This window comes from Nelumbo nucifera, chromosome 2 (genome assembly GCF_055504915.1).
Source record: "Nelumbo nucifera cultivar China Antique chromosome 2, China Antique-T2T, whole genome shotgun sequence".
In the NCBI taxonomy this organism is placed as follows: domain Eukaryota; kingdom Viridiplantae; phylum Streptophyta; class Magnoliopsida; order Proteales; family Nelumbonaceae; genus Nelumbo; species Nelumbo nucifera.
The window spans coordinates 31,386,232-31,501,988 of NC_142650.1; the positions used below are offsets into that span (position 1 = coordinate 31,386,232).

The following is a 115,757-nucleotide window of genomic DNA, read 5'->3' on the forward strand; positions in this document are numbered from 1 at the left end:
TTATATTGTACGATAAAGTGCTATAGCATTGCGTTAGGGTGTGTTTGTTTGTGATGCAAATGTGAATCAGATAGAAAAATTGCATCCCATTCAGTTTTGCATCTATTTATTTCTAAATGTGATTTGCACTCTTACCTGGTGCAAAATTTATACTTTGTCTCAAATGCAATCCATTAGTAGTGTAAATTTTGCATATGAAAAACTGATGCAAAATTTGCACCACTTCCTTCTACCTTTTTCACTCTCGCATTAAGTGGGGGCAATCGGTTTGCTTCTTACCTTCTCCCAAATAAATAAACTTCGGCCATCTTTGGGGGTGCTTAAAAATAAGTGTTTATTCAAAATAAGTACTTATTTGGGCCATTAAGCACTTACTGGTATTTGGGAAATAAACCCAAAATAAGTACTTATTTTAAAAATAAGGCTTATTTTTTAAGCCCAAATTTCCAGATTTTTTTAAGTGCTTATTGTATAAGCACTTATTCAATTTTTTTTCTTTCAAAATTATCCTTAGTTGAATTTTAAAATACCATTTATAAAATTATCCTTAGTTGAATTTTATAAAAGTACTTTTATGAAAGTATTTTTACGAAAACACTTTTATAAAAATGCTTTTACGAAAGCACACTTAAGAAAGTTTTTTATGAAAGTACTTTTATGAAAATACTTTACAAAAGCACTTTTATGAAAGTACTTTTACGAAAGCACTTTTATGACAACACTTTTACGAAAATACTTTTGTGAAAGCACTTTATAAAAATACTTTCATAAAAGTGTTTTTAGAAAAGTAATTTAATAAAAGTGCTTTCAAAGAGTATATTTTGAAATTTTGAAAGAAAATGAAGGACAAAATAGTCATAAATGCTTATTTAAGTGCTTATTAGAGAAAAAGACTACCAAACACCCAATATAAAATAAGTGCTTCCTTTAAAAAATAAGCACTTGAAAAAGTTGGGTGCCAAATGCAAATAAGTGCTTATTTGAATAAACACTTATTTTTAACTTAAGCACTCCCAAACATGGCCTTCCTCCATTTGTCTTTCATATAAATTAGGAACCACATCATTTTACTTCGTACAAACAAAAAGAACATCAAATTTGAAGCAAAAATAAACCATGATTTAACACACAATCCATATGCACTCTTATGCATTTACATGGTGCAAATGAAATTCACACCGAACCAAATGGTGCCTTAGTGAACACTGAGCAGAGCATACACTATTCACCAAAATGTCTCTAGTTGTCTTTTCACATATTTTTTTTGTCCAACTTTAATAGGCTTTTGGTCCACTAGACTAGGGCATACGTGCAACTTGGGTTGGGTAATACTGTCAAATTTCAACGGGACTTGGCCCAAATCCAATACTTGCCTTAAAGCCATCAAAATTGGAAAAAGTTTGGCTATTTGAAAAAAAAAAAAAAAAAACTGCCTAGACTGTTTTAAAACTTCCTACACATGATAAGTTTTTTTATTTTTTCAAACAGACAAGTTAGATCAAAATATTTTAATAGCATCATATCAATATGTCATACAGGGTTATTGCTTACAAAGGGTTGTTCAAAAATTTAAATCTTTAAATTCATTCAATGAGTTGTGACATTCAAAGAAGTATAATTAAAAACTCAAAATCTAAATTCCATTTCATCTTTTTAAAAGTTTTTACTATTTTTGAAAAATTTTAAATTGGGAAAACCAATTTGCACTCCTAAATTCAGACTCAATCATGGATGCCAATTGTAGCACTGATATGATAGCTAAATGGTGGGGTTGTAATTAGATTGGATCTGGCTATGCAATTGATCTGGTTATCATTAAATCCAAATCCAATTTGAAATATGGTATGTCAGACTCAGATCATATTTGGATATAATCTACATCCACCTTAGTGTACTTAAAATGACAAAAAAAGTAAAAAAAAAAGTTTTAAACCTGTTGAAGTTTGACCTGCCCTAGAATTCTGTCTTGTTCGTTGACTGTAAAGTAAACAATAAGAAGTATGAGAGGAAAGAAGAAGAGAGAAAAGAGAGGAAAGAGAGAAAGGCTAGTTCGAATTAGAGAAAAAGTTATCCCTAGATTCGGCCAGATCTGTTATTATATTATTAACTTATTGGAAAAGACTTAAGTGCCCTTTTTTAAGTAAGAGGCACTCAAACTAACATAACAGTACACATCAACATTCTCAACAAGTACAAAGACCAAAATACCCCTTCACTAACACCACTAACACTCCTCCTCAAGCTGGTGAATATATATCATATAATCCCAGCTTGTTACATATGTAGTACACTCTCCCCTGACTCAAACCTTTTGTAAACAAGTCTGCCCACTGGTTTCCCGTACTAACATATGCAGTTTCTATCACCCCATTCAGCACATTCTCTCTCACAAAATGACAGTCAACTTTGATGTGCTTGGTTCTTTCATGAAACACCGGATTGGAAGAGATATGAACCGCTGCTTAATTGTCACAATAGAGCTTCATTGGAGTACTGATGTCATATCCTATCTCCTGTAGAAGGTTCCTCAGCCACACTAATTCACAAGCAGTATGTGCCATGGCCCTATATTCTGCTTCTGCACTACTTCTTGCCACAACTGTTTGCTTCTTATTTTTCCACGTCACCAGGTTACCCCCCAGAAAGGTGCAATAGTCTGTGGTAGATCGTCTATCAGACATAGAACCTACCCAATCAGCACCGGTGTATTCTTCTACTACCAGTTTTCCACCACTCCTGTACAGCAAACCACAACTAGGAGCTCCTTTTAGATACTTCACAATCCTTAACACTGCATTCCAATGTGGGACCAAAGGTTTCTGCATGAACTGACTCACCACACTAACCACAAATGAAATATCTGGCCGAGTAATGGTTAGATAGTTTAGTTTGCCTACAAGTCGTCGGTATCTGCCAGGGTCTTCAAATACTTCACCTATATCACTGCTCAGCCTCGTATTTGTTTCCATAGGTGTCTCAGCTAGTTTAGTACCCAACAACCCTGTTTGTTCCAGTAAATCAAGCACATATTTCCTCTAACACAAATTAATGTCATGCTTAGATCTTGCTACCTCTATGCCCAAAAAGTATTTCAACTTGCCAAGGTCCTTTGTCTGAAAGTGTTCCTGTAGGAATGCCTTCAATCTGTCAAATGCCCATTTTATCATTCCCAGTCACAACGATATCATCCACATACACCACCAATATTATTTTGCCTGTCGACGAGTCAAAACTGAAAACAGAGTGATCAACTTGGCACTGTTTCATACCAAACTTCTTGACCACCTCACTGAACCTACCAAACCATGCTCGAGGGGACTGTTTAAGTCCATAAATAGCCTTCTTAAGTCTGCATACCTTACCATCCTCCCCCTGAGCAACAAACCCTGGTGGTTGCTCCATGTAGACCTCCTTGAACAAATCACCATGCAAAAAGGCATTTTTGATATCTACCTGATGGAGAGGCCAATCATACATAGCTGCAAGGGAGATGACGACACGAACTGACCCTATCTTAGCAACCGGGGAGAAAGTCTCTATGTAGTCAATGCCATAGGTTTGGGAGTACCCTTTGGCAACCAGTCGTGCCTTCAGGCACTCAACACGACCATCTGGCAAATACTTAACACTATACACCCACTTACAACCGACAGCCTACTTCACAGGAGGAAGAGCAGTGAGATCCCAAGTGTGATTATGATGCAGAGTAGAGAGCTCTTCTTCCATAGCACGGCACCACTCTGGAGAGGTAAGGGCTTCTTGGACATCCTTAGGAACAACCACGGAGGATAACAAAGAGATGAATTGGCGATGGGAGGTGGGTAAGTGAAACAAAATTGGAAATAGGGTGAAGGGTGCAAGTACGTTTACATTTCCGGAAGGCAATAGGAAGATCTAGGTCGGAGGTTGGTGTCGGAGCTGGAGCTGGATTTGTCAACGGTGATGAAGCTGGAGGAGCAACAGCCGGTACACGTGGGCGATGTGTATACACGTGACGGATGGGTGGACGGTCAACCGACGGTGGCACTGGAGGCAAGGATGTAGGCATGACTGGAACCAGAGGAGGTGGATCAGCCACAGGAAGAGGAAGAGGAGGTGGTGATGTGGAGGAAGCAGCAGCACCGGACCCCACGAAGAACGGAGTAGACTCGAAGAATGTAACACCAGCACACACCAAGGAACGACGAGAACTGGGATGATAACAGTTGTACCTTTCTGAGTTCGGGAATAGCTAAGGAAGATACACTTCAGGGAACATGCATCTAACTTGTCAGTCCCGGGACCCAGATTATGAACGAAGCAGACACACCCAAATACCCGAGGAGAAAGCGGAAACGGAGACATGTTGGGGAATAAGACACTAAAAGGAGAACGACCATCAGGATAGACGTGGGCATCCGATTAATTAAGAAACAAGAGGTGAGCATTGCATCGCTTCAAAAGATTTTGGGAACATTCTTGTGGTGCATGAGGGAGCGTGCCATTTCTACAAGATGGCAGTTCTTTCTCTCAGCAACCCCATTTTGTTGCGGAGTGTAGGTACATGAAGTTTGGTGTATAATGCCATGTTGGTCCAAGTATTCTTGGAAAGATGAAGACAAGTAATCACGACCATTATCAGAACGGAAAACTTTGATGTGAACGCCAAATTGATTGCGGATCTCAGCATAAAATTTCTGGAAGATGGCAAATAATTCATTTCTTTCTTTCATTAAATAGAGCCATGTCATTCTTGAACAGTCATCAACAAAAATAACAAAATATCGGTATCCATTATATGACATCACTTTATAAGGACTCCAAACATCTGAATGAATTAAAGAAAAAAGACTCGACACACGGTTATCGACCCTAGAACAAAAGGGAACACGATGGTGTTTCCCAAATTGACATGACTCACAATCTAAAACAGAAAGTTGACTCAATGAAGGGACTAAGGACTACAACACTTTTAGCGAAGGATGACCAAATCTACAATGCCACTGGAGAGGAGAAATGGATGATTAAAGGGCCATTGACGTTCGTCCACCACCATCAATACAGTCCACCGGCTTCATGCCCTCCACCAGTCTTCATCCCCGTCTTGAGATCCTGAAAAACACACATAGAAGGGTAAAATGTGATGGAGCACTTAAGGGACTTGGTTAGCTTACTAACAAACATAAGATTAAATGGAAGCTTAGGTACATATAAAACAGAGGATAGGGATACAGGGTCTAGGTCAACATTACCAACACCACAGATAGATGATGTGGAGCCATTAGCAAGGGTAATAGATTGTGATGTTGAGCAATGAGTGAGAGATGAAAACACACCTGGAGTTCCCGTCATGTGATCGGAGGCTCCAGAGTCAATAATCCAGGGGTTAGGTGTGGATGTCAAACAAGCCATACCTGAGTGTACAAAGGAAGCTGTGTTCTGCTGCGACTTGGATTGAACAAACCTCTCATACTCATCCCGAGGAACACTCACCATCTCCTTGCCTGGACCATCTAAGGGAGTAGAAGGCATCGGGTCAACTAACCGGTTCTCCTGTCTAGAGCTGGAACTGGTGTCACTAGTCACGGCATGGTTGGCCCGCATCGAGGGAGGACCATGTAAGTCATAGCAGTAGTTAATGGTATGTCCATCCAAACCACAATGGGTATACTTTCGTGGACCCGAGCCACGTCCTCTACCACGAGCTCCCCCTGAATCTCTGCCTCCAGTACGACCACCACCACGGATATGTGTAGATCCACCACTACCACTCCTGCCAGGCTGGGCTCCTTGAGCCCCACTTCTGCCACCTCGACCTCTCAACACTGCAAATGCTGATTTATCAGAGACATTAGAATTAGATCCAATGGAAGCCCTCCGAAGACGAGCAAACACCTCCTCTAAAGATGGAAGAGCAGATCCCCCTAGTATCTGGGCTCGTACTGGTTAATACTCAGACTTCAGCCCCACCAGAAACCGTGTCACATCAAGCTGCTCTAGCTGTTGCTGTTGAACTTTGACATTATAAGTGAGAGGATGATAGACATTTAACTCATTACGGATATTCCTCACACTGGCGTAGTACTCCTCAAGGCTCTGATTTCCCTGTTGTAGATTGAAGTATTCCTGATACAGTTGATATACCCTAGTGGTATTATCTAGATCTGAATACAGTTTCTTAGCATGATCCCACACCTCTTTGGCTGTGTCAAGAAATATGAAGTCCACACTGATTTTGGGTTCCATACTGTTCCACAACCATGTAATGATCTATGCATCTTCCTGTTCCCAGTCTTCATACTCCTGAGAATTAGCGGGGGGTTTCTCCTCTCTTATATGCTTCACTTTCTTCTTCGCCTTCAGAAAAACCTCTACAGACTTGGCCCAAGGGACATAATTCTCTCCATTCAGTTTAATGGAGGTCATTTGGACATTCAGGTAGTCAGTAGATATCATGGCACTAGGTTTACTATCACTATTATCTGCCATTGCCGAACTCCCTTATCACTGAATTCTGAGTACTGAATTATGAGCACTACACACTGCACACTACACACAGACACTTCACCGAAATCTGCACATTGATTTCAATAGTAATAAATGCTGAGAACTGCAACACCACAAACCCTACTCATCGAAATCTGCACACTGATTTCAGCAGTATTAAATGCTGAAAACTGCAACACCACAAACCCTAATCCACAGCTACAGGAAGTTTCACCATTAAGTAAACACTATTGCCCTTCGAATCACACACAAACCAGAATAAACCCTAGCATACTGCAATCTGAAAACCCATCATGCAAACTGTATTACACCTCTCATGTATTCCATAACAAATAATATGCATAAAAAAACTTTACCTCATTGCCTGAAGGCCAACCACACGAAGGGCTGAAACACCACTGCACCACACGTACCAGCCCTAACTAGGGCTTAGAAACCACAACAACCAATCACCAACGACACAATTGGAGGCATAGGAACCTCCTAGGGAAGAGGACGATCACTCCTTTTCAACCCTTTTCTCAGTCTCCAATTCACAGCTGAGAACCCAAGAGAAACCCTAATTCGAATGCGCAGAAGAAAAAATTCTAGCAAGTCTGATTTGTTGAACCTCGCTCTGATACCATGTTGAAGTTTGACCTACCCTAGAATTCTGTCTTGTTCGTTGACTGTAAAGTAAACAGCAAGAAGTAGGAGAGGAAAGAAGAAGAGAGAAAAGAGAGGAAAGAGAGAAAGGCTGGTTTGAATTAGAGAAAAAGTTATCCCTAGATTCGGCCAAACCTGTTATTATATTATTAACTTATTGGAAAAGATTTAAGTGCCCTTCTTTAAGTAAGAGGCACTCGAACTAACATAACAATACACATCAACATTCTCAACAAGTACAAAGACCGAAATACCCCTTCACTAACACCACTAACAAAACCAATTACTTTTAACTTATAAAATGTAACAATAAAATATAAATTATTAAATTTATTAATAAATCTACATTTGATTAGTTAAATATAAGGGCCCATTGGTTTTTTGGATTTTGAAAGGGAGAAAGTTGGCTAATGGGATTTTGGTCCCATTAAGAAGGTTTCACATTTGGAAAGAAAGCAAGACTCTTGTGTCTGCCAATTAGATCTTTAAGCCAGTTAGGAGGATCTCAAAAGCACTCCCGGTTGAAGGGAAGGTGAGGCCAAACAATGCGCTACCCTCATTGGATGCATTATTGTTGTTGCTTGAGCAAATTAGTTCACGGTATCCAAACTGGGGTAAATTTGGTTTTTTTTTTCAAAAAAAAAAAAAAACTAGATGTGACGCCCCTCTTGATGCATTGTTAATGGAGGGGACATCGTTGTCCAATGATATCACCTAACAAGGGAGGTCTATGTTTAATTTGAAAAGAGAGGGAGGTTTCAGTATTTAGGAGAAACATGAAGGGAGGTTTAAGTCTTTTACTCTACTTTACATGAGCTAATGTTATTAAAGGGGGAGAGAGAATGGAGAGAGGCTTAAGTTTTATTTATTTTTTCATGGGGCTACACAATGTAGGGGGGTGTTAGCCCTTCCCTTAAACCCATAACCCCTTAACCTTGGTTTAAGTAGGGTTTGATTCCAAGTCTTTGCTACAACCAGCCAAAAAACTTACCAACTAGCCGGTTAGTGTGAATTTAAAATTTGAATTTGAACTCAAGTTACCATCACAAACATTGAACTCAACAGGATCTTCTCTATATAACTCTGTGGATCCTGTCAGTTTTTTTGTGGAATCTCCCAGATACAGGTTTTGCGAAAGTCAATATTGATGGCAGTTTTATCGAAACAGGGATAAGTGGTTATGGTTTTGTGATGAGGTTTGACACTGGGTCGTTTTTGATTGGAAAATCAGGGTTTTGTAAAGCTACTTCTCCTTTGGTTCAGTTTGGAAAGAATATAAATACAAATATGTACAGTACAAATACATAAAAAATAATATAAAATACAAGATTTTACACTCTATATATCTGTATTTATACTCCACCCGACTTTATATGCTGAATTATTTGCAATCCGTGAATGTTGTGATCTTTTTGTTTCTTTGGGTTTATCTAACCTTGCTGCTGGTGCTTATGATTGCAACCCAAATGTTTGGCATATTCTTGATGATATTTACAGATTGTGCACTAAATCATAAATCCATTTTGTTTAAATGGATTAAAAGGGAGGCTAACAAGCCAGTCCATTTGTTGGCTAGAGTGAGTGTGACAGGTCAAGATACTTTGTATTGGACCTCTCTTATAGAAATTCAGGATGCTCTGTCTGTGGACTCGTTTCAGCCTCCTTAGTGGGGTTCCTTTTTTTGAGTCTGTCTTCTTTATTTTGTTGGTTTCTTTTGTGTAGTTTTTCCGCCTGTTTAGTGTTGTATCTGTTTTTTTTCTTTGTTGAATGAAACCTTTTAATTATCAAAAAAAGAAAAAAATAATAGAGGTTAGGTCAAAATATAATAAAGTGGGTCCTTGGTTCCCCAAAATTGAACTAAAATGTTAAGTATCACTCTCGCTTCTCCAATTCCCAAAATAAAAAAAAAATGTTTACTTTTTTTTTTAAATATGTAATAGACCCAAACCCAAATTAAAAAAAAAATGTTTATTTTCCCAAACCCTACTTCTAATCCCTATCCTGTTTAACTTGGCCCCCAAAAAGAAATTTTCAGGCTCCGCCACTGCACTTGGGTGCAAAATATTGTAAAACTTGTGACTTTATCTGATATTCTCATCCAAAGGCCAATAAAGACCAATGGTTTAACCAAATGTATTCATCTAAGAATTAGGATATGTTATTCACAGACTACGCTTTACACTGACCTTACAGCCACATCCCACCCTGTACTGAGAATATCTCCCATGAATAATAAATATAAGTATGGGAGATGTGCGGCCAGGACATATCGTGAGATCGGTGTGAGGTTTGATCAGTAAGGAAAGGATCCGGACTCCTCATCTAAAGGTCCGAATTCGAGCCTCAAGCCCAAGCCCAAGTCGTAGGCCTGGATTGACCTTCAACCCGGTCCAGCCTACAAAGATCCGTTCCCTAAAATCTATGAGAGGATGAGGCGTGAAATTGGTCAGATAATACTCCGACAGTCCAACATTAGTGTGACCGGACCCACATGGCACTTGGTTTGATTTTCTCTTGAACTCTGCTGGTTCTTGGGAAGCTTTACTCTGCTCCTCTTTCTCAGACACCGTCGTCCCGTTGGAAGTAGTCGGAGCAGACGCGGCAGCGGCACTCTAGCTCTTCAGCATCCTCTCTCACAAACTTCTTGGGTTTTCTTTTCTACATTTCTTTACTGTATTCTCTCGCTTCCTTCCTTTTAGCGTTTCAAGCTCTTCTTTTGCAATGCATGGTGATTTTACTATTCAGTATTCACTGTGTTTTCTCTGAATCTAATAGTCCATAAAGTCCTCACGTTTCTTTCGCTTTCTTTAAGAAATGTTCTCTTCGGTTGGAAAAAGATGCGAGATAGATCATCTGTTTGAGGTCTTCTTTTTGTATACATTTTTTTTGTCAATAAGCTTGGAAACCCTTTTAGTTGATTGAGAAGCTTAGAAACCCTTTTAGTTGTTGTAACTTCACAATCTACTTGCATGCCCAGGTGTTGGTTGGGTAAAAATAATTTATTAATTACTTCGGGAGAAGCCTTTCAGCCATGTTTACGTTGTCTTTTGTTTTTTTTTTTCCTAAGGCTCAGTTTGGAAAGAATACAAATATGTACGATACAAATACATACAAAATAATAGAAAATACATGGTTTTGCACTCTACATATTTGTATTTGTGCTCCTTCCAAATTGAGCCTAATGCTCGCAAACTTTTTGATAAAATATATGAGACAAGTATGATTTAGTCGGTGTAAATTTATGCAGTGAAAGCTTCTTGACGGTATCCTCTAGTGCACTCATTTTTGCTAGCTATGCCTATTCATACCTTCTTTTAATTAGTTTCTACGGGATTTGACCTTCTCTTCTCAAATTTTGGTTAGATTATCATATTTGATCTATACGTTGTTATTATCTTCTAGTCTGACATTTTCACATACATCTTCGCTACCGTAATTTACATCCTTTATATTTTAGAACGTTCAACTGTTAACAAACTACAAATCACCATTTCTGACATTGAAACATTTCTATATCCAAATTATTTTTTAAGACCTTTGCCTGTTTGGAAATTTTCGACCTGTGAGATGGGGGAAAACTTGCCTTATCTGATACTGGAGCTTTGGTTTTACATGTTTAAATCGTCTTGATCATCTTCTTTTCTTCTTTAGGGGATATCTTTCAACTTTACTTGAATGTTCTATTTTAGTGTTGTTTTACTTTTTATATTTGTATTCCTTTCTAAGGCTAATACCCATTGTTGGTCCTAGCTATAGGGGTATACTGGATACAGTCCTATCCCTTGGCATTTTTTTTTTGGGCACCAAGTGGACGCTCTTGGACTCAGACCCACATTCTTACACTTGCAAGTCCCGAGATTTTACCACTACACCAAGCAGTGGCCCCTTTCAACATCCTTATCCTGGTATGCTTATTCTGTTACATGTTTAAACATTGCAGTTCTTGATAGTTCAACATTCTAGTTATGTAAAACGTAGCTCTGTCTTACAAAATTCTCCTTTTTATATGCATTCATCCATCACTATTTCACATGGCATGTGGAGGCACATATCTACCTTTAATTCTTTGTATCATTGTATGATTGGTTTCAACTCTTGTCTCAAGCCTTTCTCAAAAGTTGAGATCAAACCCTAAAAGCTTATATTTCAGATTAGAAATTCTTTATTCTCTCCAAAACCATCTGACTTCCAAGAATTATCTGATCTATCAAAAGAAAAAAAACCCAAGAATTCGTACCTTCAAGTTAAAACTATTCTAAAAACCATTTTATCCCAGTAACATGGTTAATGCATTCATGATTCATGTCAGTGAGATTGAAATGCTTCTTCAACTTGTTCAATTGATGCTTCTTATTGTGATGCTTAATGTGTTATCCTTCAACTCGTTACTTACCTTTTTCTAATTCTGATAGTCACTTTGTTTTTCCCTTATTAATGCTCAGGTTGTCATCTAAAATAACTTGTAGTTGGAAGCTACTCCTTTTAACGAATCTTGGTTTTCTCTGAGTTGCCATTCTTCTTACAAGTTGGATTTTCCAAAGTGTTGTTGCAACACGTTTATCTTATCTGATGGAATATAATTCCGAAGAAGACTCTGATATAAGTGAATCCGAGATCAATGACTACAAAGACAAGCCTTATGAACAACTGAAGGCTGGAATGCACAAAGTGAAGTATTCGGATGTTGCCTTTAGATGTCCCTTCTGTAAGGGGAGGAAGAAACAAGATTATCGTTACAAAGATCTCCTTCAACATGCTTCTGGAGTTGGTAAAGGTTCATCTAATAGAAGTGCAAAACAAAAGGCAAACCACCTTGCATTGGCAAAATACTTGGAAATAGACCTAGCTGATGCACCGGGCCCATCACAGCCTGTCACTGAACTGAAACCATCCGAGCATCCTGAACATGGTGATTTGTACATTTGGCCTTGGACTGGAATTGTGGTTAACATTTTGGCCAAGCAGAATGAAGAAGGCAGAGCGAGTGGAAGTGCAAATTGGCTTGCAAAAGAACTTTCTAAATATAGACCTTTATCGGTTCAGACTTCATGGAGCCAACAAGACCATACTATGTTTGCCATAGTAGATTTTGGTAAAGAATGGACAGGATTCAGGGATGCGATGGAATTTGAGAAAGATTTTGAAACTGATCATCATGGTAAAAAGGAGTGGAGTGAGCAGAGGATGCATCATGGATCAAACATTTATGGATGGTTTGCACGGGTAGATGATTATAATTCAGAAGGGCCAATTGGGGATTATCTCCGCAACCAGGGAGAGTTGAAAACCATTTCTAGCATTGTCCAAGAAAAAACACAGCAAGAGAATAGTATGGTAGCAAGCTTAACCAATGTACTTGATGTTACAAATGAAAATATAGATGAATTGCAATCCAAGTGCAATGAGAAGAGTATGTCCCTGAGTAGGTTGGTTGAAGAGAAGGAAAGGTTACACCAAGAATACAATGAAGGTTTGTTCCCCCATCCTCTTTTGCCCTGCAAAAATACATACATGCATGCATGCAATGCACATGGCCAAAAGAAACTCCCCATTGTTCATAGTACCCATATTTAATCGTGGTATACAAATTCTGTTTCTGAAACTTACCTTGTGTTCTAAACATAACCCTCTTTTCTTGCTTCTAAATTAAAGAAAAAGAAAGTTTGACTCCTATTGTTACTCAAAGAATGCTCATTACAAAGTGATTGGCCAAAGGATTCCTCCATGTGACAGAAGTAGGTGCTTTCCTACTAGAACTGTATATTAAGGTCTTAAGATAATTGTGGTTGGATTTCATAATTTTGCAATTTCTCTTTCTTCACCCTCTGTTTGAGTCTCTATCTTCCTGCCATCTGAACTGCTAATTGTCATATTCAATATCATTCACTACTACAACTTTTTGCCTGCACAAGTACTAGCCACCAGTGCCCTAGTCTTTTTTTTTTGTGTGTGTAATTGGATCAGCCTCTCTGTCTTTTATTATATATATATATATATTAAATTGGAAATATTGCAATGTTAGTGAAATTCCAAAGTATTTCTAAGGTATGAACAGATGCCTTGGTATCCAGATTTAAAAGCCAGGTAGCTTCAATATTTTGAAACAACAATTATATTTTGGGTCTTTGGCTACATGAAGGGAAAGTTTCAAAATTTCTTTAGGTTTAACCTGAATATGTAAGGTGCAAATTATTTGTTATTTTAAGACTATTCGTCAATAATTATATTTCTACTCTTATTACTCATAAAAAAATTATATTTCTACTCTCTCCATTAGAATTCATCAATTGGGTTGTCCCAGCTCACTAAACTCCTCACCCTAGTCCCAGCTCCCACCCTAAAACTCACTAAACTCCTGAACTCCTGGTTGAATTTCATGATGCTTTTCCATACACACAATGGAACCTACTCTATAGGGGTTAGTACCAGGTTTTTGAAACTATAACCTACGAGAGAGGAGGGAGGAGAGATACATCAAATAAAACAAAATATTTACCAAAAAGTGTCAGTGGTGGCACCCTCACTGATTTTTTTTATGAGTAATAGTAAAATTTTATTAATTCATAACCTGATTTAGAAGTGTAATTTCGTACAACAACCCATGGAGAGGTGCAGGCTGCAGCCCCTCCTAGAAGCTTATAAGTACATTAAAATAAATTACAGAAGTCACTGTTGAGCCCAAAACATTTCTTCCCTATTTACCCCTTGCTTGGCTAACACATCAGCCATAGCATTTGCTGATCTCCCCACCCATTCTATAGAAACCAACATATTCCTTGTCAGCCACATGAGCCAATTCTGATCATTATCTTGTTAAGATGGAAGTTGGACTTGTAGACGAAGATGAACCCCCCTCAACAGTGAAATGGAGGAGAGAAATGGATGTCGAAGCTAAGAAATTCTGTTTTGAAGTAGACAGAATCAATGGAAGGTGGATTTTAAAAATCAGTGAGGAAAAATGATCTACCATCTTAGTGTCAGAGGAGGCGATTGGATGGCTGAAGGGTTTCATGGATGGAACAGTGTTTTCTCCATAAAAACAAGGTTGGAGAAGCTCAATGAGAGTAGCTGATAATAAATTTGAAGCAGAAATAAAGAAGAATTTGAAGGGATGGTTTGTAACGATTGTGGAGACATTCGGTGGTAACAGAAAACAGTTGTGTGTACCGGAAGGAAAAAAGAGAACAGGGTGGTGCCTATTTGCAGATTTATTAATTATTACAGGAGTTCCTGTTCATTCTGGAAGAAAGACAAAATTCAAATTACTGCTGTGCTCTGGTGGCCTCTGACGAGCAAAGCTTCAGGAAACAGTGAAAGGAGGCAAAATTAAAAAAAAAAAAAAGAAATCCCAAAAGCTATCATCTGTTATACTTTCAGAAATCAGAGGATGTATCTGGAATTGGAGAAAGGAGCCTGGGAGAAAAATGTGATCTTATCATTAGACAAAAGAAGTTACTGACTGGGGAAGGATCTTGGAGGTGATTGTGGAGAGATTTAGTTTAAGGGTCATGTGAGTATCAAGCCTTTCAATGATTCAAAGGTGGTGTTATCTGGTTTTGACGAAGCTGTTGAAATATTTATGTCTGAAACGGTGGACACCCAGATGGCTTGGTAAAGGCGGAGGTCTGGCATGTATCTTGTATTCGGGTACCCATCTCAGTTGTTAACCTTGAGATTAAGGACTCCCCTTTAACCTGTGGAATAAGGAAACCATGGAAAGATTGTTACAGATGCTGGGCGGAGCACTGATTGCTTATAATTTTCATGATTTGCACGCCGCGAGACTCAAATTTGCAGGTGTGAAGCATGAAGATGTTCCTAGATGCATCAGTTTACTCGCGGATGGTCTCTGGTTGAAGGTCTGGGTGTTGTTGGAAGCTGAAACATCTCTATGGGTGAAATGTTCAAAGGTTGAAGACAATGACCTTCTAGAGGAATGGGTTATACATGGAGGTGATAGGACAGATAACGTTTCAAAGATTACTGACCAAATTTCTAGAGAAGCTGTAGCGGTGGCATGTGGGCCTGATGGAAAGGAAGTGCACAATAAAGTTGGCAACTCAAATTTAATTGAGTTAGGTGCAAAGTCTTTCGCTGAGGTTATTTTGGGAGGTGCCAAGCCACCAAAAGTCTTGGAGTCACATTAGCTGTAAGTACTCAGGAAGGTGGCCATAACCAGTTTGAGGTAAAAAATCGGAACCGGATGAAGGGCCCGGTCGGCTCAGAAACAGGGGATTATGTGACTTCTTGAGAAATCACGTGTCTCATAGGGAAAGACATGTGTGCGACTCGGTAGGAGACAAGTTGCCTCATCTATCATTGCCTTCCTCCATCCAGGGGAGTAGTCTGAACACTGCGTCTCAACTTAATTCAGGTACTGACGGAGATGAGGCTCATAGTGGTGAATCAGCTAAGGGAAGTAAGAAAATTCAGAGGAGGAATATCAGAGATTACAAGAGAAAGGCCTTAATTATTAACAAACCAAAGTTCAAGAGAAGAAGGTTGGTGTTGAGAAGTGCTTCAAACGAGAGCAGAAAAAGCAAGGGAGAAATGTGGATATGGGTGACCGTCAAGTATGACAAGAGCGACAAAGAAGAGTTTTGTTGGAGAAATAAGCATAGGTCATGCAAGCAGCCCTAGGATTTTAGAGGATAAAGAGCCCGATAGCTGTGCCATGGGTGACAGAGGTGCCATTGCTCTTTGCGATTTTGTTGCGACTGAAGTTTCAGATGGGTGCATACTGGACTTTGGAAAGTGTGGTGACTTCGGGTGAGATTCTTCCCGCGGGTTTACAGAGGATGGAGGGGGGGGGGGAGAAGGAGATTGGAGAAGGGTGTGTCTCTATAGGTGATGAACAAATGAGAAATAATGAGAATAAGGACAAAGGGGAAACCGGTGGTGGAGAAGGTGTGGGGAACCTGGAGGGGAGTTACAAAGAGGATGGCTTTAAATCTGAAAAGGTGACGACAGGAAGATTGGGGGTTGATCTGGGCCGTAGGAGGAAGATTGATGAAAAGGAAAAGAACCAGATGAGCGAGGCAATCAATAAGAAATCTCGTACTCTTAATGCAGTGCATGTGACAAAGGTATTCTCCAGGCTAATACTTGGCTTGGCAGGGGCAGGCCCCATGGAAAATTACAAATGGGTTTATAAAAGGAAAAAATTAAGAGGCAGCAGGTCATCTGGCATTGAAAATAGGGGAACAATGGTGTGAAGCCGGCCTGTGTCTTCCCATTCAGGAGAGGAGCAACAGAAGGAACAATCTGAATGTCGACATCTCTGCTTATGGTAAGAGCAAGACAATACAAAACAACAGGGGCATTGATAATAGGACAGGGAGTGGGACCCTTCAGAATTTGGTGGGTAGAGAGGTCACGATTGGAAAGAGCTTGGGTTTGTTTTTTTGGGGTGGTGAGGAGTTTGCTAGAAGGGCTTTTAAGGAGTTTGAAAGAAGGAAAAGGGAAGATAAAATGAATAAAGAAACCCATCGATAAGGTGACAAGTGGTGGGATGAAGATATTTCAAGTCGGGAGGATGAGTTTGTAGTGGAAGATTGAGGTCTTGGTCGTGGAGAAAGGAGGGTTTAAGTTTCTGGTTAGGTGTGGGTTTGGTTGCTTTTGCTCGCATGGGGTTTCTGGCTCTTTTTTTTTTTGTATTGTGCTCGAGATTGGTTTGAGAAAAGCTTCAAGTGTTGTCAGCTGTGGTTTTATGGGTTTTAGTTTGGGACTCTTGAGATCTTTGTTGGTTATTTGGGTTTTTTTCCTCTTTGGGTGATGTCTTATCACCTTCCTGTTGTATTCCTTTTTCTTTGTTTAATGAATTTTATTTTACTCTTCAAAAAAAATTACAAGAGTACCCCTGATTACAACTTAATAGAAAAAAGACACTAATGACAGTCCTAACAACACTCCCCCTCAAGTTGGTTTGTATATATCTATCATTCCCAACTTGGTACAAATGTCAACATGTCGAGTACCTGTAACAACTGTATCAAGCCAAGAAACAGTCACACCAAAAACCACCCAGTTACACCCACTAACAGTACCAAAAAGGAAGGAAAACCAGTACTGATTCTCTGTTAACAGCCTCAAGAAACCTTGCCACACCAATTACTCAGGGTACAATACACTTCTAACAACTGTATCACAAGAACTTTTTTCAAGAAGATAGGAACAGCAGTAAAGCACCAGCTTCAAACATCACCAGGCCAAAAAAAGGAAAGAAACAGCCCCAACAGTTGATCTCACAGACCATACACCTCTAAATGATCAATGTTCTGAATGAAGGACTTCTTGAACACCCAACACAACATATCAGAGACCACTTAATCAGAAACTTTGTTAGAGATCCATAAAACTAGGCACAACCTAAGGCCGATTGGATCTCAGACTACACAATCAGTAATAACTGAGAGCTACCTCTCCACAAACTCAAAACCCCATCACAGGTTAAGTGGGAAACACCCAAATAATCACTCTTTTGGTCCTACGACCAAAAGAAAAAAAAAGAATAGCAAGGAAACTCCTTACCCGATCAGAACCTTTTCAGATTTGGCAAGTTTCAGTCCTTTCCACAGAGAACAGAGAAGGAGAAGAGGAATAAAGATCCACTTAAGCCTCAAACTTATGTCAAACCTGCTCTGATGCCATCTAGAATGGAAGAGAGAAACAGCAAAGAAAAGAAGAGAATGTTTGCCAAGAAGTGTTAGTGGTGGTGCCCTCACTGACTTATATTAGGGTGTTTAAAATAAAGAGGGGAAATTACAAGAGTACCCCTGATAAGACACTAATATCAGTCCTAACAACAAATATAAATATATATTATTGATTAGAAATCACAATCATAAAATGTTTAAATTTGATTTTCAGTAATAACAATATATAGTTCAAAATTTATCATTATAATTAAATCTTGTAAATGTTACCTTTTACATTACTTATTATACACATTGAAATGTTAAATTGAAGAACGTTATCAATTCAAGTAGCTGAATGGTCAAGTCATCAAGTGAGACCATGGTCTTTGTAAACATGAGTTCTTAGGTTCAAGTCTTCACATCCTCAAAGTATTTTGGGATTTTTTTTGAGGCAAGTTCAGTTCAAGGCCAGTCCCACCAAGGTCAACCAAGGCCAATCAAGGCCTGTTATTTGGGTTGATTTGGGTAGGGTAAGCCCCCAGTCCCTGGAATTGGCCTGGGTGGAGGTTAGTTCCAAGAATTTGGAACTGGATCCAACCCGGTAACAAATCGGGTAGGGTCGGTTTGAGGCTGGCTTGAGGTTGGTTCCATTCAGTTCTGGGTAGAACATACCCAATTACTCACCCATAATTATTTCTGATCAGTATACAGTGAATTGCTGATAGCTCTCTTTCTACTATTTTTGGAAAGGGAGAATTACCCTTAGGAAGGATCTCACCCTGAAGTTTGTGTTGCATGTTCCTAATTTTACCACAAATTTGTACTGTGACAATCAAGCTGCTTAGCTGCTATAAACATAGCAAACGATCGTATTCAGCATGATAGGAGCGAATACATTGAGATTGGTAGACATTTTGTTTGGGAAAGGATCATCTTAGGACATTTATGCATTCCCTACTTTCCCTTTGGAAAAAAATTGGCCAAATGTTTTTACCAAAGGATTGCCAAAGAGAAGATTTCATGAATTATTGGGCAAGCTGAACATGATAGAGATCTATGCTCAACTTGATGGTGAGTGTTGTAGGATGTAGGGCTATCGGATTGGGCTTCTAATTGTATTATTTCTTTATGTTATTTATTGAGTTGAGTGGGCCTGAGATTCATTTGTTTTTGAATTTTTAAGCTTTGCCCACCTAATGAGGGACATTCCTGTACTTTAACAATGTTTTAAACCTAGATTTAAATATCAAATAAGGGCTGGACAGATATGAGCAGCCACCCCATTCTCTAATCTGTTTATCTTTTCTTCTCTTCCTCCTTCATTTCCTTGCTCAAAACCTTCAATATAAGATATGATGCCATCCCCGAACATGGGATAAGGTTTTGGGAGGATATTTGGTGGGGAAATTCTCCTTTCTGCCAAATCCTATCCCAGAATTTACTTTTTTGAAAGATAAAGAAAAAGATTTTATTAAAAGAAACCCTATCCTAAAATTTACTTTTGAAAGCTGTGATTTAAAAGGCGCGCCTAGGCGCACAGACGAGGCACATTTTAGGGTAGGCACCTCGCCTAGGTCCTAGGCGCAGCCCTTTCAAAAGGTGCATGCCTGGTGCACCTAGTGCGCCTTGCGCCTCAGCCCAGGTATGCACCTTTTGAAAGTTTATTGCTTTTTTTGCTTTGCTTGAACCAAGCGGCTGGGCCGGGGGCAGAGCCCACGGACCCCCCATGCCACGCCCCTCAAAGCTTCAAGAACCCTCTATTTGGTAATGTTGTTCATTCATTCATCCTACTAAAATATCTTCTTAAAAAGCAATTAAAATTATAAAATCATTATTTTTTGTGTGAGAACTAAGAATTTATAGGACCCTAACATGGACTTGTTTGGGTTTGCCTCGAGGGGCATGGCACAAAGATGGCTCATAGAATCAGGAATGTAATATGTTTTACATCACATTAGCTACTTTAAGTAATGCAATTGAGGAAAAAAATATATTGTGGGTTTTACATGCTTAAAAATGTTTTATATGTTTGATTTTATTTTTAAATTCACATTTGAATATGCTTTACATGTTATGATTATGTATTTGAATTTCAGATAATAAGTTTTTTAAAACATTTATTTTAAAATTTAAAGTTTTTTATTAATATTATGTTTAATATTTTTTGGCATTTTTTGACTTTTCTATTTTTTTTTTATTTTTTAGCATTTTTTTTTATTTTTGCGCCTTGCTTCAAAAAGGCGCGCACCTTGCCTTGACCCCTGCACCTTGCGTTTTTAAAACACTGTTTGAAAGATAAAGAAAAAGATTTTATTAAAAGAAAAAAAAAGAAAGTGCAAGGGGAAATGTGATCAGAAATCACCTGAGAGAAAACAGACTCAAACCGAAGAACACCACTAAACCTACAAGACCAAACACTCCAAGACCACCAAAAGCTTAGAGCAACCACCCACAAGCGAACATTCATCACAAGACAAAACCAAAAAGCAAACCATAACAGAATTAAAATCCTAGACCCCCAAAAGATAACCCTAATCCTCCTCTTCAAAGACTCCTTACTTTCCTGTGTCATCCTCATTCCAAATTTCTCCTCCTTGACCTACTATGACCTTCTTAGATCTCTCTTCCCTCCTTTTCTCAAACTCCTCAAAGGATTTTCTAGCAAACTTCTCTCCTCCTAGAAGAACAGCCCAAGGCCCTTGCCCGCCTCCACACCTCTATTGACAAAGTCTTTAATTTGCACTCTCCCTTGCCTCAACTTCTCATCTCCGGAGGATAACTTCTGAACTGTCATCTCAAGATTCAGATTCTCTCCCATTCTTTCCCTTTGAAACCTAGAGTTCCAAACTTGGGATTGTCTTCAATAGAAACATGAGCCTTCCCACAGATTGACTCAGACTTTAGCACCTTTGACTTTCTCCCTTTTTTCTTAAAGACTCTCTTGTATTTATTTGTAGGCCCTGCCCCCACTAAACCATCCTTCAGTTGTGAGAATACTTCAGTTACATGCACTACATGAGAAAAATTTGGGCCCCGGGACAACACTCTCAATGTCAGCAGACCTCTTCGCCTCTATCTCCCCCCTTTTACGATCCAGGTCGACTCCTCTCCTATCAATCATCACCTCCTCGATTTTAGAATGGGCAAAGTTAAGAGTCTTGAGCCTGAAGTTGGCGAACCTCTTCCAAACAAGTCTCATTAAACTTCTCTGTGACATCGATAGGCACTTCACTTGAAACTTCACCAGCATCCACTTTCTCCCCTGAACTATCCACATTGTCATCCTTCCAAAAGCCGCAACCCGAGTAGTCAAACCATCTCTCAAGTCCTAAGGCATGGCCAGGTCGGGACCACTTGCTTGGATCTCCCCATTGTGAGATGGCCAATGCTCAAAGCACAAAGATAAGTTGTGATCATTATGTCTCCGCAGCCCAAGACAAGGATCCTCAAAAACCTCGACACGATCACTCTTGTCCTTAACCTTAAAATCCACAGGTTTCGTAGTAGTCTTCTTACCTCATGAGCTCTCATACTTATGGATCACCCAAATCCACTCTTTTGCATTGTCGTTGCTCCCTTTTCCTTTGCCAAATCTAATCGATGTAACCGTCTCCTTGAGAGTTTTTTATCATTCAAAGCTACTCTTCTTCAAAACTCTCTAACTTGTCAAAATGAGAACTGGACCTGCCATTGATACCTTTTGATTTCAACAAGTGGACCCCACTTAAACCTCCCTCCCTCCTACGATCTCGACACTAGGGGTGTAAACGGAGCGAATTTGAATCAAATCAGGCTTGATTCAAATTTGAAACTGATTAAATAAATAAATATTCGAATTAAATTCAATATCCGACAATTTTTGAAAACACTACACCAAATTCGAATTCATCTAAATAATCAAATATTCGATTTCGATTTGAATTCGAAAAAAATTTTAATGTCAATCTCTCCAACTTCACCAGACGAAGAAGAAAAAACCTGGTTGAAGTTTTTTCTTATTCTCTATTAATCCAACCTCCAAGAAACAAAAAGAAAATACAAATTAAAAAAAATGTTTTTGAACGATAGCCATCTATTTTGTATTGCTATGTTGGCGTGTTCTGCAACAAGCATAGAAAGATCACTATTGGTGTGATCTGCAATGAAGAGATTGTCGATCTTCATATTCAGTTTTGCAACATGCATAGACTTGAACCGGAGAAGAACAAAAAAGAAATTCAGACTTGAACCAAAGAAGAAGAAAGTGAATAGTAAAGGTGAAATGATTCAAATGCAGAAAGTAAGATATAATAAATGAGACAAGCGCCTTTTGATAAAAAAATATTAAAACAATATTAACAAAGTTGGAGATAATTAATGAGGCATGCCTCTTATTCGAGAAATCATCATAGCCTCTACAATAGCTTGTCATCATTCAACTCTTTTATTATTAAAATAGTATTAAAAAGAAAGTTTTCAAAAGCTATCATTTGTTGTGCTTTAATAAAATAATTCAAGGTGCAAGGAAGGTTTGGTTTGTAAAGTGGACCTAGAGAAGGCTTATGATCATGTTAGTTTGGCCTATCTAGATTACATGTTGGACAGATTGCATTTTGGTCAGAAGTGGAAAAACTGGATGAAAGTTTGTGTCACCACCCCTTGTTTCTCAATCCTTGTCAATGGGGCAGCTAAAGGCAAGTTTAGAAGTTCGAGAGGGCTAAGACAAGGTGACCCTCTGTCACCTTTGTTGTTTTTGTTAGTCATGGAAGGGCTAAGTAAGTTGACAGAGAGAGCTTCAGATTTAGGTCTGATTGGTGGTGTTGAGGTTTGTCCTGGTGGTTCAAGAATCTCTTTTTTGTAGATGATACTTTATTTTTTTGTGAGGCTTCTTCGAACCAGGTTCTTAATCTCCGCTTTCCACTGTGCTGGTTTGAAGTGGTTTCAGGTTTGAAAGTCAATTTCTCTTAGAGTGAGATGCTGCCAGTTGGCAACATTTCAAAGCTTCAAGAGTTGGATGATGTGTTAGGGTGCAAAACAAGCAGTTTCCTTCCTCATATCGTGGCCTTCCCTTAGGGGCAAAGAGTAACTCAAGTAGTATTTGGAACCCTATTCTAGAAAGAGTTGACAGGAAACTAACTTCTTAGAGAGCTAGATATCTTTCCAAAGGGGGTAAGTTGGTATTAGTCAGCCTGCCGACTTACTTCATGTCTCTTTTCTTAATGCCTTCTGAGGTGGCTTTGAAAATTGAAAAAAAAAAGATGAGGGATTTCCTGTGGTTAGGGTGGAAGGATTCCTTGAAGTACCGCTTGGTAAATTGGGATGAGATTTGCAAACCTTTTTCTCAAGGTGGGCTTGGAATTAGGAAGGTGAAACATTTCAATTTAGCACTCTTGGTAAGGTGGTTCTGGAGATTCTCAAGTGAAACTCATGAATTATGGAGAGTGTTAATCGCTGAAAAATATGGTTTCAATGATAATGGATGGGATGCAGGTGGGTCTCAGCAGTCCTATGGGTGTAGCATCTGGAAAGGCATTTACAAAGCTTACTCTCTTTTCATCAAAGGCATTTCTTACAAAGTTGGGAAAAGCAGCAGACTGAAATTCTGGCTGGACCCTTGTTGTGGTGACTTCTCTTTAAAAGAGAGGTTTCCTTTATTGTTTGCTGCAGCTGAAGGCATCCTGGTTTCAGTTGCAGATTGCTTTGCTCAGAAGGGTGGTACTCTAGTCTGGGTTCCTTCTCTTAGAAGAAATTTTAATAATTGGGAGCTGGATCAGGTGGTAGAATTATTTTCTGTGCTCCAAGCCCAACATCCAGAATCGGCAAATCATCTTCTCACTAATTGTGGCTTTGCATCAGTGGTGTGGCAGAACTTTCTTAGAGCTGTAAATCTGAGTTGGTGCTGGCCAGAATCAATCTCCTCCGTATTACATGGGTGGCGAGTCCAAGGAATGTCCAAAGAAGGGAAGCAAGTGTGGTCTGTCCAGCTGCAGTCTTGTGGGCAATCTGGTTAGAAAGGAACATCAGGATTTTTGAGCAGAAAGCCAAGACTGAGGCTGGGGTGATTAACTTTGTAGCAGAAGAGCTGAGGAGTTGGTTGTCTATTTCTGATATTTTTAAAGAAGTGTTTTGTTCTGGTTCTTTTTTGAGGGTGAATTTTTTTGGGGAGGGGCTTTAATGCAGAATTTGTACAGCCTCTTGTAAAGAACTTTATACTATTTGATAATCAATACACTACTGTTACCTTTTCAAAAAAAAATAATAATATACTAATGTATTTAATATGAATATAATTACAATCATCATTTATTGTAGTACAACTTATATGGTTACAATGGCTATAATTGAATCGAATATTTATCGAATCGAATTGAGTGCTATTCGAATTCGATTCAATAAATTAATCGGTAGAAATGTGTTATTCGAATTCGACTGGTAATAGTATTCGAATAATCCGAATTTGATTCGATTATGTCAAATCTCAAATTTGAACTCGGATTTTTGAATACCATTTAAACCCCTACTCAACACAACTCTTCATCTTCTTTAATTGAACTAAGCTCAACTCCTTTTTCATTTTCCAATAACCTCTCCTCTTGGTGAGCCACATGGCCACTACTTAAATGCTCTGAATTACTCTCCTCTTCACGCCTAGAATTTACAAGCTATCCAATTTCAAAAATAGACCAATTGTTGAAATGGTGATGTAGGATGGGAATGGATTTGTCTAGGATTTGGAATTGACAAATTCAGGGTGTCAAGTGTCAACCTGTCTCCTTTGGGTAATGATTAGAGGATGTGGAGTTCTACTTGTTAAGGGCAATTTTACTTGATGAAGTGGTTCTACCTAGAGGCAACAGATTCTATGGCAATGTGTATGGGGTGCAGTTTTATGTAAGGCTGTCAATGGTATTCAAAAATATGATTTCGAAGATTCGACATAATAGAATCAAATTCGAATATGACCAGATTCAATTTGATAAATATCTGAATTTGACCGATTATTTAATTCTTATATATAATATATAAAATATTTAAATATTTTATATAATTTATATATGATAATTAAATTATACAAACATTTTATATATTTATTAACATAGTTTTCAAGGTGCCAAGGCAAGGCTAGGCAACAGGGGGCGCCTTGTCGCTTAGTTGCCTTGGTGATGGATTTTTTTAAGTAAAAACCACATATCCTAGGGTATTTGCCTAGGTTCCATAACCATCTTTGCTTAATAACTATCCATAATTTTCATAAGAAAACTATAAACTTCATGTTTAAGTCTAGAAAATCAAAATATTTATGAGAAGAAAAAGAAGAAAGAAAAGAAAATTCAAAAAGTATAGGGGTTGATTAGACATATTTAAGTAAAATATGTTGATTAGACAAAATTTAAGTTCTTCCCTTATTGGTTCAGATTTTGAAGTCTTTGAGGGTTCAATACAGCAGTTAGCAATCTTTGTGTTGATTAAACCCAAACAAATAATTAAATAATAAAAAGAAATTAGTTTATAAGCACAAAAAATGAATGTTTTTGTTCAATAATGTCTATTTTATAATTATAATCTCAAAAAAATAACAATATAAAAGTATTTTATAAGACAGTATGCAAAACTGCTTGGCGACTGGGCAAGGTGAGCCTCCAAGGACGCCTTGTCGCCTAGATGTCGCCTTGACAACTATGCTTATTAATTACCTAAAATAATCAATCAGTCGAATTCGAATCGAATATTCGAATATTAATTTTCAATATCTGTCGAATATTGAATTTTCTAATTGGATTCAAATTCAGATATTGCCTGATATAATTCGAATTCGATCCGTTTACACCCCTAGTTTTATGGGGGCTTTGGAGGATCTTTGAAAAGAGGTACTGGAAAGTGGAGTAATTAAGTGAACTCACAAGGATTAGGGCTGCACATTTGGCATTGACATGTGAAGAGTTTTTTTTTTTTTTTTGGTATTTAACACAACACATTAATAACTCTCGAAGGCAGGTGGTAATAGCGGGATTCGAATCCGCATATCCTCTGGGACTACCCAGCTAACGTACCAAGTGGCCACCACTCAGTTGATGACATGTGAAGAGTTTAAAGGTGTCACTTTGAATGATATCCTAAGGGAGTGGCAAACTGTTGCTGGGGTTTGAGTTTGCAAGCAGCAAAGGGGAATGGAGTGGTCCCTTCCAGCAGCAGGGGTGTTGAAACTCAACTTTTATGGCTGTTGCTTGGGAAATCCATGGATGTCTGGTGTGGGGGGTGGGTGTAATAAGAGATCAAGTGGTAACGCAATAGTTGGGTTCTCAGTCCCAGCTGGTCAGGAAACGTCTCTGAAGGCTGAAATATTGGCTCTAATTCAAGGGTTGATGAGATTGCAGGGGTTGAGGGAGGTGGAAGTGAAGGGATTGTCAAACTGTTATCAGTTGGATGAAGCCACAGGATTAGACACAATGGGAATTTAGGCTGTTGATGAGGTTGGTTCATTCTCTAGGTGTCACTTTGAGCTCCTTCCTAGGAGTGTTAATATGTTGGTAGATGCAGACTCATTGGTAAGAACTGGGGGTTGGGGGGGGAGGGGGAGAACACCTAGAATGGGGTTGCCCAGGGCTGGACTGTAATCTGTAAAAGTTTGTTATTGTTTTTGTTGTTTTATATATCCATTTGTCAAGAGATATCATGTACTCTTTGGCCTGCTTCTCTCCTTGGTGAGGAGTTTGGTGATTCATTTCAATGAAATTCATTCAGTTATTTATAGAAAAAGATTGTTCTGCTGATAAAAAAAAAGATCGTTCTAAAAAATGAATGAAATTCATTCAGTTATTTATAAAAAAAGACTGCAAATCTAGAGGAAAGAATGAATGTGATTTCCCGTTCCTTGGCTTTTCGCTCTGCATTATTATTTCATCCTCTCATGTATCCATGTATATTTATATTCTTTGTCTTTACATATTCCATTTTTATTTCTTTGTTAGAAAGGAGAAAGTTGTACCGCATAGCACGCAATCATACTCGTAGAATTATTGAAGAGAGTGATAAATTGAGGGACAGTTTGGATTATCGGAGAAAAAATCTCGAACAACGGCAGAAAGAACTGGCTAAGCTGGAAGCACTAAACGAACGCGAAAGAAAAGGACTTGATGAGGAGATGCAAAAGGTGATTTTGTTATTCATTATCCAGCTTCTTTTTGTTTTAAATGCTCATGGTTACTATTAAGAATGTGCTTAGATGTTAGAAATCTTGGCTTTCAGTTAAGGGGAAAAAAGTCTTGCATTGCCTTTGGCACATGTCAAGTAGACAACTGTTGTAAGGCTTACTTAATTGTTACTTTATAGCTGCTGTTAGTAGGCTATTGGACAGTTACAATTACTTGTTTGTTTCTTTTTTCTTTATTCTTATTATTCTGATTCTAGGATATGCCGCTAGGGGCATACTTGTAATTTCTGATTCTTTTATGAAGTTAATATAAATAGAAAACTGGCGGCAGCCAGTAGTGACTTTTTCCTCTCAACCGTACCTCTCTCTTCCTCTCTCTCTCTCTCTCTCTCTCTCTCTCTCTCTCCCAATCCCCATGAATCACCACATGGTATCAGAGCAGGTTTTCTGGGTTGAAAAAGACCTACGATCCCTCCTGCCCTATTCTTAAAAAGTGTTTGGATGTGGCTGTTTCTGCAGAAACCCTAGTAGTTTCTGGCGGCAGCTTTTGTGATTTCTTTTTTTCTTGGCCATAATAGCAAGAAAACCCTAGTCGGAGAAGGGTGATGCTGGTGCAGACTCTTCTATTCGATGCTGTGAAGTCAAGTTCAGATTAGCACCTTCGTACAAGTGCTGAACAGGTGTGTTTTTTTGTTTCAGTTTGTCTCAGCCTTCTTTGGCCGATGGTGCGTAGGGCTCAAGCCTTGATTATATAGTTATTCGTTTGGACGTTGGATGTTTAGAGTGTGTGAATTACAGTCAGACCGATTGTAATGTCTGTATCGGTGGTGCTGAACCGATTACCAGACTGGTTTATTGTTCTGTTTGGACGTTGTGTTGACTGAACCCCTTGTTCTCAGCAGTATTTAATGATTCTTTTGCTCACATTCTAAGAGTAAACCCTGAGTTGCTCACATTCTGATTGTGGCGGCTGTGTTGTTGGGTGGTATTTGGACTGGTTTTCAGTAGTATTCGATGGCAAGTCATGAATTAATTTCATCGGGGGCTACACCAACCCGCAACACAGTGGGTATGGGAGGTGAAAACATGGTTTTTCCCATGCCAATTACCCCTTTAAACGGTCTGAACCACCTGGAGTGGGCTAAGAGTGTAAAACTCTATGTAACGGCAAGGGGTAAAGCTGGTTACATCAATGGAAGGGTGAAAGAACCCAATGGTGAGACAACTGAACATGATAGGTGGGACCAAGAAAATAGTATGGTGATGTCTTGGCTCCTCGTAGCCATGGAACTTGATGTGAAAAAGATTTTTATGTGGGTAGACACTGCCAGTGAGATCTGGGAATAGGCCAGAACTACCTATTCTGAGCAAAGGCATTACGCCAAGGTTTACCAGTTGCAAGCTGAATCCTCAACATGTAAACAGGGAAACCGTAGCTTGTCTTCATACTATTCAGCCCTTACCTCCATATGGAAGGAGTTGGACCATTATCAGGCCATAGAGTGGAAGCACGATAATGATGCTAAGGCCTACAAGAAGCTGGTCTCTCAGCAATGGGTGTTTGCTTTCTTGTTGGGACTGAACCCTGCATATGAATCGTTGAGGGTGCAGATCCTAGGAAGCAAAGAGTTGCCTACGGTTCACGAGGTATACTCCCTTGTCCAATCTGAAGAAAGCAGGCAGAATGTGATGGTTATAGCTGAGGGGGAGCAACAACTTGCCTTGGCTGCAATGAATAATATCTCCATGGGAGAGAAAAGTGACCCTAAGAAGGCGGATGATAAAGATAAGCTGTTCTGTACCCACTGTAGGTGTTCATGACATACACGTGACACTTGTTGGGACATCCACGGGAAACCAAAGTGGGCAGCAAAGAATCAAGAACAGGGTAAAGGTCATTTGAAGAAAATGAGCACAGCGCATGTAGCAAACCAAGATACTCAAGTTGCCGGTAGTACCCGGGACCACCCTAATAAGTCTGACCCAAGGAGGATATATTGAATTCCTTCAGAGAGCACCTGGAATCTTATGGTAGGGCCTTGCGGCAAATGGATAGCTCAGTCACTAGTACTCCCTCTACTTCATTTGCATCTACTTCAGGTAATATGGCTTCTGCATTCCATGTCACTCCCACAGACTCCCCTTGAATCATTGACTCGGGGGCCTCCAACCACATGACCGGTAAGCCTAACTTATTCCAGTCTTATAGCCTTTTGTTAGGAAGGGATAGAGTGAGACTTGCAGATGGCTCTTTTTCTTCCATTGCAGGCCAAGGATCAATATCCCTTCCCCATGGCCTTAACCTGAATTGTGTATTGCATGTTCCTCAGCTTCCCATAAACTTGCTTTCAATTTGTAGCATTACAAGCTCCTTGAATTGTAGTGTGACATTTTTTGCTGACTCGTGTTTTTCAGGATCTAACTTTTGGGAGGACGATTGGTAGAGGAAGCCTAGTGGATGGTCTCTACATTCTCGACAACAAAACTGGTCTCTCGGTGTTATCCTCAGAGTCGCATAGTCAGTCAAATAAGAGTCAAATTTTCTTGTGGCATAGTCGTTTAGGTCATGTTTCTTTCGAAATAATAAAATCTTTGTTTCCAGTTTTATTTAAGTCTGGTTCAGTGTCAGAGTTCATGTGTCAAACATGTCAGTTGAGCAAACAATGTAGAACAACTTTTCACTCAAGTAATAAAAGATCAAATGTTCATTTTCATGTTGTGTATTCTGATGTATGGGGGCCTACCAATGTAATCTCTGAGGGCGGATATAAGTACTTTATTACATTGATCGATGATTACTCTCGCTATACATGGGTAATTCTTATGCGTAGCAGAGACAAAGTTCCAAAGATAGTGAAAGACTTCTAGAGGATGGTGTTTACGCAGTTCCATGTTGAAATACAGATCTTCCAATCTGATAATGCGAAGGAATACTTCCATGGGGAGCTCAATGAGTTCTTCGCTTCCCACGGATCTATTCATAGGAGCTCATGCGCCAGAACACCACAACAAAATGGTGTTACAGAAAGGAAAAACAGACACCTTCTTGAGGTAGCCCGCGGGATGATGTTACATATGAATGTCCCAAAAAGGTTTTGGGTGGATGCTATACTTGTAGCTACATATGTCATCAACCGCATGCCCTCCAGAGTACTGAACTACATGGCCCCTCATCAGTTGTTGTACCCTCAGTCTCCTTTATTTTCCATCCCCATGAGAGTCTTTGGTTGACGGGCCTTTGTCCATGATTTGTCTCCATCCCGAGGTAAGCTAGACCCTCGGTCCATTCCTTGTGTCTTTTTGGGGTACCCCTCCTCTCAAAAAGGGTATCGGTGCTTTGATCCAGTTAGTCGTAAATTTTTTGTGTCTATGGATGCGTCATTCTTTGAGTCCGAGCCATTCTTCCCTCCTCCTCAGGGGGAGAGTCGTAGTGTGGAAGAGAAGCAGGTTCGGGTATCTCTTCCTTCTATTCCGGACCTTACTCCCTTCTGTGTCTTCCAACGTACACGTCGGAGAGATCAGCGGTGTGATAGAGATGTGGAGCAACCAAACACTGAGCAATTGACATCATCAGACTCCCAGGAGGTAAGTCCACCCCCTAACCCTACTCCTACTGTGGATGACCTTGACATTCCTATTGCCTAACGAAAGGGAGTCAGGTCCTGCACTACCAAACACCCCATTACCCACTTTGTCTCCTATGACCACATTTCCCCCTCGTACCGAGCCTTCCTATCGGCAGTTGATTGCATCCCTGTTCCCAAAAATGTTGCAGAAGCCTTAAAATGCCCTGAATGGGTAGATGCCATGAAGGAGGAGATTAATGCCCTCCACAAAAATCAGACTTGGAAATTGGTGGATCCTCCAAAGGGGAAAGAACCCGTGGGGTGCAAATGGGTGTTCACAGTTAAGCATAAGGCAGATGGAACAGTTGAAAGGAATAAGACTAGTGGCTAAAGGGTACACACAAGTATATGGGGTTAACTATGATGAGACTTTTGCCCCGGTGGCTAAGATGAACTCAATTAGGGTTCTCCTGTCCTTAGATGCTAATCTTGACTGGGAATTGCATCAACTGGACATAAAGAATGCTTTCCTAAATGGTGACTTAGAAGAAGAGGTATACATGGTTCAACCTCCTGGATTTTGTGCCAAGGAGAGTGAAAATAAGACGCGCAAGCTACGAAAGTCTCTCTATGGCTTAAAACATTCTCCTAGAGCCTGGTTCAGTAAGTTTCACATGGCAGTTCAAGAGATGGGATTTAAACAATGTCAGTCTGATCATACACTCTTTGTGAAGAGATGTCAGGAACAGGTTGCTGTATTGATAGTGTATGTAGACGATATCATCATTACAAGAAGTTGGAGCTCAGAGATATAGAACTTGAAACAATTCCTTGCATCTAAATTTGAAGTGAAAGATCTAGGACTCCTGAAGTATTTCCTTGGGATTGAAGTTGCCCGCTCAAAAAAGGGTATCTTTGTCTCTCAAAGGAAATACACCCTTGATCTATTACGGGATATAGGTAAATTAGGTGCAAGGTCGGAAGATACTCCTATGGATGTGGACCACAAGCTAGGTGACTATGTTGGTGAACCTCTGAAAGATGTAAAGCAGTTCCAAAAGTTAGTGGGAAAGCTGATTTATCTGTCCATGACCCGTCCAGACATTGCCTATTCCGTTGGGGTCCTGAGCCAGTTTATGCACTCTCCTAAGAAGCCACACATGGAGGCAACAGAGAGAGTCCTTAGATACTTGAAGAAATATCTAGGAACAGGCCTACTATTCAGTAAACACAATCACCTAAAGGTGGAAGTCTTTATAGATGTTGATTAGGCAGGAGCTGTGGATGATAGAAAGTCCACTAGTGGGTATTGCACATTTGTGGGAGGAAATCTGGTGACCTGGAAGAGCAAGAAGCAAAGTGTGGTAGCAAGGTCAAGTGTTGAAGCTGAATATAGAGCTATGGCACATGGGGTGGCTGAAGTCCTTTGGCTAAAGAACCTTCTAGGGGAGCTTGGAGTTGTTGTTCATAGTCCTACATGAACATATTGAGGTGGATAAACACTTCATAAGGGAGAAACTGGAAAAAGGGGAAATTTGCATTCCTTATGTCAACTCCAAGGAACAACTTGCTGATGTCCTTACAAAGGGGCTTCCGTGCTCGCGGCACAATGAGTTATGTGACAAGCTGGGCATGATAGACATCTTCAGCCCAACTTGAGGGGGAGTGTTGTAAGGCTTGCTTAATTGTTACTTTATAGCTGTTGGACAGTTACAGTTACTTGTTTTTTTCTTCTTTCTTTTTTCTTATTATTCTGATTCTAGGATATGCCGCCAGGGGCATACTTGTAATTTCTGATTCTTTTATGAAGTTAATATAAATAGAAAACTGGTGGCAGCCAGTAGTGACTTTTTCCTCTCAACCGTACCTCTCTCTTCCTCTCTCTCTCTCTCTCTCTCCCAATCCCCACGAATCACCACAACAACTAAGAAAAATATGCCCATTCTTGTAGGCATGAATAAAGGAGGCGATGATATTAATGTTCAACAGATGAGTTCCTAGATATTAATAGATGAATGCAGAGTCCTTAATGACCTTTTGGTGGGTGGGACTGGATACCAAAAAGAAAAAAAGACATATCAGGCAGCAGATTCGTAGCTATCTCAGTTCTTTTCCAGATTGTGATTTTTTTTTTCAAAAGCATTGGTCTGAAAAGGGGTACAAGGCATTTAAATTTTGTAATATAGTTCTTGTCTACAAAGCTATAAAATTTGTTGTTACTGATCAAATATGCAATCAACAACAAAAAAATTTCATTGATTAAACAGTAAAATTGCAAGAAGAGGAGAGGTAGCCTTTCTTAACTCTCACCAGTGAACAACAACAAAAACAATTACAACTGAGCCCAAAATAATTGACTCCTCCCCACCCCTTGTTTTGTAAGCACATCAGCAAAAACATTAGCAGTTCGTTTGACCCATTTAACTTTCACGTCCATATTCTGTGTCAGCCACTTGAACTTCTTCTCACCATTAAAGATCCAAAAACCCAATCCTTCCTTTTGCATCCAATCGACCACCAGCTTTGAATCACCTTCTATTACCAGTTTGCTCAAGTTCAACTCTTTTGCCTTCTACACTCCCTCCATAATGCCAGAGTCTAAGCCCTCAAAGAGTTGTCCACCCCTACTGGATCAGAGTACAGGCCCATTACTTTCCCTTCACCATTTCTGAACACACCTCCAATACCGAAAGGGCCTCAGTTTCCAGCACTACTCCCGTCAAAATTTAACTTAATAGTCATTGGATGGAGGAACCCAAAGGGAGCTAGCAATGACCTTTTGACAATCTGAGTTTAAGGCTGCAACTTGGGCCGGGTTGGCCCAAACCCAACCCCAAAAAGTCGGGTTGGGTTGGGTCGGGTTGATGCTCGGGTTAGGGTATATATATATATATATGTATGATACATTGATTTACTTATATGCATGATAGTTGTATAGCCCCTACTACATACTATCATTTATTTCTTTTAAGATAACCACTTCACTTGATCCTAATTGGAAATACCAAAACCTTAATAACATTTTTTGTGTGGGGAGAGCAGGTCCAAATGAATTAACCAAAGGGGAAACTAAGGAGGACAGTGGTAAGATGGAGGAGAAGGAGGGGAATAGGAGGAGTGAGGTAGGGGGGAAAAGGAAGAGAAGGGAGAGGAAGAAGTGGAGTCATTAGCTGATTTTGTAGAAAAGTTAGGTTGTAAGGTGAGAAACCTAAACGAGCTGAAAGGGTACTTACAGGCTAGAAAAGATGGTGGGAGTAGGAGGAAGAGAAGGCTAGGCGAAGCTAAGAAATTAAAGTTGGAAGTGGACGTGAGCACATAGGCTAGAGTGAGGAAAGGGAGGGGAAGAAAAGGAGGTTACTAGAAGGAAAGGGAGTGGGACTAGGCAGAGCTGTCGAAGCAATGAAGATTATAAACTGGAATGTGAGAGGATTGGGGGGTGTAAGGAAAAGAGCTTTAATAAAGGAGGTTTTAAAGAAAGAAAATCCAGACATTGTTTTAATTCAGGAATCTAAACTTATGACTTTTGACAAAAGGTGGGCTAGAAGTGTGTGGAGAGTGAATGGACTGAGGTGGGTTATGAGCCCCTCTTGGGGCTCATCTGGAGGATTAATTACTTTGTGGAAGGATGAAGTAGTGGAGGGAGTGGAAGAATTAGTGGGAAGATTCTCAATTTCTATCAAATTTAAGCAGGTGTCAGATGGATTTGAGTGGGTCCTTACCAATGTTTATGGTCCCAATGATTACAGACAAAGGAAGGAGCTTTGGGAGGAACTGGGAGATATTAGAGGTCTGTGGGAGGGGCCGTGGTGTTTGGGAGGGGATTTCAATGTGATAAGGTTCATTGAAGAGAGCAATAAGGTGAGACAAAGGAGCACTACCAGCATGAGGAAGTTCAATGAGTTCATTAATGCTTTTGAGTTAAAGAAATTGAACCTTTCTCATAATAGCTTCACTTGGTCTAATCTCCAAGCTGAACCTATCTGCTTCAAATTAGATAGATTCTTGTTCACCACAGACTGGGAGGAGCATTGGGGAGATCTGGTGTCAAGGGCTCTACCCAGAGTCACTTTTGATCATTGGCCAATAATGATTGGTAAGTCTGATATTGGTGGTAGTGGGCCCTCTCCCTTCAGGTTTGAAAATATGTGGCTACTTCACCCAGACTTCAAATACAAAGTGAAAACTTGGTGGAATGAAAGTAACTCGGAAGTCAATTGGGAAGGGATGAAATTCCATTGGAAGCTGAAAGAGCTCAAGGTCAAAATTAAGGAATGGAATTCTCTCCACTTTGGTAGGCTAGAAGAGAAGAAGCAGCAGTTGATAAGTAAAATAGAGGAGTTAGATGCTAAGGAAGAAAGAGGATGTTTTGGGGACCGAGATAAAGAAATGAGGTGGGAGTTAAAGAAGAGCCTGGAGGACATAATCTTCAAAGAAGAAGTAAGTTGGAGACAGAAATCTAGACACAAATGGGTGAAGGAAGGAGATAGGAATACAAAATGTTTCCATGCAATAGCCAATGGCAGAAGAAAGAAGAACACCATATCTAAGCTGGTTGTTGATGGGACAGTTTTAACACAACAACAAGAGATTGCCGGAGCTTTTGTGGAACACTTTAAATCCATCTTTAGAAAGCCTCTGGAGAAGAGATTAAGGATTGAAGGGTTGGATTGGCCTAAGCTCCCTAATGAGTTGATTTTGTGGCTAGAAAGAGAGTTTGACTTGGAAGAAATCAGAGAAGCCATTTTCTCTATGGATAGATCCAAAGCCTCGGGCCCCGATGGCTTCACGATGGCCTTTTATCAAGATTGTTGGGAGATAATTAAGGCTGACATTCAAGCAGTGTTCTTGGAATTCTTTGAAAGAGGTGTGATAAACCCAGGCCTGAATTCTACTTTTATTGTTTTAATACCGAAGAAGGTTGGGGCTTCTCATCCTAAAGAGTTCAGACCCATCAGTTTGGTTAATAGCCTCTACAAGATCATTGCTAAGGTGTTATCTAGAAGAATTAGAGAGGTGCTCCCCTCGATCATCTCCCATGACCAAGGTGCCTTCGTGACGAATAGACAAATTGTGGACCAAATCTTAATTGCAAATGAGAGTGTGGAAGACTACAATAGTAGAGGTGAGAAAGGGCTAGTGTGTAAGTTGGACTTGGAGAAGGCATATGATTTGGTTGATTGGTCTTGTGGTTTTGGGCAGAGGTGGTGAAAGTGGATTAAAGGGTGCATTAGGACTTGCCATTATTCTGTGTTAGTAAATGGCAAGGTGGTGGATCACTTTCCAGCTGTGCGGGGTATTAGGCAAGGGGACCCTAATTGCTGAAGTGCTAGGGAGGCTTATTGAGAGGGCAGACTCCAGAAATCTGATAAGTGGTTGGAGAGTGGGGAGGGATAGGGTTCTGGTCACTCACCTACAATTTGCAGATGACACAATTATGTTTTGTGATGGAGAGGAGATTAGCTGGGTGTGCAATATGAAGATGGCAATTAGGGTGTTTGAACAAATGACCAACCTCAAGGTAAATTTGGGTAAGAGTTGTGTTATTGGTATTAATACGAGTGAGGGAGAGGTGGAGGAAAGGGCTCGAGTGTTAGGATGTGAGATAGCTCATTGGCCACTGAAGTACTTAGGGCTTCCTTTGGGAGGAGACAATCCCAGAAAATGGAGCTTTTGGAATCCTGTGATTGACTGGTTCACTAAAAGGCTAGCTTCCTGGAAGAAGAACTACTTGTCTCTGGGGGGCAGGATAACACTGATTAAGTCAACTTTGGCAAACCTTCCAGTATATTTCTTGTCCGTGTTCAGAATCCTAGAAGGAGTTTGTAGGGAGTTGGAAAAATTAATGAGGGATTTTTTATGGGAACCTGGGGAGGAGAGAAAGGACCATAGAGTTAGGTGGGATCTAGTTACAAGACTTAAAAGTGAAGGGGGACTGGGGCTGGGAAATCTGCGGAAGAAGAATAAAGCTCTTTTAGGGAAATGGTTATGGAGATGGTCCAAAGAAAAGAAAATTTGTGGGCTAAAATAATCCTAAGTATTCATGGGCAAGAGGCTGATGGCTGGGATCTGGGACTATCATCTAGGGCTTCAAGATCCTCCCCTTGGAAGTCGATGCATGTTGTCCTGCAGTCTTTTCTTCCTTTTATCAGGTACGATCTTGGTTCTGGTTTGCCTGTACTTTTTTGGGAACACACTTGGATGGGGGATTTTCCCTTGAAAGAGCCGTTTCCCTCTTTGTTTGCTTTGTCTAGGTTTAAAAATGAACCAGTAGCAACATTTGCTAACTTGTCTAATTCTGCTATTGGTTGGACCTTGGGTCTCAGAAGGGCTCTCAAAGATTCTGAGTTGAACCCATTTTGAATTTGCTTAAAATCTTGGATGAGGTAATCCTTGAACCTTCCATTGTGGACTCCAGGGTGTGGTCTCTTGTTCCCTCGGGTATCTTCTCCTGCTCCTCCTTCTTCAAAGCATTGACACAGTCTAGTTTGGTACCTGGCCTCCTTTTCCAGTTCGGGAAGTTTGGGGTAGCCCCATTCCTCCTAGGGTAGGTGCTTTTTGCTGGGAAGCAATCCTAGAAAAGTGCAACACTTGTGACCTATTTCAAAAGAAAAGGCCTAATTGGTGTTTATCCCCACACTGGTGCATCTTATGTAAGAAGAATGGTGAAAGTTGTTATCACTTGCTTGCCTCTTGCCTTTTTGTTTCAGATATTTGGTGTTGGTTCTTTTCTTTATTTGGTTGCAGGTGGCCCTCCCCTTCAAGTGTGCAAAGCTTGTTTAGCTCCACTCCAATGAGGGGTCTAAAGAAGAGAGGTAAAATTTTGTGGAGATGCGCTAGAGCTGTTGTTCGCTGGACGGTCTGGGAAGAAAGAAATCAAAGATTATTTCATGAAAAAGAGAAAAGTAGGGAAGCCCTCATAGAACTTGTATATGTCAGGGTGGCTCATTGGGTCAAGTCTTTGAAGCTTTTTGAAGCCTATTCAGTAGGAGACGTCATTAGAAATTGGGAAGAAGTGGCTCGGTCAGCTCCAATGTCTAGTGATATCAGACCTGTTTGGACTCCACTAGACTTGGGTTTAATCAAATTGAACTTTGATGGTAGTAGCGAAGGAAATCCAGGCCCTTCAGGCATAGGTGGTATTTTCAGGAATGAAGAAGGGCGAATTATTGCTATATTCTTAAGACCTATAGGCTGGGGGTATTCTCCGAGAGCTGAAATCCTAGCAGTTGTAGAAGGAGTCAAAAGGGCTAAGTAGTTGAATATTAGCAAGTTACTGGTGGAAGGTGACTCCCAACTGACTGTTAGATGGTTGCAGATGGAAGAGTCCAGCATGTGGAAGTTCTCAAATGAAAGAAAGAAAATCAAGCAACTAACTCAGAACATGACTCTCAAGGTTTCAATGGGAGAAAAACCTCTTGCTGCGTATTTCTCCATGTTGAAAACCCTATGGCAGGAAATAGATCACTTAGAAATTGTGGTATGGGAAAGTGTAAATGATGCAACAACTTATCACAGACTGGTATAGAGGAATAGGGTTTTTGAGTTCTTGGCAGGACTGAACCTTGAATTTGACATTGCTAGGTAGCATATTCTTTCTAGGGAGGGTGTGACACTCTCTCTAGAGAGGAGAGTAGGAGGAATGTAATGCTGAGACATCTTGGGATTGACCAGTCGGGTATGGTTGGTACAACAAAACCTAAGCCGAATGGAGACAGGGGGAGTAGTGAGACTAGAAGGGAAGATAAGAAGGACTTGGTGTATGATTATTGCAAGAACCCTAAGCATACCAAGGACACTTTTTGAAAGCTCCATCCAAATCTTATGCCTGCTCGGATAAGAAACAAGAAGGGAAATGCAAATGTAGCCACTACAGGAGACTCTTCAGCCCCTTTCTCCCAAATTGATTGGGAATCCATTGCAGTAGCAGCAGTGCGAACAAAACTGGAGAGGTTTGGACAGCTTATGAGTAAGAAAGATTCCCCTAGCTCTAGCCTTCCAGATGGACAGCAGAATGCAGGAGCCAACTACACCACTTCCTTTGCACATATAGGTAGTTCATATGCAACTGCAAATCTTGCATCCACTTCAGGTAAGGAGGGACCTCCCTGGATTATAGACTCAGGAGCATCTGAGCATATGACTAATGCCCCTACCATTTTCAGTTCTATCAGTTGTGCTCTGGTAGAGGCAGAGTCTCTACAGTAGATGGTTCACATATGCCCATTGTTGGGAAGGGGACAGTTAGAGTGACCAATGATATAACTTTGTCTTCTGTTTTACATGTCCCTAGACTTCATACCAACCTACTGTCTGTTAGTTCTTTGACAAAAAAAATTGAATTGTTCCGTGACCTTTCTTCCTGGTAATTGTGTTTTGCAGGATCTGGAGTCAAAGAAGATGATTGGGAATGGTTGTGAGGTGAATGGAGTCTACCTTTTGGATGAGATTCTAGGACATCAGGGCCATCATGTTGGCAGCAGCAGTAGTAGTGTGTCAGAGTCAGTGAACCAGATTATGCTTTGGCAAAATCGCTTGGGACATCTTTCTTTTAGTTCTTTGAAATGTCTTTTCCCAAAGTTGTTTGAGTCTGTTCAGTTATCTACTTTGGAGTGTGAGAGTTGCCAGTTAGGAAAGCATTGTAGACAATCTTTTAAACCAAGTAATAAAAGAAGTAGTTCTGCTTTTAATATTGTTCACATTGATGTATGGGGGCCATATCATATCCCTTCCATGGAAGGATTCCGCTACTTTCTCTTGTTTGTGGATGATTATACACGATATTCTTGGATATATTTGATGAGATCATGTGATTGTTCCTAACTTGGTAAGACAGTTCCACCAGATGGTTCTTACACAATTTGGAGTGAGAACTAAGGCTTTTCGATCAGATAATGACAAAGAGTACTTTGAGAAGGACCTGACCACGTATCTCTTAGAACATGGTGTAGTTCATCAGAGTAGTTGTGCATATACACCGCAACAGAATGGAGTTGCTGAGAGGAAAAATAAACACATTGTGGAGGTGGCAAGGAGTCTTATGGTGTGTGCTTCAGTTCCTGTGTAGTTCTTACAGCCGTGCATTTGATTAACCGTGTTCCTTCACGGACTTTGGGGTTTAAGGTGCCATTTAGCCTTCTTTTTCCAGATGGAGAGATATTTCATACACCTCTGAGGGTTTTTGGTTGTGTTTCTTTTGTTCACATTCTTGGCCTTCATCGCAAGAAATTGGATCCTATGGCCAAGAAATGTGTTTTTCTTGGGTATGCTCAGAACCAAAAGGGGTATTGCTGTTATGACCCAGTGTTGATGAGCAGATTTGTCACTATGGATGTTACCTTCTTTGAATTCACATTCTTCTTCTCGAGTGGTTCTCCTCATGGGGAGAGTTTTGGGGAGGAGAACTCACAATCTGTTACTCTTCCTGTTTCTGTGGTACCTCCATCAGTTCAACCAACATCTACATCAGTTCAGCCAACACCTGCACCTTCAGTTTCATTACATGAGCCACTACGGGCAGCCTCACAGAAATATCAGCGTCGGCAGATGATGGTTGACTCCACACATCCCTAACCCACACCACTCTCTATCAGTCCTTCTAAAACTCCAGATTCAGCAGATATAGTTCCAGGTATTCCTCTTGAGGCTGAGCCTATTATGTTTTCTGATGATAATGTTTTTGTCCCTAACACCATTGTTGCAACTGATCCCACTGACCTTGATCTTCCCATTGCACTTCGTAAGGGGAAGAGAAAGTGTACAACCCACTGCATTTCACACCATCTTTCCTACAATGCCTTATCACCCTCCTACTGTGCTTTTCTTTCTTCCCTGGATTCTGTGTCTATACCTAGGAATGTTACTGAGGCTTTCTCCAAACCTGAGTGGAAAACAGCCATGCAAGATGAGATGGATGCTTTGGTCAAAAACCAAACTTGGGAAATAGTTGATCTCCTCCCAGACAAGGAGATAGTCGGATGTCGATGGGTATTCACAGTGAAGTATAAGGCCGATGGCAAGATAGAGAGGTACAAGGAAAGGTTGGTAGCAAAAGGGTATACTCAGACCTATGGTGTTGATTATCTGGAAACTTTTGCACCAGTAGCTAAGATGAGTTCAGTTCGCATCCTTTTATCTCTAGCAGTCACCTATTCATGGCCCTTGTTCCAGCTTGATGTCAAAAATGCTTTCCTCAATGGTGATTTACAAGAGAAGGTATATATGGACATTCCATCAGGCTTTTATGAAAATGTTTGTAAAGGAAAGGTGTGCAGACTCAGAAAATCTCTGTATGGACTGAAACAGTCACTTAGGGCTTGGTTTGACAGGTTCAGAGGGGCACTCATCCGTTTTGGATATACACAGACAGTCTGATCACACCCTCTTTGTGAAGAGGAGAGATGCTCTGGTGTCAATTCTGATTGTGTATGTGGATGATATAGTGGTGACAGGAAATGATCTAGAGGAGATTGATGATCTCAAAAAATCATTGCAACAAGAATTTGAGATCAGAGATCTTGGTGAGCTCAAATATTTCTTAGGGATTGAAATTGCAGGATCCAAGCATGGGATCTTCATTTCACAGAGAAAGTATGTACTTGACCTACTGCGGGAGACTGGGAAGCTAGGGACCAAACCAGCAGACACTCCTATTAATCCAAATCACAGAATTAATGGTGTTGATGGTGAGTTGGTAAAGAATGTGGAGAGATATCAAAGAATGGTGGGCCGACTGCTGTATTTGTCTGACACGACCAGATATTTCTTATGCTCTCAGTGTTTTGAGTCGGTACACGCATGCACCTCGGGTTCAACATTGGGAAGCTATTGAGAGAATATTTGCATATCTGAAAAAGCACCTTGGCAGAGGCATTCTTTTCTCAAATCATGAGAATTTAAAGCTAGAATCCTATATAGATGTAGATTGGGCAGGATGCTTAGATGACAGGGGGTCTACATCAGGAGTGTGTACCTTTGTAGGTGGAAACTTGATCTCCTAGAAAAGTAAGAAGCAAGCGGTTGTAGCAAGGTCAAGTGTAGAGGCTGAGTATAGATCCATGGCTCATGGTGTCTCAGAACTTCTTTGGGTTAGATCTCTTTTGAGTGAGATTGGGGTGAAAGCAGAGGAACTTATGTTGTTATACTGTGACAATCAGGCTGCAATCAATATTGCTCACAATCCAATTCAGCATGATAGGACAAAACACATTGAAGTTGATAGACACTTTATAAGAGAAAGGGTAATAACCGGGGAAGTTTGTTTGCCTTATGTCTCTTCAGAGTTGCAGTTGGCTGATGTTCTCACTAAAGGGGTGGCAAAGAACAAGCTTGAACATGATCTACACAAGTTGGGAATGTGTGACATGTACTCCCAACTTGAGTGGGAGTGTTGAAGATTAATTAGTTTTACGATGTTTTTCTGAATAGATGTTTTGTGTTAGTTGTTAGATAGGAAGTGGGGACCACAGTAGTTATGTGAGTCCAAATTTGATTATGTTTGAGTGTTATTATGCTGTTTTATGTTTTGCTGCCCTATAAGGGCATAGTTGTCTTTGTACTGTTCTATTATTTTAGTATAAATAATAAGTGAAGGGGGCGGCCAGATTATTGCTCTCTTTTCTTTTCAACTTCTCTTCTCCTTCTCTCTTCAAGAAACTACTTTTTTTTTATATTTTTTTTAATTCAGCAGATTTCTACTTTTATGTTCTTGTTTATGTTGTTAATGGGCCTTTTCTTATGTTTTGCTTAATTAAGTTAATCGCCCAATTAAGGGCCTCTCTGTAAATATCAAAAGTTGTAAATTATGTTTTAATGAAAAGGGATTAGGGAAGGGAGAATTCATTTGAAAGTCTTCTCTCTAAACCCTATTTGCCGCCGACTTCTTCTTCTCTCTTCTTTTCTCTTTTCTGCTGATTTCTAACATCTTTTCACACCTTTTTAATCAGTCCTTTTATTTCTAAGAACTGTTTTTCTTCTTGGTATCAGAGTGGGCTCTCCTTTCTTATTTTTTTCTCTTTTTTCTCATACACAGTGTGTATGGAGAGATGAATCGAATGAGTGATTGAAGAAAATTTTCAGCCCAGTTGTTAGTGGATTTTTGGAGAAACGAATGTTGTCTTAGCCATCGTTCTAATAGTCCCTAGAGTTTTTTGCCCAAAACCCCAATTAACTGGAGAATTTTGTTTGCGGGCCCCACAGGGAGCTTCACCTTGGCACTTAGTGATTGAAGGGGTCCTTTCTCTTCCTCTTGAAGATCGATTCAAGTCTTGTAGTGATCTGTAAAGCCTACAGGGAGTGGCTGTTGTTTTCTGATATCTCCCAAGTTCTAGGTGAGACGTAGCTGGTAGATTCGACTGCATAGAGGTTGGTACTTAGTGCCTTTTTTTTCCCGTCTTCCTTGCTTGTCAATTGAAGCTGTTTGAAGTTCTTTTGGAGTTGTTTGAAGAAGATGGATATCTCGGGAGTTGAAAACAAGTGTAGGGTTGAATTCGAACAGGTTCTGGGAGCTCCTGTTGACTCGCTATTGGCTGTGACCATAGTCAAGATAGATGGAACCAACTATCTAGCATGGTCATAGTCAATAAAAATTCCTCCAAAAGATGATCATCCGGAAGATGGAAAACAAGTCTGCAGTAGAGGCAAGTGGGGGTATATCTTCAGGACAAGAAAGCTCCTCTGGAAGATGATCCATCTTATGAAAAATGGATGCAAGAGAATTATACTGTCATTGGATGGTTAGTGAACTCAATGCAACTACAAATCAGTCAACATTATTTATGGATGAATTCAGCCAAGGAAATATGGGATAGTGTGGTTGAAATTTATTCCCAGAAACTAAATGTGGCCAGGGCATATAAGTTGAGGAGTGATGTGAATAATTTAAGGCAGGGGGAAAGACCTTTAGCCGTTTACTTCACAATACTTAAATCTCTGTGGCAAGAGATAGACCTAATGGAAATTGTTGTCTGGGAAAGTACTAATGATGCTGAAACTTACAGGAAATTAGTTGGGAGAAATAGGGTTTTTGAATTCTTGACAGGGCTGAATCTCGAGTTTGACATCACCAGATAGAATATCTTAGCCAAGGATAGTATCATTGTCTCAGGCCTATGCCATGGTGAGTAGTGAAGAGTGCAGGAGGCTAGTCCAGGCTCAAGGGACCACCCCAAGTGACCATTTTGCCAACATGGGGCTGAAACCGAAGGGGACTATAGGCAGTTCAAGTAGTTCAGGAAAAAAAGGAAGTTGTGTGTGAGTACTGCAAGAAACCAAAACATGCAAAAGATAAGTGTTGGAAACTGCATCTGGAACTCCTTCCTCCTCGTTTCCAAAAAGAGAAGGCTGATAATGTAAAGATAGGAAGTGCCAACATAGCCACTGATCCAGATAATGATTGGTGCTTAACTGATGAGAGGACTGCCAATGAACAGTTAGCAGTTATGGAAGCAGAATATGAGAAGTATGGGAGGATGATCAGTCACCTAGAGAGTGCAACCTCCTCCTCCAACCCTCAGGGAAATTCAACTACTTCTGCATTTGCACATTCAGGTATACGTGCTATTTCCAATCATGCAACTATCTTAGGATCCGTTGGATTATTGACTCTGGTGCTTCTTATCATATGACCAGCCTTTCCACCTTATTTATTTCTTATGATTTGCTTCCTGGCCGTGATAAGATTACCCTAGCCGATGGCTCTCTTGCTCCTATCTCTGGCAAGGGAACCATAAAGGCTACAAACTCCCTCTCTTCTTTCTGTTATTCATGTCCTTAAACTGAATACTAATTTATTGTCTGTGAGTAGCCTTACTAAATCCTTGAACTGCAATGTAACCTTTTTTCCTTATTGTGTTTTTCAGGACCTGAAGTCTCAGAAAGTGATTAGGAGTGACCATGAGGCGAATGGAATATACCTGTTATATACTCTTGGACAAAACCATAGACAACCTGGGAAAGTTGCTTTTGGATCTATCTCTTTAGAGTATGTTAATCGTGTCATGTTATGTCATTTTTTTTTGGGTCATTTATCTTTTTCTGCTTTGAGTCATCTATTCCCATAACTGTTTAAGGGAATTAACTTGTCCAATCTTCATTGAGTCCTGTGAGTTGTCAAAACATTGTAGAAACAATTGTCCTTTGAGTAATAAAAGATCATCTTCTCCATTACATATTGTGCACTCTGATGTGTGGGGGCCATACCACTTACCCTCTATGGGAGGCTATAGATACTTTATCTTGTTCATTGACGATTTCTCACGATATACTTGGTTATTTTTTATGAGATCCCGAGATGAATTTCTCAAACTTGTAAGGCAGTTCCATGAATTTGTTCTTACCCAATTTGATACTAGAATCAAAATATTTAGATCTGACAATGCAAAAGAATACTTTAAGAATAACCTAACCTCTTATCTCACTAATTTTGGGGTTATTCACCAGAGCTCCTGTATTCATACTCCAGAACAAAGTGGAGTTGTTGAGAGGAAAAATCGTCACGTAGTTGAAGTTGCAAGAAGTATCATGTTTGCCTCACATGTTCCTACAAGATTTTGGGTGGATGTTGTTCTCACTACAACCTACCTAATTAACTGTATGCCATCCAGAGTGTTGGGTTTTAAGTCTTCATTTAGCCTCCTCCATCTGGATAAGGACCTTTTTCCTATTCCCCTTCGTGTCTTTGGCTGTACTTGTTATGTACACATTTCGAGTGCCCAAAGACATAAATTTGAATCAAAAGCCCACAAGTGCATATTCCTTGGTTGTGCCTCCACACAGAAGGGTTATTGCTGTTTTGGTCCAAACTCTAGAGCTTGTTATGTTTCATGCACTCCCCCTTCCTGTTCCTATTCAGTCTCCTCTTGAGCCTTCTTCTATTCTTAATGAGTCAAGGGAGGAACAATCATCTCATGTTCCTTCCAATATTCCTATTCCTCCTCCTCGTCCCCTCTTTAATCCCAGGTGGTACCAACAACAAAGAACTAGAAGTGAGCAGATTGTTTCCTCTACATCACATGAGCCTCCTACACTTCCAATTACTGAAGAGACAATAGGTACTAGTACTGTCCCTTTGCAGCCACCCTTCCCAGATCTTGATGTCCCAATTGCTCTCAAGAAAGGTAAACGGAGGTGTACTACACATTACATTTCCAAGCATCTTTCCTATGACTTGCTTTCTCCTTCATATTATGCGTATCTTTCTTCTGTTGCTTCTAACCCTATACCCGGGTCTGTATCAGAAGCTCTTACTGTTCCAGAATGGAGGGATGCTATGAGAACTAAAATAGATGTTTTGCATAAGAATGACACATGGGAAGTGGTTGATTTGCCTGAAGGGAAGGAGCCAGTGGGCTATAAGTGGGTTTACACTATCAAATACCATGTTGATGGCACCATTGAGAGGTACAAAGCTAGGCTGGTTGCAAAAGGCTATACACAAACCTTTGGGATTGACTATCTGGAGATCTTTGCTCCTGTTGCAAAAATGACATCTGTGCGGGTCCTACTATCTTTGGCTGCTCATTCAAATTGGCCACTATTAGTTTCATGTGAAAAATGCATTATTGAATGGAGAATTACATGAGGAGGTCTATATGTCTCTCCCACCAGGGATGTATGGCACAAATATGGAGGGAAATGTGTGCAAGCTAAAGAAGTCTCTCTATGGACTTAAACAGTCACCTAGGGCATGGTTTGAAAGGTTTAGGGCTGCCCTTGTTAACTTTGGTTATATACAGACTTAGTTCGATCATACCCTCTTTGTGAAGAGGAGAGATTCATTGGTGGTATATCTTAGTCTATGTTGATATGGTAGTCACTGGTACTGATGTGATAGGGATTGATGATCTTAAATTGTTTATTCATACAGAGTTTGAGATCAAAGATCTAGGGGAATTGAGGTACTTCGTTGGCATAGAAGTGGCTCGGTCTAAGGATGGAATTTTTATCTCTCAACGAAAGTATGTGCTAGACTTGCTTACTGAAACAGGCAAGATGGGTGCAAGACCAGTGGCTACTCCTATTGATACGAGTCACAAACATTTTGCCTCTGATGGAGAACTGTTGAAGCATAAGGGAGTGTTTCAAAGGTTACTTGGGAAACTGCTATATCTTTGCATGACTCGACCTAACATTGCATATGCTGTCAGCTGCATTAGTTAGTTCATGCATGCTCCCAGGGACACTCATATGGCAACAGTAGAATGAATTTTATGTTATTTGAAGAGTACTTCTAGGAAGGGAATTCTTTTTGCTAAGCATGGTCATATGAAACTGGAGGCTTACATAGATGTTGACCGGGTAGGAAACATTGATGATAGGAGGTCAACCTCTAGATAATGTAGCATGGTGGCAGGTAATATTGTTTCTTGGAGAAGCAAGAAAAAATTAGCTGAGGCCGAGTACAGAGCCATGGCTCATGGAGTTTCTGAGTTACTTTGGCTTTGATCCTTGATGGAGGAATTGGGTGTTGAGTATGATAGGACTAAACATATTGAAGTTGAAAGGCATTTTATCAAAGAAAGAGTGGCTTCTGGAGAAGTCTGTCTACCATTCATTACATCTGAAGAACAGTTAACTGACATTCTTACCAAGGGAATCTCCAAAGCCAAACTTCAACATGACACTGGCAAGCTTGGCATGATTGACATCTATGCTCAACTTGAGGGGGAGTGTAGAGAAAATGGGCCGAATGGCCCATAGGACACTTTTATTTGTTTATGTTGTTAATGGGCCTTTTCTTATGTTTTTGCTTAATTAAGTTAATCACCCAATTAAGGGCCTTTCTATAAATATCAAAAGTTGTAAATTATGTTTTAATGAAAAGGGATTAGGGAAGGGAGAATTCATTTAAAAGTATTTTCTCTAAACCCTATTTGCCGCCAACTTCTTCTTCTTTTCTCTTTTTTTGCTGATTTCTAACATCTTTTCACACCTTTTTAATTAGTCCTTTTATTTCTAAGAACTGTTTTTCTTCTCGTAGCCCTAGTTAGTACACCAACATCCCAACCATTAATTGCAGGCCAATGGATTCTTATCACCATTTTAGCCCAAAGTTTTTTTTCTATCCACAGGAGTCTGGATCTCCTACCCACACAAACTCTGCTCACATCTACCCACATAACATTGCAGCCACACATGGAGAACATCTCATCCTCCTACATAATATTATGCAGGGGAGATGTTCCCAATTCACGGGGGTAGTGTGTTGTGGGTAGACGTGGGCAGGAGATCCGAAGTCATCCGCAACAACCATTTCCCCATCACGACCAATTTTCCATCCCCTTACTAAGCCTTATAAATCTGCCTTAACACTCAACTTTCCTAGGACCTCCGCAATCAAGGTAAAAGGAAAGGGAGAAAGGGGTCCCCTTACCTAATTCCTCCAAGTGCCAAGAAAAAAATCTACCATTGTTCCATTAATCAACAAGGAATAATGAAAAGTCCTAATGCACCCTAGAATCCATTTGCACCATCTCTCACCAAATTGAAAATTCCTCAAGACTTGCATAGAAAAAGACCAGTCCACAAAATAATAAGCTTTTTCCAAGTCCAATTTGCAAACTAAGCCTTTCTTTCCTACTCTTTTCATCTCCTTCACACTTTCATTGGCAATTGGGATTTGATCAATAATTTGCCTATTGCTCACAAGCTAGTGAGGGCAACCCTATCACACCTGGATTTGTTGAATGATTGAAAACTTGGTTTTGTTGAATGATTGAAGGGAGGGCAAGCCTATCCCTCTGAGAAAGAACCTTAGCTATTATCTTGTACAAGCTAGTCACCAAGCTAATAGGCCTATAGTCTCTAGGATGTGCAGCATTAATCTTCTTGGGCACCAAAAATGAAGGTTGAATTCATACTTGGATTTATTATTCCTCTCCCAAAGAACTCATTAAAAACTTCCAATAAGTCATCTTTCAAAATGTCCCAACAATGTTGATAGAAAGCCACAGTGAACCCATCCAGCCCAAGTGATTTATTATGCCTCCCTAATTTCATCCTACTCAAAACTCCTCTCCAACCACACCTTTATATCATTTGACAAACTCGGCCACTTAAGATCCTCTACCCACACTCCATCATTCAAGGATCCTCAAAAGATGGACCTAAAGTGTTGTTTGAAGGCCCTAGCAATATCATTTGGCTGTGTTAATGTCACACCATCCACCACTAACCTCGAATTATGGTTTTCCCTTTTCTTGCCTTTAGCCATAGCATGGAAGAATTTAGTATTTATGTCACTCTCCTTAATCTGTCTGTGACTATACTTCTGTCTCCAACTGGTTTCCTCTTTAATAATTAAATCTTCCAATTGTTTCCTTAGGTTCCCCCTTCCTTCCGTATCTCCTCCCTCAAAACTTTCCCTCTCCTTCTTATCCAACTCCTCGATTTAGTCAATTAATGTTTGTTTCCTCTCTTCAATCCTCCCAAAATGCTATTCATTCCAAACTTTAATCTTGGTATTCAGGTATTGCAATTTCCTAAGAAAACTCATTCCTTTCCAATTAACTCTTGGGTTGTTCTCCCCCCACCACTCCTTAATCCTTTCTACAAACCTTGGATGGTATAGCCACATGTTCTCAAACCTAAAAGGGGTAGGGCCTCCCCCCCCCCGCCCTAACTCCTTGCAAATGGATATTGGGCAATGATCTGAAGTTACCCTAGGAAGAGTTCTAGATACTAGCCCTCCCCAATGCTCCTAATCCACTAAGAAAAGGAATCTATCCAACTTAGAACACACCATGTTTGCCTGGAGGTTGGACCAAGTAAATCTGTTATGTGAGAGGGCCACTTCTTTGAGATCAAAGGTACTTATGAATTGGTTGAATCTTCTCATGCTTGTGGTGATACCTTGCCCCTACTATTGGTTTCTTCAGTAAATCTTATCACACTAGTAGTTGATCAAGACTACAATCAGCCTTGAATCCTAATAGATTTCAGATTTAGGAAAGGTAGAAGAAAAGTAGGAGGAAAAAGAGGAGAAGAACCAGAAGTACACAAAGGTTTGAAAGGAGGAACAGATTCAATCAATCTGCCGCCACCACTCTCTTAATATTTATAGGTTATGTTCAGTACATAGGGGAAAGGACAGGACTGCCCTTAATACTTACATGGCAAGAAAAACAAATAAAAGACTGAAATAACAAGCTGACTACCAACTACCCTCTCTCGGACAAAATGTCGATCAACTTCGATATGCTTAGTTCTGTCATGCTGCACCGAATGTGGGCTATATTAATAGCCGTCTGATTATCACAATACAACATCAAGGGCTTCTCATAATCAACACCCAACTCTTCAAGTAGTGATTTCAGCCATAGGATTTCAGCCACTCCGTTAGCCATTGACCTGTATTAAGCTTCGGCACTAGAGTGGGAAACAACACTGTTTCTTACTCCTCCAAGAGACAAGGTTACCTCCCACAAGGGCAAAATATCCAGAGGTAGACCTCCTGTCATCAGCACTCCCAGCCCAATCAGCATCTGTATAGACCTCCACCTTCATGTGATTATTGTTCTTGAACAATATACCTCTACCTGGGCATCTCTTCAAGTATGCCAATATTCTCTCCGTTGCAAGAAGATGAGTAGTTCTAGGGGAATGCATGTACTGGCTAACAACACTGACTGCATAACTGATATCTGGCTGAGTGAGGCAGAGATATAGGAGCTTTCCAACCAACCGTTGGAACATAACTTTGTCTTCAAGAGGCTCCCCACCCTCTGCACTAATCTTGTGATTCTGTTCAATGGGTGTATTGGTAGGCTTGACACCTAACTTTTCAGTTTCCGCCAACAAATCTAGAACATATTTTCTCTGAGAGATAAAGATTCCCTGTTTAGATCTAGCAACCTCAATACCCAAAAAGTACCGTAGTGCACCAAGATCTTTCACGTCAAACTCTTGATGAAGGAGTTGTTTGAGGGACGCAATCTCACTACTATTATTCCCTGTCACTACAATATCATCCACATATACAGCAAGCAGGGTCAAAGAAGAGTCCACCCTTTTAATGAACAGTGTATGATCTGATTGGGCCTGTACATAACCAAATTTTCCAAGGGCTAGTCTGAATTTATCAAACCAAGCTCTAGGGGACTGCTTTGATCCATACAATGCCTTATTCAGTCGGCAAACATTCTTACCTGTCTCTATATCATAGAATCCAGGAGGCAACTGCATGTAGACCTTTTCCTGTAAGTCTCCATTTAGAAAAGCATTTTTAACATCCATCTGGAACAAGGGCCAATAATAACTTGTTGCAAGGGCTAATAGAACTCGGATGGTGGTCATCTTGGCTACTGGGGCAAAGGTCTCCAAGTAGTCTATACCATAAGTCTGAGTGAACCCCTTTGCAACCAACTGGGCTTTGTACCTTTCAATGGAGCCATCAACATTATGCTTCATAGTAAATACCCATCTACATCCAACTGGTTTCTTTCCTTTGGGTAGATCAACTAGCTGCCAAGTGTTATTTTTCAACAGAGCATCCATTTCAACTTTCGTTGCATCTTTCCACTCTGGAACTGATAAGGCTTCTTGCACTGTCTGGGGATAGGGATATCGGAAATGGAAGAGATAGGACCTGTAAGAGGGAGATAGGCGATCATAGGATAGAAACTGGGAAATGCAGTGAGTTGTAGATGTGGTGCAATGTCGTTTCCCTTTACGGACGACAATAGGGAGGTCAAGATCATCCGTAGGAAGGGAAGTAGCAACAATGGAAGGTATCTCAGTGGGCCCTGGGACTGTAATACCTAGATCTGGAGCCACAGAAGGAACTGGAGCTGACCTGGACTGTTGATGATCGGGATCAACTTGCCTGCATCGCCTGTGATAGACTTTCAACTCCTGATCCCTCTGACCACCCTCACCATTACAGCCTTCATCACTCAATGGAATGGGTAAAGGAACAACCTTAGATGTGTTAACCCCACTCTTACTGCGCTCCCCCTGAGGAAAAAGACCCAAATCCCCACTCTCACTACGCTCCCCCTGAGGAGAAACCCTAGGATAATAGGGTGTCTCCTCAAAGAAGGTGACATCCATCGAGACAAACTTCCTCCCTGAAACAGGATCATAGCAGCAATAACCCTTTTGAGTTTGTGCATAACCGAGAAAAATGCATTTGGAGGCCTTAGGGTCAAACTTGGAATGAGAGGGCCCGAGAAGCTGAACGAAACAAGTACAACCAAAGGTTTTAAGAGGAACAATAAACAACTCCTCGTCTGGGTATAGAAGGGTAAAAGGAGGTTTCATATCAAGGACCCGAGAAGGAACCCAATTAATGAGATATACTGCCGTGAGGATAGCATCACACCAGAAACGGATAGGTACATTGGAGGTAAACATAATGCTTCTATCCACCTCCAAGATGTGCCTATTATTCCTCTCGGCAACCCCATTTTGTTGTGGTGTACGAGGACAAGTGCTCTGGTGAATAACCCCATGATTAAGTAAGTAAGAGGTCAAAGGCTTAGCAAAGTATTCCTTTGCATTATCAGATTTGAGGACTTTGATTTTGACCCCAAACTGGGTTAGAATCATTTGATGAAAGTTTTGGGTCAGAGCGGGAACCTCATCTCAAGAACGCATAAGATAGACCCAAGAAAAACGGGTATGGTCATCAACAAACAACAGAAAATATCTGTACCCACCCATAGAAGGGATGTGATATGGCCCCCAAACATCAGTATGCACAATATCAAAAGAATTATTACTTCTTTTATTACTCAAAGAATAAGATATTCTACAATGTTTGGCAAGCTCACAACTCTCACATCTCAACTTTGACATCTCAACAGACTCAAATAAAGTAGGAAACAGACTCTTCAAAGACCGGAAAGATAAATGACCTAATTGATTATGCCAAAGCATAACCGGACTCACAAACTGAGAAACAAAGGACTTCTTATCCATTGGCTCTTTCCAACGAGAACTCTCTCCGAGTAGATAGATCCCATTCGTCTCACGGCTAGTTCCAATCACCTTCCTCGTCTCCAAGTCCTTAAAAACACATCGGTCAGGGAAAAAAGTTACTGAGCAGTTCATATGTTTGGTAATACTACTGACTGAAAGCAGATTAGTATCAAGTTTAGGAACATGCAAGACTGAGGATAAAGAGATAGTATCAGATAACTCGATGTCACCCTTGCCAGAAATGGGAACAAGAGAGCCATCAGCAATGGATACTTTATCTCTACTAGAGGATAAGTGATATGTAGTGAACAACGATGGCAAGCTAGTCATATGGTCGGATGCATTTGAGTCTATTACCCAACAGTGTTCAGTATTACCTGGAGCTGAAGCATGGTAGGCTGAGGCTCGAGTACCTGAATGAGCAAATGCAGATGTGGCAGGGGCTGATGGTGACTGAGATGATTGAGTTGAACTCCCAACTTCCTTTTCCAACTGTATAAGGGCAGCCCGAACAGCGGCTAAAGTCTCTAGGGGTGTGCTTTTTGTGCCTGACGAGGATGCAGAATCAGTATTCACAGCCACATGAGCATTACCCTTCTTATTTCTCAGTTTTGCTGGGACTAAACGAGGGTGCAGCTTCCAACAAGTATTTTTCGTATGCTTGGGTTTCTTGCAATGTTCACATACCAGATCCCGTTTATCTTCCTTCTTCCTGTCCCTTTCTGTACCACCTCCTGACTTAGGTTTAACAGCTGCCAGGGCTGGGGAAAAAGGCTGATGTTGCATCATAACTTTCCTCCTGGTCTCTTTACTATGCACCAGGGAGTATGCTTGAGAGACCGTCACATTATCTCTGGTCAGTATCTGTTGCCTCACAATGTCATAATCTGTATTCAGGCCAGCCAGAAATTCAAACACCCTATTGGTCTCGACTTGCTTTCTATAAGTCTGTGCATCTTTGGGACTTTCCCACTCAAGAGTTTCTAGATGGTCAATTTCATGCCACAGGGATTTCAAGGTAGAGAAGTAGACAGAGACTGGTTTCTCTCCTTGTTTAAGACTATTCACTTCACACTTAGTTCATAGGCTCTGACAATGTTAAGGGGTTGGGAATAGGTCTCTTTCATGACATCCCATATCTCCTTGGCTGTCTTTGCCCACAAGTAATTTCGGCTGATATGTGGCTGCATAGAGTTGCACAGACATGTCATAACCAAGTAGTTCTCTTGAACCCACTTGGTATACATTGGGTCCTCCTTGGAAGGTTCTTTCACATCTTCCAAGAGGTAGCTAAGTTTTCCCCTTCCCCCAATAGCCATCATGGCTGATTGGGCCCATTCCAAGTAATTTGACCCATCAAATCTCACAGTTGTAATCTGAAAACCAGTCTCAGATGTACTACCATGACCGCTGTTCCCAAAAACACCTTCCCCCTGATTTTTAAACTCCATTCTTGGTCAAGAATCAGTAGTTAAGAACTATTAGGGATATTACAATAGAAAACAGCACTTGAACAATCGATCACAATCAGAAATCAGTATGAAACCAGTGCAGGTCTGATCTGAAACCAATCGGCAATCACAGTATATGTAGTTCGTACAAGTTCTCACCCCAAAAAAAAACTCGAAGCCAAGAAACAGGTCTGAAACCAACTTAGAGAGCAATCTGTACTGCTGAAACAGAATTAGGGTTTGAGAGCAAACCCTAAAACGAGCACTTTCCAAGAAAATAGGAGAGTTAAGCCCAACAGTTGGGTCTTGCCGTAGGGTTAATGTCAAACCCTAAAAACATATCACCTCTGAGAGAAAACCCTAAAACGAACACTTTCCAAGAAAATAGGAGAGTTCGGCCGCTCCTCCTAGATAGGTCCAACCTATCTTGACTGATAGCAATCTCAAGAGAAACAAAAAATAAGACTCACCTAGAGAATTCTGATCGCCACCTTCCAACGTTGCCTGAAATAAACTGATCTTGAACAGAAATCCTCTGAAATTCTGATCGCCGCCTTAGTACTGATCAAGGACTGATCTTGATCCTTTTCTCTTCCTCTGATTCTTCTTGGTTATCAAAGATTCGATCCAATCTTTGGACTGCTGCTCTAGATAACCTCCAAAAATCAGCCGAACAGAGCTTTTTCTCTATTCTTCCAGCCCTAGGCGATTCTCATGTGGTCGACTGGATCAAACTCACATGAGAAGCCCTAATCTTGGCTCTAATACCAAGTAGTCGATCAAGACTACAATCAGCCTTGAATCCTAACAGATTTCAGATTTAGGAAAGGTAGAAGAAAAGTAGGAGGAGGAAAAAGAGGAGAAGAACCAGAAGTACACAAAGGTTTGAAAGGAGGAATAGATTCAATCAATCTGCTGCCACCACTCTCTTAATATTTATAGGTTATGTTCAGTACATAGGGGAAATGACAGGACTGCCCTTAATACTTACATGGCAAGAAAAACAAATAAAAGACTGAAATAAATAACACACTGAAATAACAAGCTGACTACCAACTAACACTGACATGACTAATAATAGTTGCACATGCTGTCCTACGAACAGGGTGGGGACCACAATCGTGGGGCCCACATTAGTTTTCTCTACAACATTAAAATCTTCACTTATACAGAAAGGTCCCTCCCATAATCCTCTAATATTTCCCAATTCCTCCCACATTTTGTTCCTTTCCTTGTATCTATTGGGTCCATGGATGTTTGTGAAGGGATGAGAGATCCATCATATGGATGGCCGAACCCTACAGGAAGGTTGGGTGAAATTTCAAAAATTTCTCTCTCTTCCATCTAGGAATCACATTCCCTATTTTAGAAAACTGCATTTTCAAGGATCAATCTTGGAACAAACCGGACTAGATCTGAAACCAAAAGGGAGGAGAGGGATATACCTGATACGGAGTAACAGTAACTCCCAACGAAGGTGTTCACGCCCAAGGAGAAAACCAAAATCTGCTCCCACTAAAGATGACACAGTGTGAGGTGAAGCAGAATCAGCAGGACGGCTCTTCAGCAAGAACCAAATTCTTCAGCAAGAATGTAGTAAAGGGCTGGTGAGAACAACTTCAGATTGCCTCTTCTAGCAAGAAGCAAAATCAAGAACGGTTCTTGATCACTCCCACAGGTGGAGATCGAACCTGCTAGGGGCGGCAAGAACAGGAAGAAAAGAGAAGAAGACAGGAGCCGTCGAACTGTGTGTTGTCTTCTCTCTTAATTCAGCAGACTGTGAGTGTGTTTGAAGGTCCGCCCTGCTCTCCTATTTATAGCCTTAAAGAGAGGTTCCCCTAATCCTATTAGGAGTTTCCTAATCCAAATCTTATATTTGGATCTGGACTCTCTTTAAGAGATAAGACTAATCCCTTATCTTATCTGCAGATAAAGATTAGCCTTCCTAATCAAATTAGGAGTTTCCTGATCCAAATCATTATTTGGATCTAGACTCTTTGAGTGGATAGGGATAATCTCTTATCCTATCAGCTGATCTAAATTCCAGAACTGCCCCTTATTTAATTAATCTTATTAAGCCAGTTTGAATGGGCTTTAGGCCCATTAAGTCTATGTGCTCACTTAACCTCTTAACCTGTTGCCCAGTTGGCCATCCTTGTATGGCATGAGACCCAAACATTGATCTACACATTAGCCACATGGGTTCAGCCCAGCCTTTGTTACAAGGCCTGGTCAAATTCACTGTAGGAGACTGTGAACCCCTAAGTCCATCACCATGGGCTCTTAATGGGCCCAACATTTACACTAAATGGTCCTTGGGTCCAGCCACCTTATGAAAACCCAAGGACTGTGGGCAGATGCAAGATTAGCCCATCAGGTATTACCCTCAATGGTCTTACACTTAACCTCTCAGCCCATAATGATCAAACATTGCCCGACAAGAGAGGACCTCTCCCTCGGCTGCAAGGTACAGTGCTGCACTCTCTACTCACATGGATCTCGGGAATTAAAACCTTTTGCAAACATTTTGAAACCATAATATATATATATATGTATATCTCTATATAAATATATTTTGCAAAACAAATTTCAATGGTCGAAATCAACTACCGGCAGTTTAGGTTTCCATCAGAGAGAGTGCACTCCCCGATCATTCACTTTGTCCGACAAAGGGGCTGATCCTGTCACTATGATCACCCACTCAGGTGAATTCTCAGACTATCCCAACATACCCAGGTTTTGACCCCCTCTAAGGATCTCACTGATTGGCATATCAAAGACAGCCCAATCCGACACCTAGTGCAGTACCATAATCGAGTGTAGGGGTTAGGTGTAACATTCCAGTTTTGCCCATCTATCTCCATGGTACAGGGCAATACTGGAATTTTGGTCCGATTCAGGGTTTCAAGAAAACCCACACTGCATGTACCTCAGGTCTCACCCTGGCAATTGACACAAGCCACCCCAATCAACTTGGCGGCACATCAGTGTCAGCCTTGGCAGGATAAATCTCCCAATGGCTGTGAAGATTCTAAACTAACATGAGTCTCATAAGTGTTCAGTTTAAGGGTATTACACAAAAACACACCACAATGACATGAATCAATTATGTATTTTATTCGTTTACAATAAATGTCAAAAGATACGTCAATCTGATTGGAGATAAGGGCATAACTGTCTAACAGTTTGTTAATGCCCATTCAAAACCATCATCTACTCGCTGAAACTTCAAAGAGACAGCAACTTTTCCCACCAGCTCTTCAATTCCATTCACCTTTTCATCTTTCCACATAGTAACCAATCCCTAGAAGGCCCCCAAGATAGGGCCACTTCCCATCTAGCTCCCCTAGCCCTCCAAACACTTCATACCCATCTTCTATCAAATTCAGCCTGTTTGGTTTCCTGAAGGGTAAGTACATCTGGGTCCTCTTTTCCTTAATACTTACTTTTAATTGCCTTCCTATTTCCTCCCTTTTGTCCTTCTTCTTGCACTGAATTCTTTATCACCCTCCATATCCAATTTTAGTATTTCAACTTCACTCAATTTCCCCTTTTTCACTTCCCCTCTCCATTATTCTTCCTTGTGTAGGTAGGTCTTCAGGTCACAGGGGCTCTTAATATTGCAACCCACGTTGCTTCACAAACTCTGCCATGGCTTTATTTTGACTATTACTGAACTCCAAGGTTCCCTTCCATCTATTTCTATTTTTTTTAATTCCTCAAGCATAAACTCAATCATTTCCCATCCCATGTTGTTGGAAAACGTGGGGTTACTGGTTCAGATCTGAAAATAGAATTGTATATATTCCTAGGATTGTGGAAGGATTGATTTAGAAAGTTTTTCTTTCTATTTCTTTCTTTCTATTTTTGTACTTTCTATTTTCTCTTCTTTCTATTTTTTCTTCTTTCTATTTTTCTTTCTTTCTATTTATTGCAACAGATTACTGTATAAATATGCCAATTGGCAATAGAATGAAACATATCAGTATTCTACCATTCCAAAACATGGTATCAGAGCTCTAGGTTTGTCAACCTTGAGATTTTTTTTCGGCCTTCATTTTTTGTGTTTTTCTCTTCTGGCCTTCAGTGTTGATCTGTAACCAGAAGTGTTCCTTTATTCTCCTTTCTTGCTGGCCTTATTTTTCCTCCATTAACAATGTCCGACATGACTGCAACAAGTGCTCCCGTCCAAACCGATGAAGGAGCAACAAATTCTCATCCTCACACTGGTGATTTGCAGAATATTCAGGCAACATATAGACTGAATGGCCAGAATTACTTGAAGTGGTCACAACTACTGCGTACCTATTTGAAGGGAAAGGGAAAAATTAGTCACCTCCTTGGAATAGGACCAAGGTTGGGCAAGCCAAATTTTGATGCTTGGGACGAAGAGGACTCCATGATTATGTCATGGTTGTGGAGTTCAATGACACCCGAGATCAGTGATACTTGTATGTTTCTTCCCTTTGCCAAGGCTATTTGGGATGTTGTCCGACAAACCTATTCCAAAGCCCATGATGTTGCTCGTGTCTATGAGGTCAAAGTGAAGACTGTGGCGGCCAAACAAGGGAGTAGGAGTGTTACAGAGTATGCAAATCTGCTGCAAAATTTATGGCATGAGCTTGATCATTATCGAGTTCTTGAGACAAAGTGCGCAGATGATGCTGTGATCTTGAAGAATTTTATTGAAAGAGATAGGGTGTATGATTTTTTGGTCGGACTGAATGCTGAATTTGATCAGGTCCGAATACAAATTCTTGGCAAAGAAGAAGTGCCTCCATTGAATGAAGTCATAGCCCTTGTCAGAGCTGAGGAAAGCCGTCGTGGAATCATGCTTGAGCCTAAAGATCCCAAAGGCTCAGCCATGGTGGCAAGGAGAGGAAGTTACAGTGGTTCAAAGGGTGAGAACAATCACAACTTGGCTCGTGACACAACCACCCGTGACTCTAACGATATCCTCTGGTGCACCTATTGCAAGAAGCCCAGACACACGAAAGATCGGTGCTGGAGACTTCATGGGAAACCTCCCACATCCAGCAAGGAATGGGGAAATCGAGGAGTTCAACAGGCCCATAATGTCTCCACAACCCCGCAGCAAGAACACTCAAGTCAGGGACCATTTAATGATGAAGAAATTGAAAGGCTAAGGTGCTTCCTGAAATCCTTGAAACCAGGAAGTGGTTCTACCTCTCTTGCTCTCTCAGTGAGTCTTTATCTCTAGGATTACATGCCTCGGCTAGTGTTTTTCCATGGATTCTTGATTCTGGAGCTATTGACCACATGACACTCTCTTCACTACATTTTCTCACCTATACACCCTGTCCTAGTAATAGAAAATTTTTTGTTGCTGATGGTTCTTTCACCACAGTGGCAGGGATTGGGAATATTCAAATTACTTCATCCCTATTACTTAAAAATGTGCTTCATGTTCCTAAGTTATCCACTAGCCTTATCTTTATACATAAACTCACCCATGATGTGAACTGCAATGTTGTGTTCTTCCCTTCTTATTGTGTATTTCAAAACCAGGTTTCGGGGAAGAAGATTGGACTTGCTAAGGAAAGAGATGGACTCTACAACCTTGAAGCAACCGGCAAATCATCTCACACTGTTATGCATGTCACACGAGTCATTCTTATCTACCTCCAATAAAGATTTAATTTGGCGTCATCATTTCCGTTTTGGTCATCCTTCATTTCCTATTTTAAAAACAATGCTTCCTTCCTTGTTTAAAGGAATTGATGTTGAAACCTTTCATTGTGATGTTTGTGAACTTGCTAAGCACAAAAGGGTTTCTTTCCCAATCAGCAATAAAAGATCTTCAACTCCTTTTTATTTGATTCATTCGGATATATGGGGCCCTTCTCAAATTCCCAACATTACTGGTTCCAGATGGTTCGTCACCTTTATCGATGATTGCACTAGGGTCACATGGATTTTTCTTCTTAAGTCTAAATCTGATGTGGGTATGATTCTTCCCAACTTTCATAACATGGTCCAAACTCAGTTTGGTGTGAGAATTAAAAGGTTTCGATCTGATAATGCTACAGATTATTTTAATCAGAATTTGTCCCCATTTTTTCAAAAAGAAGGCATTGTGCATGAATCCTCCTGTGTTAACACTCCCCAACAGAATGGGGTAGCTGAGAGAAAAAATGGCCATCTTTTGCAAACCACCCGAGCCTTTCTCTTTCAAAATCAGGTGCCAAAACAATATTGGGGGAAGGTTGTCCTTACTGCTGCCTACACCATAAATAGACTACCATCTAAAGTTCTTGACAACCGAAGCCCAATACAAGTCCTTTCTCAATTTTACCCTGATATTCGAGCCTCAAATAATCTCACACCAAGAATTTTTGGTTGCACTGCCTTTGTTCATGTCCATAATAAGGGAAAATTAGACCCATGAGCAATCAGGTGTGTCTTCTCGGGATATTCCCCAACTCAGAAAGGTTATAAATGTTATCATCCAGCCACCAGAAAATTCTACACCTCCATCGATGTCACATTTGAGGAAGGAAAATCTTTTTTCACTCAACCTTAACTTTAGGGGGAGCCCTCATTAATGGAAGATAAGGCCTCGGATCTACTCTCCCTAGATGTATTACCCTCCTCACAAACATTCAATCGTCAAGAATCACATCCCTCTGAGTCACATTCTTCTGAGCCCCACATTCCCGAGTCTCAACAAGAGTCAAACAACCCGACCATTGAACCAAATTCAGACACTGTTAACCCCACGAATGATGTGCATGATAATGTGAGATATATGCAGGTTTACTCTAGGAGGAAAAATCCAGATCCTCAACCTGTGCAAGTCCAAGATTCAACTCCTAATCCTAGAACTGGGGGATGCTTAGAACCTTAACCTACATCTTCACAGTCTGAGTATGAGTATGACCTACCTATTGCACTGAGAAAAGGAACCAGAGAATGTACCAAACGCCCATTGTACCCTTTAGCCAAATGTGTATCATTCCAAAGATTCTCTAAATCCCATAAAAGTTTTCTAGCCAACCTTAACACCATTCCAATTCCTAATACTCTAGCCGAGGTACTTTCTAATAAGGAGTGGAGAAAAGCCATGAGAGTGGAAATGGAGGCATTAGAAAAAAACAACACATGGGAAGTTGTGGATCTACCAAGAAACAAGAAGACGGTAGGTTGTAAATGGGTGTTCACAATTAAGTACAAATCTGATGGGTCATTAGAAAGGTACAAAGCACGCCTGGTAGCCAAGGGATATACACAAACTTATGGGGTAGATTATCAGGAGACGTTTGCCCCAGTAGCTAAAATGAATACAGTAAGGGTGTTACTGTCGTTGGCTGCTAACTATAATTGGGATTTCCAACAGTTTGATGTAAAAAATGTGTTTCTCCATGGTGATCTAGAAGAGGAGATATACATGGACATTCCACCGGGTTTTGGAGAAGGCATTAAAGGGAACAAAGTTTGTCGGTTGAAGAAAGCACTCCATGGAAGGTTTACGAAGGTAATGCTGAGTACAGGTTACAAGCAAAGTCAAGGTGACCACACATTGTTTATCAAACACAGCCTCAGGGGGAGTTACTGCACTATTAGTCTATGTGGATGATATAATCGTTACTGGGAATGATAAAAAGGAGAAGGAAGCATTGAAAAACTGCCTTGCCAGAGAATTTGAGATAAAAGACTTGGGGAGACTAAAGTATTTTCTCGGAATTGAAGTTGCACATTCTAAACAAGGCATCTTTATCTCTCAACAAAAGTATGTTGTTGATCTTTTGAGAGAAACAGGAAATATGGCATGTAAACCAGCTTCCACGCCTATAAATCCCAATCATAAACTTGGAGAAGCCAACGAGAATGCAAGTGTAGACAAGGAGATGTTCCAAAGACTAGTTGGAAAACTCATTTATCTTGCACATACATGACCGGATATTGCATATGCTGTAAGTGTAATTAAGTCAGTTTATGCATAATCCTAAAGAAGTTCATCTGCAGGCTGCTCATCGAATTCTGCACTATTTGAAAGCCAATCCAGGAAAAGGAATTTTATTCAGAAGAAATGGAGGACTGGCTCTTGAAGCATATACAGATGCCGATTATGCAGGATCTCCAGTAGATAGACGGTCCACTTCTGGTTATTGTACCTTCTTAGGAGGAAACTTAGTCACTTGGAGGAGTAAGAAGCAAAATGTAGTGGCTCGGTCAAGTGCAGAGGCAGAATTCAGGGCTATGGCACAAGGAGTGTGTGAATTACTCTGGTTGAAAATAATTTTAGAAGACCTGAAGATTCCACGAGAAGAGCCTATGAAACTATATTGTGACAACAAGTCAGTCATCAATATTGCTCACAATCCTATTCAACATGATAGGATGAAGCACATCGAAATTGATCGACACTTTATAAAAGAGAAACCGGACAGCAAGTTGATTTGCACTCCCTATGTGTCTACAAAAGGACAACCGGCTGATGTACTTACTAAAGGGCTCAATAGTACAGACTTTCGAAGAATTATAGCCAAGCTGGGAATGGAGGATCTCTATTCACCAGCTTGAGGGGGAGTGTTGGAAAACGTGGGGTTACTGGTTCAGATCTGAAAATAGAATTGTATATATTCTTAGGATTGTGGAAGGATTGATTTAGAAAGTTTTTCTTTCTATTTCTTTCGTTCTATTTTTGTACTTTCTATTTTCTCTTCTTTCTATTTTTTCTTCTTTCTATTTTTCTTTCTTTCTATTTATTGCAGCAGCTTACTGTATAAATATGCCAATTGGCAATAGAATGAAACATATCAGTATTCTACCATTCCAAAACACATGTTCTCCTGCTTTCTTCCCCATCCAATGCCAGAGTCAGCCTGCTACTAACATGTCTTTCTCCCTTCTCATTACAACATGACCCATCATATCAAGGGCTTGCAGCTGTAAGAAAGGTTGGGAATCTGGAACACAACTAGCAGACAGAGAGCAAGAATTAGTATTGGAAACTAAAAACACAAAGGTACCTGAACAAGAAGGCTGGTTAGAAACAGCTTCTAAGGGGGCTGGCTCTGATTTCCTATCCTGTTCAACTAATCAACTAATTTGGTGGCAAACTCCCCCCGCCCCCCAGATGAGGCTTGCTGAGAGGATTCCATTTCTTCCAAATATGCAAAGTTAAACTATATGCTTTTGCTTAAAAGAGGCCCATTACTGATTTGGGCACATCCCATTCTCTGTAAAGGGGTATACCACCAATTATTGATAAAAATAGTACGTGCTTTAAAAGAAAAAAAAAACATATTTTGACTTTTATCATTACTAGTGATTGTTTCTTTGTCTTTCAATTATACATTCCGCCCGGTTTATCCACAAATGGGATGCATCTAACCAGTCCCCTTGCTTTATCTTTAGCAGTTTTAACATTAATAGTAGCAGCTGTTGAAACTTTAAAGATGTTCAATACATGTTAGTAACAGTATTGATGTTTAGATATACTTAATATTAATATAATCTGCTGTCCTTTCAGAATGCTGTGAAAAATAATTTACTTCAAATGGCATCAATGGAGCAGAAAAAGGCTGACGAAAATGTCTTGAGGCTGATGGAAGAGCAGAAGGTATGTTGTGTAGACCTAGACCAGAAGTCCTTTAATCAGTTACACATTTCTCCCTTTTAAGAACATTTTTAACATTTTCTTTGACTGGTATTGTAAATGTGCAGAGGGAGAAAGAGGCTGCTATGAATAAACTACTGCAACTGGAAAAACAATTAGATGCTAAACAGAAATTGGAATTGGAAATTGCAGAGTTGAAAGGAAAGTTACAAGTGATGAAGCATATGGAAGGTGAAGATGATATTGGAATCCAGAAAAAGTTGAAAGAGATGGCTGATGAACTGGAAGAAAAAATGGAGGAGATGGTAAACATGGAAGATCTAAATCAAACTCTTATAGCCAAAGAACGGGCAAGCAATGATGAACTTCAAGAAGCTCGTCAAGAACTAATTTCAGTATGATTTCACTCCCTTTTCCTTTGAAAGACACCTATCCATTGGTGCAATGAATCGTAATATTAGTGTTGGGTTTAAAGAAAATCTATGATAACTACTAAGATATTGTTGAAATTGCTACCTAAACCTGAAAAAGAAAAAGGAGGAAAAAGAAAAGAGCAAGTAAGCCAGGTTGTCTATAGGTATGCAATATTCTACCTGCATAAATATACCTAATAAAAATAGATGGACGTAGCTATTACCACCAGGCTTACTGCTGCTGCCCTACTTACCTAATAAAATTGCATTAACTAAATCCTAGTTTAAATTTGTGCTCTAAGTATTATAGACTATCTAATGTAGGTAATACCCTTACAAAAGTCAGGAGCTATTATCGCATGCTTCCACTCTTGCACTCAGCAGATTACTTAAGCTAAAGATACAACTATTGAATGATCATAAGCATAGTTTTCAAGGCGCCAAGGCGAGGCTAGGTGACAGGGGGGTGCCTTATCGCCTAGTCGCCTAGGCGATGGACTTTTTTAAGTGAAAAATACATATCCTACGTAGTTCCCTAGGTTTCATAACCATCTTTCCTTAATAACTATCCATAATTTTCTTTGAAAATTATGAACTTCATGTTTATGTCTAGAAAATCAACATATTTATGAGAAGAAAAAGAAGAAAGAAAAGAAAATTCAAAAAATAAGGGGACTGAACCTCTATTTTTGTTATAGGAAAAGAAGAAGAAGATGTGGAGGAAGAAATGTGTTGATTAGACAAAACTTTAAATTTTTCCCTTACTTATTGGTTCAAATTCTGAAGTCTTTGAGGGTTCAATACAGCAGTTAGCAATGTTTGTGTTGATTAAACCCTAACAAATAAGAAAATAATAAAAATAAATTAGTTTATAAACACAAAAAATGAATATTTTTGTTTAATAATGTCTATTTTATAATTATAATCTCAAAAAAGTAACAATATAAAAGTATTTTATAAGACAGTATACAAAACTGCTAGGCGACTCGGCGAGGCGAGCCTCCAAGGGCGCCTTGTTGCCTAGGCGCCCACCTAGGCATTGCCTTGACAACTATGATCATAAGCACCTGATCTACCTAAATATTTGATATAGTAAAAAAAGAAAAGGGGAAAAAAAAAAACAAAGAGCCACTTTGGAGAACCCATTAGAGAAACTGAGAAAGTTGATAAAATTTCATGTGTTTAAGATAACCTCCCAGGCTTACTGCTGCTGTCCTACTTACCTAATAAAATTATGCTATCTAAATCTGTGTTCTAAGGATTATAGTCTATCTAATGTAGGTAATACCCCTGCAACAGTCGGGAGCTGCCATCAAATGATTCTACTCTTGCACTCAGCAGACTCAGCAGATTACTTAAGCTAAAGAAAAACTGTTGAATGATCAGAAGCACCTGATCTACCTAAATATTTGATTATGGTAAAAAAAATAGAAAGAAACAGAATGAAGAACCACTTTGGAGAACCCATAGAAAAAGTTGATAAATTTTCCTATACTTGGGATCATGTAACCAAGTTGACTAGTTTTAAGTTGGAGATATTTTTGCTTTTATCTTTCTGTATTGGAGGGCAGAAATGTAATTCTATTCATGTTAGAACTGTTAATATCATGTTTTATGTATATATAGTGCCGCAGGGGCAAATTTGTCTTTTCTCTTATTATATTTGTCACCCTATATAATATTTAGAACTGGCGCCACCAGCATACTTTTGGAACTCCAATCATTCTCTTCTCTTCTCCTCCCTCTTTCTTCTTCTCTTCTCCTCTCTTCCTCCATTTTTTTCTATATTTCTTCACTGATAATATGGTATCAGAGCTCACATACTGGGCCTGAGAACAGATTGATCACCTTTTCTTCTCCTCTTCTTGCTGTCTTATCCAGGCTGGGTTCAAGAGACACCACCTGGACTGATTCAGAAGAAATTTCTCTTTCATTCTCTCTTCTCTTGGTTGTGTACCAAGAAAATCTGTAAAAAAAGTGGCTGAATGCTGTGAGAGGGTTTAGTGGTGCTTTAAACCCTGTTTGTGGATCGTGTGATCCTTGTGGCTGAATATGAGGTCTCTGTAGGTCATGCATGACCTGTTTTTGGTATAACAACACTGGTTGTGTTGTCTCTTGGTGGTTGTGGTGATTAGGTGGCCTGGAGTTGTGGTGACTGTAGCTGTTGGACTGTTCTTTGACCTGAAGACGATTGTAAAACCTAGTTTTTTAGGGGCAAGTAGTTCTGTTTGTGTTCTGACTGTAGAGTGGCTTATGTGGACTGCAGTCCTAGTGTCCTTCTAGGGCTGACCTGTGTTAGAAGTGATTCCTGTGTGATTCCATAGGCTGTATTTAGAGATGAACAGTGAACCTGGCCATGTCCTCTGAAGATTCTGCATCTTGTGGCATTTCCACAAGTCAAAGCAGACTGAGTGGGGGGCTGGATATGAGTTTCCCTGACTGTAATTCTCTTTGATGAGCTTAACTGCCTTGAGTGGTCTAAGGGAATTAAGCTCTACATTATTGCAAGAGGGAAGATAGGTTATATCAATGGTGAAGTGAAAGAGCCAAAGTCTGGAAGTGCTGAACATGACAGATGGGATCAAGAGAATCGTATGGTGATGTTGTGGCTCATAATCTCTATGCTGCCCCAAGTGAGAAAGACCTTCATGTGGATTGAAACAGCTTATGAAATATGGGAACAGGCAAAATCCACCTATTCAGAACAAAGACACGATGCAAAGATATACCAATTGCAAGCTAAATCATCTACTTGTAAGCAGGGGGAGAGGAGTTTTTCAGTATACTACTCAAACTTGACATTGATTTGGAAAGAGTTGGATCATTATCAGTGTGGAGTGGAAATGTGATGCAAATGCAAAAGCTTACAAGTTTCTTTCTTTTTATACATATCTAAAGCTTATAAGTTTCTTATCTCCCAGCAACAAGTATTTGGTTTCCTCTTGGGGTTAAATTCTATATATGAATCTATCAAGGTGCAAATTTTGGGAAGTAACGACCTCTCCTCAGTCCAAGAGGCCTATGCCTTAGTGCAGTCTGAAGAAAGTAGAAGAAATGTGATGAATTGTCTAGAGGGGGAGCTAGTTGCCTTGGCTGCCAAAGGGGTTACAAATGGAAGTGGAGGGAGTTATTTTAAGAAGGGTGACTTCCAAAAGAGGGTGGATGATAAAGACAAACTTTGGTGTACTCATCGTCAATGGTCTAGACACATTAGATACACTTGTTGGAATCTTCATGGGAAGCCTAAGTGGGCTTTGGAGTTAAAGAAAAAATCAGCATCAAATCAGACTAAGAAGTCATTACAACAGAGTCAGAAGAAGTATAACTCAACAAATATGGCATCTCAAGAGACTTTCCCCACTGTATCTTAGGATCATCCCTTTGGTTTTGATCCTAAGGAAGAGATCATCAACTCTTTTTGTGACCACTTGGAATTCCAGCCCTACTCCTACCTCTTTTGCATTTACGTCAAGTAACTTTGCCACTGCCTTCCATGTGTCATCTCATATATCTGACTCTCCTTAGATAATTGACTCAGGGGCTTCAAATCACATGATTGGTAGGTCAAATCTATTTCAGGCATATAACCTCCTCTCTTGAGAGATAAGGTGAGACTAGCTGATGGGTCGTTCTCTTCCATAGCCGGTCAAGGAACCATCTCTCTCCCTTTTGGCCTTTTCCTTTCTAATGTGTTGCATGTTCCAAAATTACCTATTAATTTACTTTTCATTAGCAGCACTACTCATTCCTTGAATTGCTCAGTAACCTTTTCTCCTTCTTGTGTATTCTAGGATTTGACCTCCGAGAAGACAATTGGTAGGGGAAGCATGGTGGATGGTATCTATGTGTTGGAGAATAAAGTTGACCTTATGGCTAGAGATTCTTTAAGTTTGTCTACTAAGAGTCAAGCCTATTTATGGCATAGTTTTCTTGGTCAATTGAGCAAACATTGTAAAAGTTCTTTTCCTTTAAGAAATAAAAGAACTGATTTTCCTCTTCACATTGTTTATTCCAATGTTTGAGGCCTTGTTACTCTACCGTTTGAAATTGGCTATAAGTATTTTATTACATTGACCAATGACTATTCTAGATATACTTAAGGTTTTCCCATGCGATTTAGAGAATAGGTGCCAAAGCTTGTAAAAGATTTTCAACACATGGTCTTTACCCAGTTCTAGATTGAGATTCATATTTTCCAACTAGACAACACAAAGGAGTATTTTCATAGTGATCTCACAAGGTTCTTTGCTTCATGTGGGTCTCTACAATGTAGTTCCTGTGCTAAAACACCTCAACAATGGCACTTGGGAGTTCTTTACTTCTCTAACTTTGTTTCGTATTATCATATATCACCTTCATTTTGTGCCTTTCTTACCTCTCTTGATAGTGTTCCTCTTCCTAAGAATGTAGTAGAAGCTTTATCCATACCTGAATAGACAGATGCAATGAAGGAAGAAATTAATGCCTTGCACAACAATGGCACTTGGGAGTTGGTAGATCTTCCCGAAGGAAAAGAACCAATGGGATGTAAGTGGGTGTTCACAGTGAATCATAAAGTTGATGGCGTGATAGAAAGATACAAAGTTAAATTGGTGGCACAGAGATTCACATAGGCGTAAGGAGTGGACTATGTAGAGACTTTTGCCCTTATAGCCAAGATGAACTCTATTAGAGTCCTTTTACTAGCAGCAGCTAATTTTGGTTGGGACCTTCACCAACCAAACATCAAGAATGCTTTCTTGAATGGTGATTTAGAAGAGGAGGTGTACATGACTCAACCTCCTAGTTTTTGTGCCAAAAGTAGTGAGCAAAAGGTGTGCAAATTGAAGAAGTCAAGCAGTCACCCTGGGCCTGGTTCAGCAAGCTTAACTTGATCGTACAATAGATGGGTTCTAAACAATGTCAATCAGATCATACATTATTTGTAAAGAAAAGTGAAGGAAAAATTGCAGCCCTGATAGTGTATGTGGATGACATAGTGGTCATAAGTGATTGGAAAACTTACAGAAATTGAAGGAATTCTTAGCTACTCAGTTTGATGTGAAAGATTAGGTCCCTTACACTATTTCCTTGGGATTGAAGTTGTGCACTAACAAAAGGGATTTTTTACCTTTCAAAGCAAATATGTCCTAGATCTATTAGAAGACATAGGCAAGCTAGTGATCATCAGTTAGGGGATAGTTAGGGAGAGGCTATAAAAGATGTGAAATAGTACCAAATACTCATAGGGAGACTCTTATATCTATCCTTGACTAGACCTGACATTGCTTATGCTATGGGTGTCCTCAACCAGTTTATGCATAATCCCAAGACTACACATTTTGAGGCTACTGAGAGGATTCTAAGATACCTCAAGGGGATGGTTTGTTTTTCTAGAAGCATGGGCATTTGAAAGTTGAAGTGTACACAGATGTTGACTAGGTAAGGGGCAGTTGATGACAAAAAATCTACATGTGGATATTGCACTTTTGTGGGAGGAAACTTGTCACATGGAGAAGCAAAAAACAAAGTGTAGTGGCTAGGTCCAGTGCAGAAGTGGAATATAGAGCTATGTCCCATGGAGTTGCTGAATTCATGTGGATAAAGAACTTGCTCAGTGAACTAGGTTTTATAGTTAATAGTCCTATGTCACTCTATTGTGACAACAAGGCTGCCATCAATATTGTAGCCAGCCCAGTCCTCCATGACAGGATAAAACACATTAAAGTGGACAAGCATTTTATCAAGGAGACACTTGTAAGTAGAGAAGTGTGCACTCCCTATGTTAGCTTAGAAGAACAACTTGCAGATATCTTCACTAAGGGTCTTCATCACTTGTGGCACAATAACTTGTGTGGCAAGTTGGGCATGATTGACATCTTTGTCCCAACTTGAGGGGGGCATTAGAACTGTTAATATTATGCTTTATGTATATGTGCCACAGGGGCACAATTTCTCTTATTTTATTTGTCGCTTTATATATAATTGGCGCCACCAGCATACTTTTTGAACTCCAATCGTTCTCTTCTCCTCTCTTCCTCTATCATTTTCTATATTTCTTCACAGATAATAATTCATTTTAAACACCCAAGTATAAATTAGAACAGTTGAGCTGGCATACCCATTCAACCCTATTTCAATCATTCTCCTCTTTTCTCTGTTCTCTCTCAACCCTATTTGAATCATTCTCCTCTCTCTCTCTCTCTCTCTCTCTCTCTCTCTTCTGGTATATATATTCTTTTAATCACTTGTTCATTAACCTATACTTCCCAATGGCTGCCTGCTAATAATGTACTTGTTTGTCACTAATTCATGTTATCATGTAACTCAAGATGAATCTGATGATGCTTATTTTTTCCCTTAGGGTTTGACAGATATCTTGGCTGGTCGGACTAACATTGGAATTAAAAGAATGGGAGAGCTTGATGAGAAACCATTTCAAGTTGCATTCAAGAAAAGGCTTCCTAGTGATAAAGCAGAAATGGAGTCTACAAAACTCTGCTCTTTGTGGCAAGAGTATCTCAGGGAACCATCCTGGCATCCATTTAAAATTGTTGAGAGTGAAGGTCAGGCCACGGTATGTATGTAAAATATCCTTCTCTTTCTGTTCTGATACTGTTACAGCTATGGCTGCAAATTGGGTTTCCTGATTTGAAAATTTTCAATTACATAGAGCTCAGGTTAGGGTTCAGGCCCATTGAAAAATTAATAAATTCTCAACCAACCTGACCCAAGTTGCACCCTTATACAGCTACTTATGCAATAATCCAGCATTCGTGTACTTGTTTTTGCTCGTCAAAAGATCATGCATCTTTTACATTTTCCTTTAATTCCATTTTTTACTGGATCAACCTTTGCATTTTAAGATATCAGTGCTTCCCATATACAGTCTATGATGGGATAGAGATCATTATTGCTTGTATTCGTTTATATACCCACCTGCAACTATTTGCGGACAAATACAAGTTCAATTTTGAAGTTGCAAATTGATCCTTTTCATGTGCAATATTCCATAGGAACTAGGATGTTATTCTGATTTTCTATGATTTTGCTTGAGATAAAGGAAAATTATCTTATTCCTTGCTTGAGCTAAGCTAGCAAAGCAATGAGTGATTAATCACATAGAAATGATGATCATTCTGCAGGAAATAATTGACGAAGAAGATGAGAAATTAAAAGTCCTAAGAGAAAAGTTTGGGAATGAGATCTACGAGGCTGTTGTTACAGCCTTGTGGGAGATGAATGAGTATAACCCTAGTGGAAGGTACCCAGTTCCTGAGCTTTGGAACTTCAAGGAAGGAAGGAAAGCCACATTAAAAGAGGTGATTGATTATATATGTAAGAACATAAAGTCGTGTAAACGCAAAAAATGAAGGCATAGATACAAAGTTTAGTACTCAGATCTCAAATTTAGATTATAATCCTTTGAACTGTTGGGTAAGTTGATTGAACTCTACTTTGTGCTGAATTGACCCAATGTGCATGTTCCAGTATAGTTTCGCACTAAGTTCTGGAAAAATGAAATCAATCAATTATTTAAGAGCTTCTGGATCTTTTTTTCTATAGATACAAATATTGGAATTAATGCAATAAAGGATCTAATATTAATGATAGTAAGTTTCGCTCATGTAATTCTCAAACTTGGTGTAGTAGATGGGTTTCTTAGCAAATATGTGAAACTGTCAATTCCTTTTGTCTTCTGTAAAGGAATGTAATGTCAGATCTGGTAGATTTAGATGATGGTGCAGTTCTTTGGGTATAGCCTTGTTGTAAGGATCAAGGTTTTAAAAACCGGCCCGGAAATGGAACTATTGTAGCCACCAGTTTTTGGGTCAGTGGTTCGACTGGAACAGTCCCAGTTGAACAGTTTGGACGGTTTACATTAGGGCAAATATTTCTCATATAAAAGTTTTATATGAGAAAGGAGAAGACAGAAGAGACTGTTGTTGGCTGAGAAGAAAAAAAAAAAAAAAAAAAAAAGAGAAGAAAAGAAGGAAAGAAAAGAAAGAAAGGAAGGAGGGGAGGGAAGAAGAAGGAAGAGGAGGATTTGACACTCACCGACGATGATAATAGCGACGACGACGATGGCAAGGCGGCAGCAATAGATGCAGATCTCAAATATGAGATCTGAGATTGATATCTCTCCAACCTCTTGAGTTCATGTCCCAGCTTCTCCCCTCTGCAACTTTCTTAAACCACGAACCACTGTCCGGGTTAAACTAGTCAACGGTTCAACCGCTCAGGTCAGCGGTTTTCTGACCAAGCCAACAGTTTTTGACTCAGGAATGGTTTAAGGGTGAAACAGAACCGGTTGCTTGGACGGTTTCCAGGCCAAACGGTCCAATTGTCCAAGTCAATGATGGTTCAAAAACATTGATAAGGATTGATTTGAGCCCAAAAAAGTTGAAGATTGTTATTATTAGCTCAAGAATAAAGAATTCGAAATTTTCTTCTTGGATTGATGTAAGGTTAGATGATCAAATTTGATGTTTAAATAAAGTTGGAATCGTACCTAATGTGGTACCACAATTGCAGCTCCCAAACTGGTAGTTTATACCCAGTTTTGAGGTCCAATTTGAGTTCAAGAACTGAAGATGGTGCAGCCCAAAACAAGGAATTCAATTTAGTGTGTTTATGTGAATCGATGAACACTCCAATATATCTCTTTGATTGCAGTTGTTAATGACTTGAATTATGTGTTTTTGCTAAAAAACTCAGAATAAAGAAAGAGAACACTCTCTTTTTAGCCTTGGTCAAACCAGTGTTTTAAAATGCAGAGACTTAATGCAAAGCGTTCCCCTACGTAGAGGCATGAGGCACAATTCATAATGTAAGAGGCGTAACCCTCCCAAAAGGAGGATGAAGAGGAAAGAGGAGGAAGGGGACGAGGAAAAAGAGGAAGGAGAATTTTATTTTTCTTTAATCTTTTATATTATAAAGACTGAATATGCATATCACTGATGGGAAATGATAAACTGCAGTAATTTCAACATAATGCACTTATGCATACATATTCCTTATATTCCCAATAGGGCTCAGTGTTCAAAATATTGCAACATTTTGAATTCCCTAAAACGCCAAATACCAGAATTTAGGACAAAAGCCTTGTAGATCTCATTCCCAAAACACCAAATTTCAGTATCGGTTTGATCAGGTGAGCATGGTTCAAAGTATTGATATGTCCGATATGTCAGACGTATCGTATTGTATCTTTTATAAATAATACGGTCTGAAACTCCTGTTTTCAGGAGTTTCGGACCTCTATTTTTTTAATAATAAAAAACAGCCTATAATCTTTCCAAAAAATCAAAGTTAAAAAAAAAAATGTGTTTCAGCCGTTTCTATGTACTGATATGATACGGCCGAAATTATTAGGATCCGAATGAAAATCTTTTTACAGTTGAGAAATTGTTAGGGTCAGATGCTCTACTGTTATCCACCATTCTACTAATAAACAAAGTTAAATATACTTTCTCATAATGTCTTGATGGTTGGGCATTAGGGTGGAGGCAATGGATGATCCTGCTACTGAACACAGCTTAGACTAGCTCGCCATGTTTGACAAGCGACAACTTCTGCGGTTTACAGGGCTCTAGCTTTGTGGAAAGCAAAAGCTCCTAATGTAGACAGCCAAATTTGCCAAATTTTTAACTTACAGTGGGCAAATGAGAGCACAAGTAATAAAACCATGCCAGGTCCAACGAGTTTGCTCTCTTGAACGTCGAACCTTGTGATATAAGTCCAAAGGGTCTCTGTTTTTTTTTTTTCTTTTTTTTAGGAGGCGTACATAATAAAAGAGAGAACCAACAACGACCCCATGAATGTCGTGATTTCGGTGTGAGACCTTTTAACGGGCCATGACTTGGCTTTACACTGTAGGAGTGTAAAGGTGGTGTTGGTCATTTGGCTAGACATAAGATTAGTCATTTGAAAAATAAAAGTAATCAAAATCAATCAGAAATTGGGTGTACGGTTTTTGGTAGTTTTGAATATTTACAAGAAAAAATGATATAAGAATTAGCAAAATATATTATACATACTGAATAATCATTTTTATTAGTTGAAGACCCTAAGCTTGAAAGATTTTTACAATAATCTAGAAATCCCTAATTAAAAAAAATTAGGAATACTATTAAAGCAAATGCTTTAACATTTTTTATTCATATAAAAATTTTAATTTCTACTTTGTCAAATCTTAATTCTAAAATTTCACTTTCAAATATAATATTAGTTATATTTGTGTCACAAGGCATTTTATTCATAAATCATAGCTTTTACAAAAAAAAAAAAATAATTTTATGTTTTACGAGACTTAAATGACTACATACTAGCCTAGCAATTATTGCTAGTATTTTAAATACTTTTACATACTTGTGGTATTAAAAATAATTTTTTTTCTATTAGTTTTGATAATACTAGTAATAATGATTGAATTGTAAATATTTTAAAATCTCAATTAATACTATGTTTAAATGGAAAATTATTTCATATTAGATGTGCATGTCATATTTTAAATTTGTGTACAAGATGCTTTAAATATTATTTCACCTCTTATTTCTAAAATTAAAAAGTAGTATGTATATTAGAAGTTCTTGAACAAGAAAATAAGAATTTAAATATTTATGACAACAATATGGGATAAAATATAAAAAAAATGCACTAGATATTCAACATAGGTGGAATTTCACCTATTCTATGTTAGATAGGTGTATTTCATATAAAGACATCCTTACTAATTTTTATAATGAGAAAATGCCCCATGATTTTATAACTAGTGATAATTAGGATGTTGCAAAATGTATAATTTTTTTTTGCAATTTTTTATGATACAACTAATGCATTTTTGGGTATTTATTATCCAACATCTTGTGTTTTAGTTAATCAATTGCTTATAATTAGTGAATAATTTTTAAAATATAGAAGTCGTTTAAAATTCAAAAAAAATGGTGATGTACGTGCCATTTGGCAAGTCTTTTTTGAAAGATCTTCCAACAGACCTAATAGCCAAAAGATAGGGGTGTTCATATTTGATTTCAAACTGACCAAACTGGTCTGATCCAACTCAATTTGGTCGGTTTTTCAACACCACCGGTCAATTTCGGGTTGTGTAGATAAATAAAGCGATAATTTGGTTCGGTTTTGGTTTTCATGTGTAAAAACCGAAACCGAACCGAGTTAGTTATTTTCTAATTTTTTAGTCTTTCCCTAATCTGGTAATCCCTATCTTAGTTTCTTCTTTCTAGTTAGCTACTTATTTTTAACATTAAAAAAACAATAAAATATTAGCTAAATGGGAATTAGTTTTGTCTTTAGGATTTTTTTTTAGTTGGAAATTCTACACCAAATAGGAAACATTGAATATGGGGGGAAAGACACAATTTGAGTCAATTTCAAAAACCATTTTAGGATTAGCAAGCATTGCAAGCAAGACTCCTACACCTTTAGACTTGCCAAACTTAGAAAATTTCTCATTTGATGAGAGTCTTGGAGATTGGACACGTTGGAGACTTGGAGTATTGGCTTCTTGCATTTTTTGGAAAGAGTAAAAGAGAGATTATACTCTCTAAGGTATGCTTTACACCAAATAGGCAAATAAGAATCCTATAATTTTGAATCTTGATTTTTCTTTGATTCTTCCAAATTCCAATCTTCATCCTCAGTTCATGTTCCGCCTCCTTAAGCACTCTCAAGGCTTCTTTCGAGTTTCATCCACCACTATTACAATTACAAGTTTCCTATCTTCTCAACTCTCATTCTCTCAAGTTTCAACTTCTCAAGACTCAAGTGTCACATTCACAATTTAGTATTTTGTTTTTTTATTTAATATTTTTAAATTTTAATGCATGCTAAAAGTTGATATAATTTATTTGTGTTTTGTTTAAAGCTTTGAAAAAAATCTGGTTATTTATGATATATTTGCACAAAAAAATTCAGTTTTGCATGAAGAAAACTAATCTATTTAAATATATATTTTAAATTTATAACTGTTAAATATAGATATTTCGGTTGCATAAAAAATGGAAAGAAATAAACTTAAATATAAATACATATTTAATTATTTAGATATAGATATTTCAGTTTTAAATAATAAATATATATCTGAAAAATATATATTGCAAAATATATCAGATATATATTTCCAGAAAATAAATTGTTTTGATATATTTGTATATATATATGTATATATACTGGTTTTAAATATACATATTTCCAAAATATATTTTTTAGTTTTAAATATATTTCTAGAAAATATATTCTGAAATATTATACATATAATATGTATATTTCCAAAATATATATTTCATTTTTAAATGTATTTCCAAAAAAATGTATTCTCACTGAAATATATCTAAAGTATATATATCAATTCTAAATACATTTCCAAAATATAGTAATAGATATTTATATTAATTTCATAATTTGCACAAAAACTATATATTTTAGTTTTAAATATATTTCCAAAATATATATTCTGAATTTCAGAATCTGAAATATATATATATATATACATATACATCAATTTTAAATATATTTCCAATATATACATATATATATATATATTCTGAAATATATTTTTATATATTTTAGCTTTAAATATATTTTAGTTTTGTTGATGTCAGATAAAAATTAACATATATAGTTTTTCGATTAAAACCAATTAGTTGTTTTTTCTTAACTTGTTTCATTAGGGATGTTCATCTTGGAAAACTAACTATAAATTTATAATGGTATTTTATTTTCAGATAGATCCTAAAAGAAGTGAAATGTGCATGGGGTTGATGAAGTTAAAGATCCAGTAACAATGGGCTCAAAGCAACAAGATTCTGAGGCTACAAATCCGGTAAAAAATCCTCCTTACTCCTCATAAAATTACTAAGAAATAGTCCATAAGAAAAACAAAAGGCAAGGTTCTAGATTAAAATCGAAAATTTTGGATCATGTCACTAAAACGGAGGATAAGGATGAACATAGGGCTTCATGTAACTATTGTGGCAAAGAGTATGCATGTGACAAAAAAAATCATGGCACTAGTAACATGTGGATTCATTTGCAGCAACAGTGCATGAAATATCCCTATAGAGTTGATAAAAGAAAAAAGACATTGTCTTTTGAGCCTAAAAATGGAGGAGAATATGGCATCATTACCAGTAAGCTAAAAGCAGTGACCTTTAGTGTTGAAGAAGTTATAAAGGAGCTTGCTAAAATGGTTATAGTTGATGAATTACCTTTTAGGATTATGGAGGGGAAGGATTTAAGAACTACTCTCGAGTTTTGCAACCTAAGTTTACAGCCCCATCCTGTATCACAATTTTTAGAGATTGCATGAAAATTTTTCTTGAGGAAAAGATGAAACTACAAAAAGTGATGAAAAATCAATGTATATGTTTTACCACTGATACTTGGTCATTAATCCAAAATTTAAATTATATGTGCTTGACTGCACATTAGATTGATAGTGAATGGAAATTGAATAAAAAAATTAAACTTTTGTCAAGTTCCTAATAACAAGGGAGAAACAATTGGTAAGACTATTGAGGAGTACTTGCTAGAATGGAGCATTGATGAAATTTTTACAGTTATGGTTGATAATGAAGTTCTAATGATGGTGCAATTAGATATTTAAAAAGAAGAACTAGGGATTGGAAAGATACCATCTTAGAACATGAATTTACACATTTAAGATATTTTGCTCATATTGTGAATTTGATAGCGAAAAAAGGATTGGAAAACTTACATGAGTCTATTCTCAAAATCCAAAATGCAATAAGATATGTGAGATTGTCTCCATCTAGGCTTCAAACTTTCAAAAGGTGTGTTGAGAAGGAGAAAATAGAAAATAAGAATCTTGTATGCCTTGGTGTTGAGACTATGTGAAATTCTACCTATTTAATGTTGGAAGTTACTAAAAATTTTGAAAGAGCCTTTGACCAGTTAGGAGAGGATGACCCAAGATATCTCTTATACTTTGAAGGTGGTGATGATGATGAAAATGAGGAGAATGGAGGTAGGAATAGAGGAAAGGAAAAGGGAGAGGGAATAAGCATGTTAGGCCTCTTAATTATGATGATTGGGACAACGCCAGATGTTTTGTGAAGTTCCTAAAGCTTTTATAATGTAACATTTCAGTTTTTGAGGTTTCTTTATGTCACGTCAAATGCATTTTTTCATGAACTCGTGACATTACAAATTAGGTTGGTTTGTTTGTCTAAAAGCGGAGACAGACTCTTTAGTTCTGTGGCAGAGTGCATGAAATGAAAGTTGATAAATATTGGGAGAACCTTGAAAATCTGAATTTCTTGTTATATGTTGCCATTGTTTTGGATCCTTGTTACAAATTAAAATATGTGAAGTTTTGTTTTGGTCAAATATATGATAGCTTGAGGGCTAGAGAGATGGCCAAGAGAGTAGAGGCAACTCCTAATCATTTATATGGCCATTATCATGATCATGAATGTAATTCAAGTTCTAATGCTAGAAATGAAGTATCAAGTTCAAGTAAAACTTCTAATGAGATGGATTTTGATGATAATAAAGATGATGCATAGAGATTCTTAGCATCTCAATTTGCAAAACACTTAGAAAATGAAAAAAATGTAGAAAGTAAATATGAAGTTGCAAGGTATTTGTTAGAAAATTGTGAAAAGCCAAGTGATTCATTTGACATTTTGATTTGGTGGAAAATGAATTCTCAAAAGTATCTTATACTTTTTCGTATAGAAAGGGATGTCTTAGCCATGCCAATTTCTATAGTTGCTTCTGAATTGGCATTCAGCACAAGTGGGTGTTTACTTGATCCACTTAAGAGTTCACCATCTCCAAAAATGGTGGAGGCTCTTACATGTGGCCAAGATTAATTACGCTCCAAACCAATTCCAATTAATGTATGAGAAGCTATGGATGAAGTGGAAAAATATGAAAAAATCACATTAGGTAATATTTGTGATCTTGTGAATAAACCTTATTTCATGATATTATTTATAACTTGTATAATTTTTTGGGTTACATACTAATATTTGTTTCTTTGTTTTATAATTCTCATGAACAACAGAATAAGCATAATTAAGTGATGGTGAATGATGTTTTGGTAAGAAATAATAATCTTTGCAAGTGTAATTATTTTTTTTTACATTTTAAATTTTCATTTTTCAAGTAATGTGACAATCTAAAACAAACTTTTCTTGTTTGTTTCTTGACAGTTGAGTTATTAGCAGCATTTCTTCATCAAACATGAAGTTCCAAAGTCCATTAGGCCACTTACTTTTTGAATGGCTGCAAGAAATTTTGGATTAGTGATTAATTAACAACTTTTGTCATTAATTCTTCATTTAAATTTTATCATTGAATGACATGATGGTCAATTTATGACTTTTTTTCACACCTTACTTGTTTTTAAGTCCAAAAGTTAGTGACGTTCAGTTACAAATTTAAGCGTTATTAGAAGCCAAGATGGCTTTATTAGTGATGTTTAATTACAAGTTTAAGCTTTATTAGTGATGTCCAGTTAAGTTTATGGCTAACATGATGTTTAGTTACATGTTTAAGCTTTATTAGTGATGTCCAGATCAACTTATGGCTGAAATGGTGTTCAATTATAGGTTTAAGCTTTATTAGAAACTAAGATGGCTTTATTAGTGATGTTCAATTCAGTTTATGGATAAAATGATGTTCAATAATTTCAGTTACAGGTTTAAGTTTTTTTAACAGCCATTTTGGGAGAGATTTTGCTAGACTACTAGTTAAATATTAATAAGCAGATGAGGTTATTGTAGCCGAATCATTCAGCACATCACAATCCATTATCCATCCAACATTCTGAATATCAGATTGGATAGTTGAATCATTCAGATTTCATATTGCATCACAACCCCATTGATCTTTTGAGTATCTATGAATGCTAAAAGGCAAATGCAGCCTTAATCATGGTGTGTAATGGGCCAAAAATCAAACTTCCAACTGAGACTTCTAGTTCTAGGATGCATTGGACCAAGTCGCATTGAATCCATTAATAAACCGACTGATTAAGCCGATAAACTTACCCAAACTAACCCTTATGTTTGGGTTGATTTTTCTTAATGGTAGGTCGGTTTTAGTTTGATTGTTTAGTAACCCGATCAGGTTGATTTTTCACCAAAATGCAAATAATGCAAATCAATTTCAAAGAGAAGGAGATGGTGGAACTTGAAGTTAAAGAAAATATTGTATATTCAATAATTGTACAATATTTTTAAAACTTTTGTAAATTTTGTTTTTCAATTTTATTAAAAAAATTTATTTATGATTTTTTTGAATGCCACTATAATTTTTTATTTTTAATTTTTTCACTTCATATGTGATTAATTGTAGGCAATAAATTCAAATGAAATAAAGTTTTTGGAATTTTCTTTATTGTCAATTTTATATTTTTAAGTCACTCAAATGTCTTTATTAATTCTTTATTTTTTTCTAAAATATTTATCTTTTTTACTTAACAAAAAACTGGAAAGTATTCAAAATATTTATGAAAAAAGGATTAGGCCTGTGACCCGGCCTAGCTTAGGCCCACAACCCAACGCGTGGCTCGGCCCAAGCCCGCAGCATGGCACAAGTTCCCCTGGACTCGTGCCGTGGACTGTATCGGGTTTCCCCTTTAAAGGGTTTCGGGCCAGGCAGGCACAGCCCACCCAGGCCTGCGTGTTGGCCTGCCACGAACTACTATAGACTATAGTGGGGCAACCCGCAAAAGTGGGCCGTGCCGCTGCCAGCCCACATTACACCTCTGACAGACACTTCAAAATATTTCAACTTTCAAGGTATTACTTAACATCGTCTCTTTCCCTTCGTTTTGAGGTTTTCGACTTTTCGTTTTACTTTTACCCCAAACCCCACCATTCGGTTCATCGGTTGGCACGTAACTGGGTAAGCCCCAGACGCAATGCGGTTTCGAACCCCGCTACTCTATATCAACCTTTGAGAAGTGGAGTTGTTAGATAAAGTGCGGTACTTTGCCCTCAAGCAATCAATTGCTTGAACCCTCAGCCCTAAATATCTGTTCCAACTTCCATGGTTGAGTACCTGAACCCTCAGCCCTCAATCAAGTGAAGGCCGCCTCTCCGTGGCCGGTCTCATATCCGCATTTCCTCTACGATTTGCCTGTCTCCGATCCGATCACTGATCTCCTCAAGCGCCCGCCCATCGCCGGTCTGGGGTCTGGTCATGGAATAGGTCCTTAACCCAGATTCTCCGGCCTTCTCGTTATCTGCATTATCACTGGCGCAGTCTCTTCCAAGAGCTGCCATTTGACCTGCATCGTCGCCCTTCTTCTTGTTTTCGTGTCGGTCTTTGAGTTCCCCAAGGGATCCGATAAGCATTTTCTCCTTTTCCTCTCGGACACAATTATGCAGTGATTGTCCGCCAAATACCGATGAACATTCTGTCATAGTTGAAGAACTTCTAAACTATCAATGCAGTTAGTGAAAAATTTAAGCGCAGATCCAGACTCCTGAAAGCCTCTAACATCTACCAGGGATTCAAGCCTCACGACATTCAGTAATTCGTACCAGTCAACACTCAAAATGGCCACCCACAGCGACGACGATGAGGACATAAATCCTCTCACCTTCCTGATAGGAGGAAAAGAAGAAGAAAGAGTAGCTGCGGCAGAAGGAAAATACACAAATCGACAACAGCAACACCACTATCTTAGTTCGATCGATTCAACTGTTTCTATTCGGCAACTTCCGTCAGAAGGCCTTTCCTTTCAGCTCTGGCCCGCCGCGACCACTCTCGTTAGCCTTCTCGATCGATGCAAACAACCCAATAACAACCCCCTTTTCCCAATCCTCACCTCCTTATCTGACGGTCACCAAGGCCGTCTCCGCATCCTCGAGCTTGGTTCCGGCACCGGCCTGGTAGGCATTGCTGCAGCGGCTATCCTTGGAGCCGATGTCACCATCACTGACCTACCCCACGTCCTCCCCAACCTCCAGTTTAACGCGGATGCCAACTCCAGTACCTTCGCCGTGCACTGTGGGACCATCAAAACCGCCTCGCTCAGGTGGGGTGAGAGTGCGGACATGGAATCCATTGGCCGTGAGTTCGATCTCCTATTCGCGTCCGACGTAGTCTACCACGACCACCTCTTCGACCCTCTTCTCAAGACTCTGCAGTTCTTCCTGACCGGAGAAAACAAATTAGTGTTCCTGATGGCCCATTTGAGGAGGTGGAAGAAGGACTCTGTCTTCTTCAAGAAAGCAAGAAAACTATTCAACGTTGAGATGATACATACTGACCCTCCCTCCCCTGGCTCGCGAATTGGTGTGGCTGTTTATTGCTTTCAGGGAAAGCTCCGGGGTGGCACTGCAGCCCCCCAGACAGTCTCTACTATCGTGTGATGCCTTTGCCTTCAAATTTTCATGTTGATTGATAAGATATTGGGAGAGACGGAAAAGGAATTCTGCTCCATCCTTTGCATTTGAGATTTTGAATTGTATCTTTACAAATCGAAATTCAGTGGTTTATACTTTGAAACTTCTCCTCCCTACGACAATCCCCATTTTCGTCATCAATGAGGAAGAACGTTGGCGAAGAAGCGAATGAGAACATCTCCCTCCATCGGAATGTTTTTTTGTCTAATACGCTTAGTCATAAGGCAAGATCAAAGAGAAAACGGGGATCTGTAGAGAGAAGCTTAACTATGATTTTAGAGGAGACGTTGCAGTTTCCAATTGGCCTGAATTGTGCTGGCTTTAAGAGTCCAATGATTTTGGGGATAAAGATTGAATGTGTGATTCATTTTTTCATTAATTGCCTGTTTGTGAAAGAAATCATGCATCATACTAATCCGAAATTTTCAAATTCAATTTCACCAAACAATTGATTTGGCATGCATAAGCCTCTGGCTTATTCCCACTTGCCAGACTTCTAATTGTGAGTGAGGTCTGACTATTTCTCCAAAATTTTTGACAATATAAAAACTTGTGTTTAAAATCAATATGAAAAATAAATCACCGGTTCATCTTTATCAGATGGGTCAACCAATGATTTCATAATTAAAAAATAAATAAAATAAATATTACAAAAAATACAAAATTTTGTAAAATAAAATAGGCACGTATCAATGAGGAGTATTTTTATTATGAAGGAAATCAAATACATGATTTAAAACCAACCCAAAAACTAAACCCAATGGTTTAACCTTTGGCCATATGGGTCAATTCATGATGTCATAATTAAATAATAAAAATTTATAAAGATAAAGGCACACAAATTATTAAATACATATAAATTTTGTAAAAAACTTTTGGATGCATCTCTAGTATTATTTATGTATTCGTCATGGGTGGACTCATATGACCATCTAGATGCAAAAAGAAAATTGTTTTTACATCTAATTGGTGGTCAATGATTATCTAGATACAAATTGGGTGGGCTTAACTTGAGATTGAATTAGTCCAGCTCATTATTTATATATTCATCATGAGTTGATTTTTGGCCCACAACCATCACTTTGGGGGGTAAAGGGGTGAAGGGGGAAGTTATTAATGGTGAAGGACACCGAATACCAAAAAAATAAAAAATAAAAAAGTTGGGCCTATGCCTAAGTTGTTTGGGTAATTCTTAGGGGTGGATTCAAGCCGAGCCGAGCTAAGTCGAATAGTACCAGACTCGAGCTCGTTTCGAGACTATTCTACAAGGCTCGAGTCAAAAGTTCATAAGCTCGGGCTTGGCTCTGCTCGAGCTCGATTTTGAGAAAAAAAATATTTTATATATAAAAAAGTGTATTTTAAATTTAAAAAATTAAGAATCATAATAATTAATAATTATAATATTTCTATTATATATATTATTTTCTATAATTTTATTATATATATTCGAGCCAGCTCGCGAGCCTCACAAGTCGAGCTCTAATAGGTTCGAGCTCAGCTCATTTAATAATCAAGCCACTGAATTGGGCTCGAGCTTGGTTGAAACCGAGCTGAGACGAGCTCGATTAGCTCGTAAAAAGCTTAGCTCGTTGCCACCCCTAGTTATTCTATTATTCAAGTTGGGCTTAGCCTAACCCCCAAGTAGCCCAAGTCAGGCTTGACCTTATATACACATATTTGCATAAATGCATGGTTATATCTAAATATTAAAATGGAAAGGTCCAAACTGACACTTTTATGTTCTCTAGTTTTTTTTTCATTTTTTAAAAACAAAAAATATTAAAACCAAGAAGTTTCAGTTCTGAAAACAACCCCCTAAACAAGGTAGGGTCTACTTTTTTCCTCCTTTTTTGAATTTTTGTTGGGATTATAACTGATAAGGACAACTTTTGGGTTTTGTTATCAATAAAAATAATTTTTTTAACATAATTTCTAGAATAGGGTAACTTTTTTAAAAAATATATCAAAAAAATGTAGAAACACTATTCATCTCCTTCCTCCTTCAGACCACCGAATCCAACCCAAAAGCGGTTTCTAAAATGGAATTTGGGAAATCTCAACTCCTAAGAATGTTACCCCATTCACAATCATCTCTCTCTCTCTCCTCACTCTATTTTGAAAGCCCACGAGATCACGTTTCTATACAAATTCTACGTTACAACTTGCTAGGCGTCGGTCATCAGAGCACACTGGAAACTAGGCTTTGGCGCCGTGGAAAACAAGAAACATACCCCCTCACCCAAATCCACACTTGTAATCTGAACTAAAACTGTCACCTCTGTCTTTGTCATCTTCTTCCTCTTTCTCCTCTTGTTGGGTATATAAAAAAGACTGTGGTTTATGTAGATTTAATCATCATCAGTCTTTGAGTCTTTGATTTGAGATTCCCCAAATTCCATTTTAGAATCGAAAAAACATGTGATGTGAGGTGGTGCGCTATCCATTTTCGTTTTGAGGGTTTAAGGTTTAAGTTGTTGTTGCGTCAAGTACAAGGGTTAAGAGTAGCGAAGAAGAGCCCAAGGTTATTTATTAATCTTGAGAGAGATTTGTTCGATGGTTTGGAGGAGGAAGAAGATGAACATTGTTTTTGCTCTTATTTGATATATTTTTAATTAAGTTAACCTATTTTAGAAATTATATTAAAAGAATTATTTTTATTGATATTAGGGCCCAAAAGTTGCCCTTATCAGTTATATTTAAATTTTACATTTCTTGCCAATGAGAAGCCAGAGATGTGTGGATGTCCAAAATGTCTCTCGCCAATCAATCCATATCAGCATCAGCTTGTACTGAAGCCACTAAAGAGTCAAAGATGCTTCACTTTCCGATGCATGTTTGGTGCTGTTCTAAAATTTGTGATTTTTCTTATTCTCCTTATTACAAATTGTTTTTATAGGTAAAGAAAGTCATAGAATAACCAAGTAAAAGAAATTATAAACATGATGTTCCAACTATTCCCGGCCCGACTCCCACTAGATAAGCCTATCAAAAAAAAACTTTGCTTTCTAAGAAATAATATGCACATCTAAACTCGAAGTTCAAGGTTTATAAACAAACTTTTACAGAATTGAAACTACGAGACAGCATTTGATAACACTTTTAGATGTCTAACAACTAAAAAACTTGTTTTCTAGATGTAAGGGTGTTTGAGCTAACATCTAATAAGAGAAAAGACATGTGAAATGGTAAGGGTTGGTTTCATGTCTTGCTAGAATTTATGTGATGAAATGACGTTATGATGTTAATGTTCTCATTATTGTCATTTATTATTATTATTATTATTATTATTATTATTATTATTATTATTATTATTATTATTATTATTATTATTATTATATGTAAACAATATTATTAAATGCTATTTCATAATATTAAGAATATTATTTAACAATAATAGTAATGACAATAATAATAACAAATGTTATTATTATAGAACTCAACCCCTTTACAAGTTGGGAGAGAACCCGAAATACTAGTCTACCCAAAAAGTTGTTTCCATGTTTAGCGAGTCGGCCATCCCATTAGCTGTTCTCTTTACCCATCTAAAAGTTGCCCCTAACTCCTCTTGCCATGTTCTTGATCAAGCTCCTGTCATCCATCCAAGAAATTAACAGTTTTGAGTCCCCTTCAACCTCTTATCGAAAGCAGCCTTAATACTATTTTTTGTTGTCTCTCAACTACGCATTTTAGGTTTTAGTGGGTCATGATTGTACGTACTCATTTATACATCCACCTGCAACTCTTTGCAGATAATTACAAGCTTCAACTTTGAATTTGCAAATTGATCTTTTCCATGCCCAATATTCTATGAGAAATTGAAAGTTATTCTTATTCTATAGTTATTACTTGACTAAAGGAAAATTATCTTATAAGCTAGTAAAGTAATGGGGAATTAATTAATCACATAGGAATGGTGATAATTCTGCAGGAAGTAATTGATGAAGATGATGAGGAATTAAAAGGCCTAAGGGAAGAGTTTGGGAATGAGATCTATAACACTGGTGTCACAACCTTGCTGGAGATCAATTAGTATAACCCTGGTGGAAGGTACCCAGTTCATGAGCTTTGAAACTTAAGGGAAGGAAGGAAAACCACATTAAAAGAGGTGATCAATCGTATAGTCTTCAAGATTTGTATTCAGATCTGAAGTTTAGGTGGTGTTTGATAACACTTTTCAGACTTCTAAAGTTTGAAAATATTGCTTTTCAAACGCCAAAGATGTTTGGAAGTGTATAAATTTGGGTGTAAAATGAAATTTCAACTCTGAACTAATAAGATCCAGGCTAGGCACTAAATGCGGTCATACGCATTTCAAACCTGTCCATAAGTCCAAAATACCCTTAATAAAAGACATACATTTCTCCCCCCCCCCACTGTTCATCTTTTCCACTTGACATAGCGATGAACCAACGGCAACTCTCAGCAGCGACAATCTGTTTTCTCCTCTCCATTTCTTTCTATCTCCCCCCTCTCTTCTTCCCCATTTTCTTTTTCTCTCGTTCTCTCTCTTTCTCCCTTCCTTATTACAATGATGGTTACTGGTGCTTCTTCGGGCCTTGGTCATTGATGAAGGAAGATTTGGCCCGACCTCGCAATCACTCCATATGGCAAAAACGAATAGCTCGGCACTTAAAACAACGTACCCAGGGCGCAAGCACCAAAGGGAAGAAACCAGTAGTCTGAACTCCCTTCGAGGAGACCGAACTCCCTTCGAGGAGCCCAAACTCCCTACAGGGAGCCCGACTTCCCTACTAAGAGCTCGAACTCCCTACGAGGAGACCGAACTCTCCGTTAGGCCCCGAGCCACACAAAGCAGTGACCCGAACTGGCCCGCCTCATGGCAGTTCGGGACACTCCCCTATCCAAACTCAAAACTTCACCTCGCACACCACTCCAGCACTTCGCCTCCAGGACGCCAAACTAGACAAACCACACCGTACCTGACGCTGAAGGAGCCCGTACCCTGGGGCGGCGCACCTGACTGACTTGGGATTTGACGCTTGACAGCCGCACTTCAACGGCCACCTGCCACCGCCATCTCCAGTTACAGAGACGGCTCCGACAAAAAGAGCAATGGCGGTTCTGCCCCAACAGAGGTGATGACACCCGAACTGACAGAAGCGCGGAAGTAATCATACCCGACCTGACAGAAGCCTAGGAGTGAGTGCGCGAGGTGGTTATAAAAGGCTCTCTACCCCCCAAGAACATGGTATGCAAACTTTGCGCTATCTGGTTTTATCTTGCCTTTGAAGGATTCTAACTTGAGCTTTGGAGCCTTTACACCGGGTTCCCCCCGGAGCTTCCTCATCTTCTCCATTTCAGGTTCCCTGCAATTCAGTTCAGAGGCAAGGTCGTTGACAGCTAAGACCGGTCGGATTGCGCACCATCAATTGGCACCATCTGTGGGAAAGCTTCAAAAAGCCTCCCTCCAAACTCTCATAACCTCTTTTCTTCAAAAAACCCAACACTCATGGCTTCTTCCAACAACGCCGGACGTGGCACGGAGACAAACACCACCGGGGAACAACTTCAAGTCCCCATGGTGTGCGTCGGAAAGTTCACCATCCCCCTTTCGGTGGATGGGATCCCTAGCTTGAATGCGCCACAAGCAGTGGCGCCCGTAAACCTTCCTGCCATGAGCATCCCCTTTCCTCCCCCTATCGAGACAACCTTTACTAAATCAACTGTCGTCCCCCTGGCAGCCAGCCAAAACCGGTTGGACAACCTGATGCAGTGCATGCGGGCAATGCAAGCCCAAATGCAACAGTTCCAGCAACACCAGTTCCATCAGCACCAAGTACTGCACAACATCTCCCAATATCACTATCAACAGCAGTTCCCCCAACTGCCGCTGAACCAACCACTACTTCCACCTCGGCACCCTGCTCCAAGGCCGGTTAAGGCCTCCCCACAGGATGGACGCCTCCACCAGGGAAAGGCCTCCCGATCCCAAAACCCCCCTAATAGCCAGGCCTCGTCTCCAGGCCAAAGAGAGAAAAATCATCCCCGCCTCGCAGCTAGCAGGCGGGTCAGGAACCTCGCCTGCAAGGTCGGCACCTCGGCGCTCCAGGCCCGAGTTCCCGCTCACGGAAAACCAATTCGGTGCCCCAGCAGCAGACTACCAGCATTCTGGGCCCATCGAGCTTGGCAACACAGAGGCCAGCAGCGCCAGTACCAGGCCCACTCAACAACGAAGGCGCCAGCGAAGTCGCCGAACTGCCACTCGTTTCCTGCCAGAGCTCAGAGGCAAGGAAGAGGCGAGCTCGGACGAGGTAGGAGCTGCCCCGATTCTCTTAGTTCCTTCCCCCCTCGCATCAGAACTCCTGGCAGTCCCCTTGCCCAAAGATTTCAAGCTCCCACTTTTGGACAAGTATGATGGGTCCTTCGACCCCAACAACCACGTTGACGCTTTTCAGTCCCAAATGCACCTCACTAGGGCCAGTGAATCGTGCATGTGTGTGGCCTTCACCACCACCTTCAGGGGGGTAGCCCGCACTTGTTACAGGAACCTGGCCCCCGGGTCGATAAAATGCTGGGCCCAATTCGTGCAGGTCTTCACCGCACACTTTGTCACCAGCAAGCGGTGCCCCAGAACAGAGGAAAGCATCTTCGGAGTAGTCTAGAGGGAAGGAGAACCCATCCGGGGCTACATCAAGCGGTTCAATGAAGCATGCTTACAGATACCGCGGTTAGACCCCGCGGCGGCCAAGAGAGGAGTAACGCACAAAGAGTTCAAATGGCACATGGTAGCTAACCAGCCCGCAACCGTGGCCGAATTCCTCAAGCTCGCGAATAAGTTCATGAGAACAGAGGAAGAAATCAACCAACGAACCGAAAGCGTGAACGAGAAAAGAAAGAGGGAAGGTGAGCCCTCTAACCCAGTCGACAGGAAAAACCCGACCCGAGAGCTGAAGCCGAACCAGTCATTTCGAGCTCCCCTGGTAGTTCGGACGAATTACACGCCGTTAAACACGAGGCGGACTGAGATCCTAATGACGATCAAGGACGCCCCATACGTAAAGTGGCCACCTCGCCTAAAGGGAAATCCAAACGAGAGAAATAAGAATTTGTACTATAGTTTCCATAGAGACAACGGTCATAGTACCGAACAGTGTAATAATCTCCGGGACGAGATAGAGGGACTCATCCATCGCGGATACTTAAGAAATTTTGTACAGCATGACAATAATAACAATAAGGCAGGTCGGCAAGGGGAGCACGGAAAGGATGCCCACGAATCTAGCAGCAGACCAGCCGAACCGTTGCAGCGATAGCCTCCGGAAGAGAGGCCAGTTCGGGGAACCATCCATGTAATTGTGGGAGGTTCGGTGGTAGCAAGGTGTACCTCGGCAGCAGCCCGGACGTCAGTTCACGAAGCGACCCTCGAGGAATGGAACCCCCCAAAAAGACCAAAGACTGAAGAACCGATCTTCTTCATGGAAGACGATGCGCGAGGGGTCCACTACCCCCACGATGACGCGCTTGTCATTAAACTGAGGATCAGTGACTTCGAGGTCAGATGCGTACTCGTAGATTCGGGCAGCTCAACGGACATCCTCTTCAAGTCAGCATTTGACCAGCTACAGTTACAGAGGAGCGAGCTGAAGCCCGCGAACACTCCTCTGGTGGGTTTCAGTGGAGAGGAAGTCAGGCCCCTTGGAAAAATAGCAGTACCTGTGGAAGTCGTCACATGGCCTTGTGCGGTCAGACTCAACCATGAATTCCTGGTGGTCGCAACCCCCTCCCCATACAATGCCATAATAGGGCGGCCAATCACGCATATCCTGCGGGCAGTGATCTCCACCTACTATTTGGCCATGAAGTTCCCTACAGACTTCGGTGTGGGGGTAGCGCGGGGCGACCAGCTCGAGTCCCGCAAGTGTTATGTTGCCGCCCTGAAGGGAAAAACCAAGGTGGTCGACGACCTTGAACTGGAGCGGCCTACGGAGCAAGGCGAGGAATGAGCTTCGCCCACAGAGGAAACAGTCGCAGTCCCGACTTCGGTTACAGATCCAGCTCGCACACTACAGATTGGTGCTTCCATCGAGGAACCACTACGAACCGAACTGGTGAGTTTTTTACTTCAAAATTTAGATATTTTTGCTTGGTCCGCGGTCGACATGCCCGGTATTAGCCCCATCCTGATAACTCACAAACTTAATACTGACCCTGTAGTCTGACCCGTTAGACAGAAGAAATGCAACTTAGCCCCAGAGCGCTGGAGGGCGGTTGACGAGGAGGTCGAGAAGCTCCTCGCAGTAGACTTCATAAGGGAAGTCCATTACCCGAGCTGGGTAGCCAACCCAGTTCTGGTGAAAAAGGCAAATGGCAAGTGGTGCATGTGCGTCGACTACACTGACCTGAACCGAGCTTGCTCGAAAGATTGCTTCCCCCTCCCCAAAATTGACCGCCTAGTGGACGCGACCTTGGGACATGAGTTGCTATGCTTCCTGGACGCCTACTTGGGCTACAACCAAATCAGGATGGACCAGTCCGATGAGGAAAAAACCAGCTTCATAACCGAGTTCGGCCTGTACTGCTATAAGGCCATGCCCTTCGGATTAAAAAATGTCGGGGCAACCTTCCAAAGACTTGTAAATAGGCTATTTCGGCCCTTGATTGGCACGAAGATAGAATGTTATGTAGACGACATGGTCGTCAAGACACAGTTTTCACAAGAATTAATACAAGACTTAGATTCTGTCTTCCAAATCCTGCGTCAATTTAGCATGAAGCTGAACCCTAACAAATGTGTCTTCGGTGTCACCTTGGGTAAGTTTCTAGGGTACATTGTCAACCAGCGCGATATTGAGGCCAACCCGGACAAGATAAAAAGCCATCCTAGATATGAGACCACCTCGGAAAGTAAAAGAAGTTCAGAGGCTAAACGGCCGCATAGCCGCTCTAAGCCGCTTCATGTCCAAATCAGCAGACTGCTGCCTGCCCTTCTTCAAAGCAATCAAAGGCAAAGGGTTCGAATGGACCCAAGGCTGCCAGCTCGCGTTTGACGAGCTAAAAAGTTATCTCGCTAGTGTGCCAACCTTAGCCCGGTCCGAGGAGGGCGAAGTCTTAGAATTGCCCTTCTTCCAAATCCAGGGTAAGACCCTTAGCGCAAGGAGTGGGGGGCAATTGATGAAGGAAGATTTGGCCCGACCTCACAATCACTCCACGTGGCAAAAACGAATAGCTCGGCACTTAAAACAGCGTACCCAGGGCGCAAGCACCAAAGGGAAGAAACCAGCAGTCTGAACTCCCTTCGAGCTTCGGAGCCTTTACACCGGGTTCCCCCCGGAGCTTCCTCATCTTCTCCATTTCAGGTTCCCTGCAATTCAGTTCAGAGGCAAGGTCGTTGACAGCTAAGACCGGACGAATTGCGCACCATCAGTCATGATTTCTGCTTGGATCTCACACCAAGGCCAATTGCAAGGTTGTGACTACTACGCGACGCAAAGATCAACTGAAGGGCTTATCTCAAAGCTATTGCCAAAAAGATCGATTGAAGGGCCTGTCTCGGAGCTGTTGCTGTAGACATGGATTTGAATGCTAAAGGGCCTATTATTGAGGGTCATTTTGCCATATTTATGTTTGAAGTGGAAGTATGTATTATTTATATTAATTATTAAATACTTTAATTTTTATTAATTATTACATATTTTATTTTCTATTACTTATTAACTAGTTTATTACTTTTTCATTAGAATTTATTTATATTTTTAATATTATTTTTATTTTAATAAATTATTTTAATTTTTTATAATTTTTATCATATAGTTTGTTCTAGGGGTAAAATAGTAAAATCAAGAAATTTTAGACACTAAAAGTTTGATCCAACACAAACAAATTTATATATTTAGAGCCTCTAAAAAGTATAAAAGCATCTATGCTTCTTTTCAGATTTCAGACATAAAATAATATCTTTTTAAGTTTTCAGATTTATCAAATGCCACCTTAAGCTGTGTTTGGTTGCAGTGCAAATAAATTTGCACTGATGTAAAATTATGGTAATGCAAATGATTTGGATGCAAATTTTGATATATTTTTGTTTCAAATTTTACCTTATTTCGTTAGATTACAGTATAAATTAAGTAAAATAAAACATGAAACAGAATGAAATAAACTTAAAAGAAAATTAAATCAGAATTTTCATTCTTTTTATTTACACTCTCTTGTGTTTGTACTAGTGCAAATAAGATTGTACTGCAACCAAACACAGCCTCTTCCTTTGAACTACTGAATTTGAGCTCTATTTTGTGTTGAATTGATCCAATGTGTATGTTGTCTTGCACCAAATCCTGGAAAAATGAAATCTATCATATCTACAACGGCTTCTGGGTCTTTTTTCTATACATATTTGAATTAATGCTACTGTAGGACCCTATGTTAATGAGAGTTCACCCACATAAATACAGAATGCTCAGACTCAGAATGCAGCAGATGGGTTTCCTGGCAAATATGTGAGACTTCAAGTCTTTTGTCTTTCATCTATCAAAAAAAATGTCCTTTTGTCTTCTGTAAAGAAATGTAATGTTTAACCTGGTAGATTTGGCTGATGGAGCAGTGCTCTAGGTATAGCCGTATAGCCTTCTAGAGAGTTGAGACATTGCACTATGGATTTAAAATGGTAGAACTTGAATATCTATCTTCGAAGCTAGTTAAGTGTTTCTGGATTGCCTTGCCCTCTTGCTTTTATTTGTTTTTATGATATTTGGGGTCGTGCTTTACCCCTTGGACTGGATGGTCGGACTAGAAAAACCGGGAATCAGTCATTTGATCAGTTATGTGTTTCTCCGAAATCGCTTTTTCTCCAAAACTGTTGATTGTGGTCAGCAAACCGCTGAACCGATTGGTTAATCGTTCGAACGGTTTTGACCGTTTTTCAATTTTTTTTGTTAGAATGGATCGGCAGTTCGGGTCGAACGGTCAGACCGTTCGAATTAGTAACCGGATCCCTGACCAGTTCGATCACCGGTTCATTTTTAAAAACCATGAAATAATATATATATATATATATATATATATATATATATATATATATATAATTTCGATGAAAAAACAGGACATAAATTATATATATATAATACTATTCAATATAAAACATTATATAACTGCAATATTTTATGTATTAGAATATAGGCCCAGGCTTAAGCTATAACCCTTATCATATGTGCAAAACCCGGCCTGGCCCATGATCACCCGTACCCAAAAAGGTTGTAGAAGTCAGAAAGAGATGCTTGGCGTTCAAGAGAATGCATGCTTTAATGGGGTACACAAATATCAGCCAAAAATGAGGTCTGAATGAGAAATTAATAGTCGTAATTAGTAGATAAGACCTGGGGTTTTTGGAGATGCGTAAAAAGATTGATGGATCTTCTCAGTTCTCACATGCACAATTTTGATGGTTATGTGTCATTTTCTAGCAGGGGAAAAAAATAAATTAAGAAAACCTGGTTTAATGGTGACAGAGATCATAAACATCAGCCATCAGCTATATGATTAGTTAGTAGTTACAAATAAAAATAAGAACACCGAATCATTACTGAGTTAAAGTGAGTTAGACCAAATTTTGATTTAGCAAGCAGACGGTACTTCAGTTGTTTTGCTGCACAAAAAGTGTGGTTACCAAACCCAATGAACATAGACATATAGTCATAACGCTCCGGGTGTTGGCCAATATGTATGATTTTCATTGTTTTATTAAACAAAAAACAGTGATCAAATAAAGCAAAACCAATCAAAAGACTGATCTGTAAGCTGTTTTAGTTTGAAAAACAAAACCAGGCATATTGGCGAATTTCACAAATCTATGATTTCTAGTATTGCTCTTAATCCTAACTCCACATCCTCCTCACCAGGCTCACCTTATATTGACGGTTCTTGAATATTGATAACCCAATCATCCATTCTTGATGTCCATTAACAGGGGCACGTTGCCACTTAGAAACATTAAAGACCTCTTGACCAACAAGCTTGTAACATATTCTTACTCAAACCTTCATTACCATGAGTCAGACAAGTTGAGATAAGCTACTACTTGGATTGACCGTAACCCTATCTTACAAATTGTAACTCAAGTCACCCATCTTCATGAAAGCAATCAAAGAACTGTTGATCCTGGCCAATGCAGTATATCCCCAAAAGCAGTAGACAAAAGGTAAGCAACGTTGCTAAAATCAAGTAAAAAATACAACAAAGTAAACAGGAGAGAGGGAGAGAGAGACTGAGTTGTGAGAGAAACCAAACTCTATAAATCCCTTGGAGTGCAGAAAAGAATCGTCCATGACAAAGCAAGGACAGACGAACAGAAGTTCCTGTATAAAGACTAGCGACAACCTGTACAACCATCATAAAAGTGATGCATGTTACATTTACAGACATGTAATTGAGCTAATCCCCTGAAGCCATTTATCCAAACTCAGCATTTACTCCTTGGCTGTTCTTGTTTTACACGTATATACGCAGCTTGTCTGACTTCCAAACATTCGGATTTATGGAATCCCTGTCCAATTCTGTATCCATCTTAGAAAATTGTTCTTTTTATTAAAATAGGGGTGAATAAATGGGTTAAAAACCGAACTGAATAAATCAAATTTTTAAATAAAAAATTGACTCGAAATCGAAATATTAAAAAGCTAAAATAACCGAAATCAAAATTTTCAGTTCGGTTTTCAGTTAAAACCGAATTTCAACACTATATATATTTTAATATATATTATATATTGAAATATATATATTTTTTATACAATGTATATAATAAATGATATATTTTATACATAATATAATATATTTTATACATATTATATATGTATTATATGTTAATATATACTATAGATGATAAAATTTGATTAATTCGGTTTTTTCGGTTAACCAAATTTCTAAACCTGAAAATCGAAACCAAAACCGAAATTTTCAATTCAATTTTTCGGTTTTAACCAAATAATGCTCACCCCTAAAAGCTTGCCATCTCTCCAATATATCTTCCGTAACATCACCTAAATCATTTTTTATTATTATTTCCACCCAATTACTTTTCAGTCTGCCCTTAGCTCTTCTAGCCCCCTTCAACTTAATAAGAGATCATTTTTCCTAACAGCAACAGGCCCTGTAGATGGTCTTGTCCTACCCAGGAGAACCCTCTGTGAGATATTGGACGTGAGAATCACTAGCTGGCATCTAATGGTAAGGGCCTTCCCTCAGATTATAGAGCACTTAGCAATAAAGTAAAAAATTTTCCCATGGTTTTAGATTGTTGTTTGGAGGCAAAACATTAAACCTATCACCAGAACCGTTCATAACAGTATCTACAGAAAACCACTTTGAACTCAATTATAACACCCCCTTTCATCTACTACTCTGCAATCTGAACATTGCCCCACCAGAAAGCTTCAGAAGCCTAAACCTCAATTTCCTCCTAAATAAGACCCCCAACAATCTGCCAAGTTAATTTATCAAAAAAAAAAAAAAAACAACCTGCCAAGTTACTCCATGATTTTGACTCAGAAAGAACAGGCCCAAGCTCTTTGACTTCTTTCAATCACCTTCTAAAGCATCTTTTTCTCTACTTGAGCTGTGTCATCTATTACTAAAAATTACACCCTTTTCTTATTGGTCCAACTCTACCTCCCCTTTCCTCTCCAAGCAATTGTCCAAATTCTTCACTGGTTTTTCGCTTGAATCGCTTCTCAGCTTAAGAGTTGCCAAGATTTCACCAGTTCCATTCCCCTCCATCAGATGCCACATAAATTCCTGGTTATAATGCCAAACCAGTTAGCTGTTCCTCAACTGCAGAAACAGATACTCTCCTTTGGTCTTGCTACACCCCACTGCCACCTGCCCTTGTCATATAATCAGAATCACCATCAAATGCTGAATTATACTTCTGAGTAGCATTCGAGTGACCAAGACGTCACCAGATCACAAGCTACTCCTACAAACTTTTCCTCTTGTATACCTTCTTGGACTTGCCAATCAGGCCTGAGCCATATAATTTGCTCCTTAAACGCAAGGAAACTTTGGTGATATGATGATTTTTAATACCTTGAAGATTGATCCTCTCTAAGGGCTGAGAATAATTTCTAGATCTGCCCAAATCCTCCTGTACCTAAATCAAGAATTGGAGAAGAGTGGTGATCAGAATTTACCTCGTTCCCATCCATGTGTCCATGGCTGAGCTCAGGTGTGCATTTTTGTTTTATGTTATTTTTTTTTTTTGCTACACAACGGGGGTAGCCCATCCCCCTCCCTTAACCCACCCACCTGGTTGCAGCAGGATTTGATCCCAGGTCTCTAGTCCGACGGGTCAGAGATCCTTCAACTGAGCCACCATCAGTTGGTTAGTTGTGTATATACCTGATTCTTTGCAATCTGAGACCAAAGAGACAACCACTTCCACTTCTAGATGAGCCACACCACATGATAAGCTTCTCTCTTGCACCAACAAGAGCAAGCTTGAAAGTTCTAGTAGCATTCTCCATCAAACAGCACTCCCCTTTGATCAGAAGCCTCCTCACTTCTTCACTAACTAGCAGAACCTTTTCAGAGCCTACTCCTGAAACTGCTAATCATTGCCAACAGATATATCTGGAGCACCTTCCAGAGCCACAACCATTTTATCTAGCAAGGGGCAGCAACTCTCAGCATGTTGAAAACGACTTTTATTCTTCAAAAAAAAAAACGACTTTTCTCCCCTTCCCTTTCCTCCATCTGACGACTTAGAAAAACCAGACTGCCATATCCATTCCAATTTTGGTGAACCAATGGGTGGACATGTTCCTTCTTAACCTTCAGGATATATGAAAATCCTAATGCTTTCACAACAATCTTTTCTTGCAATTTAAACCTTCATATTCAGGGCCAACAATGTAGTGGTCTAAACCACCAACTAGCTTTTATCATAAATCACAGCTTAGGAAATAGAACACCTAAAAGGCTTACGAGTGCATGTCTTAAAATAACACACAAAATTCATGTGAATGAAGAAACCACATTTTCATAAATAACCTGATGAGCATCTTTTTTTATCAGTAAAAAAATTACACATGGCTCATTTTTTTCTTTCTCTTTTTTTTGGGGGTAAATAACAAAACCTTCCCGTACTATGGGGTCTGTGACAAAGACCCCTGTACTTTGTTTTGCTATAAAAAATCCTTGTAGTATAACTGTGAGATCCCTGTACTTCCGTTAACTTTCCGTTGAAATCGGCAGTTACAATATTTTTTAATTCCCATACTACCCTTTTCTTGAGTCGATTTTTCAATGCATGGGGCTGTTCTCAGATGAGTTTTGGCAGGAAAGCAGACCCCGAACCAGGGAGATGCAGGAGAACAGATGGAAATAAATGGAGATGATCGAAAGAAGCATGCCCAGATTCAAAGTACTGCAAGAGACACAAGCACAGGGGTAGAAACCGTTCAAAAAAGCCTGTGGAAGTTATTACAGCAAACACCTCTACAACAATCTCATCAATACCCATAAACCCCTCTGCCATTACCAACAATTCCTCTGCAAATTCCTCTTCTTACTCCCTTCCTTCACTGTCTTCGTCAGTTGCTGCTGAAACCAATCACCAACACCATTCTTATTACAACATCCCACATCATCCCTTCCTTTATCCCCATTCGTCCTCTTCAAGACCTCCTGGCAATGGGTTCTCGCTTCAAAACAACTCCAGTACCCATTTGTTCTTGGACTCTGGATCTTACTCTCAGGCCGACAAAGATTACAGGTTTGTATAGAACAAAATTACAAAACTAACGGCTCAGTCCTCTTGAAAACCCAACTATAGTATACTAATTTTTCTCTGGTTATCTGAACAAAAAGAACAGGTATTTTCATGGATTGAAGGGAGAGGTGGATGAGCGTGCTTTCTTTTCAGAAACTTCTGGGACTGCTAGGAGTGCACCGGATTCATCGCTTGATAATTCGTGGCGATTTGCACCGCTAGCTCAATCCAAACAGAGGAGCTGCTCTGCTTGACAAGGTGACTACTCTCAGCCGCAGTTGCAAAACCTTACTGACATTTCGAAACAGCAAAAACAGCAGCAAGAGCAGCACTGTTTGTTTTGGGTGCCGACTTCAAATCCAAAAGGCTGCAGAAGATGGAGAGAGAAGAGGTACCCCAGCAACCTCTTCGCCACTTCTTCGACGAGTGGCCACCAAAGAGCAGAGACACGTGGCTCGATTTAGAGGATGACTGATCGAACCGGGCCTCATTCTCCACAACTCAGCTCTCGATTTCCACTCCTATGCCATCTCTCAACTTCGCAATCTCCAATTCCCGAACAATATTGCAGATATTGTTCCTCCATATGTATACTATACGGTGAATAATTCATCTGAATTAGCTATTCTTTTTCTTGATAAAGAAAGATTGGTTAAGCTTAACAGTATAGGTAGAATGTTAGAATCAGTTTGTGTCGTTTTACGTAGAAGAATCTTTTGATTATCTGAGAAACCTCTGCATGAGTTCCATGGCATAGTGGTGAGGTCTTGGATTTGTCATGGTCGAATAATAAGGTTAAGATGGCTCTTACAGAAGAAATTGTATTCTCCTGTTGGTCAACTTTGTTACCATTAACTGCTGCAAGGAGTTGTGGTGGTTATGGCCGGGAGGAACGGAACACAAGAGGAAAGCATGAAGAAAAAGGGGAAGGGGAAGAAGAGAGATTTGGGAGGGTAGGGTGGGGGGGAGAGAGAGAGAAATGTGAAGGAATTTGAGGTAAAAAGAATTATCACCGCTACTGTTTTGTTTGTGTATCATGAGATCGGGGAAGATGAACAGTGTTTTCTCCTAATTGTCCGAATAATTATTACAAAGATAATATAAAAATTAAAAAATATTGTAACGGCGAATTTTAACAGAAAGCTAACGGAAAGGGGTCTTTGTCACAGACCCATAGTACAGGGGGGGCTTTGCAGGTCTTTGTAATTTACCCTTTTTTAGGGGGGAGGGATGGGCAAACTACTAAGGCGACAAAAATTACGATATTCAAAATATAACATGAAACTACAAAATAACATTTTCAACAGAATTACAAAAAGAAGCCATACGGAACTCAATTTCAGAAAATATATAGAAATTTAGGTAATTAGTACGGCGTTTACCAATCAGAAAATCTATTAATAGATAACATAATCTATAGAAAAACTCAACAGTGAGATCCCAGTTCCAACAGAACATGGTTACGCAGACAATGATGAAGCTTAACATGGTTAAGTAGTTTTTCTTTTAAGTTAAAACATTGTATAAGGGGGAAGGAGACCCCTCAAAAAGAAGCATATACAATTATACATCCCTTGAAGAAGGGATTTATAAGTAAGACTTTTATATACATATTCACATAATTCTGGTGCACTGACACAGTGACACTTTTAATTTGTTCCCAGTGGTTGTTTAAGTGGCGATGCTTAAATCCAGCAAAGCCACTCCATTGGCTGGCCCATCTAATCAAATATTGTTTCCACTTTTTCCATGAGAATGGATATCCAGCTCCATTCCTTTCAATCAATTGTGAGGATTTTGTTCCATACAGCGGTCCATATAAAAAGGGCAACCTTAGATGGTTTCCCAACTTTCCAGATCCACTTCCAAAGCACGTCTACTGCATCCCTGCCCATCAACTAACTTCTAGTAAAAACCAAAAAGAACCCATTGTAAACACTCCATCCTTGCTTCCCCGTCACTATCTGCTATCTAATTCAGTTCCTCAGTTCCTCATGCCTTGGAGACAAAGACATGTTGTAGAATTCCAAATGTGCATCTCATTTCCAACATGGTTAAATAATTGGAAACAATGTAGAGGAAATATGTCAGCAAATGTGAAGGACCCATTTTGTATAATCTCTTCTGTAGAGTATCTAATTATTTGATCCACTCGTTCTCACTGTAATCCTTGTAAAATCTCAATGAACATTAACATTCCACAGGAATAGGAAATAAATAACTGATAGCTTTCAGTTTCCAACCACTCTAAGCCCAGAAATATTACTAATGATGATCAACCATTTGAAGCCTTCACTCTATTACAATAACTACCAAATCATTATTTGCTGTTGGGTGCTATAAGCTGTAGAGCATGGGTATCATTATATGATTTTTTTATCCTTTTTTTTTTGGTTGGATACCAAAAAAAATCCTTTTTTATGAGCAACATCCTACTGTATATGTTTTAATTGTTTGGAACTAGGCATTTTCATAGAAATTGCAACTGATGAGAACACAGCTTCAGGAACTTCAATTTTTTTATCAGCAACTAAAGGAACTTCATAACCAACATCACTGATGAATCGAATCAAGAGTTTTAAGCAAACCTATCTGCACGTTATCTAAGTATCATGAGTCATGACTACAGCCTAATCCATTTGGATCACTACATGGATCTCCCTCCATTGTTCTAAGACCTTGTCTTTCATTGAAAAGTGACTTGAAACCATCTTTTCTTTACCATAATATATGCTCTTTTCAGCCATCTCCCTTTAGCTCAAGAGTCATGATGAAACCATCTCAATCAACTTATTTGTCCCATTTATGGCTGCTACTCCATGGTTCAGTATTACAACATCATAACATTACCAGTTCATCGATCTTAATATGCTCATCTAAGCAAAACTCATGCAAGAATAGTTGTAAAGGCATAAAAGTTGATAAAAAAGCAGAATGCAATCTAAAATGATCAACATTGAAAGGGTAAAACATACCTTCTGTAGTACAGCATAACCAACTTCATGACCACAGGAAATGTGTTCAAAAATTGATTCCTGATGTTGATTTCCAAATTGTACACTCAATTCTATTGTTACTATTTCTTGTTTTCTGTGTATTTGCCATGCTGATGGTTACCATGATTGCAACTAAAAAGTAAAATCACTTCTTTTTACCTTTATTAGGTCAGGAAATAATTATAGAAAAAGAAGATAACACTTCACGGTTATTGAAGAGAATTTTAACTGGTTAGTTCTATGCTTATAGATTACTTCTATAAGCAAGCTACACTAACAGTACATGAAAGCCATCTAACCCAGAAAGAAAGCCCCTTGATGAATTACTCTAGATTACTTCTATCTAATCACCTCTCAGCCTATCTGCCTATACCTGCACCTGCAAGGGTCAATAATCCTACCGATAAAAAGGTAAATAAATCAAGGAAACTATTTCAAATCAACAGCACGGATGGAATCATGGAAGGTAATCCAAAGCTGTTAGTCAATTAGCAATCAATAAAACACAAAGCTTCTAATCTTGGGAGTTCATAATACACAAGTCATAACATTAACCCATCCAGCTACATGTGTAGTCTACCTAAGAAAGAAGACATTGGATCAGAAAAGGTACAAAATAGTGAATAAAGCAAGTGCTAACTAGAACAATGTACACAACTAATTAATTCAAACAGAGCACAATTAACTGTTCAACTCTAAAAGAACAATTGAATTCTTTAACAGAATATCCAAATCCCTTTATCTTTAAATACTTAACCAAGACATAACAGAATTTAGATTTGCATCAAGATTTTCCAGAAAGACTAATTTTGTTTTTAAGGAATACATATATTAATTAGAGAAAAATCGATAACAAGTGCATGAGAGGATGTAAAAGGTACTGTACCAGAAAAAAAATCTCTACCCTCCCATTCTAACTAAGTCATCTGTGATGATTATGGAGTCCAGCTCCTCCTCGGAATCCATCTCAGATAGAGGACTAAGAATTCAAGTTGTCTCTATCTCATTAATGAAGTGAGCCAATCCAAATGGGCCACAACCCACCTTGGTAGCCCATATAATGACATTGGCAGTTTTCACAAACTAGTAGTGATGAATGGTGCAGCCTTCTAACAACCCTTGAGGCTTGAGCCACTCAAGGAGGCCATGACTTCTGCTTCACCATGTCAGCATCTCCTGTGGAGCCACTAAGAGACCATATGGGTAGTATGACAATTGTTTTTTATTTTTTTTATCAACAGCAGTATGACAATTGTTGTCTTTGTTCAAGTCAACAGGAAATAGTCAACCATCTTTTTTGCACTGTAGTTGCACTTTCAAACTCTGGGCGTGGTTATTGGGGGCCGTTCGGAGTGAATTTGTGATTTCCAGCCTCATTAGAAGAACTGTTCAGAAGCTGGCATCTAAAGGGGCTGAGCAGAAGGGGAACTGTAGGATGGAACCTTTTTCCCCCTTGTTATCTTATAGGACATTTGGGTGGAGAAAAATGCTAAAATTTTTTTATAGCTATACATCCACAGGAAGATATGCTGCTTAAAAAGGTTTTGGTATGATCTTTTCATGGCTGCTGATGCACAAGAGGTTGAGGTGTGTACCTCACATTAACTTTTTAATTTGGAGAAACAGTCTGTGAACGGTCGAACATGGGTTACAATCTTCTGTACAGTAATTTATTGTACAGGGTTTCTGCTGTTTTTGGATATAAGCTCAGAATCAATACATTGCATCATTACTTTTATCTTTTTCAAGAACAAATAAAAGAGGTAAAGGCATTTTACCAAATTGCCCTTGGTAATAGAATATTAGTTTTACCTCTAAAATATGTACTTTGAAATTTATAAGCTCAGTTGTAATAACTAAATATAGTTTTACCATCTCAATTTTTTTAAACTTTATTTTCTAGAACTTGTTTCAAACTTTCCACTCCCACCTTAACCTCATGCAGGACAAAAATGTCCCTTTAAAAAATATAAATAAGGATATATGTGTCCATCTAATGAGCAAGAAGGTAGCATACAAGGGTAAAATGGACTTTTGAACACTTTTAAATGTCATGTAAACACTTTCTGTCACTAAAACTGAGTGAGGACATGTTGATATAGGGGTGGTTGATAAAATGTTAATAGAGGGGCGAAATAAGTAATCCTATCCCAAACTACAAGGGATTAGTAAGTTAAAAAGTAATTTACCCATAATATATCTATTTTATTTTGCATTCATTTCTTAAGTTTTCAAATAAATTAATAAGAAAGGTTTCCTGATCAAGTATGGTATCACCCTAGACAACCCCACCTCTTTTTTGCCACAGAGGAATCCTATTGTCAATTTAAATTATCCATTATATAGGGGGTTCTCTAGATTGGCCATATGCTCAATTTGAGCTTTACCCTATTAGTGCAAATTATCCAAACTTATAAATTTACAATTTATGATTATGGGAATGAAATAAATTATTATGAATATAAAATGTAATGCCACATAAGCATAATTTATAAAATTCTAAATTGTAAATTTTTTACATGACTTCCCAATTCAACACCATGACTCCTGAATTGACTCCATTCCTGACCTTGTCAAGCTAAACACCCGAGTCTGCAGGCTACCTCTATAACTGCTTTCCAGTAAAGCCTGCCATAAGAGCAAAGGCCACTAGATCACCACTAATACAGAAGGTTTCAAATGCTGCTTGCTGCCCACCACTTAAATATGAGTTTTCAGTATAAAGGTTAAGTTCCAAAGAGTTTAAATTTTGAAAGTAATGACAGAGACGATAAATAGTGCATCTTATTTTCATTTTAGTGTGTTCCAATTCTCCAACTTAACAAAAGCAATTAATGAATATGAAATCTCTTTCAATAAAAGAAAATTAGATGCGTTATGCACCAAAAAGCAGTTTGAAGGTTCCTGATACATACACTGGATCAGCAAAATGAGTACCCATACTCTTTAACGTAAAGAAGAAAGTAACATGACATGCTTCAGATCAGATTTCAATAAGAAGCATAAATGAAGACAAGAATTGCAATCCATGCAGAATAAGATCAACAAACAGACCCATCTCTCCTTCTGTTGAGGCCCACCAATAATGCTGGGCAAGGCATCTCTCCTTCACTTGACCTTCAACTTTTTGCATTTTAATAAATAACAATAAATATTGCAAAAAAAATCGTTGGTATAAATAAACACAAAGACCAAAGACTCCAAACAAAAAGATGAATCTAGACCAATATCCTCAATAACAGTCCTTGTACAACTAACATCAGCCTGATAGAAATCCTACACAATGATCAAGCAAAATATCCCCACACTCATGTAAAGAATATTAACTATTATTACAATGAAAGCAACAGCAAGCATAGAAGGGGAAAAAAGAAAGAAAAAGAAAAAGAAAAGACATATAGCACATAAAAACTCTATCTACCAATCCTCAAGACTCAAGAGATTTCCACAATAATGAGAAACAATTAAAGGGGCTAAGCTAAGAGATCAAAAATGCCTTCTGCATCCAAGTAGATAATGTAGGATACATAAAATAAAGAACTACAAAAGCCTACATGTTACTGTCGAAAAGAAAAATACCGAATACCAAAGATATCTCAACCTAGGAGGCAACAAGCGGTTTTCAGAATCACATTGGAGGGTTTCAACATTCCATAACATGCTTAACCATCTTAGAAATTAAACTGATGGAAATTTTCAATTAATACAAGAAAAGGAAACCAAGTTCCCAAAATCTCTTATGTTGAGATGGGTAAGCATAGATTGGTGTCTGAAGAACAATTTTGCTACATTTAATAACATAACAAGCACTGAAAGACCCAAGACTCTTTAAAGCTAGCAACAATGTCCAGCTCATGCAATCTCACCAATCTCCATCCCCACCCTTCCTCACGCCAACACAAGTACCTAACCCACCACCACCTCCCCCCCCCCCGCAATATAACAGACACAAAAGGAAAAAAAAAAAGATATTTAAAGAAATATGTTTCCCGTTATGAACATGCCCATAGAACAATGCTAACTGCATTTTAGGTTTTAAATAACCCTAGCTAAGATTACTGAAGTATATATGTCGCAGGCAAATTGCAGTTCCATAGATATGATTCCTCATGCACATGCGGAATCCACAACATTCTGGAAAGAAAATCCAGAGGAAGAAGAAAAGAAAAAGAGAAAATTCATAACTTAGCAAGGCCGAAGGTATACATAGAGAGAAGAGATTCACACCAGGATGTATTCAAACAAACAGTTTTTCATTTTTATTATTTTTTTTTCCTTTTCAGTGAGTATTCTGTCCATTTTCAACACCGAGGCCATACAAAACACCTGCATATTTCTCGGTTTGGCCATTAAAGAAAGCATCTTTCAACTTCCTGAATGTACAAGAGGTAAGCAAACTATCAGACCCGGCTTGGTGACAGATACCAATACGTTCCACTTCCAATAACTCCGCAAGCTTGTTCAACCCACCATGAAGGCTGTTGCAGAACTTCATGAGATGCTTGATGTCATACACATTTGGGAAATACATCTTTATCAGATTGAAAAATCCAGCCTGCGTATCCGGCAAGTTCTGGCACGTCAGGAGCTTAAGCAAGTAGCCAAAATCGTATCCACTGTGAAAGGTCACCCAAAGCACGCTATCGTTCAACACAATTCCAGAGGACATGAGGAGCTCTCCGAACCGATGCGCGTCGATACCCTTCTCGTTGTTCTTCTTGAAATCGATCCCGCTCTCGCGCAGCAGCTCGATTGAGTCATTCGCAAAAACATCCTCGCTAACATTGAACTCACGGAAGTTGAATTGCCAAACGCAGTACTTGTCGGTCCCACACGTCGGAAGGTTCCCTGCCTCGTCGGAAAAAGTCAGGCCCAATTGAATCAGCTTCAGCATGTCAACGTTGGCCTTCAGAGTCTGGTAATGATAATCGGAGCTGGTCTTGAAATTGCCCACAGGCCGAAGGACAATCCCAGGGAACTCGGTATCCATAGCGATGTACGGGTAGTCGTCCACGATCTCACGAATCAAAACGAATTCCTCCTCGAGATTGTCATTCCAAACTTCCCTGATGTGAATCGAATCACCCTTCGATAAAATCGACATTTTCGCAGCGAAGCAACGAGATCAAACAGCAACCCCTTCAGACCCAGATCTGTAACCAAACCATAAAGCAAAAGAACCTCCAAAACCCAACCGATCTACCGTGTCTCGACTTCCTCCAGCCAGATCTGCAAAAACCCCAATCACTAAATCACCCACAAACAAATATCAATCCTAACAAACTCAACAAAACCCTAATACCAACAAAATCAAACCCAGAAAACCAAGGAACCAAGACGAAATCAATCATAGGTTCGAGATCTAACCTCAAATCCGTGAAACCTCCATCTTCGTTTCACAGATCTTGAATTCGGGATGACTGGCTTGCTCTTCGACAAAGAAAAGCGGAGAAAGAGAGAAAGGAGGATAGAGATGCAACGAAGCTTTTTCTAGGGTTTCTGCTTTTCCTTTTTTATAAATAAATATAATATTTTCCTTTTTTTTAAAGGCGGTTCAGAAGGAAGAGAGAGATTTTTAGGTTAGCAGACTCGTATAAAGTCTTCACATTACAGCAAGAGAACGAATCATTAGAGAGAGTGGAGAGAGAATGGGCTTACAACACGGCTTTTGCCACCCGCCACCCTCCCCCCTCCACCTTAAAAAGCAAAAAAAACATTATTAAATTAATGCAAAAATCAAGAAAAAGACAGAAGGTCCGAGGAGAAATAAGAGTGGAGACCAATAAAATATAATTTTTCAAATTATTAATAAATAATTGTAGAGGTTCGTAGGTCGGTTGAGAGAAACACCTTGTCGCCATGTCAGCGTGTACCGACCCGAATCTAGCGGGTTTGGTTCGGGTCACCTTATGCGGGTGTGGGCTTTCTTTTTTGGGTATTTATTTTATAGGCTTCCTTTGGTATAAATGTATTATACATCATACTTGGGAAAAGTCGATCTCTGTTCGATAACCCCTTTTTTATTTTTTCGGTCGGGCTGTATGTTTCGATTCGGATCGAGTACGAGTTGACTTACGTTCAAGCAGAATCCGACCCGTTGGCAAAAGGACTTTCTTCTAGACGGGTCGTGTAGTATTCTTTTTATTTTTTTTGTAGAAGGGTGCAGTGTATCTATCTGAGAATTTGACGATATCTGTGCCTACTGCTAGTGTGGTCAGATTCAAAAGGGGGCATGACATTGGAGGTCCAACAGGGGGGCTCCACGTTGGATGGTTAGTTAATGGTCAGGCTGGTCTTAGACGGTCCACTGGAAAAGCCCGTGTAGGATTCTGTATATGAGATGACAAGCGATGTCGAAATCGGCTTCCGGACAAGCCCGTGCCCACACCATTCCAATCGCCATTTGCAATCTTGTATTGAGAATATTTTGCCCTGATGGAAGCTTCTTCTTTTTTTTTAATAACAAGCGAAATGAGTCTGGATCTGTAAGAATTCTAACGTGTGTAAGCAATTATTGTTCGACATTCTCTACCTTTGAACTCGAAGAATTATTCTTCGAAGTCCAAATTAAATAGTGCCATATGTGGCATTTGATCATCACTATGATTTCCAATTTTATGAAATTCACATCACTATGTTAATGTTTGTTGACAGTGCCACATAGGCACCCCATCAGCAAATGTCTCATTAATTGCATTTGTGTGTGTCGAACTTTGCTTTTTACAAACTTTGGTTTCTGTGTGCCTCTCCCATTTCATAAAGTTTCATTTTGGAGCTTCATAGAACGGGTAGGCGTTTATTGGCATTTTGCTGATGTGGTGCCTAATGGCGCCTATGTGTCATAAATGCCTTCATTAAATGTGTTTCTCAATTTTGTAGTCACACAAGTACAAAACATTTACTAAATAAACGTAAACAGAACCAAAAACCCTCATTATCTTGCTATGCCTCACCAATTCTTTTAGCCATTGGATGATTCAGCATCGATATGATAGCAATATTATATTGTTACCAAACAAAATTTGTGTATAATGCTAGTGCATTTGTTTAGATAGCAACAACACTGCCAAACAACATTTATAGTCATTTTAAAACAATGCAACGCTGCATTGTCTTCTAAGAAAACAAGAATGGTACAACACATTTTAATAAATCATATTTAACATAATATGTAGTATGCCATATTACGTTATACTATTATATAATGTGTAATTGTTATATTAGTATATGGATATTTTGCATTATTGAAGAACAATTTATAGAATTGATCTTTTCAATTTAGTGATGAATGTTTATTTGGAAGTGAGTCAATATCTATGAATTCAATAATATTTTTCAAAACTTAGAGATGTGTCTAAATGTTTAACCAAATGACTACCTAATTTTTGAAAAAAAAAAGTTCAAATGCCAGTTCAATGCCATTGAATGCCACCTCCACTGGTTATTGTCACCACTTTCCCCTTTCCCAAAACAAACAAATAAATAAATAAAGACAAAGCTCTAGACTCCATCAAACCTCTCTTGCGCAAAAATAATTCCTTAATAATGTTAGCATCGTAAATATCATTGTCATCATATTTACTCCCTTTTTATCTAAATTCGTTGAACTCCATCCAAACTCCAATCTTTTGACAAATTTCTCCTTCATCTATTCATATATTCTTAGCTCTAGAACCAACTATATTATCCTTAACAATTACAATACAATGGTGAATGATCATTGGAGTTCATTCATGTAATTCGACTTTTCAACTAAATATTGTCTTGCTAGTTCCATAATAAACATGTCTAGGGCATAAGGTTAGTTGACGTGTCATTTCTTGAACACATGGAAGTCAATTTATGAACGACTCTCCTAACATTTAATAGCTTTCATAATCACAATAAATTACTCTAAGAAATTGTAACAACCACCCTAATTAACAACTTGAACACAATAATTTAATCAAATTTAAATAGACTATTTAGACATGAAAATAAGCTCTTATCTAAGAGAAAGATATATATCAAACTACACACTTACCAAATGTCACCATCCAAAAGTCTAAAATATCGTCACCTATAGTTTAAACTAACCAAATACATGGGCATCCCCTTCATTGTACTTAGTTGCATCTCTAGAGGACCCACTAGTATTTGAAGTTTGTCATAGCAATAAGTTATTGGGTCACCAATTATCACACATTAGTGGGCCCTAAAATGAAGAGCAAAGTTGATATTAGAGAAATTTTAAGTAAGCTTTTAATGTTTTGATGATTTAGATTGTTAGTGAATCGATGTCAATGATCATGTGTTCATGGCAATAATAGAGAAGTTCAACCGAAATGAGTGTGGAAAAGATGGTGACAACATTGTTCAACGATGCCTTATCCTCAATATTAGAATAACCTTAATGGGAAAATTTATCCAAGGTTTCTTTTAAAGGTCGATGCATAGGCAATTTGTAATAGTGGCAATGTGAATTTGAAATTGAGAAAGGAAATGATAAATAATCGAAGCATCACTGATGAAAATACCATAAGTGGAAAAACTATAGTTATCGATGGTGCTAAGAGAAATAATGTTGGATAAATATAAAAAATAATATATCTAAATTGACAAATGAATAACATTAAGGAAAACGACAATAAATGTAAAAGAGATTAGACTAGATTTAGTGGGTGGAAAAAATTTTGGCCACCTATTGAAAGAGTATGACCACATTGAAGGATCTTTAGACTTACTTAACCTTGGGCTCTAATACCAAGTGAAATATCAAAGAAAAGTTCATAAAATTGTACTAATAAATCTAATAAATACATCAAGTTAACCCTGTGTTTTAATGATAACAAATTCATTGAGAGTACCAATATTTTGAAAAGTAAGTGTGCAGTTGCAATGAAACACACCTCAGTTAAGCTTAAAAGTGTTGAAGAAACATTTGTTGATATGAGGCAAGAATGTGCAACTAATTCATATAATAGATCAAATACTCTTCAAAGAATATGATAGCTACCAAGAAGAAAGAAGAAGAAAAGGGGCATCAAGTATTAATTTGTTTTATCTTTTGTAAGACTTGATGTAACCAGGTTTAAGATAAACTTAATGGGCTTAAATGAGAACAAAATCGAATAACTAGACTTTAGAGACCAATAGCTATAAGTAGGTTTAATTCTTAGGTGTTCCTGAAGTCATTCGTTGACTTAAATGCATAAAATCCTAAACTTATAAATCTTTTTTTTTTCGGTATTTGGTGATACACAGTTACACACCACACTAATAACCCCCTTCTCAAAGTGGGTGGTTACAAGAATTTGGGTCTATGCTCGAGCAAACCAGCTAACATACCAACTGAGCCATCCCTCAGTTTGGAAGTCTAAGTAAATGATTCTTGAATCTTTTGAATTAAAACCTTTACAGTCTCTAAGGCTATTAATAGTGAGTAGTCGACTACCTACAATTAGGAGTTAACTACCTTTCACAATCTACTACTTGAATCACCTAATAGGCAACTATCCAAAATTACTAATAGGCTATTTATGAGAACAATATCTAGGCAAATTAAGTAGTCAACTACTACACAAAAAAAAATTCTCATGTGATTGTTATTCAATCATTTGAGCTCTAGCAATTATTTCCTCTTTGGAAAAAAATTAAATAAGTTAGAAATTGTATTTAAAGAGTTCTAATAGAAGATTGATTACACTCCACCATAGGACTGCAAACAGATCAAAGAGAATTCAAATATATAAATATGATCCAATAATATAAATCTTATATTCAATTTGATCCAATGATCTAATTGGATCTTGCAAAGGTCGATTCAAATTCGAATCGTTAAGGATGCTAGATATCTGAGTTTGATATGATTCAATTTAATTTATGTAAAAATTGACAAATTATTAAAAGAACAAAAAACATATCAATTTATATAAAGAAAAACAAAAATATAAGCAGTTTTTACTATTTGTATCATATATACATGTATTTATTATAAAAAATAAATAATATAAAAATTGCAAGAATGCGATATAAACATATAAAGGATCGGATATGGGTGACCTGATTTTGATCCACTTTTTAATTAGGTCCTATTATTCTATTTTATCTTATTTGAAGATCCAACAGGGGGATATCCAAAACCACCAAAATAGGAATGAATTTAAATTCGGATTGGATCATGACCTGGTTCATTTGCACCCCTACTCCAACGGTTCAATAATAGTCAAATAATGGCTATATTGTTTTACCTACAAAAAACTGTAAGAATAAGAAATTAAGATGACAACCATGTTAGGTTCAAAGTGTTTACCAAGGAAAACAAGAGGGATTCATAAATCTTTAAAAGAGTAGATTTGTTGAGTCCCTTATGAGCTAAATAGCTCAAAACAAATAGTGAGAAAAACCAATTCAAGCTTAGGGTATTCTTATGTTATCTTGCATATTGGGCTACTTTGTTTGCAATTATTCTATCAATTTATTGAGAGGCATTTCATTTGTATTGATCTTGCATTGTTGTATATGTTTTATTTAGGTGTTCAAAAGAGAACACCATTGTAAGTTTGGTTAATACCTATAAGTTAACTGTTTATGTTTGGTTGATACTCAAAAGTTCAACCAATTCAAGTAGTGCAAGCACCCAAAAGCCTTGTTGGTTTGATTTGACTAGCATTCAGAAGTCCAACTAATTTTAGTGAAATTCTTATGTGGTGTGCCTAAAAAGATGATGTAGGTTGAGTTTGTCCAAACCTCTATAAAAATCTTGTGTGAGTTGTTTTTCTTCTTTTTTTTTCATTTTTGCTTCACACATTTGCATTCAAGTCATTCGATTTTCTCCAATGTTACTTCTCCACTACAAAAAAAAATTACACTCAAAAGTTTAGGAAAAAAATAATATTTGGGTAACACATCACACATTTATAAACAGAGGAATACATAACCAATTTAAAGCAAAGTTTATGTTGAAGCTATCAAACTTTGTCTCAACCTCTTCATCTTTATCTTATCACATTAACCACACAATCTTGATCCATTACAGTATTCATTAATATAAACTACATTGGCCATTTTGATAAACAAAAACTTCAAGCATAAAAGCAAGCTATTGTCATAGTAAAATTTAGTTAGACTTCAAAGGCAACAAACTTTAGACTTCCAAACACCACCTACGCAAATAGAAAAATACTATGAAGAAGTACGAATACACCTGATGCAGAATTCTGAATTCCAGCCCCCTACTACTAGCCCTCTCCCGCCCTATAAACCACATCATGCCCATGAATTTGGAATCAATTCATGGTCAGGATGCATTCCCTCTGTACTATGGGGCTATAAAATTCTGAGCTGGGCTGATTGGTCATTCTCCCAAAATACTATTTTTGTTTTGTCTATTTCCTTTAATTTCTTTCCCCTTTTATCCAAGAAGTTGCAATGGATTTTTAAGAAAATCTAGCAAAAATTATGTACCAACAATTATAATAAATTTAGGAATTCATCTTAAACATTTAATTTCATGTTTCAAATCTTACTGTGTTAGGTTGTGGTGAGGCAATTTTCATGACTATTTATCTTATAAAGTCAATACCGATTGAAATTAGTATGTTTAGCTTTGATTTTAACTTGATGTGTGTTATATAGGTTTTGGAAGCACTTTTTAGAGTTGATATAGGCCTTATATGTGAGTAAACATGTTCATGTATCGGCTTGGCTCGACCCATTCTTTGTCAGGCTTGGACATTATTTTAGGCTTGTAGACTCAAGCTTGACCCAAAACATTAGGCATAGCTATTTTTAGACCAGGCTTAAGCTTTCTCAAAAAAGCCCGATCCAAGCCCAATAATATTTATGTAATAAAAACATATTTTATATATTATATAATATTTGTTTATTTGTTCTCTTCCCATTTTTTCAAGCCATTGCGAGAACTTTCAACATTTTGGGTTCTAAGGTCATTTAATATAAATAAATAAGATTTTAATGATTAAAAAACAAAAAAAAATCTTTTTTTTCCAATTTATAGGTCAAACTTCAGTCTCGGGCTTGAGCTTCAACCTTTATAGTATGGGCTAGTGTTTTAAAAAATGGCCCGGAGGCCAAAATGTTTTTGCCTCTAGGTTACAGGTCATCGATTCGATTGTTTGGGTCAAACAGTTCAGACCGGCCACATCAGTGCCTACACACACATATGTGTGTGTATATATGTATAAATACATATTTTATCAATAAAAGATGTATAATTATGTTTTATATATGATATATGTATTATTTTATATTTAATATATGTTTTTAATTTAGTTTTTGATTTTTTACATATAAAAATATTAAAAAATTGCGATTTGAGGCCAAAAAGTTTTTTTTCACAAAAATAGCAGGACAAGGCGCTTACGACTCCTTGGGATACATGGATCTCAAAAAAGTTACCCAAAATCAAAAAAACAAATCACCCTAATCAGACATCGGAGTGCAACGTTATGGCCTTCCAAAGTTTGCATACATAGTTAGCATGCAACACGCAACATGGTGACCAGGTTGACGATTTGTTGACTCTGTCAACATTACTGAAAAATCAAGCAGGTGATGGTTCAAATGGTTTAATCATTTGGGTCAACAACGGGTTGAAAACCTTAGTAAGGGCCAATCTTAGGCTCAATATTTAGGCCCAATGGTCAAGCTAAGCTCAAGATTGGGCCTGAATTTATTTTGTTAATAAAGAGGTAAAGCTCAATTCGTGAACAAGTATATATGTGAGATGTTACCCTAACACCAGAATTTAGCTCAAAACTCAATATTTTCTTCTTTTTTAGGTGTATAGGTTTTATCGTTATGGTGAAATACTTCTTATAGATTTAGTTGTTTTGAAAAATCAAAGTTATTTAGAATAGGTTGGTTTTGATCTAACCCTAGCTTATTATCTGCCATATAGGCTTAAACAATGCATCTCTTATTATTTAATTTCATGATATAGAAGTTACCTAATATCAATGCAACAACCAATATTTTTTTGAATATGTAAATATTTTCTTGTTTTGCAAATAAATATTATAAAAGCATAGGTCTAGATAAGAAGAAATATAAAGAAAAAACAATGTTGAACTCTTTTTCTATCCATGGTTTTTTCTCCTTTTTAGACAAAATAAAAAGGATTTATATGCACTGACCACATGCTCATAAATCCCACTTTTCTTCTTATTATAATTGAAAAAGGACAAAAGTCATAAATATGTGAAATGCCAAACACAACCTAAATTAGGGGTATCACAATGGATTGGACCTATGGTTTTAAATATAAATAAATAGTATGCCATAGAAACATATATAAACTTTATATTGTACATTACATGATATGAAATTATATATTACAAGTGTCATTATAATATTTTTTTTTGTTAGGAAAAAGAGGAGTTACAAAATAAGAGGATAACTCTTCCCCAAGAATCAGAAAAACAAATTACACTAAGATCAAGCGGGATACATTCAGTAGGGGTGAGCAAAAAAATCCAAAAAACCAAACCGACTGAAACGAACCAAAAAATCGGTTAACTGGACTGGTCGGTTTGGTTTCGGTTCGATGTTTTCCAAAAACTGACAGTTTCAGTTAACCATTTAAAAAAACCGGTGGTTAACCGAACCGACCGATATATATATTATATTTTTATTTTTTTAAATCGAATAACAAGGTTCTGTTTTCGGCATTTTCTTCGAAAATCAAACCTGTCACTACCAGTCTGGGCTATCTGGTAGTGGCAGTCTCTCAGTCTGACTTTGACAATCTGGACATGCCTTACCAATGCTTCTCTGAGTTCAAGACTTACTTCAAGCCTTCAAACTTCAATAGTTTCTCTGAGTTTTCTTGGTGTCTTGAACCCAAAGGTCCAGACCAATGCTTTTCCACACCAGAAACGGTTTCCACCTTTCCAGTTCCCGGGCCTTTTCCCCTTTCCAATTTTCTTCAAACATAGGAACACCTTTGGCTGCTTCAGCCTTTAGGAATGCCTTCTTCATCTGTTTCACCATGATCGAGAGATGCTAACTTGCTAAGAGAAGGACGATCTAAAGGAGGAGAAACTGGGCACTTTGCAGTTGGCTAGAGCTTTTGTTCATCTTAACAACTGTCTCACTCTCTCTTCTCTCTCTCTCTCTCTGACTCTTCTTCTTCTTCCTCGACTTTCCAGGCGACCCAGACCTACTATCTGTTCTCTCTCTCTCTCTCTATCTCTATCTTACTTGACACTCACTAGGTTTTTTCCTTTTTTTTTTTTAATTTTTAGTGCATAAAAAAACCGAAAAATCAAACCACGGTTAACCGGTTGCATTGGTTCAGTCTCAGTTTGATTAAATTTAAAAACTGAACAAGTCAGTTTAGTCTAGAAAATCATGCCACAGTTCAATTAACCAAACTGTGAGCACCCCCAAGCTTTAACTAAGGTAATTGTCGAGAAACCGATAAAATATGCCTTAACATCAAGAACAACACCATGATGGTTCCTAGCAATGCACGCAAATGGAACACCAACCATCCTATCTACAATATGCATCAAAATTAACTTTAATGAATCTGGGGTTGGGGTTGATCCATACAATAGACATCCATTCTTTCAAATTCTCGTTGACTTCAATTATTGTATTATTCTTAATCTCATTCCAATAGTCAAAGGCTCTGTTGATGCGAACTTGAGGAGGCGATGACTTATTACTAAAGCATTTCTAAGTTCTGTTTTTCCAAATAAACCAAAGAATAATTGCTATCGTATCTCTAAACAATTTATCGTTATCTGAACCTTGATCTTTAGCAATTCTATCCCACCAGGCATTAACTGACGCATCATTATCATTAGGAATTGGAAGCACAACGTTAA

The 115,757-nt window shown here is 38.8% G+C and overlaps 2 protein-coding genes and 1 pseudogene across 7 annotated transcripts; 2 read left to right on the forward strand and 1 right to left on the reverse strand.

The window, feature by feature from the left end:
• The first annotated feature begins 9,563 nt into the window (after positions 1 to 9,563).
• LOC104603333 (factor of DNA methylation 1-like) lies at positions 9,564 to 71,367 on the forward strand. Of its 4 annotated transcripts, none has more exons than XM_010267339.3 (8): positions 9,564 to 9,804; positions 10,882 to 11,036; positions 11,574 to 12,601; positions 26,717 to 26,898; positions 63,327 to 63,416; positions 63,521 to 63,808; positions 70,170 to 70,382; positions 70,951 to 71,367. In XM_010267339.3, the coding sequence occupies exons 3-8, from the start codon at positions 11,701 to 11,703 to the stop codon at positions 71,176 to 71,178; spliced, it is 1,902 nt and encodes a 633-aa protein (XP_010265641.1). In that variant the 5' UTR covers positions 9,564 to 9,804; positions 10,882 to 11,036; positions 11,574 to 11,700; the 3' UTR covers positions 71,179 to 71,367. The 4 variants fall into 4 exon arrangements, with proteins under 4 accessions (XP_010265641.1, XP_010265647.1, XP_010265646.1 ...); XM_010267345.3 differs by having other exon boundaries at positions 9,578 to 9,804; positions 70,180 to 70,382; positions 70,951 to 71,094; XM_088898244.1 differs by having other exon boundaries at positions 9,581 to 9,804; positions 10,888 to 11,036.
• Positions 71,368 to 80,727: 9,360 nt separating this feature from the next.
• Positions 80,728 to 82,305, forward strand: LOC104603332 (uncharacterized). The gene has a single exon (XM_010267338.3). The coding sequence runs from the start codon at positions 81,358 to 81,360 to the stop codon at positions 82,174 to 82,176; it is 819 nt and encodes a 272-aa protein (XP_010265640.1). The 5' UTR covers positions 80,728 to 81,357; the 3' UTR covers positions 82,177 to 82,305.
• Positions 82,306 to 105,083: 22,778 nt separating this feature from the next.
• Positions 105,084 to 106,595, reverse strand: LOC104603330 (putative CCR4-associated factor 1 homolog 7 pseudogene; annotated as a pseudogene). 2 transcript variants are annotated; one of them, XR_016082786.1, is made up of 2 exons: positions 106,291 to 106,595; positions 105,084 to 106,152 (listed from the first exon to the last, which is right to left on the reverse strand). The product of XR_016082786.1 is annotated as a putative CCR4-associated factor 1 homolog 7 pseudogene, transcript variant X1 (transcript). The 2 variants fall into 2 exon arrangements; XR_016082787.1 differs by having other exon boundaries at positions 105,084 to 106,170; positions 106,291 to 106,588.
• Between the last annotated feature and the right edge of the window lie 9,162 nt (positions 106,596 to 115,757).

Bases quoted from the DNA above. Each gene is read 5' to 3' on its own strand.
- LOC104603332 (XM_010267338.3), top strand. From the start codon at position 81,358: ATGGCCACCCACAGCGACGACGATGAGGACATAAATCCTCTCACCTTC.
- LOC104603333 (XM_010267339.3), top strand. From the start codon at position 11,701: ATGGAATATAATTCCGAAGAAGACTCTGATATAAGTGAATCCGAGATC. The intron at 12,602-26,716 runs GTTTGTTCCCCC...TTTCTTTGTTAG, and splicing joins ACACCAAGAATACAATGAAG to AAAGGAGAAAGTTGTACCGC. The intron at 70,383-70,950 runs GTATGTATGTAA...ATCATTCTGCAG, and splicing joins AGAGTGAAGGTCAGGCCACG to GAAATAATTGACGAAGAAGA.